We start from the raw sequence: 144,179 nt of genomic DNA on the forward strand, positions 1-144,179 counted from the left end.
TGGGAGTATATATGATGTGAAGATTTTCTTTTTCTTTTTTCTTATTTTTATTTTTAGTTTTCAACAATCATTTTCATAAGCTTTTGAGTTTTAAATTTTCTCCCCCTCCCTTTGCACATCCCTCCCCAAGATGACGTGCAGTCTGATATAGTCTCTACATACACATTCCTATTAAGCATATTTTCACATTAGTCATGTTGTGAGAAGAATTAGAACCAGTAGATGGAACCACAAGAATGAAGAAACAGAACAAAACAGAAGAAAAAAAACCAAATAGTATTCTTCGATCTGCATTCAAATTCCATAGTTCTTTCTCTGGATGTGGATAGCTGTCATGAGACTTTTGGAGATGTCATAGGTCCTTGCATTGCTAAGAAGAGCTAAGTCTATCAAAGTCAGTCATCACACAACATGGCCGTTATTGTGTAGAACATTTTCCTGGTTCTGCTCATTTCACTCAGCATCAGTCCATACAAGTTTTGTCCAGCAAGCAAGTCTGCTTGCCTATCATTTCTTATAGCACAATAGTATTCCATTACGTTCATATACCCCAACTTGTTCAGCCATTCCCCAATTGATGGGCATTCCCTCAATTTCCAATTCTTTACCACCACAGAAAGAGCTGCTATAAACATTTTTGTACATGTGGGTCCTTTTCCCTTTTTTTATGATCTCTTTGGGATACAGCCCTAGAAGTGCTATTGCTGGGTCAATGGGAATGCACATTTTTATAGCCCTTTGGGCATAGTTCCAAATTGCTCTCCAAAATGGTTGGATCAGTTCACAACTCTGAAGGTTTTATCATTGACAGAGAAGGAAAAATGATTGCTAAAATAAGTGACCATTGTACCAAACAGGCCTCTAACCTGTGGGTGGCTGAATGCAGAACAGAACAGGCTACATTCAAGAGAGTCGGGCATCACACAAAAGTTCAATTTCAAAGTGAGTTAAATGGCTTGCAAGCAAGGAGGCAATGGGAGACATATATCCACCTCTAGTGGAGGGACCCAAGGTAGCGGGAGAAGTTCTCAGTACTTACGCCAGTAGCTGGGCAGTGAGCTGTAGCCCTGATGATGAGGGGTAACAGCAACAGTGATACACATTTGATTCATACCAAGTCTTTATGTTTGGAGCTGCGTACCTTTCCGAGTTTGTCCTGTGCTTTTCTGAACTCAGAGAACACCTGGTCCTGGTCAAAGCAATTCAGTAATTATGGGATTTTGCCAGAGGGCAAGCACAAAGGATTCTTGTTTTGCCAAGCTTGGGGCACAACTTGCTTGCTGTGCCTTAGCTCTGGAAAACAGGATGTCTGCTAATATTTTGCCAAAGTAAAATTTTAAATTAAAAAAAATTATAATTAGGGTTTAGAGTATGTCCCATCCTCCTGAGGTGGAATGTGTTGACCACCATTACATACAGAAGAAACTTATTTAAAAAATTATAAATATTAAGAATAAACAAAACAAAGGCAGTGGTGAACCAGATGATGAAGCTTTGGACCTTTGCACTTCCTTTCCATCCTCTGCTACCACAGACTAAGCTCTCTCACACAAGAAGGAGATGTGAAGGGAGACTAAAATTGGTGGGAAGACAGAATGGACTTGAGCATCAGCAGTAAGCATCCCTGGAGTGATCAGGGGTAGAAAAGCAAGAGATTGAGTTGGCCCTCCCAAGTAGCCATCATGAAAAATGCCATCTATGCAGAATCTTACTGCCGAATATAAGCAGACATCAATTTATGAATTTGTTTAAAATTATTATTTGCCACCCAATGGTGGTTGGGAGGGAATGGAGAATGTGTAGTCCCTTATTAGTAAGAAGACTATTAGCAAGTATGGTTTTCCCAGATAGAAGGAGGGGCCAAAGGATGGTGGGAGCTGGAAGCTGCAGTGGGTAAAGGGAGTAGGAACTTGGGAGCTGTCTGGAGAACTGATAGCAAATGAAGGGCTGCTATCCAAAACTGAACGTGATCCAGAGTAGTTAGAGCCGTGCAAGTTATCACCCATTTAGCAGTGACTGGATGTTGATGTTCTGCTGCTTTTGGGAGCTGAGTGAATTCATTCCCACTTCACTTTCATCTCCCCTCCTTCATCCTGCTTGGTGAAGTGACATTACTTTTACATTATATTTACTTCCTGTTTTCACTTTTATAGTGGGTTTCGACTGAAGAAAAAAATTAGCTGATTTTATGAAATTCTAAGCAAATGTTTGATGTGAATGATTGAACCTCTCTGGGGGAGGAGAAAGGGGAAAGTTTGGACACCTAATCCTGAACTTGGCCAGGGGCCTCATATTGAAGGGTTCTCTCTCCCTCTTCCCGAGAAACAGAGAGGATACATGTGTTTTATTATGTTAGAGATGTGAAGGGGTTTTTTTCCCTTTGTTTTTTTTTTCCTTTTAGGTGTTTTGTTTCCTTTTCAAGACTCAAATGCCATATGTGCAAAGTGGTTTCTGGAAATTGTCATATACTCAAAACAATAACTGTAAATGTTCTTTCTTTCTGGTTCAAATGTAGTTCTAATCAGGAGCAGCTTTTTTATTTTTTAGATTCATTAATTTATTTATTTTTAGTTTTCAACATTCACTTCCACAAGATTTTGAGTTCCAATTTTTCTCACCATCTTGTCCCTCCCTCAACCCCCAAGACAGTGTGCATTCTGAATACCCTTTCCTCTATCTGCCCTCCCTTCTATCTCCCCCACCATCCCCTTCCTCTATTTTCCTGTAAGGCAGGATAGATTTCTATGCCCCATTGCCTGTATGTCTTATTTCCCAGTTGCATGTGAAAACAATTTTTTAACGTTTGTTTTTAAAACTTTGGGTTCCAAATTTTCTCCCTTCCTCCCTCTCCACCCACCGTCATTGAGAAGGCAAGCAACTCGATATAGGTTATACCTGTGTAGTCATGCAAGACACTTCCATAGTAGTAATGCTGTGGACAACTAACTATATTTCCCTTCATCCTATCCCACCTCAGTCTATTCTATTCTCTCTTTTGACCCTGTCCCTCCTCAGAAATGTTTGCTTCTGATTGCACTCTCCTCCAATCTGCCCTCCCCTCTATCATCTCCCTGCTTTCATATCCCCTTCCCCCCTATTTTCCTGTAGGGTAAGATAGCTTTCCATACCCAATTGAGTGTGTATGTTATTCCCTCCTTAAGCCAAATTCAGTGAGAGTAAGATTCACTCATTCCCTCTTATCTTCTCCCACTTCTCCTCCACTGTAAAAGCCTTTTCTTGTCTTTTTTATGTGAGATAATTTACCCCATTCTACCTCTCCCTTTCTCCTTCTCCCAGGATAATCCTCTCTCACCCCTTAATTTTATTTTCCAGATATCACCCATTCATCTTCAACTCACCCTGTGCCCTCTGTCTATCAATCTATCTATACATATATTTTTTCCCCCCCCCATTACCCTAATACTGACAAAGGTCTCATGAGTTACAAATATCATCTTTCCATGTAGGAATGTAAACAGTTCAACCTTAATAAGTCCCTTATGATTTCTCTTTCCTGTTTTACCTCTTCATGCTTCTCTTGAGTCTTGTATTTGAAAGTCAAATTTTCTATTCAGCTCTGGTCTTTTCAACAAGAATTGCTTGAAATCTCTATTTCACTGAATGTCTATTTTTTCCCCTGAAGGATTATACTCAGATTTGCTGAGTAGGTGATTCTTGGCTATAATCCTATCTCCTTTCCCCTGCCGAATATCACATTCCAAGCACTCTGGTCCCTTAATGTAGAAGCTGCTAAATCCTGTGTTATTCTGATCGTGTTTTCACAATACTTGAATTGTTTCTTTCTGGCTGCTTGCAATATTTTCTCCTTGACCTAGGACCTCTAGAATTTTGCTACAATATTCCTGGCAGTTTTCCTTTGGGGAATCTCTTTCAGGAGGAGATCCGTGGATTCTTTCCATTTCTATTTTACTCTCTGGTTCTAGTATATCAGGGCAGTTTTCCTTGATAATTTTTTGAATGATGATGTCTAGGCTTTTTTTTTTTGATCATGGCTTTCAGATAGTCCAATAATTTTTAAATAATCTCTCCTGGATCTGTTTTCCAGGTCAGTTGTTTTTCCAATGAGATATTTCACATTGTCTATTTTTTCATTCTTTTGGTTTTGTTTTATAATGTCTTGATTTCTCATAAAGTTACCAGTTTCCAATTCCATTCTAATTTTTAAGGAAGTATTTTCTTCAGTAAGCTTTTGGACTTCCTTTTCCATTTGGCCAATTCTACTTTTGAAGGCATCTTCTCCTCATTGGATTTTTGGGCCTCTTTTGCCATTTGGATTAGGTTATTTTTTAAGGTGGTATTTTCATCAGTATTTTTTGGGGGGTCTCCTTTAGCAATTTCCAGAAACCACTTTGGACATATGAAGTTTCAGTCTTGAAAAAGAAACAAAACAAAACAAAAACCCTCCCATCTCAAAACTGACTTGTTTTTCATAATTTTCTTGCATCACTCTCATTTCTCTTCCTAGTTTTTCTTCTCTTTCTCTTACTTGCTTCTAAAAATCCTTTTTGAGCTCTTCCATGGCCTGGGACTGATTCATATTTTTCTTGGATGCTTTGGATGTAGGAGCTTTGACTTTGTTGTCTTCTTCTGGTTGTATATTTTGATCTTCTTTATCAACAAAGAAAGATTCTATGGTCTGACTTTTTTTTTGGAGCAGTTTGCTCATGATCCCAGCCAATTACTTGAGTTATAAACTCTTTGTTAAGGTAGGGGTCTGCTTCCAGTGTGGAGAATGTACTGCCCCAAGGGTTTTGTGCAGCTGTTTTCAGAGATACTTCTAGGAACCTGTAAGTTTTCAGTTCTTCCAAGGTGCTGTGATCAAGGGTGAGGTGTTTACTCCTTTCCTGGCCTGTACTCTGGTCTGTGAGTGACCACAAGTACTCATTTCTGGCTTGGAACTATGAGGAGGATTTTCTCTGTACCACCACTACAAGCTCCACCATGCCAGCACTCCTCCTTGCGCCAGGATCACCACCCAGAACTGTGACCCAGATCCAAGCACAGGAAAAGCGAAAGAATCATGTCTTAGCACCAGCAAAGAGATCCCTGCAATCCCCCTCTGATCAGCCACTTGATTCCCCCTCAGTCTGTGGCCAGAGCTCTGGAAGCAGCTTCTGCCGCTGGGCTGTACCAGGACTGTGCTGGGACCAAACTTCTCTCTCACCATGGTCACAGACTTTTCCTACTGACCTTCTAAATTGTCTTTGGCATTTGTGGGTTGAGAAGTCAGAAAATCTCCACAGCTGCCCATGATTCAGTCCCCTGATGCCTGCTCCAGGTTCACTGAGGCTACCCAAAACTGAATATAATACAGAGTTGGAAGCTTGTGCAAGCTATGGACCCATTTAGGAAATAGTGTGTCAAGACTGGATGTTAATGTTCTTCTACTCTTGGGAGCTTAGTGAATTCATTCCTACTTCACTACTTCCTTCTCCCCTCCTTTATCCTGCTTGGTAAAGTGATATTACTTTTACATTATGTTTATTTGCTGTCTGCGCTTTTATACTGCATTTTGGCTGGAGAAAAAAAAATCAGCTAATTCTGTCATTCTAAGCAAGTGTTTGCTGGCAATGATTGGACTTCTCTGGAGAAGGAGAAAGGGGAAAATTTGGACATCTAACCCTGGACTTGGCCATGAGTTTCATATTTAAGGGTTCTGCTCCCCCACCCAAAGAAACATAAAGGGAGGACATACATGTTTCATTAGTTTTGAGATGGGAGGGTTTTCATTTTGTTTTGTTTTCTTTTTCAAGACTGAAACTTCTTATGTTCAAAGTGGTTTCTGGATATTGCTGTACCCTCCAAACAACAGCTATAAATGGTCTTTGCTTTACAGTTCAAATGTAGTTCCAGTTAGGAGCAGATTTTGCTGGAAGCTGAGGTATTTCCCTCCTGCATTTCTGTACCTTTAGGTACCAGAGAAGGACTTGGAGTAGTCATGTCAGAGACTTGTGAGGTCTGGTGCTCCATTGGGTCCTAAGAAAGGGATAATGTTTTGTGTGTGTCCCCAGGGAGTGCCTCTGTTTCCTATTCAAGCTTGTAAAAGATGTCCTTGAGCATTTACTCTTCCTCCCTGAGCTATGTCTGCAACTCCAGGAGAAATCAAGAGGTGGAACCTGGGCAGTCTTGCCCATGAAGACACGCCTGGGTTGGTGAACAAGCTGTCTGTGCGTCCATCAGACAACTGTTTTTCTTCCTCAAAGAAACTGTTGTCCTTGGTGTCCTTATGATTTCATTTTGGGACCCTCCTGTCTCCCGTGGGCTGAGTTCCTGTGAAGGATCTCATTCCAGAGAATCAGCTGGCCTCCTAACCTGCGCAGGGCACGTGCAGAACCAGGGCTGGTCCTCAGTGCTCTTCCATTGCCCTCTTTTGTAGCCCATTTTCACTGTCCACCTTCCCCCCAGCTGGCCAGTCTGGTGGCTCCTCCCGGGGCAAAGCCGTCCCCTCCCTGCCGCCCTCTCCAAGGCCGCCAGCTCCGTTGGGCGGCTCAGATCTCCCGGGACAGGCGGTGCTGCCGCAATCTGCTCCCGCGCCACCCCGCAGTCCGTCCTCCCCGGGCTGCCACGGTGGCTCTCGCGCGGCTCTGACTCCTGATGAGGATGCCGGGGCCCCCGCTGCCTCTGCACAAAAGCCTCCACATGGGCCTCTCCCTCCTTCTGCTTTTTGGCACTCCGCCTCTGCAGACACTCGCGTGGGGTCTGGCCGGTCTGGGCAGCCTTCAGCAAACGCAGCACCCCCCACCACTGTGTGTGACACACTGCCCAGGTCAGGGGGACGCCACGAGGGGGCGCGATGGCGCGGTGCATTGGCGGCCAGGGAGGAGCCGAGCCCCAGGCATGCGCAGAAAGCGCGGCAGCCTCGAGACTACGATTCCCAGAAGGGCTTGCTCACCCGCGTGCATCTTGCAAGTTCAGAGGAGGGAGGTTGGTCGGTTCCTTTGACGTCATTTCCGCTGCGCCCCCTCGCCCCACTTTCACGCTTTGGGGTGTCTGTTTTTCTTCTCTGCCCCGAGTTGACCGGAAACGGGGTGAGCGGCCACGGAAAGCGGGGCCTGGCCCAGGCGGAGGCGGGCTGCGGGGCCGGAGCCCCAGGATATGGGGGGGATGCCCACCAGAGGGCGAAGCCTCCGGGGGGGGCAAGGGCATGGGGGGCGTCCCATGGCTGCCCACTCTCCGTGACCCCGGTTGGGGTTTCCTTGGCAACGATGCTAGAGTGGTGGTTTGCCCTTTCCTTCAGCCCATTTGGCAGATGAGGAGACCGAGGCCCACAGGGTTCAGTGACTTGGCCAGGGTCACCCGGCTAGCGGGCGCTGAGACTGTGTCTGCAGCCTTTGGCCCCGCACTCTATCCCCAGGGCCGGCTGGGGGCTGGAGCCAGAGCCGCCTCGACAGGCCTTGTCCCTCCAGGCCTCGGCCCTTCCCTGTGCAGAGCCCTGGGGCATGAAGTCCTGGTGCTTCTGTGTCCCTGGAGGGAGGCTGCGATGCCCCTGGTGACCGTGCCCTGCCCTGCTGAAAGGGTCAGGAGGTGCTGGCCCCAAGACAGCCCCCCCCAGAAGAGTAATGACCGATTCCTTCTGGCTCCCTCCCACCCCCGCCCCCCAGGAGAGAAATGACCTATTCCTTCTGGCCACCTCCGACCCCCGCTTTCACCCTCCCCCCCAATCTCCCCGCAGTGGAGAAGTGGGAATGAATGGTCTGAGCAGGGCAGACCCCCGGCTTGACCCTTTTACGCTCCTGCTTCTCCTTTCCTCCCCAGCTCTCCCTTCTGTGGCCTCTGCTCTGCCCCAGGAGGACAGCCTGGAGGAAGAGGGAATGGCTCCTGCCCTGACAGCCAGGCCCGGGAAGGTGAGTGCCACTTGCTGCTTTCCTGAAATAGCATCTCAGGCCAGAGACAATGGGATAGGTTTGTTTGTCCTGTCCACTAGAGATTGTGGGCATCAGGGAATCATATACTTAGAGCTAAAAGATACCATAGATTATAATCTATTTATCCAACACCACTTATCCTAAAATTTACATTCATATTTAAATTTTGGAATACCGATTCTTTCCTCCAACCCCTTCCCCACCCATTGACAAGGTGAGCAAGATACCCATTATGTATGTGAAGACAGACAAAACATTTCTATATTAGCCACATTGCAAAAAAAAATTAAAAATGCATTAGAATTTTAACAAGTGAAAAAGATATTCTTTTTATGCCTTTAGAGTTCATCAGTTCTCTCTTCAGTTTTCATCTTGAATCCTTTGGAATTTTCATGTGTCTTGTATTGAACAAAGTAGCCAAGTCTGTCACAGTTGATCATTGTTACAATATTGGCATTACTGGCCAGAGTGTTCTGATTCTGCTCATTTCACTTTGTCTTAATTTATCAAAGTATTTTCAAGTGTTTCTGAACTTATACCACTTACCATTTCTTAATGATGACATTAGGTTGTGTTGAGGTAGTTCCGTCGTAAAGAATTCAAAGACTCAGATAGTCTTCAACCAAGCAAAGAGATTTATTGTGGTTTTGAGGTTAAGTTCTTTGGAGGAGTTAGCAATTTCAGTAAAGCAAGACAGTCAGTTTATAGAGTTTATGATGCTGATCACACTATCAAAATCTATATAGAATATACAAATATAATTAATATTAAAAGGCAAGGGGGCTGCGAGGTAGCACAATGGATAAAGCACCGGCCCTACAGTCAGGAGGACCTGAGTTCAAATCCAGTCTCAGACCAGATGCTTGACACTAGCTGTGTGACCCTGGACAAGTTACTTAATCCCAGTTGCCCCACAAAAAAAATTAAAATAAAATAAAAGGCAAGAGGAGATTCTTAAGCAAGTAAATAACAGAAGAGGGGTCCCAGCCTTGGTGGAACTACATATGCAATTACCCACAATGCATATAGAAAAACACTTTTGGGGTGCATTATTGTATGATAATGATATTATAATAAGCCTCTCTACAGCATAAGTTTACTCCAGGTCAGTTCTTTACCATTACTATGCAGGCACCGTCTTGGTGGAAGCCCCATCTGTGGTTTGGTGGGCAAGCATCCTGGTCTACATCCTAGTGGTGCTACTCTCTGGTTGGCTGGCTATTGTGGTCCTGTCTTGGGCTAAGTGGATGTTGTGGTTGTGGTTGAGAGTGTGGACACACCTGCTGTTTCTGTGGGGAATATAAGAATTTGATCTGGGAGCAGGGACTGGCCAGAGACAGTGGCTCTATTGAGTCTGGGGGCAGTTGATAGGTAGCAGCAGTGGGCCTGCTGTTTAGTGAGGCCTGTGATTGAGTATGGGAGCCTGTGGTGTGGGTAAAGCCAGATTGTGTGGTCAAATTAGGGCATGCCTGCTGTTCAGTGAGGCCCATAAGGCAGTTAGGATATTGTGGCTGAGGGTTCCATCTTTAGTATACAGTAGTATTCCCTCATAGTCATGCCTCACTCCTTATTCAGCTGTTCTCTAGTTGATTGGCACCTGTGGTGAGTGAAAGATGATATGCCCAAGGAAACAAAGGTTCGATCTTCTGAACACAGCATTTAATAAGGTGATACATGTCAGTTTTTCAATACAACGGGACCAGGCCTCCTCACTTTAAGCCTGGACCCAAAATACAGGGAGAAACAGACTTTTAAAAACAATTCATCAAATAAGGTCAGCTAATAAAAAGGAAACATGCCATGAGGTAATCTGATTTCTGATTGGATGAAAGATTAGGAACTTTCCAAGTTGAGAAGGGAATGGTGAACAGGTACAGTGCCCTGAAATCAGAAAAAGAGTAGTAGTCCCACTCCCCCCAAGTGTTTGTAAACAAAGTAACATGGAGACAATAACTGATTGATCAGTTTTTAGACAAGAGATGTGAATTGCTTGCCATACACAGTTGTGAGAAACTCCTTACATCAGTCTTTGGATCTGACTGGGTTTCTGGTCAGCATAATGTGGGTCCTTTGTTAAGGGGCTCTGCACAGTAGGGAGAGGTTATCCAGTTTCCCAGCTACTAGGGGCTTGGGTCAAACAACGAGATAAGGTTTTCCAGTTGCCACAGTTGAATAAAGTTTTCTCTCAAGACAGCAATTGGACTAGAAACTAAGCTAGCTCCAGAATTGAGTCACAAGATGGTGTCAGTGTGGTTCACTCAATTCCTACAGTAAATCATGTGTCCTAATCCCCTGAATTCCCTCAAATTTCACTCTATTTCAGAAGGGCGTGGGTGGGTTCCTGAAGTTACCCAAAGTCCTAGGAGTTCTTCCCTGCAATCTTAAAATGATTCCCTCACATCTGCTCAATTTCTAATTCTTTGCCACCACAAATAAAGCTGCTCTAAATGTTTTTGTGCATTTAGGTCCTTTCCCTTTGTCTATGATCTCTTGAGATAAAGACCTAATTAGAGGGATTGCTAGGTCAAAGGATATGCACAATTGTATAGCCTTTCTGGTGTGGTTCCAAATTGTATTCCAAGAATGGTTGGAACAGTTCACAATGCCAGTAATAGTGCATTAGTGTCCCTATTTTTCCACACCTTCTAGCATTTATTATTTTCTTTTTCTGTCTTGTTAGACAATCTGATAAGTGTGAAGTGGTATCTCAGAATTGTTTTTATTTGCATTTCTCTAAGTATTGGTGATTTAGAGCATTTTTTCATATGACTATTGATGGCTTTAACTTTTGAAAACTGCCCCTTCATAACCTTTGCCTATTTTTCTGTTGGTAAATGGATCTTAAATTTATAAAGTTAGCTCAGTTTCCTATGTATTTGAGAAATGAGTCCTTTATCAGAGAAACTTTGCTATGGAAACTTTTTCCATTTTCCTGATTGCCTTCTTATTTTGGTTGCATTGGTTTTGTTTTTGCAAAAACGTTTAAATTTCATTTAATCAAGATTGTGCATGTTACCTCCTGTGATCCTTTCTATCTCTCATTTGATCATAAATTCTTCTCTTTTCCACAGACCTAGCAGGTACATTTTTCTATGCTTGCCTGCTTTGCTTATGATACCACCCTTTATATCGAAACTATGTACTCATTTTGACCTTAACCTTGGCACATGACTTGAGATGTTGGTCCGTCCCTGCTTTTTGCCAGACTGCTTTGCAGTTTTGCCAGTAATTTTTGTGAAATGGGGATTTCTTACCTGAAAACCATGGATGTTTGAGTTTATCCAACACTGGATTATCATGGTCATTACTTCTGTGTATTATATACCCAGTCTATTCCATTGATCAGTCATTGATTTTCATAGCTCTTCCCAGATGGTTTTGATGGTTACTCCTTTTAATATAGTTTGAAATCTGTTATGTTAGGTTCCCTTCCTTCACATGTCTTTTGTTTGATTCCCTTGATATTCTTGACCTTTTGTTTATCCTGATAATGTTTAATATTTTTCTATAAAAAAATTCTGTTAATTTGATTTGTATGGCACCAAATATGTATATTAATTTAGTTAGAATTGTCATTTTTCTTATGGCTCAGCTTACCCAGGAGCAATTAGTATTTCTCTAATTGTTCAGATATCTGTTTGTGTGAAAAGTATCTTGTAATTATATTCCTATAATTCCTGGGTGGGTCTGGGCAGGTAGGCTCTGCATGCCTGTGGTTATTTTAAATGGAATGTCTCTTTTTCTCCCTCCTGGGCTTTGTCGGTAATATATAGAAATGCTGATGGTTTATGTGGGTTTATTTTATATCATGCAACTTTGGTAAAGTTCTTGATTATTTTAACCATCGAAGCATCTGCAAAAGTATGATGGTTTTATATTGTTTTTTGTCTTATTCCTTGAGTTTCTTTTTTCTTGTGTTATTACTATTGTTAGCATTTCTTGTAAAATATTGAATAAAAGTGTTGACTTCTAATTCCAGAAAGAAATAAAAGACTAAGGGTATAGGAAGGGGGAAGAGTATTTCAGGCTTGGGGGAGAGGATAAATGGCATTCAGGTAGGTTTAGTAATAGGTGGGCATGGTACCAGGTAGAAGTAAAGTAGAAGAGTCAGGAGGGATAGGAAATAAGAGATACACACAAGCATAAAAGAATTTATTAGGAGAAAAAAGCAGTAGTAATCATGATCTCAGACAAACTAAAAGCTAAAATAGATTTAATCAGAAGAGAAAAATAGGGAAACTACACTGTCAGCCATATTAATCAATACTGTTTTAGACTATTTAAAATAACTAGACAGTGTAAGGTTAGAATATTGCTGTTATGTAGGAAATGATGAGTTGATGGACTTAGAAAAATATGGAAAGTCTACAACTTATCAAGGAAGATATTGTCTACCCTCAGAGAAACAGAGGACGTGAATGTATGTATCTATATATAAGTATGATTATAGGTATCTAAGTATATATATAATATCTGTATATGTGTGTATGTGTATAATATAGATGTGTACATAGGTATACGTATATGTGCATGGGTGTACATACATATATGTATACCCATACGCACAGGTATATGCATGCATGCATATACATACATGTATACACACATCTCTAAGCTAAATTGTAGCTTTATTGAGGAGGGCAGGAGGAAGCAGAGGAAAAAGAACAAAGTAAAAAGTGCACAGCAGAGAACAAAAGAAACTTAACAAGGAAGCAAAGAAAAGATGGACAGCTCTCAACACAATATGCAATGTTTATTATATAGGCTTTCTTGAAAAGGAGATTTATTGCTCTGTATTTTGAATGCTCTCTTACATTCTGCTGTGCACATGACAGTTTTTTTCTTTTTTTGTATTTAAGTTTATAACATGTTTCTTTTTTTTCCTTATTGTGTATTTAAGTTTAAACTAAATTAATTAAATAAAAGACTCCTTGATTTCAAATCTACATTTTGGGGAAGTGCTACATTAAAGTGAATTTAATTAAAGAGTAAGAGGTGGCAAAGTATAAAGAAAAGAACACCAGACTGTGTGTCAGAAGGCTTGTGAGACTCAGCAGTTGTTAATAGCTGATTGGAGCCTAACTAATCACGATAACAAAAATGGCTTTAAGTACCATTAACTGAAGAGGAATAAAAAGAAATAGCACAGGGTAAAAAATCAGTAAAAGACAACAAAGCCCCAAAGAACTGATTCTGATGATAAATGTTACCAAAAAAAAAAAGATTAAAAAAAAAAACCTAGTTTGGAGGCAAGCAAGAGACCAAAGAATAGTGAGGACCATGTTTAGTGGATGGGATGACCATAAGGAGGATGCCTGAGAGAAGGCTAAACTCTTGCTTGGATTTAGTTTTCTCTTTGGAAAATGAAGATCTTTGAAGTGGGATTTAGAGCCCCCAAATTGACAATAAGAAGTGGATACCCAGGGTAAAGGGAGCTAGACAGGATCCAGTTGTTCTGAAAGAAGTGTGCAATGTGTTTAATTGCTTAGCCGTTCTCAGGTATCCCTGCAGGACCTTGGAGAATAGGGTTGGTGCCGCAGAATCAGAGAGGGGACTTGTGGCAAGTTTAAAAAAAGAGGCTGTGGATTCTGCAAAGCCTAGGCCGGTGACTTCCAACTCTAGCACATGCCTAGCATACTTTTTTTTTAATGAGTTGGTTAGTGAGCTATTAGAAAAGGCTGCTTCATTTATTTATTTATTTTCAACAGTGCTTTTTGGTCAGTCATTTGTGGGAAATGTTTTCTTCCCTCACCTTCTTTTATAGCAAAGAAACACAGTTACATAAAAATACCAATCATAGTGACTCTTCCAGATAATTCAGAAAACATTCCCTTCTCTGGTGGTCTCCATCTCGTCTGCTGTTAGAAACAGTAACGTTTTTTTCAAATTACTCAGAGTTCAGCATCTTTTTCTTTTTAGAAGATATATTTTTTGTAGTCTTTGTATATAATGTTCTGTTGTCTCTGCTTATTTTACACTGCATCATTTAATTCACATTTCCATTGCTATTCAAAATTCTTCATATTTGTCATTTGAAACTGTATAATAAATCCATATGCCATTTTTTGGTAATCCTTCTTTGTTGGTGAGAATTCAGATTGTTTCCAGTTCTTTGCTGCCCCCAAAGGTGTGCTCTTATGAATGTTTTTGTGTATAAACTCACCTGTGGCCTTGTTCTGGTTATAGAAAAAGGGTATGGCAGCATGGTAATGAAAATATCTCTGGATTTGGAGTTCAAACCTGGGTTCAAAGTGCAGATCTGCAGTTTACTCCCTTTTGACCTTCAGCAGGTTACTTTCTCTCTTTGGGCCTCACTTCCCTAATTTGTAAAATGAGAAAGTTGGATTGTCAAGTCTCTTTCAGTTCTAAATATATGAATTGGAAAACAATGGGTCCTTTAATATCCTTTTCGGCTGTAAAACATTTCCCACAATGTTGCAGATAGGAGATGGTCGTCCCCCCATGCTCACCTTTGCTCTTATGGTTCCAGGAGCATTGAGCACAATCATGTTCACTAGGAAAAAAGTGGGGGGGAGGGGGGGAAGAAAAGCCCATACACATTTAAAATGGATGTTATTGGATACATTAACAACAATAAGTATCCACTGTACTAAGTTGTGAAGATACAAAGAAAGCAAACCTGGCCACTGCCCCCTAGGAGCTTACAGTCTAATGAGAGAGGAATTTTACTAAAGTGCCTGTTATGCATTGGTCACTGTGCTGGATTGTACATAAGCAGCTGAAACAATTCCTATTGCCAAGGAAGTTATATTGAAACTCCATAACAATTAGAGTTATATCTTGGTAAGCACAAATATTCTTGGTGTTTCAGGAATCAGTGACATTCCAGGATGTGGCTGTGGAATTCTCCTTGGAGGAGTGGATTCATTTGAACCTGTCTCAGAAAAACTTGTACAGGGATGTGATGCTGGAGAACTATAAGAACTTGGTGTTTTTGGGTAAGAACAGCTTCCCCTTTGCAGTCCTGGTCTATATGATGTTGGCTTTCAGGATTTTAAGTTATTCTTTGACATACAAAAGGAAGATATTCCCTAGTCCTTGTGTAGCTCAGAGACTCAGTATTTGTGCTACCTGTTTCCAGGAAAAAGGTTGCTTAGTATGCCTGAAAATTGATTTCTTGATTTGTTGTTATCCTTGAGACTCTGTCTTCCCCTCTCTTGCTTCAAATCCAAGATTTTGTGTTCAATCCCAGTGTAGGTTTCATCATATACGAAGTGTTCCCATTGTCTGAGCAGAGTCAGATGAACTACTTTTCCCAAGTCATACTCTATAATCCATTCCCACATAATATAATATCTTTCATTGTATTATCCTTGGGGTCTTCCTAGCATGCCTACTTTTTTCCCAAAGAGAGTTTAACTGGTTTTGAATTCTTTTACTAATTTTTGTGGCTGCCTTTTTTTTTTAAGCAAAACAAAACAAACTCTACTTCTCCTTCTGTCTAGGCCATTAACCCCCCCTTGGTTGAAAAAAATAATCACAGACAAAATTAGCTAACATAATGCTTGGGGTGGTATAAGATAAAATTTGTGCTCTTACTCCCCGACTTTTCTATCAAGAGTTGAGAGGAGTGTTTTGTGTCTGTTCTATGATTGAATTGTGAGATGAGTGTGCCTATCACTTTTTCATTTTCAACAAACAGGATTTGCAGTTTCCAAACCAGATGTGATCTACCAGTTGGAAAGAAAGGAAACATCTTGGATGCCAGAGGCAGATATTCCAAGAAGCAACTGTCCAGGTGACTACATAAAAAACAATGAAATGAGTCACTGGAAAATACTACTCTGTTGGTTATTGTAGGTCAGAACTCTTATAAAATGTTGAACAGAGTGAAAGCTTCTCAGGCCTGTTGAGAAGAGCTGAGACTTTAAAATGTCTTTTTCTAACTCAATAAGTTACTTTTTTGTGCATCTCTTTAGTCACATGTACCTCCACTTTCAAAGCAAGTGGTTGCCTCAGTGTGGGGTAGGTATTTGTGTCCTGTTCATTGAAGATCATCCTGTCTTACGCAGGCATTCTCTCGCCTCAGTTGCATGAATCCATTCTCCCTCTTAGAATAAGCATATCATTTGATCTGTTAATAGTATTCCCTTTTGGCATTTATGTTCTCTTCTGGTATTTCTTCTCTGTTGCTTGATGCTTATGTTTCTTTGCTGCTGTTACTTTATAAAATATTTAATCTTAACTTAATTCCCTTTGTGTCAGCCTGTCATGTTATATGTTATCCTGTTTTTCTTTATGCTTTGAAATTATGTTCATCAGGGCAGAATAATATATTCCTATGACATGATTTATTTAGCCGTAAGGCCATCATTGGACCTGTAGGTTTTGCATATTTTGCTATTTCATAAAAAGCTATGGTGAGTATTTTTGAGAAGTGTTTTTGCTTTCAGGATCATTTTGAGGATGTAGACCTACTAATGGGACCATTGGATCAAAAGTTATGAAGTTTTGTACCTAAAGCTTAAATTGCTTTGTAATTTTTTACACAAATGGCATCAACAACTTAATACATGTCTATTTCAGCATAACTTCCAAAATTTGTTATCATTTTAAAGTATCTTTTTTAGTCTGATGAGTGTTTGGGTGTTACCTCCAAATTGTTCTGTGTTTTATTTCTTTGATTACCGGAGTTGCAGTGTTGTTTCTGGTAGTTATTGGTATTTTGTCTTGTGAAAAATGTCTTGATCATTTACCTTTTTGGAGTTAGATCTTACTCTTACAGATTCCATCAGTTCCTTACAATAGAGATGTGTTGGATTTTTAGCGGACATTTATGGCAGCAATTGTCCAGTAAGACTCTTTGCCTCGTCTCTTTTCTTTCTGCCATGTCTCTTTTTATCTTTCCTCGTGCTGATCTCATTAATTCTCCTTTTCTTTCCATTCAGTGTCTTCCTTTTCTGCTTCCACTTTAAATTTAAGGATGCATTTTTTTGTTGTTGCTTAGTTATGTTTTGCTCATGTCCAACTGTTTATGACCTAAATTGGGTTTTTCTTGGCAAAGATGATGGAGTGGTTTGTGTTTTCCTTCTCTAAGTCACTTTACCGGTAAGGAAACTGAGGCAGACATGGTAAAATGGCCTGCCTAGAGTCACACAGCTAGTGTTTTGAGTCTTGATATGATCTCAGAAAGATTAATCTTTCTGACTCCACTCACAACAGTTGATTCACTGTGCCGCCTAGTTGCCCTAAGGCTACTTTCGCAACCTCTTAAAGTCATCTAGTTTTTAAGGATACTGTATTTCCCCGCATAATCGTTATACCCTGGGTTTTTTTTTCCAGTCCAAAGATTAGTTTATAACCTTTCATCATGTAATTATCACATGATATAATTCTCTTCATCTTGCTGCTTAAAAGGTAAACAGAGCAGGGATTTATTCATCAGTGGCCTGTGGATATCCATTTATCTCTTGAGCATTGGGAGCCAAGAGCCTAGGATTCTCAGGGCAATGCATTGTCAGTATATTTCCCAAAACCAACCTGTGTGGTGTATGTAGAGCACTGCAGTACTAATGGTATTGTCACTCAACCCAAGGAAGAGCCGTAGGTGCAAGGGGAGCAGGGGAGCAGGTGAAGCTGCCGTGCGTAAGTCACGTGATGTGGTAAGACTTACATCTTCCCTCATTATCTAAACTGTACGTTTGTCTGTCATTGATACCGGGTAATAATAAGTGATTTTTAAATAATATCGGCACAAATTTTTTTTTAAAAGCTTCACATAATGGTCACACCCCGCTTTTTTGCAAAAAAAATTTGGCATGAAATCTGCAGCGATTATGCAATGAAGTATGTAGTCTTTCATTTCCTTATGCAATTCAAATGTCAACCATTTACAATCGAATAAATTCATCTAATTCATCCTTTCCAGGTAGTTTCATCCCAAGTCAGTTCATTTATTTGTTAATTTTGGGTGACCTTATTTTCACATAAGATAAACTGTGATCCTTAAAGAGTAGTAAGACTAGTCTTTTCAAGTGGGAATGCAAGAGAATCTCTCTCAAAACTCTTGAGGAAGTAGGAGTCTTTGAAAATGGAAGAAAAGGAAGGGTTAATCAGGTCTTTATTCTTCCTTTCAGGGAGCAAAGGATTTACTGAAGAGAAATTTTATAAATGTGGTGAATGTGGGAAGACCTTCAGGAGTAAGACGCAACTTACTATGCATCAGAGTATTCATACTGGAAAGATTCTTCATGAATGTAAGGAGTGTGGGAAGGCTTTCATCTACAACTCAGAACTTCGTCTACATCAGAGAATTCATACTGGAGAGAAACCTTATGAATGTAATGTATGTGGGAAGGCCTTCAGGAGGAAGGCAAATCTTACTGTGCATCAGAGAATTCATACTGGAGAGAAACCTTATGAATGTAGTGAATGTAGGATGGCCTTCAGGCGTAAGACACAGCTTACTGTGCATCTGAAAGTTCATCCTGGAAAGATTCTTTATGTATGTAAAGAGTGTGGGAAGGCTTTCCAATATAATTCAGAACTTATGAAACATCAGAGAAATCATATGGGAGAGGAGCTATGTGAATGTAATGAATGTGGGAATGTTTTTAGGAGTAAAACACAACTTACCGTGCATCAGAGAATTCATACTGGAGAGAAACCTTATGAATGTAAGGAGTGTGGAAAAGCTTTCTTCTACAACTCACACCTTATTAAACATCAAAGAATTCATACTGGAGAGAAACCTTATGAATGTAGTAAATGTGGGAAGGCCTTTAGGAGGAAGGGAAATCTTAATATGCATCAGAGAATTCATACTGGAGAGAAACCGTATGATTGTAGTGCATGTGGAAAGGCCTTCAAGAGGAAGTCAACTCTTAATAAGCATCAGAGAATTCATACTGGAGAGAAACCTTATGAATGTAATGAATGTGGGATGGCCTTTAGGCTTAAGACACAGCTTGCTATACATCAGAGAATTCATACTGGAGAGATACCTTATGAATGTAGTGTATGTGGGAAGACCTACAATAGGAAGTCAAATCTTACTGTGCATCAGAGAATACATACTGGAGAGAGTGTTTATGAATGTAAGGAGTGTGGGAAGGCTTTCCATCACAAGGCAGTTCTTAGAAAACATCAAAGAAATCATCAGGGAGAGAAACCTTATGAGTGCAGTATATGTAGGAAGACCTTCAGGATGAAGTCATATTTGACTGCACATCAGAGAGTTCACACTGGAGAGAAACCTTTTGAATGTAGTGAATGTGGGATGGCCTTCAGGCGTAAGACAGAGCATACTGTGCATCAGAGAATTCATACTGGAGAGAGTCTTTATGAATGTAAGGAATGTGGGAAGGCTTTCTTCTACAACTCAGTATTTATTCTACATCAAAGAATTCATACTGGAGAGAAACCTTATGAATGTAGTGAATGTAAGAAGGTGTTCAGGAGTAAAACACAACTTAATGTACATCAGAGAGTTCATCCTGGAAAGATTCTATATGAGTGTAAAGAGTGTGGGAAGGCTTGCCAGTACAATTCAGAACTTATTCGGCATCAAAGGATTCATGCTGGAGCTAGACCTTACGAATGTAGTGAATGTGGGAAGGCCTTCATGAATAAGAGAACACTTACTGTGCATCAGAGCATTCATACTGGAGAGAAACCTTATGAATGTAGTGAATGTAGGAAGGCATTCAGGTGTAAGACACAACTTACTGTTCATCAGAGCATTCATACTGGAGAGAAACCTTATGAATGTAGTATATGTGGGAAGGCCTTCAGGAGGAAGCCACGTCTTACTATGCATCAGAGAATTCATACTGGAGAGAAACCTTATGAATGTAGTAAATGTGGAAAGGCCTTTAGGATTAAGGCACATATTACTATGCATCAGAGCATTCATACTGGAGAGAAACCTTATGAATGTAGTGTATGTGGGAAGATTTTCAATAGGAAGTCAAATCTTACTGTGCATCAGAGAATTCATACTGGAGAGACACCTTATGAATGTAGTGAATGCAGGATGGCCTTCAGGTTTAAGAGACAGCTTACTGTGCATCAGAGAATTCATACTTGAGAGAGACTTTATGAATGCAGTGAATGTTGGAAGGCTTTTATACAGAATATACAACTTTATGTCCATAAGGAAATTTCATACTTGAGATATTCCTCATGAATGTAAAGAGTGGGAAGAACATCACAGCTTAGATTTAATTGAACATCACAAAATTCATTCTGCTGAGGGTCTCCTTCAGAAGTAAGCTACAATTTATTGTACATCAGAGCATTTGTACTAGAAAAAACCTTATGAATGTAGTGAATATGGGAAGACCTTCAGGAGTAAGACACAATTTACTGTGCATTCAAAATTCATACTGGGAAGATTCTTTATGAATATAAGGAGTGTGGGAAGGCCTTCCATTACAACTCAGAGCTTATTGGACATCACGGTATTCATACTGAAGAGAAACTGTATGAATGTTGTTTATGTGGGCATGCCTTCTTCCTGACTTTAGAAATTACTCAACATTAGAGTATTGATATTGGATAGAGCTCTTATAAATGTGATGAATGTGAAAGATCTTCCGACTGAGGACGCAACTTATTCAATATCGAAGAATCTATTCTGGAGTGAAACCTTATGTATTAGGTAATGCATGTAGGAAGGCATTTAGACTGAGGACACTTCTCTGATGTCTATCAGAGAATTCATACTCTGTAGAACCTTTATGAATGTAAAGTGTGTGGGAAGATCCAGTAGGTATCTAGACTGAGTCTGAGTCCTTATGTGAAGTTCTAAGAGTCCTTATTTAGCCCTCATGAAAGGAGATACTCCTCTCCTCTGCAGAGCTTTCTAAAGGAAGAGAGATTAATGTTATTCTCTCACAGACCTTCTGATATGGAGAGGATTTGGTGGTTGAGCCAGAGGGTACTGAGTGGGTGGTGTTTGGGGGAGAGCCTTGATATTAACTTTGATCCCTGGACAGATGGCATGCAAGAGGCATATGGAGATGTTTTGGCCATCAGATGAGCCTGATGTATGATAAGTTGTTGACTGTGCTTGAGGAATATATCATAATCTGAGCTGTGTTCCTGATGTTGCTGGTGCTGCTTCTGCTCGTATTCATCAGAGTAGCCACTGAACTATACAGATTTGGAATCACATTAATTTTTAAAAAGCCAAGTAAGCGTCTCTGGCAGATATTGGTGCTACATGATTTCTGTCCGTTGTTCTGAATATGAAAGTGAAGGAATTCCATGAAGTGCCGATAAACACTTAGTAGCGTTTGCATAGTGGTGATGCACAGTAACACTACTGTGCATCAGAGAATTCATGCTGTAGAGAGTGTTAAGTCTCTGTTAGTAGTAACTGTTACTCTTTTAAGGTAGCCACAGGCCTTGTCATCTAATTAGTGACATATGAAAAGTAGAATGGGATTCTGATTGTGGTCGAAGGATATGAACAGGAAGTTTTCAGAAGAAATTAAAGCTAACAATTGTCATAGGAAAAAATACTCTAAATCACTATTGATTAGAGAAATGCAAATAAAACAATTCTAAGATACCACTTTGCACTTATTAGATCAGGGAATGTCATAGATAAGAAAAATGACCAATTCTGGAGGGTTATGGAAAAACAGGGACATTAATGCGTATTGCAGCTGTTCCAATTATTCTCATGAACAATTTGGAACTGTGCCTAAAGGGCTATAAAACTCTGCATTCCCTTTCAGGGAGCTATAGCACTACTTGTTCTGTATGCCAAAGAGATCAAAGAAAAAGGAAAAGTACCTATATGTACAAAAATATAGCAGCTCTTTTTGTGGCAGCAAAGTATTGAAATTGATGGGATCCTCATTATTTAGGGAATGGCAAGACAAATTGTGCTTTTTGGTTGTATTGGAATACTATTTTGCTGTGAGAAATGATAGATACTAGCTAGATGGCTTAGAGGATAGAGCATTGTGCTTGAAGTGAGTACAACCTGAATTCAAATCGGGCCAAAGACACTTATTAGCTCTGTGACTCTGGGCAAGTCACTTAAGCTCTTTTTGCTTTAAGCTACTGGAGAGGGAAATGGCAACATCACACCATTATCTTTGCCAAGAAAACCCCCATAATGAGCTCATGAAAAGTTCAGCAATCATAGAACTACCGAACAACAACAACATGAGTGTGATGGTTTCAGGAAAACCCGTGAAGACCTATATGGATTGATATAGAGTGAAATGCGCAGAACCAGGTGGTCGTCGTACACAGGAACAGCAACATTGCAATGATGATCAACCGTCAAAGACTTAGCTACTTTAATGAAGATAATTCCAAAGGGCTCATGATGAAACACGCTCTCCACCTCCAGAAAGCAAACTGATGAACTCAATGTAAATTGAAGTATGTAGTTTTTTTCATTTTCTGTATTTTTCTTTATTTGCTACATGGTTAGTTTTTTTTTTTTTGGTAAGGTTTCACATGTATAGTTGTTATGTTTCTTACCTTATCAATGGGTGGGAAGGGCCTGGAAAGAAAATTTTCTAATTCAAAATGTTAAAAAGAATGTTCAACATAATTTATTTAAATAATAAAAATAAAAAGATTTGGAATCACCTATAAAAGTCTAGATTATTGAACTCCTAGATTTGGGTCTTTCTGCAACAGAAAGGAAAAGCCTAAGATTTCTGCCTTCCTGCCTGATCTCCAGTAATCTCTTTGCCAGTTCTAGCCAGATGTATGCAAAGTCAAATGGTGGTCAGTTTGTGGAGGTCCAAGCTTGCGCTCTAGGGCCCAAGAAGGTTTGGTGATTGACTAATGCACACAGCCAGAAGTTGGCTCTGCAACTACTTGACCAATCCTGGAAGAGAGTTACCTGGTCTTTTCTCTCTGAGAGTTGACAGTGATCTACAAATCACTACTTAGGATCCCATTGTCCCAGCACTCCCATCCTCTCAGCTACAAGTGTCCCAACAGTATCAGTTTCTGGAGCTGCTGTTCTCTTCCAGCCCCTCTTCATTGGTTTTGAGACATCTTCCCATGTTTCAGCAGAGCAAGCAGTGTGTAATCAGCTTGTAAAGATAGGCTCGAGTCACACCCTAAAGGGCTTTAACCAAGGAATTAGTATTTTATTCTAGAGTCAGGAAGAAAGCTACTGAATCCATGGAACAGAATGACATGGTCTGGTCTAGGCTTTAAGAATATGAATTTGTTAGGGGCAGCTAGGTGGCGCAGTGGATAGAGGACTGGCCCTGAAGTCAAGAGGACCTGAGTTCAAATCCCGCCTCAGACCCCACACTTGACACTTACTAGCTGTGTGACCTTGGGCAAGTCACTTAACCCCAATTGCCTAAAAGCCAAAAAAAAAAAAGAATATCAATTTGTTAATTGTAAAAAGAATATGTTGGAAAGGAGAAAGACTGCTTGTGTGTATGTTTTGGTCTGGACCTGTGTGGAGGCAAATTATGATTCAAGAGGACTGAAGATAGGTATGGCACTCATCTCTTTCTGCAGAGGCGATGGATTTAAAATAACAGAATGAGGTTTAGATTTTTGGGTGTGACCAATGTGGAAGTTTATTTTGTTGGACTACAGGTATATGATATGAAGGTTTTATTTTTCTCGTCTTTTTTGTTCAGTGAGGGAGAAGGAAAAATAATTGCTAAAATAAAAGTGTCAAGTAGATGGAACTGGCCTCTAACCTGTCAATGGCTGGAGCTGAACAGAGCAGGCTAGAGAATGGAATCAAGCAGGTGTTTAATTTCAAAGTGAGAGAAACAGCTTGCAAGCTTTGTTTCTTTGTTGCCTACTCAGATTCTTTCTTTTTCTTCTCTTATTGCTAAAGCTAACATTCCTAGTACAATATTTTTCTTAAATTATTCATTTTTAGTTTTCAACATTCACTTCCATAAGATTTTGAGTTTTAAGTTTTCTCCCCCTCCCTTGCCTCTCCTTCCCCAAGAAAGCATGTAATCTGATGTAGGCTCTACTTTTACATTCATATTAAGCATATTTTCACATTAGTCAAGGCCTGATCACACCCTCCTCCCAAAAACCAGCTTCTCTCAAAGCCCTCTTCAGCACAGGCTTCCCACAACTTGTGTGGCCCTCAATATATCCCTGTAAGCCTGGCTTGAGGGGTTGTTGCCAAAAGACCTTTATTCTATTGTCAATTCTTCTGCTGTCAGAGTGGAAATTCAGAGAGCTGCAGTGCAAAAACAAATAGAACATGTAAACTTACCTAGAGAAAATCTAATTACTGTAAAAAGGAGAGTCAGATCATAACCAGAGTCCCAAAAAAAATCTTCGCCTTGTGGAGAAATTCTCCACCTGGGTCCAAAAGATGTAGAGGAGTTTTATGTTAAGAATCTGGGGTGCAGAGCTCTGGTCCTTTCCGTGGATTGCCAAAATGTGACCTATGAAAAGTTTGAGAGACATAGTTTCTGGATAATTAATCATTTTATTAATTATGCTAGAGGGTAATTAATAAAAGAGGTGTCAGGATACTATTAGGAGACCCCCTGTTTTCCAGAGCTAAGGCCCAGCAAGGAAGCTATGCCCTGAGCTTGGCATAACAACAATCCCCTGCGCTTGTAACTGCCAAATGATCATCTCTGTCTCTTGTTTGGTTATAAATTCTTCCCATATCCATAACTATGACAAGTAAGTTCTTCTTGCTTTGCTAATGATATCATCCTTGTTTAAATCATGTGTGCATTTTGACTTACATTGGTATACCTTGTGAGATGTTGGCCTACTCCTAATTTTTGCCAGACTGCTTTGCAATTTCCCAGGAGTTTTTATCAAATAGTGAGTTCTTGCCCCCAAAGCTTGGATCTTTGGGGTTTTGAGGCACTAGATTATTATGGTCATTTACTTTTATATTTTGTATTCTCCTAAGTATGGGAGAGAGGTATTAGACTAACTACCAACCTGAAGGTCTATAGAGCCATTGTGCTGACCTCATTGTTGTATGCCTGTGAAACCTAGACAGTCTACCAGCACCATGCCAGGAAATTGAGTTGCTTCCATTTGAATTGTCTTAGGAAGATTTTGAAGATTACCTGACAGGTTAAGATACTAGACACTGAGGTCCTTTCTCAAGCTAAACTGCCAAGCATTGAAACTCTGCTTCAGAGAGCACAACTCTGATGGGCTGGCCACACTGTTCGAATGTAAAACATACACTTGCCAAAAATACTATTTTATGGAGAGCTTGCACAGGACAAGTGTTTACATGGTGGTCAGAAGAAGTGATACAAGGACACTCTCAAGGTCTCTTAAGAACTTTGGAATTGAGGGGCAGCTAGGTGGCACAGTGAATAGAGCACTAGCCCTGGAGTCAGGAGGACCTGAGTTCAAATCTGGCCTCAGATACATAACATTCACTTATAGCTGGGTGACTCTGGGCAATCACTTAACCCTAATTGCCTCACCAAAAAAAAAAAAAAAAAGCAACTTTGGAATTGATTGTGTGAAATGGGAGACACTGGCACAAGATTGCCCAGCATGGCATGCCCTTATCAGAGAAGGTGCTGTGGAGCTTGTGGTGGCAGTGGAGACAGAATCTTCCTCATAGTTCCAAGGCAGAAAAGAGTGCTTTTGGTCACTCATAGACCGGAGCATAGGCCAGGAAAGGAGTAAGCACCTCACCATTGATCATACCACCTTGGAATAACTGAAAACTTACAGGTCCCTAGAAGTATCTCTGAAAACAGCTGCACAAAACTCCCAAAGCTTAGGACAGTACATTCTCCACACTAGACGCAGACCCTTACCTTAACAAAGGGTTTATAACTCAAGTAATTGGCTGGGATCATGAGCAAACTGCACAAAAAAAGTCAGACCATAGAATCTTTCTTTGGTGACAAAGAAGATCAAAACATACAACCAGAAGAAGACAACAAAGTCAAAGCTCCTACATCCAAAGCCTCCAAGAAAAATATGAATCAGTCCCAGGCCATGGAAGAGCTCAAAAAGGATTTTGAGAAGCAAGTAAGAGAAGTAGAGGAAAACTGGGAAGAGAAATGAGAGTGATGCAAGAAAATCATGAAAAACAAGTCAACAGCTTGCTAAAGGAGACCCAAAAAATACTGAAGAAAATAACACCTTAAAAAATAGCCTAACCCAAATGGCAAAAGAGGTCCAAAAAGCCAATGAGGAGAAGAATGCCTTAAAAAGCAGAATTGGCCAAATGGAAAAGGAAGTCCAAAAGCTCACTGAAGAAAATACTTCCTTAAAAATTAGAATGGAGCAATTGGAAGCTAGTGACTTTATGAGAAATCAAGACATTGTAAAACAAAACCAAAAGAATGAAAAAATAGAAGACAATGTGAAATATCTCATTGGAAAAACAACTGACCTGGAAAATAGATCCAGGAAAGATCATTTAAAAATTACTGGACTATCTGAAAGCCATGATCAAAAAAAGTGCCTAGACATCATCTTTCAAGAAATTATCAAGGAAAACCGCCCTGATTTTCTAGAACCAGAGGGTAAAATAGAAAGGGAGAGAATTCACCACTGATCACTTCCTGAGATTCCCCAAAGGAAAACTGCCAGGAATATTGTAGTGAAATTCTAGAGGTCCTGGGTCAAGGAGAAATATTGCAAGCAGCCAGAAAGAAACAATTCAAGTATTGTGAAAACATGATCAGAATAACACAGGATTTAGCAGCTTCTACATTAAGGAACCACAGTGCTTGGAAAGTGATATTCCAGGGGCGGGGAGAAAGGAGATAGGATTATAGTCAAGAATCACCTGCCCAGCAAAACAGTATAATCCTTCAGAGGAAAAAATGGATATTCAATGTAATAGAGGACTTTGAAGCATTCTTGATGAAAAGACCAGAGCTGAATAGAAAATTTGACTTTCAAATACAAGACTCGAGACAAGCATGAACAGATAAATAGAAAAGAGAAATCATAAGGGACTTATTAAAATTGAACAGTTTACATTCGGAGCAAGTTGAATCTGAAGGGATGACATCTAAAAAGTAAAATTAAGGGATGAGAGAGGATTGTAGGAGAAGGAGAAAAGGAGAGGTAGAATGGGGGTAGATTATCTCACATAAAAGAGGCAAGAAAAAGCTTTTACAGTGGAGAGGAATGGGGGAAGTGAGAGGGAATGAGTGAATTTTACTCTCATTGGATTTGGCTTAAGGAGGGAATAACATACACACTCAATTGGGTATGGAAATCTGTCTTGCCCTACAGGAAAATGGGGGGAAGGAGATGAGAAAGGAGGATGATAGAAGGGAGGGCATATTAGGGGAGGGGGTAATCAGACACTAACACTTTTGAGGAGGGACAAGGTCAAAGGAGGGAATAGAATACACAGGGCAGGATAGGATGGAGGGGAAATATAGTTAAGACTTTCACAACATTATTATGGAATTGTTTTACATGACTACACATGTATAACCTATTAAATTGCTTGCCCTCTCAATGAGGTTGTGTGGGGAGGGAGGAAGGGAGAGAATTTAGAACTCAAAGTTTTAAAAACTAATGCTAAAAGTTGTTTTTACATGCAACTGGGAAATAAGATATACAGGCAATGGGGTATAGAAATCTATCCTGCTATACAGGAAAATAGAATGGGGTGTGTGTGATAAAAGGGAGGGCAGATTGGAGGAAGGGGTTTTCAGAATGTACATCATCTTGGGGTGAGGGGAGGGGAAAGATGAAGAAAAATTGGAACTCAAAATCTCGTGGAAGTGAATGTTGAAAACTAAAAATAAATAAATTACATCAGATTTGAACTCTGGTCTGCCTGACTCCAGGTCCTTCCTGCTCTGTCCACTGCACCACTAAGTTGCTATTGAATGGGATGTCCCAGTGAAGACTTCTCAGTGTAATTAAGGTAATGAGTTCAGAAGGTAGTGTGAAAAATGAATTCTCAGAAGTGAAGGCTCCTCAAAGGGTCAAATAATTCTTGATTATTACTTTCAAAATCCTCCCCCCACTCAGACCCTGTTTTTAAGCAGCTAACAGAAAGAATAAGCCCTGCCCCACTCCCAACCTGAGCTTCCGGCCTCTTTCCTTGTCTTTGAATTTCGGGCCGGAATGTAAGCCTCACCTCCCAGTTAAGAGGATAGGAAGAAACTTTGGAGTTTAGAATGTAAGCCCACCCCCAGTTTAAGGGGGTAAGGGATAGTGGTGGGTGGAAACTTGTTTGCATGGTGGGTGAAGGCTTGTCTGTGTGGTGGGCAGAGATTTGCTTTCATAAGGCGGCCCCTGTTACTCTGTCGCTCTCTCTCTCTCTCTCTCTCTCTCTCTCTCTCTCTCTCTCTCTCTCTCTCTCCATGTGTAACAGAGGAGCAGACAGCCATCTCGGGAGATTGTAATAAAGGTAACCTTTGCTTTCCACTTTGAGAAGTCTCTGAGTTTAATTTGGGTTGGGGTCGCTGTCCCACACACTATCATAAGGAAGGAGTGCTCATGGAGTTTAAGTACATTCACAAAGTCACACTGACAGGAGCCAAACTGAAGCTCACAAACTAGGTGTCACCCTCAACTCCTGACTCTTACCCTCTCCCCACCCCATGTTCATTCTGCAGCCAAGTCCTGCCATTTCTCTGTAACATCTTTCTTATACACCCCCCTTTCTCTTCTGCCAATGCTACCCTGCTGGTCCCTGCCCTCATCACCTCACGCCCAGGCTATTGCAAAAGCCTTCTGATCAGTCTCCCCGCCAGAAGTCTCTCCCCACAGCTGTTAAAGTCCTCCTCTCAGCTGTTAAATGGATCCTCCTCTATCTCTGGTCTGGTCATGTTAGCTCCCTAGTCATTAAACCCCATTGGTTCTGCATTCCAGAATCAAATATAAAATCCTACTAGGTTTTCTAAACCCTTCCTTAAGTCGCTCTCTCCTACCTGTCCAGTCTTTGTGGACTTTATGCACTACCCTAGCATTGCAACACTCCATCCCTGGACTCCAAGCATCTCCACTAGGTGTTCCGCATGCCTGGAACCCTCTCATTCCTCCTGCTCATCTCCTGGTTTCCCTGGCTTCCTTCAGGTCCCACCTAAAATCTCATCTCCCTTCAGCAAGTCTTTCCTCATCCACCTTAATCCTTGAACTGACCTTCTGCTGATTAACTCCAATTTATCCTGTCTGTATCTTATTTTTACATAATTGGTTCCCTGTTGTTGTCTCCCCCACTGACTGAGCTACTTGAGAGCAGAGAATGATTTTCCCTTTATATTGCCATCACTTAGCACAGTGCCTGGCATATAGAGGGTGTTTAATAAATGCTTGTTGACTTCCCTTGAATAACAGTGAATACATGAGCATATGGGTGGAAAGTTGCTAGGCTTGGATAAAAATAAATCAGCATTTGTCATTCTCAATTAAAAAATAAACCAGAGTTTTGTTTCTCCAATGTGAACTCGGGAGAGGGAGTGAAGAATTCTGGATAGATTTGGAATATCTATGAATCCCATTTGTTTATCTCTCTCACACCCAAATCCCCTATCAAGATTACTTTCTCAGCTCTCTGCCCAGCCTGGTTTGGAGGAATGAATGTATGAATTAGGTGGGGACCAGGATGGGTGTGGGGATTAGAGCCAGCTGAGCTCAGTCCTAACCAGACAGCAATCACTGCTCTGACCTAAGGTTAAGCAGCTGTGCCCTGAGCTAAGGCAGCCAAACTTTCCTTGGAGATTTTTGTTCAGAGCTGGAGCACTGTGAGAGGCCAGCTGTAATGGTGTTGATAGTAGTACAGTCCAGCTTCTTCAGCCTCCACACTGCTGATCATGAGAGTGGACTCTGTCCCAGACCCACTGCCACTGAACCACGCAGGGACCCCAGAATGCAGGACGGCAGCAGCACAGATCAGGAGCATGGGAGACTGTCCTGGTGTCTGTTGACACCAGGCTGAATTATTGCTAGCACCCTGACAGGCTCTGCAAGACGTAGTGACTTTCTCTCTTGGACAAGCAGACAGGGAAGCTGGAGTGTGAGTCATTGCAATCTGCCCTGTGGTATCTGTAAAGAAAAAGGAAAGCCAGGAGTTACCAAGAGTTAGCCGGCTTTCACTCTACTGAGCCGGATAAAACCAGCTAGATTGGCATTACTGGTACTGGACACTTTAATAAACAAGAATATTTTAAAATCTCATTGCATATATTCTGAATTATCTAAGATGAAAACACAAGCATATTAATGATCTCGTGGGCTCTCTGTGCGTTCTCTCTGTGCGTTCTCTCCTTCCTCACCTGGGAGCCAGAGCAGTAAGAGGAGGCAGAGGGGCTGATCCAGGGACACCATCTCTGTGCTGTGTTCTCTCTGGGCAGGGCAGTGACAGGCCCCACTGATAAGGGCTCTGAGCACAAGGAACAGGCTGTGGGTTGGGGAGAAGATGCAAAGTGGCTTGTACTCTGGGCTTACATCTCTGGGGGCTGGTTAGTTTCTGGGGCTAATGACATGGTCAGTTCCTCTTCAGTCTTCCAGTTAGAAGAGGCAGGCACATTCAGCCTCAAAGCTATTTGTCTCCCCTGATTATCAAGGGGCCAGAATTGCCTCATTGTCTGCTCAGACTCAGGAAATGATAGTTATATAAATGTTATAGAAGAGGGGAGAAAACATTCTATGGGTCTTTTCATCCATCCCTTTCCTGATCTGGCCTCTCCTCCAGCTAACCTCGCATATGCATTGTGTCTTAAATACACCTCAAGCATTCCTACTTCTCTTTTACTCACTTCCACAGATTAACCTTATGTTTTCATAGAAATACTTCTAAGGCATACAAAATTTAAACAACGTCCCTATAAAGTTGGCACTTTAGGAAAACACAACAAAGTAAACCAAATACCAAAGAAGTTCTTTCTATCTATAGACCCTGTGCTCAGCTATAAGAAGGATATTCGGTTTCTTCCAGGAACCTACTTTGATGCCTACCTCAACTATCCAACTGCCTCATCAGCTTCCATCCTAGATGCACTCAAGGGGTGCATATATTCCTCACTCTGGGCAAGACTGACATTGAAGGGCAAGTACTTTCAAGAAAAACTGCCCATGGGAATGACAAGAGCCTGTGTTTCCCTAGCATGGGCATCCCTGAGCTCCACTATGGATTATTATCTCTGTTAGATATTTGAACAGGGAATTCAGGAGAGTCGAGGCATCAGAACTCAGGTTTTGCTGTCCAAGTATCCCTCTCCTACTTCCTCAGATAGACTTGACTATGGCTAGTTATCAGCAGTCAGGCATCCCAATGAAAGAGGAGTGGCAAGCTGCTCTCTGAATTTCTGTTCTGAGACAAGGTGAAAAAAAGCAAAACCTGCCTTGTTAAGTAGCTTACACTATCCAGAAGAACAATTTCACAAAAGGAAGGATAGAGCTGGAAAAGGCTCTAGAGATCTTCTAGTGCTACATCTTTATTTTACTGAAAAGTAAACTGAGGCTCAGAGAGCTTAACTAGCTCCACTATGGCCACACCTGAGATGTAAATAACTGAGAGGAACTCAATTTTTAGCAGTCTTTTATTTTTTTAATTCTGAATTTAACACAGAATAATATTAATATGTTTCAACAGTAGAAAACCAAGAGGATTATACATGAGATTGTTAATCAGTTATTTTTTTAATTGTTAGGCAATTGGGGTTAAGTGGCTTGCCCAGGGTCACACAGCTAATAAGTGTCAAGTGTTTGGTCTGAGGCAGGATTTGAACTCAGGTCCTCCTGACTTTAGGGCCAGTGCTCTGTCCACTGTGCCACCTAGCTGCCCCTGATGTAGTCCTGCTGACACCATCATTCTCCACACTGTTAGTAGGGGAGTGAAATCTGTTGTGGAACCATAGCCACTGACTGAGGCAGGCAGGGACCTCAGATTCAGCAGCATTCACTAATGGCACAGGAAGTTCCTAAGACATTGGGAAGGCAGACAGTGGGGGTAACTGAGAACTAGGGTTTGATGAGGCATCACTTATAACAGGACAAGGGGGCAAGGGATTCCAGGTGATAAGACAATGTAGAGATGAAGTGATTACCTATGGGGTCAGACTATGAGGGGAGCAAAGTGAACCCAGAGTCAGGGTAATGAACTGGGCAAACAGAGAAGGATTGAAGAAGTTGAGTTCATGGTAAGAAAAAAGAATAAGTAGATATGGACCCGTGAGGCAGAAGGAGAGATAAGAATATTCTATTTCACTTTGTCTATCCTATTTCACTTGTCAGTCCCATTTTATCAAGTCTCAGTCATGCTTATAAGGTTGAAATTTGCCTGCTTGTCTTAACACCTCTTGTTTCCCTTGCTTGCCCAAAGTGTGCTTTGTATACTTATGTAGGCACAGTTCAGGCTGTGGGTTTCTTTGCTGGATCCCCCACTGCCATTCCTTTGAATTTATTTTTCCCACTTATTCTCTTTATGTTTATATTGTATGTAATGGTAGCATACACCTATTCCATTTTAGGAGGTCTGGACATGCTCTTGACCAGGGATGGGAAACCTGTGGCCTTCTAGGTCCTCAAGTGTGGTCCTTTGACTGAATCCACACTTCACAGAACAAATCTCATTAATAAAAGGATTTGTTCTGTAAAACTTGGACTCAGTCAAAAGGCTGTGCCCAAGGACCTGGAGGGTCACATGTAGCCTTGAGGCTGCAGGTTCCCTACCCCTGCTCTAGACCCTCAGTATAGAAGTTTTTAATGTAAAATTTCAGGGTTTTTTTTCAGTTTTACTTTTAGCAATCATTTTTTCTTCTCTGTCCTCCTCCTCTCTCCCACATTGAACAAAAGACAAGAAAAATAAAACCTTCATAACACATAGCTAAAGTTTAGCAAAATAAATTTTCACTCATTCTGCATTTTACATTCATCATCTCCCTGAAAGAAGATGGGTAGCATGCTTATCTTCAGTCCTCTTGAATCATGAGACAATAGGGAAATGGGTTTAGGGCAATAATTTACAAAAGAGTTGTCCATCTCTATGAGTGTAGGTAACCTCCAAATTGTGACTTCCTCATAAGGATGAAATCACAGGTCTAGATCAAGACAGATACACAGGCAATCTCTCTTCTTTCCAGTACATTCTCTATATAATTAGCAAATTGATATTCCTAAATCATAGTTCAGACTATGTCATTCTATTCTAGGGCTTCAGTAGCTTTCCAGCAGATTCTAGGATAAAACATTAACTCCTCTGTTAAAGCCCACCACGACGTGACTCCAGTCTGTCTTTAAAAGCTGATTATATATTGCCTGTCTGCCAAGAGGTTCGAAGATGCCTCAAAATCTTTGAAAAGGGGGTGGAGAGCAGCAGCTCCAGACACTGAGCCCAATAGGACACTTGTGGTTGAGCTGATGGGCATGCTAGAACAATGGGTTTTTAAGTGATAATTTGTAGACCATTTAAGGCAGAAAAGACCAGGTGACTTTCTTCTAGAATTGGTCAAGTGACTGCAAAGCCAGCTTCTTGCTAGTGTGTTCTTCTGTTACCGTGGAGCCCAAGCTTGGCCCTCCACAAACTGGCCCTCATTGCACTTAGCACCCATCTGGCTACAACTGGCACACAGATTAGTGAGTTCATGGAGGGAGGCACTAATCTTAGGCTTTTCCTCTCTGCTACAGAAAGACCCAAGTCATAGAGTTCAATAATCTGTTCCATGTTGTGGGTGAATCACAATCTTTTTTTTTTAACCATTCTTAGTGAAAAATTATTTATTTTTAAGATTCTTTTTACAAATTTTAAGTTCCAAATTTTCTCCCTCCCTCCAGCTCATCCCCCATTGAAAGATAAGCAATATATCAATTACACATGTGAAATATTGCAAAAATATATCCATATTAGCCATGTCACAAAAAGCAAGAAAAATAAAGAAAATGAAAAAATTAATTTACACCAAGTTCACTAAAAAATCAATTTACACTGAGTTCACTATTTCTTTCTCTGAAGGTGAATAGCATTTTTTTTTATCATGAGTCCTTTGAAATTGTCTTAAATTACTGTTTTGACCAGAGTAGCTAAGTGTTTCATAATGAATCATCATTACAATATTGTTGTAACAGTACACAATGCTCTCCCAATTTTGCTCACTTCATTTTGCCTCAATTCATATAGGTGTCCCCAAGTTTTTCTGAAACCATCCTCATCATGTCTTATAGCATAAGAGTATTCTGTCACAATCATATACCACAACTTGTTCAGCCATTTGCCAATTGACGAGCATCCCCACAATTTCCAATTCTTTGCCCCTACAAAGAATTACTATAAATATTTTTGTACATATGGTTCATTTTCCTTTGATCTCTTTGTGATATAGAGCTAGTATTGGTATTACTAGGTCAAAGGATACATGGCAGTTTTATAGCCCTTTGGGCATAGTTCCAAATTGTTCTCCAAAATGGTCGGACCACGAAGAACTCCACCAAAATCGCATTAGTGTCCCTATTTTTCACATCTCCTCTAGAATTTATCCTTTTCTTTTTCCGTTATGTGAGGCAATCCAATAGGTGTGAGGGGGTACCTCAGAGTTGTTTTCATTTGCCTTCTCTAATCAATAGTGACTCAGCATTTTTTTTTTCATATGACAATTGATAGCCTTGGTTTTTTCTTCTGAAAACTCCTTCTTCATATCCCTTGACCACAATGGGATTTCCATTGTGGTCAAGTGAATCTTGTTCACCCTTTTATGTCATTAATTAGATGATGAGACATTTGGCTACCTTAAGAGTTATAATTACTCCTACCATTTACCTGCCTAAAATGTTCACTTTTGATTACTGCACATTAGAGAAAGAATGGTCATTGAACAATCTCACCCAAAACAAATGAACTATGTGATGCTGGGCAGTTCTGACTGGACATGCTCACCACTCCTTAAAGGACCCACCTCTGACTTCTGTTCTAACTATATCCTCCTCTTCTGCTCCTCCACCATATTCTTCTTCAACTATAGTAAGAGATCTAACCACTTTCAAACAAGGACTAGCTGCAGCTAGTTTTTCTCTAACCTAGTCTAAAAGTATGATACCCTTAAGATGCTATCTTTTTACACTAGCAATTGCCCAATATGAAGGAAGAGATAAAGAAAAGAGGAAACCTAGGTAGAAAACTCAGGAAATCTTGGTCACTGTTCAAATACCTCCAGCTCCTTTTTGAGCCTTACCACAAGACCTCAGGGAATGGGCACCCTTTTATTGCCTCAAAAAGGGGAGAGGCATTTTAGTAGAGATGGCACAAAGGAAAAAGGGGACTTACAGAATAAGGATAAAAATGGGATGCTGGGAGGATCTAAACAGAAATTTACAGCATGAGATCATAGGGGTGTCTGTCACATCTGTACTTGGGGCTAATCTATGCTGGCAGGTGTTTCCTGATTCAGTTTTCTCTCCAAGTTATCAACAAACTGTTCCACTCAGAGAAGCACTCTAATGTATTAACATTAAGTCTTCTAGTAGTCATCTTGCCTTGGGACTGCCGCTTTTGTTGAATGTGAACATTAAGCTTGGAGAAGCTTGGAGAGGGTAAGTCTATGATCAGTCCAGCACTCTGCACAACACATCACCTTTGTCACTGTCACATCCTGTCTATTCTCCTTACAATGACATAATCTATTAAATGCCAATGTTTGCTGTGAGGGTGCATCCACACAGTTTTAGTGCATTTAGTAAGTTGGTGATGAGAAGGTGAGATGCATGCCTTCAGTAGTAGGTGACTGTTGCTGCTGCTGTTTCTGACTCCATTCCTCCCAAGGACTCACTGCCATGTCTGGTAGTCTGTGCCTACTCTTGCATTAAAGTCACCCAGAATTATAAGCTTGTCCTCTTTTGGCACATGGATGATGAGGGTCTCCAGGTCTTCGTAAAAACTTTCTTTAACCTTATCAGGGTGTGTCATGGTGGGAGCATTGGCACTGATGATGGTGGCATGATGCTTTCCTGCGAGTGACAATCACATCATCATGAGTCTGTCATTTACTTCTTTGGGTAGACATACAATCTTCTTGACTAGATTAGTTTTGATTGCAAAATCTACACCAGCTTCACGGCACTCCCCTTCATGTGGCCATTCCAGAAAAATGTATATCTAGTTCTGATTTTAATAAGCTGGCCTTCATTTGCTAGCCTTGTTTCACTCAGGGCTGCTATTTGGATGTGATACCTGCTGAGTTCTCTCACAATAAGAGCTGTTCTTTCAGGTATACTGGATTTTGTGTTGTCCATAAGAGGGCAAATATTCCATGTGCCAATGGTGAACAGAATCATCTTTGCAAAATTTCTTGTACTTTTTGGGGTGTGTTTTGACCACAGAGTGGTCCTCACACCAGGAGGTGAGGAGTGCAGTCCTTAAAAAAGGATGCTCAGACACCCAAAGGCCTGTCATATCCCACTACTACTTCAGGCCAGTGAGAATGACCCTATAGCCTTGGACACTTGTGTGCAGGGTTGTGACTACAGCTCCCTGTACAGCATCTGTACCTCCTGCTTTGTTACTTGCCTGTCACCACAGGACTTTCAAGTAGGAAAAAGGTATGAGTGTTGTCTTTTAATTTGTGCATAAATTGGATCTAAATGAGGCAGAGTTGCTCCTAGTGGTCAGCCCCACTCTCTCTTCCCGATTCATCAGAGTCCAGTAGCAAGACAAAAGTGAAGACAACTAGAAATGGCTTGGAATGCAGTAGATGACCTTAATGTCTAACCAAACTCTAAGCTTTCCACAGCACCTGCTTTAGCCACCTTTGTGGCTGTTGGAACAAATCGTTCTCATCCACCCATTCCTCTGGGGGAAGTCTTCATATGCTTGGGGTAAACACCTCCCTAACTCACTTAAGGGTTTGAAACCGCTTGGTTGCCCTCAATCTGGTTTAACCCATCTGCCAAAATGGTTTACTGGAGTGTGGCCACTGTTCATGCTACGGCTTCTTGGAGCCACAGGTGGAGTTGGGTGAATCAGGTGGATGCCAAAGGTAGAAAGCGGCCCTGAAAAGAGCTTGGCAGCCCTCACACCGGAGGTATTAGTTTTCCCTGAACACGCCCTATACTCTAGGTTACTAGGGTATACAGGCACTTGAATATTGTATCTCCTCGAATACAAGTAATTTCTTCCTTTTGCATGTGCCATTGTCTCTGTAAGTCTAGCTTAAGGAAGGGAACTGCTCCAGACAGATTCTGTCAACATGCCAGCCATAGATAGTGAGACTTTAGTCACCAAAGCACTCCCAAGTCATGGGAACTTACTTCTGTTTGGCTATCACAAAATGAAGACGGAGAAAGCAGGGCAGACTTATTGCCTTTTGCTGGATCATTTGTAAGTCAACCAGAACCAGTAATAGTCAAACATCTCGTGGCTGGCCTTGTATAAATTGTCAAACTCTGTGATTATTGCTATCGTCCCACTGCTGATTTAATCCCAATGGATGATGAGCAATCCTAATTACATCAATTTGGCTTATACACAGTGATTCATTGGAGACACGTCTCCAAAGGATCAAAGGAAAGAATGAGAAATTGAAAACTGACACCCCACTTTATTTTGTATTATTTTAATAAGCCTTAGTCGATTTGTTGTGTTCATGATGAACCCACTATATATTGGTTAGCCCCCTCATTGTGCGAGTTTGAGCTCCCTTAAGCCTGTAACTTCAGTTGCCTATTATAAAATTTGAAAACTGATATTCCATGATTGATTGAGAATTGTATGTAATCAGTGTGTCTAATCAATATTTGCAAATCAAATTCAGACTTGATTGTGCAGATCCTATCAGGAAAATTGGTGAGACTGTTACTTCCCTATACCTATGAGCTATAATCCAACCACAAAATCCCAGTCAGTTACTTTGCCTAACTGTGAGGAGAGATAAATTAATCTGATCACAGGATGTTTGCCCACTAGGGGCTTTTCTAGGGGATGTGAGTCAATCTGGTGATAAGCTATACCTATCACAGGATTCTCAAGAGAGTGTTAGTCAATTCTGTTTGGGTTTTTTCCCCTGTTGCCCTGGGTTATGGAAGGGTTATGTAAACCCTCCCTGCGTCTCTGGGTTAAGCCAATCACAGTCTCAGATGTCATTTGTATCACTGGACAATTTTTGTAACCTAGATAACCTGTACCTTTTCAACTGTACAAGAACTGCTCTGTCAGATGGATCCTTGACTACTGAGGGGTCTTGGATCCAATTTATTGGTATTTATTAGCCCAGAACTTTGTGCCCCAATTTCTCTTTATCAAAGATTTTTATCTCAACAATGGAAGGCCTACCCACACTATTCTTTCATGAGGAATCCTTCCAGTATGAATTCTCTCATGGTAAATTGTATCATCAGCTTGAAGGTCTTCCCACATTCATGAATGTTTCGATGTTGAATAAGATCTCAACTATAGTGAAAAGTCTTCCTATACTCCTTAGACTCTATTTGAGCAATGCATCAGGTGGAGTAGGATCCAGTCAGAAAATGTGGATAGTGATACACAGCTCCAGGCAGCCCTATGTCTCAGAGCATTGCCCTGAAATTACAGTTGGCCTTCATGGACATCACGCCTAAAGTCCAAGGTCTCCCAAGTGTCATACAAGACAAGCTCCAACAGGCCCGTTATGACATACAAGAGCTTCATACAACCTTTTTCCTAACTAATGGGTTTGAAGAGCTAGACAAGCATCATCTGACCCAGAGCCAATTTAGGCTGACCCAAGCCCAGGGAAGTACAGAAAAATTGTTTTGTTTCTTAGAAGGTAGTATTCTTTCTAGTTGGATTGTAGGACCACTTTTCCCCTCTCAATATCCCTTCCAGAGGTAATAGAACTCCCTAAAGAAAAAAAAATCTTGCATTGTGATATGGAATGATACTTCTAAATTCCGGGCAGTCTGGTGCTAGTTTATAGTTACTTTTTGGATTATGAAAATAAAATTGCATTGAAAAATTTAAAAAAAAATCCCTATCACTGCCTTGTTGTGGAGGAGGGTTTTGCATAGCTTGATGAAACTGTAAGGTATGTAATGCAGAGTTATCCAAGATGGGCAGGTTGCAGTGGAGAATTCTGACAAAAGATGATCCGTTGGAGAACGAAATGTCAGACTACTCCAGGATTTTCGCCAAGAAAACCTCGTGGACAGTACTAAAATGATAAAAATGAGGAAATCGTAAGAGATGAACCCTCACGTCAGAAGGTATCCCAAATTCTACTGGGGAAAAGTGGAGGACAACTAAAAGTAGCTCCAGTACTACATGAAGCAGCCGGCCAAAGCTGAAAGAAAACTCAGCTGTGGATATGTCTGGTGATGAAAAGAAAGTCCGATGTTGTAAAGATCAACATTGTATAGGACCCTGGAATGCAAGACCTATGTACCAAGGTAAGTTGGATGTGGTCAAACAGGAAATGGAAAGATTAAACATCCACCACCCTGAGTGTTGGTGAAGTTAAATGGGAAGGAATTGAGTGAATTTAATTCAGGTGACTGTGGGTAGTAATATGGATTAGTTCTATGTTCTATATGCATCAATTCTACATTGATCAGTTCTATGAAGACCCACATATCACTTAGAAATAACACTAATAAAACACATCACATTTCTCAAAGGAAATTGGAATGCTAAAGTAGGAAATCAAAAGATAATTGGAGTAACATGCAAGTTTGGCCTTGGGGTACAATATGAAGCAGGGCAGAGACTAATAGATTTTTGGTAAGATAACTTACTGGTCATAGCAAATGCTTTTATTTTTCAACAACCCAAAAGATGACATCACTAGATGGTCAATACGGAAATCAAACTGATTATATGCTTTGCAGTCAAAGGTGGAGAAGCTCTATACAGTCAGTTAAAACAAGACCTAGAGTTGACTGTGGCTCAGATCATGAATTTTTTTTTTTTTGGCTTTTTGGTGAGGCAATCAGGGTCAAGTGATTTACCCAGCATCACACAGCTAGTAAGTGTCGTGTCTGAGGCCAGATTTGAACTCAGGAACTCCTGACTCCAAGGCTGGAGCTCTATCCACTGTGCCACTTAGTTGCCCCAGATCATGAACTTCTTATTGCAAAATTCAGACTTAAATTGAAGAAAGTAGGAAAAACCATCAGTCCATAAAAGTATGACCCAAATAACATCCCTTATGAAGTAGAAAAGATGAACAGATTCAACACATTAAATCTTGTAGGGTGCCTGAAGAATTATGGTTTGCAATATCATATAGGAGGAAGCAACAAAAAACATTTCATAAAAAAAAAAAAGCAAGAAAGCCAAATGGCTGTCTGATGAGGCTGCACAAATAGCTGAGGAAAGAAAGTGAAAGTAAAGGAGAAAGAGACAAATATACCCAATTGAATGCAGAATTCCAGAGAATAACAAGGAGAGCTAAGATTTTTCTTTAATTAGTGGTGCAAAGAAATAGAAGAAAACAACAAAATGGGAAAGACAAGAGATCTCTTCATTAAAACTAGATATCAAGGGAAAGTTTTATGCAAAAATGGGCATGATAAAAGACCAAAAGAGTAGGGATTTGGGGTAGCTAGGTACAGACACATAACACTTATTAGTTGTGTGACTCTGGGCAAGTCCCTTAACCCCAACTGCCTTGCTCCACCCCGCCTTCCCCAAAAAGAGTAAAGATTTAACAGAAGTAGAAGAGATTAAGAAGTGACAAGAATACACAAAAAAAACTACACATGAAACTTCTTAACATCACCAATAACCATGATGGTACAGCTCCTAATCTAGAGGAAGACGTCCTGGAGAATGAAGGCAAGTGGGTCTTAAGCACTGCTCCCTTTGACCCAGCACTAGCACTTCTAGGTCTGCATCCCAAAGAGATCATAAAAACAGGAAAAGGACCCACATGTACAAAAATATTTATAGCAGCTCTTTCTGTGGTGGCAAGGAATTGGAAATTGAGGGGATGCCCATGAAGTTGGGAATGGCTGAACAAGTTGTGGTATATGAATGTAATGAAATACTATTGTACTTTAGGAAATGATGAGCAGGCAGACTTCAGGAAAATCTGAAAAGACTTGTATGGACTGATGCTGAGTGAAATGAGCAGAACCAGGAGAACATTGTACACAGTAACAGCCACATTATGTGATGACTGACTTTGATAGACTTAGCTCTTCTCACCAATGCAAGGATCTAAGACAACCCCAAAAGACTCATGATGGAAAATGCCATCCACATACAGAGACAAAACTATGGAGTCTGAATGCAGATAAAAGCATACTATTTGCTCTTTTTTTTGTTGTTTTGTTTCTTCTTTCTCATTGTTCCTCCATTAGTTCTAATTCTTCTTTTTGCATCAAGACTAATGTGAAAATATATTTAATATGAATGTATAAGCAGAGCCTATATCAGATTGCATGCCATCTTGGGGAAGGGGAGAAAATTTAAAACTCAAAGTCTTATGGAAGTGAATGTTAAAAACAAAAAATAAATAATCATATTAAGAATAATAAAATAATTTTATACTAAAAAAGCATTGTTAAAAATAAGGCTAGTGGAGATGATGGAATTCTGAGTTATTTAAAATCCTAAAGATGATGCTGTTAAAATGCTGCACTCAGTATACCAACAAAATTGGAAAACTCAACAGTGGCCACTGGATTCGTAAAGATCAGTTTATTTACCAATCCTAAAGAAAGGTGGTGCCAAGGAATTGTGTTCATTTCATATGCCTGTAAAGTTATGCTTAAGATTCTGCAAGCTAGGCTTCAGCAACATATGAACTAAGAATTACCAGAGAGCAGGCTGGTTTTCCAAAAGGCAGAGGAACTAAAGACCAAATTGCTAACATGTATTGGATTATGGAGAAAGAGTTCCAGAAGACCTCACTTCTGTTTCACTGACTGCACTAAAGCCGTTGACTGTGTGGATCACAACAAAATGTGGTGAGTCTTCCAAATGATGGGAGCATCAAGTCATCTTATTTGTCTCCTGAAGAACTTGTATGTGGGCCAGGAAGAGACAGGTAAAACCTAATAGGCAACAACTGATTGGTTTAAGATTAGAAAAGGAATATATCATTGGAGATTTTAGTTCCTTTTGAATACTGTCAAATTATTAACTAAATTACTGGAAGGTTTTTGTCATAATGTTAAAAACCAATAAAGCATTTAACTGGATATATTTTAAAAGGGTAGAATAATAATTGCTTACTTTTTAGAAAAGGAGAATTGGGATAAAGACTTTGTAAAAATCTCTGTATGTGTAAGCCTGCTAAGTTTCTTCATCAAGGTCAGAAAAACCTTATTAGCCCTCTGAAAGAATTTGTGTATTAGTTTATTTAGACTTATTTGACCTACCACCCTCCTTTAAAAAAAATTATTTATCACTCCCCTGGAAATCTACTTTTTTTAATCCTTTGATAGTTTTGTTTTTTGAAATCTGTCATTTCAAATACATACATATATATATATATATATATATATGTATATATGTATATATACACACACACACATATATATTAGAAAAATGATGCCTCTTAAATTTAATAATTATAAATTTGTGGTTTTTTTCCTGCTTTGACATTTTGATGATGTATTATTACATCATATAATCACATAGTATCATAAATAAGTCATTCCACGTGCATATTTCTGCTGATGCAGGGACTTCCCAATAATGCATGACGTACTTACCTGCCAACACTTGCTTGTTAAGACCTGTCAGTGGACTTGACCACTGATTGGTTATAACTTGCATTTTGTGTATTTATTTGGAAAATAATGTAGTTAATATCACTGTAACTCTGATATACAACAGATGAAACACGTATAAATGATTTTTCAAACCTCTTCTTTCCTCATGCTTCCACTGCCCCCTTATTTTTATTCAACACCCCCCACTTGCACTAGAAGCTACTACTGCCTCCCTGGATAGTTTCAGCACCCCCCTCAGGGGGTGGTATTGCCCACTTTGTGAACTATGGAGACAGCAGGCCTGCCCTCTCCCATTACAAACACAAATATGTGGGGAAAATTTTTTGAAAGTGCATTTATAGTATAGGCATATTTTATGTGATGACTTCTGGTTGTAATCATGCAGTTATACTTGGAATAGTCTGTACTGAAGCCGCATCTTGTACCACCTTAGTCTTGACAGACTCTAGTCTTGACTTATTTTTGCTTTAAAAGGGTTAATATACAATATGTTAAAAAGTTTTGCGTCAAGATGAATTTTAAGTTGTACCTGAGAAAGGGAAATAGGATAATGTTGACTAAAATCTTTTGTGTAACTTTTTTTTAGCCCTGATAAATTCTTATTTGCTAATTTATTGCAACTATGTGAGAATGTTGATAACTATATCTATTCCTAAGCATGATTTATGAGACTTTTTATGTGAGGTAAAATCCCATGGGACTACAATCTGATATTATTCCGAGTTTTGATTTTAGGTATGCCTGTCTGAAGTCACTAGTCAAATGCTAGCAGCTCAATGAGAATGAGGTCTGTGATCTACGGCCAATGGATCTGTCTCTGAGACAACGGCTGGGGGGAAGAAAGGGACACTGACCTTGGGAAGGCTAAGATAAAACATTCTTGACTGTTTCCTACAGAAGAACTCTTCCCATTTGTTAATTCAGAGCCTGCCTGTAGTATTGTGTTACACACTTTGCTGCTCATACAATTCTTACCTGAAATCAAATGGAACTGGCATACATGTGCTAGTCATTCTGCAACCTTCAGCTTTAGCTTGGAGTACCAGTATTGATACTGTTACCCTTTTTCCTTTCCTACCAAATCTCTTTAACCAAGAGCAAGTTAAGTTGTAATTTTTATGATCCTGTTGTAATACTATATCCTGAACAACTAAGTAGATATGTATTTGGGCTTGTCATCTGTTTGTTACATTTACACATTTATGTATAAGACAAGGTCCTTAAATTTTTCAAAATATTATGACAGTTAAACAATAGTGCAACAGTTTGGTGGGTCAAAATATTAATCTACTAATTAGTAAGATTAAGTCAGAAGCATTTTTTGTTTTTAAAGAAAAGAATTTCAGGGCAATCAGTTATCTTTGTGGCCAGTAACATGTGCTATCTTGTGTCAAAGGGAAAGTTAACTTTACTTAGGTTTATTATTTAATTTGGGATTGACAGCTGTGTGTGGATGTGGAGCACATCCTCAAGTGTGAATTTGCATTACTATGGACAATTCATTTGATGAGCAGTTTGCTGTACACAATTTGGAATTAGTTAGTATATTTACACATCTATCCCAGGACTTTTTGCTATAATTAGAGTACAACTTGCAACTTTTAGTTGCAAAATTCATCTGTGTACTGGAGGTCATCTATTGATGTAAGGTTTAGATTTTTATCAGTCTATTCCTCCTAAGGGGGGAACTGAATTGGAACTAACTGGAATTCTAGGAGGAAAAAAAAATCTGAATTGAAAGAGTTGGAGTTTTAAATGCAGTAAAAAAATTGAGCAAAAAATTTTGAGAAAGCAACAAGCATACATACACACACACACACACATATACATATATAATGTAAGAGGTTTTAAGACTTCGGCCTTCTTATAGTATTTTGTGTATTTAGCTTTTGATTTTTTAGTTTGTCTTTGAATTTCTTAAGTATATAAATGTAACAATTTGGTAACTTACCCTGTAGGAAGGTAAATGATAGTGGAGTCAAGTGCTAACTTAGACAAGCACTCTTAGCTCTAGCTTATATGTCTACTTTGGCAAATATTAAATCTTTAACCAGAAGGACTTATTTTCAAGTCAGATTTTCAAATTTTTAAAAAAGATTCTTCAGCCTCTTGATGGCAATGTTTATAGCAATTAAAAAATTTAGAAAAAGAGAAACAGCAAGGGGTAATTAAGAATTGGAATTCTCTGAAACCTCAAGTGAACTATGGGTTCTTAATTTAATATTACCACAACCACGAGGTTTGAAAAGTGGTTTTTGGAGAAGTAATAACAAAGAGGGCTTAGTAAAGTATATTGAGATTTGTTTTGTAAAAGATTTTAGCAGGAATACCAAAGAATCTACAAGTGATAGTGAACCAGAGAAGCAAGTATGTTGAAGAGAAGCCCTCTTCAGAGTTGCCCTGAGAAACGAGACCCAGTATGTCCAAGATAAGATGTTTCCACAGAACTAGACAGGTACGTGGGACATCTGAGATCCAAGATGAAATATGCTGATAAAACAGACACTGAGAGTGAGTTGTTATGATAGTATGCTACAGTGCTGTAAGACACGATGAGCAGGTTGGTCTCAGAAAAACATGGAAAGGTTTAATACAGTGACATGAGAAGAGCTAAGAGAACAATGGACATAGTAACAGCAATATTGTTTGAGGAATAACGGTGAACAACAAAGCTATTGTGAGTATTACAAATATTCAAATCAATTACCAAGGACCTATGAAGGAAGATGCCATCCACCTCCAAAGAAAGAAATGATAAACAGAAGTATGTATGGTATGGTTTTAACATATACATACACATATATGTGCATGTGCGTGTATGTGTGTGTGTGTGTGTGTGTGTGTGTGTGTGTGTAATGTTGTCCTCTACTGCAAGGTGGAGAGGAGGAAAGGAGATAGTTTGAAATTTAAAAAAAATAAACTTAATTTAAAAAAAGAGAGCAGATTACTGGCATACAAGAAGACTTGATATTAATTAATGTTGTTGATCACTACTGTATTGCTTTGGCTTTACTTATAATTTATGTTTGTTGAGTTTTCTTAGTTGCCTTGAGATACATAAATCTCCCTTCTAAATCCAGTCCATGGTTTTAGAAATTCCTATTATGGCTTGTGTTAAGATTAATCCATCTTGTTGCTCTTTTTCTTTTCTTTTCTTTTCTTTTTGGTGAGGCAATTGGGGTTAAGTGACTTGCCCAGGGTCACACAGCTAGTAAATGTCATGTGTCTGAGGCCACATTTGAACTCGGGTCCTCCTGACTCCAAGGCCGGAGCTTTATCCACTGTGCCACCTAGCTGCCCCCCTTGCTCTTTTTCAACTTTGATTAGTTCCTGTGTTAAAGCCTGTTCTGAGCTTCCATTGGAAAGGTTTGTGTTGGTACACCTACTGTTGATAATGATCGTTAAAGATCTCATAGGATTAGCTTATAGATAAGGGAACTATGAGAGATATTTATTTCTCATTGATCAAAGGGGAAGCAGAAGATTGAATTGATCCTGTATCATTTTCCTATTCATTTTATTCGCAATTTATTGCATTTGCCCTGTAAGTGCTTAAGTCATGGTTCTCTATCTCCAAACTTGGTTCAGAATCCAGTGGGATTGTAATGGGCCAAGTTTAGAAATCCAGCTCTCTTGCTTATCTATTCTTGCCTCAAGGAATTAGCTGACCTTCCAGAAGCATATGAACACAGAAGAATTGGGTATGGTATCTTTAAACCATCAATCTATCCTTCAAGGATGTTTGGTTTGCTGTCCTATATCTGAGCCATTATATTGTACCTGGACTCAAATAACATGCACTCCTGAGACTTGGGGGAGGGGGAGCATCATTGCTAGCCCCCATGACTACACTTCCAATCAATCACGTTGTTCCCCACACCTCAGCTCTGCTACTCTTAAGCCCATGTTGTCACCTACCCTGTTCTGTACTCCTCAAAACCTATAAAAGGGGAATTATCCCTTTGCTTCTGGTCTTTGGCATAAATGGAGGCAAGCCATTGACCCACTTATTGACAAGAAGCATGCCCCAGACAATAAATGTTATCTAGCTTGGGGAAATGCCTGTTTACCTTCTTGTTAAATTTCTTCTCTCGACAGATGTAAGGCCTTCCCACACTCTTTACATTCATGAGGAATCTCTCCAGTATGAATTCTGTGATGGACATAAGGTAGTGTCCTCAGTCTAAAGGCTTTCCCACATGCATTACACTCTTAAGGGTACTCTCCAGCATGAATTCTTTGATGTTGAGCAAGATGGGTCCTCAGTTTGAAGGTCTTCCCACATTTATTGCACTCATAAGGTCTCTCTCTAGTATGAATGCTCTGATGTTGAGTAAGTTGTGTCCTCTGTTTGAAGGTCTTCCCACATTCATTACATTCATAAGGTCTCTCTCCAGTATGAACTCTTTGATGTACAATAAGATCTGAATTGTAGTGGCAAGCCTTCCCACACTCCTTACATTCATAAAGAATCTCTCCAGTATGAATCCTCTGATGTACAGTAAGATGTGACTTCTTCCTGAAGGCCTTCCCACATTCACAACATTTATAAGGTTTCTCTCCAGTATGAATTCTTTGATGTTTAATAAGTTCTGAGTTGTAGAGGAAAGCCTTCCCACACTCCTTACATTCATGAGGAATCTCTCCAGTATGAATTCTCTGATGGACATAAAGTTGTGTCCTCTGTCTAAAGGACTTTCCACATGCATTACACTCATAAGGTTTCTCTCCAGTATGAATTCTTTGATGCTCAGTAAGTTTTGCCTTCCTCCTGAAGGCCTTTGCACATTCACTACATTCATAAGGTTTCTCTCCAGTATGGATTCTTTGATGTTTAATAAGATCTGAGTTGCGATGGAAGGCCTTCCCACAATCCTTACATTCATAAGGTTTCTCTCCTGTGTGAATCCTCTGATGCACAGTAAGTTGTGTCTTACTCCTGAAGGTCTTCCTACATTCATTACATTCATAAGGTTTCTCTCCAGTGTGAATTCTCTGATGCTCAGTAAAATATGCCTTCCTCCTGAAGGCCTTCCCACATTCATTACATTCATAAGGTCTCACTCCAGTATGAATGCTCTGATGTACAATAAGCTGGGGCTTCCTCCTGAAGGCCTTCCCACATTCACTGCATTCATAAGGCTTCTCTTCAGTGTGAATTCTTTGATGTCGAATAAGTCCTGAGTTGTAGTGGAAAGCCTTCCCACACTCCTTACATTTATAAAGAATTTCTCCGGTATGAATTCTCTGATGCACAGTAAGATATTCCTTCATCCTAAATGCCTTCCCACATTCACTACATTCATAAGGTTTTTCTCCAGTATGAATTCTCTGATGTACAGTAAGTTGTGGCTTCCTCCTGAAGGCCTTTCCACATTCACTACATTCATAAGGTTTCTCTCCATTATGAATTCTTTGGTGTTTAATACAATCTGAGTTCCAATGGAAGGCCTTCCCACACTCTTTACATTCATAAAGAATCTTTCCAGTATGAATTCTCTGATGTACAGTATGTTGCGTCTTATTCCTGAAGGCCTTCCCACACACACTACATTTATAAGGTTTCTCTCCAGGAAATTCTTCCCTCCCTGAAAAGAAGAATAAAGAGTTGATTAACCTTGCCTTTTCTTCCCTTTCCTAAGATTCCTACTTGCTCAAAGCTTTTAGAGCTATTCTCTTGTCTTCCCATTTCAGATGGATAGTCTCCCTGGTCTTTCAGTTTATCTTATGTGAAAGTGTGATGGGGGCAGCTAGGTGATGCAGTGGATAGAGCTCCTGCCTTGGAGTCAGGAGGACCTGAGTTCAAATCCAGCCTCAGACACATGATACTTACTAGCTGTGTGATCCTAGGCAAGTCACTTAACCCCAACTGCCTCACCAAAACAAACAACAAACAACAAAAAAAAGTGTGATGACTCAAAGTTAACATATGTAAATGAATTTGCTTGGGATGAAATTACCTGGAAGGATGAATAAGCCCTTACACAACTGTAAACGGCTGATATTCGAATGGAATAAGGAACTGAAAGACTATTCATAAAAAGAAAATGAACTTGAGAGTTTGCCAATATGTCCTTGTCATCTGAGGTTAAAGATAGGAAGGGAAAAACTGACCATAAAGAAAATGGAGAATCAATGAGTTTAGAGTAAGAAGAGATAGAAACATAAAGTAAACAGAATAATGAAGAAATATGAGAAAAGGGCATTATATCAGACAATCACTGCCAGAAACTTCTGCTAAAAATCCAACAATATCTATAATGTAAAGAATTGGTTCAAAATTCTAAGAGTAAGATCCCGTTCCAAAAAGGTAAATGATCAAGCCATACAGGTCTTTTTCACAAGAGCAATTATTGATAGTTACCTGAAACATTACTCAAACTCTGATAATCAAAGAACTAAAACTGAAAACAATTTAGAGTTATCACCAGATAGCAATCAGATCAACAAAGATACTTTAACAAATTTGTTATATTGAAAGGTAATTATGACATAAAATGAAAGGAAAATTAGGTTATGATTAAATATTTTAAAAAGAAAGAGCAGCAAAGCAACATCATAAAAACAATATAGAAGAAAATATTAGAAGGTGACACAGAAGCAAAATGCGCATATTGTTGATATTTAAGTAATGTGCTTATTTTAAGAGGGAAGACTAGTTGATGAAAGTGAGGCAGGAGAATGCCTGCTTATGATAATTTTCAATGAACAGAAGAGAAATTTAACTCCTATAACTGAGGCAACAACATTCTTTGAGAGTGGAGGTACATGTGAGTAAAGACATGCATAAAAAGGTAACTTTTTATCCACATCCAAAGAAATAACTTTGCAGATCAAAGCATACAATTTGCTATTTTTTTCTTCTGTTTTGTTTGGTTCCTCTTTATGGTGGTTCCTCCTATTGGTTCTAATTCATCCTTACAATGTGACTAATGTGAAAATATGTTTAATGGGAATGTATATGTATAGCCTATATCAGATTGCATGCCATCTTAGGGAGGGAGGGGGTGAGGGAGAGGGAGAAAAATTTAAAACTCAAAAGTTTATGGAAGTGATTATTGGTAAATCAAAATAAATTAAGAAAAAAATGAAATTTTTGAGTTAAAATATTAAGTTTTAAAGTCATAGCTCTTTTTGACAGCCCTGAGAAGCTTTAATACAACCACCTTGTTCAATATTTTTACAAGAGCTTTGATCTAAAATGGCCAACAGAGCTGTATCTGCAATGATCCATATCCTTCGTTTTTATGTAGTCACCTGGCCAGCTGCTTCTTAGAATATCTGGCTCTTGCATCCAAGTTGCTTCCTTTCTTTCCAACTGGTAGATTACATCTGGTTTGGAAATGCCAAATCCTGTTCGTTGTAAATGAAAAAAGTGATAGGGACAGTCATCTCAAAATTCCATCATAGAACAGACAGATGAAATGCTCCTTGCAACTCTTAGTAGAAAGGTGAGGGAACAAGGGTGCAGAATATATCTGATACCATGAAAGGCACTGTCTCTGTTAGCTAATTTTGTCTGAGATTTTTTTTTTTGTACCAGGAAGGGCTCAATGGGCTAATTGGAGGGAGAGTTAGGGTTGTTTTTCTTTATTTCGGTGAGAGGGAAAGAGGAAAAGTGACATTTTTAAAAAAGCATCCTCACATTATAATTTAAAAAAAGAATTTAAAACTAATTCAGGTTCTCTTTAGGGAAAAAAGTAGACATGCTAGTACTACTCCAATATAGGACAAAAGATCACCGAAGGATATTATGGGGATGGGGCAGCTAGGTGGCGCAGTGGGTTGAACACTGGCCCTGAAGTCAGGAGGACCTGAGTTCAAATCCAGCCTCAGACCAAACACTTGACACTTACTAGCTGTGTGACCCTGGGCAAGTCACTTAACCCCCATTGCCTAAAAAATTAAAATAATAAAAAAAATTTTAAAATTTTAAAAAGTATATTATGGGGAAATTGGTTACAGAATAGGACTTCATCTTCAATTTAAAGCAACAGAGAGGGGAAGACACATTCTCAAGGATAATAAAAAAAATCAAGAAGTCAGGTGGCAGGAATACTAAGCAAAGACCCTTTTCTTGAGAAACAGCACAAGTACCTTCTCTTGTTTACTAAAGGATTAGGAATACCTGCCTTTTGCACATCAAAGAATAACTGTTAAAATCTTGAAAGTCTCCATAGTACATATCAACACTCCAAAGGGGAAGCTGTTCTTACCCAAGGAGACCAAGTTCCTATAGTTCTCCAGCATCACATCCTTGTACAGTGTTTTCTGAGATGGGTTCAAATGTACCCACTCCTCCCAGGTGAATTCCACAGCCACATCCTTGAATGTTACTGTTTCCTGAAACACCAAAAATATGTGCTTACCAAAGTATAGCTTTAACTGTTATGAAGTCTGAAGTTATGAAGTAAACTCCTTGCCTATAGGGGTTGTTTCATTTATTTATTTGTAAACCAGTAAGAATTCCTCTCATTAGACTGCAAGTTCCTTGAGGGCAGGAGCTATTTTTTGCCTTCCTTTGTATCCTCAGCACTTAGCATAGTGCCTGGCAAACAGGCACTTAATTAGTGTTTTGGATTGTTAATGGATCCAAAGACAATCAATTTGAAATGTGTGTTTGTTTTTTACAAGGTTCACCTAGGGCTTCCATTGCTACCTTCAGAGCCTAAGTTGTAGAATGCCAAATTCCTTTTCTACTTGCTGAAATAAAACAATAACAATGAAATAACTGATGATCACTATCATGTAGCCCTAAATCTTCGCTTCCAGGACAAACACCCACAGTCCCTTCAACCAATCAGCCTGATCTCCTCAGCACTAGGACAGCAGTCTTCCCCTCCTCATCCAACGGCTGTGCTTCTTAAAATGCGGCGCTCTGAAATGAAAGCAATTGTGTTTGATGCTTTTGGAACCGAAACAGCAAAGGTGAGTGGAAGCAACTGCCAGCTCCTATCTGCAACACTATGTAAACATTTACAGTTGAAAAGGGAGTTAGAGGACCCTGACTTTCCAGTTCATATATTTAGAGTTAGAAGACACTTTAAAATCCAACTTTCTCATTTTACAAATTAGGGAAGTGAGGTACAGAGAGGAAAAGTAACTTGCATAAAGCTATAGGGGAGTAAACTGCAGATCTGCATTTTGAACTGAGAGAAATTAATATTATAACATTATATTAATAATTAATTATTAATAACGAACCACCCTTTTCCCTTAATTTTCTGTAAAGGCCCAACTCCTGTTAAGGTTTGTCAGTCTCTAAAGGACATGGCTTGTGTGGGATGCCACTCAAATTAAAAAAAAAACAAAACACAGAGGTGTCCAAGGAGAAACAGAAAGTTAATTTACTATTATTATTTCAAATCTCGAGATTTGGGTGTCCCTCCACCAGTATGTTCTGATGAGGGGAGACAAAGACACAGAAACAGAAAGCCAGGTTAAACAGCCCTAACGAATAAATTCCCCCTCTCGCTAGCTGTCCTTTAGCCAGGCCACCATGGCAGAAAGATGGTTTAAAACTGTTTTGGAAGGTCTGAGAGACTGGATAAGACAATGGGGATAGATAATGGAGGGAACTGGAAGGCATCTGAGTAAGGTCCTTTCAAAGGGAGATAAGGGGAGTAGATAAGGAACCTTTTAAGGGTTTTCTGGAGTCAGATTCTTTTTAGGGGCAAAGGTGCATCTGAATAAGATTAAAAAGTAGGCTAAGGCTTAACAACTAGAGAAATTTTAACTACTGATATATGGCACTAAAAAAAAAACCTTACAGAAATCTATACTTAACCCTATCCTACCTTCTGAACTCATTACCAGATTTAGGATAGTCTTACCCCAAAACCTTAATTACACTGAGAAGTCTTCACCAGGGACATCCCATACAGGCTGATTGATGAAATTGTTTCTAGCCTTCAATGAACATGATTTTCAGCAGGACATCACTCAACTAGGAGACCTAATTTCTGTTTACAGTATAAACAAAATCGAGTCTGGGCAAGTCCTTAACACCAGGGAAAGGAAGCCCTGTCCTTGATCTCCTCTATTAGAGTTTAGAGTGACCTAGCTTTTGAAGGAACAAACCAGTCAGACTTGGCTGGATGGAAACTGCTTCCCCAGCCCAGACTGCTGTAGGCTGCCGAGTATCATGATCAAGCTATGTTCTCAGCAGAAGGAGCTGAAGACCACCTCCTCATTAAATGTCTACCAATCAAGGCTGATTTCCACTTGTCAGGGGAATTCCCTTTCAGAAGGGATTTAAGGCATTGCAGGGTCTCCTTTAGGGTCTGTGATTATGAAGAGAAACCACTGACCATCAACTTCATTGATTGCTGGCTGGCCTAATTAATACATTGATTGTTAATTACCCAGAAACTCTTTCATTTGGAGTTTTCATTTGTCTCAGAGCCCAGGTCCTTCTGAATCCAAATCCAGAGCTATTTTCATTGTACCATGTTGCCATACTCTTTCTCTATAATTAGACCAAGGCCACAACTGAGTCTATACACACAAACATTCATAAGAGCACTCTTTGGGGGTAGCCAGGAACTGGAAACAAACTGAATTCTCACTGTCAGCCATTACTGAGGTTCATTCTAAGAAAAATAAACAAAATTAAGCTGCATGTGCATGTTTATTTCTCTCAAAGTTTGGGGGACATGCATATGGAGATATGCATCAGAGCTCACTGTGGAAAATGAGCCCAAGGAAGGACAGACAAAGGAGCTCTTAGATCTTCAGAGTAATTCCCTCTCACCCCTCCCTCCCTTCCTGGCTCAGGTTGCCTGTGTCAGCCAAAATTAGAGTCTCCATAGGTGTTAACCACAACATGAGGAAAGAATTTCTTAATTGGATAGATCGTAAATACAGTAAGATAAGAGAATGTCAAGGTATCAATTGAAATTACAGATCTAGGATGTCTGTGTTTCTTATATCATTAACATGACTATATATAGCGTAACATATGTCTATAAAATACCAAGATAAGAAAAAGTCCCATTATTCAAGATAGTGTCTGGTTCAAGGTGTCCTGCCCTGGACAGTCATAAACAGAAGAAGGCTTCTGATCAGCTTCATCCAGCCTTGTAGTTGCTGACACAGAAAGGAGCATTTTGGGTTCACTCTGAGAGCAAAGCAAAACATGTCTGTTATGCCAGAACATACAAGGCATTATGGTAGGTTAAACTCAGAGTGGTCCAAAATGTCTCTCCTGATTGGCCAATCCAGGTTGTAGGCCTTTCTGAGGTCTTAGGGGTTCAAAATGATTTGGGGAGGGGTTCACATCACCAATAAAGAATGACTACCAAAAAGTAGCATATGAATATAATAGACTTATTATACAGTAAGCAATGACAAATGTGAGTAATTCAAAAAAGCAATGAAAAATGTAGTGTGAAATAAGCAGAGCCAACAGAACCTTATACACAAAAAAAATCATTAGAAAAGATGCCAAACTCTGAGAAGCTGAATAAAATGTTAGCACTTCTCAGAAGATGGAGACCATAACAACAGGTATTTTTGTGTAACTGGGTTTCTTTGGTATAAAGGAGGATAAAATTTGGAGGATGAGGAAGATTTTTTCCAGAAATGACTGTGGTGAAATAGCAAAAAGCATTATAGAAAAAATAAAACAGCCTTTTTAATTGCTCCCTAACTACTCATTTACCAATGTATTCTAGGAATGTGTCAGAATTCAAAGTCACTGGCCTAGCTTTTGCAGAGTCTACTCTCCTTTTTGAAACTTGGCACATATCCCCTTTTCCAGTGCTGTGGCACCCCTCCCCATTTTCCAAGATTTTCCAGGGATACATGATAATGGCCAAGCAATTAAACACCTTATATAGCCCTATCAGAACAGCTAATTCCTGTTTGTCTCCTATTTTGGGTATCCACTTCTTATTGTCAACTTTTGGGCTCTCACTCCCACACCTAAACATGGCTCTCCCTATTCTCTGATCTCTTCCTTGCCTCCAAACTAGGTTTTGAAATCTTTATCACTAGAATCATTTCTTTCAGGGCTTTGTTGTCTCTCTACTATTTTTTTTACACTATTCTATTTCTTTTTTTTTTTTATTAATCCTCCACTAATGGTGCTTAAAAACATTTTTATTATCACGATTCATTATGCTTCAAGTCAATCAGCTATTAACAATTATAGTTGAGTCTCAAACACAAGCCTTCTGGTCTTCTTTTCATTATACTCTGCTGCTGTTTACTCTCTAATTCAATTTACTTTAACACAGCACTTCCCCAAAAAGCACTTAAGTCTTAAATCTCTCTTATACATTAGATAAAAAAGGTATGACACTAACAGGGTACCTGGAAAGAGGACCATCCACAACAAAAAAGATTCTTCTCATTCTTCCTCCTCCAGTCCCAGCAAGGAGGGCCACCCTTACAAAAAAAAATCTATTTTCTAACACCCCCCCCCAAAAAAAAACCCAAGGAAAATAAAGAAAAAACAATTAAAAGCATATAGTCTGTATTCAGAGTTCATCAGTTCTCTCTCTGGAGGATAGCATATTTTTTCACTGGTCCTTTGACACTGTCTTGGATCATTAATAGGAGTAGCTAAGTCTTTCACAATATTTTTACAATATCACTGTTACCGTGTACCATTCTCTTTTGGTTCTGTTCCCTCCATTTTGTGTAAGTTCATTTAAGTCCTCCCAGGTTTTACTGAATTCATCCCTTTGTAATTTCTTAATGCACCAATAGTATTCCATCACCATTATATATGCCACATCTTGTTCAGCCATTCCCCAATTGATGAGCATCCTTAAATTTCCAATTCTTTGCCACTACAAAAGAGCCAGGGCGAGTGGGAAGGGGTCAGGCAGAGTCAAGACAGCAGAGAAAAGGCAGGTACTTGGCTGAACTCTCCAAATTCCCTCCAAACAACTTTAAATCACACCTCAAAATGAATTCTGGAGTAGCAGACCCACAAAAGGACAGGATGAAACAATTTTCCAGCCGAAGTTAACTTAGGACTACAGGAAAGGTCTGTCTCACTCTGGTAAAAGGGAAGTGCAACCTAGCACAGGCAGTGTCTGGGCAAGCCAGTGGGAGGACACTAAGTCCCAGAACTGATCAGAAACTAAGGCTCATGGGCCTAGCATAGCAGGCCACCCCTGGTCCCAACACAAGTAGCCCAAGAGCACAGCTCAACTTTAAAAGTCAAGGCACAGGCTGGAAAATGAGTAAAAAACAAAACAAAACAAACAAACAAAAAATCCTTGACCACAGAAAGCTATTGTGGCAACAGGGCCGATTAAAACACCAACTCAGAAGAGGACAATAATATCAAAATCCCAACATGTGAAACCTCAGAAAAATACAGATTAGTCTCAAGTCCAAAAAGAACTCCTAGAAGAGCTCAAAATATGTTTTTAAAATCAAATAAGAGGGGGCCGCTAAGTGGTGCAGTGTATTATGCTGGTAGCATAGACTACCAGCCCTGGATTCAGGAGGACCTGAGTTCAAATTCGGCCTCAGACACATAGCACTTACTAGCTGTGTGACCCTGGGCAAGTCACTTAACCCCATTGCCTAACCCCTCCCCCCCAAAAAAAATCAAATAAGAGAAACAGAAGAAAAATTGGGAAAATAAACAAGAGTTATGCAAGAGAATCAAGAAAAGAGAGTTAATAGCTTGGAAAAGGAAGCACACAAAATGAAAAAAGATGTACAAAAATCCACTGAAGAAAACAACTGCTCAAAAAGTAGAATGGACTAAATGGAAAAGTACAAAAGCTCACTGAAGAAAATAATTCCTTAAAAATTAGAATTGGGTATGCTGAAGCTAATGACTTCATGAGACATCAAGAATCAATCAAATAAAATCAAAAGAAAAAATAGAAGAAAATGTGAAATATCTCACTGGAAAAACAACTGACATGGAAAACAGATCCAAGAGAGATAATTTCAGAATTACTGGACTACTTGAAAACCATGATCAAAAAAGGAACCAGGACAGCATCTTTTAAGAAATTATCAGGGAAAACTGCCCTGACATCCTAGAACCTAGGGCAAAATAGAAATTGAAATAATCTACTGATTATCTCCTGAAAGAGATACCAAAATGAAAACTCCTATGAATATTTTACAAATTCTAGAACTCTCAGGTCAAGGACAAAATATTGCAAGTGGCCAAAAAGAAACAAGTTAAATATCACAGAGCCATGGTCAGGATTACACAGGACCTAGTAGCTGCTACATTAAAAGATCAGAAGGCTTAGAATATGCCATTACAGAAAGCAAAGGGGCTTGGATTACCACCAAGAATCAACAAACTGGCAAAACTGAGAACAAACCTTCAGGGGAAAAAAATGGACATTCAATGAAATAGAGGATTTTCAAACAATCCTGAAGAAAAGACCAGAGCTAAACAGAAAATCTGATTTTCAAATACAAGACTCAAGAGAAACATAAAAAGGTGAAAAGGAAAGAGAAAATATAAGGGATTCAACTATTTATATCCCTACAGGGGAAGATGACACTTGTAACTCTTAATAAGTATATCACTAGTGGGCAGTTAGAAGGAGTATATACATTGAGGGTGTGGGTATAAGTTTACCTTTGATGGGACAATATTTAAAAAAAGAGTAAGAAAGTGGATTTCACTGGGAGAAGAGAGAAGGGAGAGGCAGAATGAAGTAAATAATCTCACATGAAGAGGTACAAAAAACCTATTATAGTGGAGAGAAAGAAGGGAGGAGGTGAGCATCCCTTGAACTTTATTCCCATTGGATTTGGCTCACAGAGGGAATACTATATACAAAAAGAACTGCTATATAAATAAATCCTTTTCCCATTTCTTGCATCTCTTGGACACAGTGGTACTGTTAGGCCAAAGGGTATGCACAGTTGTATAACCTTTTGGGCATAGATCCAAATTGTTCTCCAGAATGGCTGAACTAGTTCACAACTCTACCAACAGTACATTAGAGCCTCAATTTTTCCACATCCCTTCCAGTATTCATCATTTTCCTTTTCTGTCATGTTAACCAAGGTGACAGATGTGACTTGGTACCTCAGAGTTTTTTAAATTTGCATTTCTCTAATCAGTAGTCATTTAGAACACTTTGTCACATGATCTTCGATAGCTTTGATTTTGTCTGAAATCTTCCTGTTCCTATCCCTTGACTGTTTATCAACTGGGAATGGCTCTTACTTTTATAAATTTGACTCAGTTCCCTGTATATTTGAGGACTGAGGCCTTTATCAGAGAAACTTGATGTTGACAGTTTCAGCCAGTTTCCTTTTTTCTTTCTAATTTTGGCTGCATTAGTTTTGCTTATGCAAAATCCTTTTAACTTAATGTAATCAAAATTATTCATGTTACTTCCCATGATTCTCTCTCTTATTTGGTCATAAATGCTTTCCTTATCTGCAGATCTGACAGGTACATTTTTCCATTCTCTAATTTGCTTATGATATTACCCTTTTATGTCTAAATCATTTATCCATTTTTAATCTTATCTTGGAATATGCTTGTCTATGCCCCATTTCTGCCAATTGTTTTCCAGTTTTCTCAGTAATTGTCAAATGGGGAATTATTAAACCAACAGCTTAAATCCTTGGGTGTATCAAACACTTGATTACTACGGTCATTTATTATTGTGTATCTAATCTATTCTATTGATCCACCAGTCTATTTCTTAGCCAGTGCCAGATAGTTTTGAATATCATTGCTTTGTGATATAGTTTGAAATCTGGCATTGCTAGGCCACCTTTTTTTATTTTTTTTTTGGTCAATTTTCTTGATATTTTTGATCTTTTGTTCTTTCAGATGGGTTTTATTATTTTTATAGCTCTATAAAATAAGTATTTGGTAATTTGATTGGTATGGCACTGAATAAATAAACTCAGGTAGAATCATCATTTTTATTACACTGGCTGGGCTGTTCGACCCATGAGCAATTGATATTTCTCCAGTTTTTTAGATCTGTCTTTGTTTGGAAAGTGTTTTGTAACTGTGTTCATATAATCCTTGATTTTATATAGGATTTGATCCCTTAGGAAACAGATTCATAAGTATTTTATATTATCTGCAGTCATTTTAAATAGAATTTCCTTCTGTCTTTCTATACTGTTTCGTTGGTAGTATATTGAAGTACTGATGATTTATGTGGATTTACTTTAAAACTGCAACTCTGCTAAAGTTCATCATTGTTTCAACTCATTTTTTAGTTGATTCTTGAGGGTTTTCTAAGGCTACTATCAAATCATCTGAAAAGAACGATAGTATTGTTTCCTCATTGTTTATTTTCATTCCTTCCATTTCTATGTCTTGTCTTACTGCGATAATTAGCATTTCTAGAGTACTATTAATAACAGTGGTAACAATGGGCATTCTTGCTTCACCTCTGATCTGACTGGGAAAGTTCAAGCTTATCATAGATGATACTTGCTCTTGGCTTTAGAAAATTACTACTTATCATATGAAGAAAGACTCCATTCATTCTTACGCTTTCCAGTGTTTTAATAGGAAAGGTGCTGTATTTTGTCCAAAGCCTTTTCTGCATCTATTGAGAAAATCACATGATTTTTGTTGTTTTTGTTATTGATATAGTCACAGACTACTTTCTTAATCATTATTATCTCCTTTAATGATTGGAAACTCAGGTCCAGGTTCCAGAATAGTTATGGCCTAAAGCAATGGGTGCCAGTGTTTCCCAAATAACTCTTTACTTCAAGTAACTACAGATGGAATCTGCTTTGTTCTTATGTCAATCCTTACAATGCCTCAGGTTACTCACACCACAGTGGCAGAGGGCTATCACTCCAAGAGGAGCTTTTCTCTTATTCTTTTCTTTTGTTTCATCCATTATAGAACTTAAAGACAAAGAATTCCACATTTATGCAAAGCCTGATAAAATAATTCTCAATAATGATTCTATTGATTACAAAATGCAGGCTGAAATCCTCAAACTAATGAAAATAAATATCTTAAAAGAATACAAGGGTAAAAGGTCCAAGTCTAAAGACCCAGGGGATCCAAAACTGTATAAAGGAGGGTAAAGAATACCATCATATTAATATAATTCGAAGAAGTATATACTAGGCCCCAATGATTCCAAACTGTTCATCAAGCTTTTCATAATTGTTGTGAGTTTGTACAATATCATAGCTAAGAAGTATCCTCTGTCCATCTTTCTCCTTGTGGGCAATTTTTTTTTTAATTAAAAAAATTTTTTTTTGCTTTTTGGTGAGGCAATCAGGGTTAAGTATCACACAGCTAGTGTCAAGTGTCAGAGGCCAGATTTGAACTCAGGTCCTCCTGACTCCAAGGCCTGAGCTCTACCCACTACTTCACCTAGCCACCCTTTGTAGGCAATTTTTTAATGTTACTAGTCATCACTTACAAAAGTGCTTAACTGTGCTTGGTTTTCCTCTTCATTTTATGTTATAAATACCAGAAGCAATTTTTTGTTATCTGATCCCCAAGAAATGACAGAGGGATCTGTGTGAGTCTGAGTAAAGCCTGAAAGACTTTAAACATGAAATCAAGAGCGAAGGAGGTAGGAAGGGAAGCAAACAAGCATTTATTAAGCATCCATTTATCAAAAAATTTATATCTCTAAACATTTACATCAATAAAAGACAGAAAGAGCAGCTCAATAAATTTGGCATGTAACTAATAAAAACTAGGGAAAAAATGAATTAAATATCCTAAAATTAAAAATCAAAACAGAAATCCTGAAGATCAATGGACAGATTTAAAGTAAAATTTAAAGCAAAAAAGCCAATGAATGTGGGCAGCTAGGTGGTGCAGTGTACAGAGCACCCACCCTGAAGTCAGGAGGACCTGAGTTCAAATCCAGCCTCAGACCAAACACTTGACACTTACTAGCTGTGTGACCCTGGGCAAGTCACTTAACCCCAATTGCCTAAAAAAAAAAAAGCCAATGAACTAATAAATAAAATCAAGAGCTGGTTTAATGAAAAACCAATAAAATAAATAAGTGGGTTAGTTTGATTTAAAAAAGGATAGAAAACACAATTAGCAGTATCAAAAATGAAAAGGGTGAATGCATTGCCAATGAAGATGACATTAAAGCCATTATTAGAAGCCATTTTGCCTTATAATATGCCAATAAAACTGACAATCTAAGTGAAATTGAATTTTTACAAAAATGTAAATTGCCCAGATTAACAATAGAGGAAATAAAAAACTTAAATAACTGTATCTTAGAAAAGTAAATTGAACAAGCCATAAATGAACTAGCTAAGAAAAAATCCCCAGGACCAGATGGATTTTCAAGTGAATTCTACCAAACTTTTAAAGAACAATTAATTCCAATACTATATGGAAAAAAAATTGGTAAAGGAATCCAGCCAAATTCCTTCTATCATATAAATATGGTTTTGATAACAAAACTGGAGAGAGCAGAAACAGAGAAAGAAAGCAATAAAACTAATTTCCTTAATGAATACTGAGACAAAAATTTTTAAAGAAAATGTTAACAGATTACAGCTATATATCTATATCTATATCTATATTTATATATGTATATGTATATAACAGAGATCATATATTATGACCAATGGTCATAATTGACCATGTCAGTAACAAAAAACAACAAAAATCATATGTTCATATCAATAGATGCAGAAAAGGCTTTTGAAAAAATGTTAACAAAAAACCACACGTCTATGAGACATGTGTTACAACTGAATTTATTACAAGAGAAATGAACATGCATGAGGAGCTCCTATGCCAAGCACAAAGAAGTTCACAATCTAGACAGAAGCTTGAGTTACAGAAGGAGAGGGAGGTCCCACAGGAGGAATAGAGGGCAATCCCCTCCCAAATGGGAGTGGTATGAGAGGAGAAAGGGAGCAAAAAGGGAGAGGATAAGTAAGTAGGATGGCAAAAGCAGCATTCTTTTCCCTTCGGAACTTCTAGACTATGAAGACATGAGGGTCTGCTCATCTACACGGGTCCCAGCTGTACAAACAGTTTGTCAGCCTGATGCATACTCACTGGTGGCTGTCTTGTAGCTGGTTTGACCCTCAAGGATACACTGAGAATCCAGCGAAAGGTGCAAGAAACAAATAATGTCAGCTGGGTGGTAGGGGTGTGTGTTCATCCTGGACTCATTCAGGGCCTCCTGCATACCCTAAGTCCAATGTTTATGAAAATATAGGAACTCAAGAAGACAAGTTGGCTTCAAGGCAACAAATATAACACCCAGTCCTACTAAAAACACTAGAGAGCATAGGAATAAATGGAGCTTCTCCTAAGATGGTAAGTAGTATCTATCAAAAACCAAGGGCAGGCATTATCTGTAATGGGGATAAACAAGAAACCTTCCCAATAAGATCGGGGTGAAGCAGGGCTCGCCATTACCAAGACTTTTATTCAATATTGTACTAGAAATCCTGGCTACAGTAATAAGACAAGAAGAATAAGGCAACAAGGAAACAAAACTATCACATTTGTGGATGATATGAAGGTATACTTAAAAGAACCCTAAAAATAATGAAAAAATTAGTTGAAACAATGAAGAACTTTAGCAAAGTTGCAGGATATAAAATAAATCCCCATAATCATCAGCATTTCTATATAGTACCAACAAAGTCCAGCAGTAAGAAAGAAAAAGAAATTCCATTTGAAATAACTGCAGAGAGTTATAAAATACTTGGGAGTCTATCTGCCCAGACACATTTAGAACTATATGAACATAATTATGTAACACTTTAAACTCAAATAAAGACAGATATAAACAACTGGAGAAATATTAATTGCTCATGGGTAAGTTAAGCCAATATAACAAAAATGACGATTCTACCTAAATTTACTTATTCAGTACCACGCCAATCAAACTATCAAAGAATTTCTTTAGACAAAGAAAAAAATTTATCAGGAAGAACAAAAGATCAATAATATCAAGGGAATCAATCAAAAAAAATGTGAAGGAATGCAGCCTAAGAGAAAGAGATTTCAAAATCTATTTATTCACTCTATTATATTAATCATCAAAACAATCTGTTAAGGGCAAAGAAATACAGTGGTTGATCAATGGAATAGAATAGGTACAAAATATACAGTAAATGACCATAGTAATCTAATGTTGGAAAAAAATCCAAACTTTGGGGGAAAGAACTCACTATTTGACAAAAACTTCTGGGAAAATTGCTGGGGGGAGGGGAAGAATTTGGAACTCAAATCAAAAAATAAGTGTTAAAAAAAACCCAAAGTAAATGTAAGATAATTTTTTTTTTGTGTGGGAAGAAGAAAGATGCTCTCTATGGCATTTTTAAAACTAATTATATGACTCTCTGATACCCACAATCCCTAGTGTTACAGCACAGGACAAAGACACCTATCCCAAGGTCTCTGGCCTGAGATGCTATTTGAGGAAAGCAGCAAGTGGCACTCACCTTCCCGGGCCTGGCTGTCAGGGCAGAAGCCATTCCCTCTTCCTCCAGGCTGTCCTCCTGGGGCAGAGCAGAGGCCACAGAAGGGAGAGCTGGGGAGGACAGAAGAAGCAGGAGAAGGAGGGGTCACTCTGGGGGTCTGCCCTGCTCAGACCGGACATACGAGAGTTCATCCTCTGAGAGGCTCTTGGCACAAGAGGAAGGAGGGCACCCTTGGAAGGGGAAGGTTAGGCTTAGGCTTAGGAAAGGCTTCCCGGAGGAGGGGGTACCCAGGATGCGGGAGGAGGAGATGAGGCCACAGGGAAGTCGGCACCAAGGACCAGACAGACACCAGGAGTTCCTCCCCAAAGAGTGCACAGGAGGAATGACAGAGGCCTGGGAGCTCACGAGCAGCCCCGGTGACATCAGAGCGGGCTCCGCCTCTGCCCATGCACCGCCCATAGACCCCCCCCAATCACAATCCCTGTGGCAGACGCTCCTCCCATGCTCCCTGCGCTCCCCAACCAGCCCCCGGCGCTCCGACCCCGCCGCGCCCCCGCAGCCGACCGCTTTCAGCTCCCGCTCACCCGGCCGCAGGTCGGCTCAGGACAGAATGGAAGAAAATTACCACCACAAAGTAAGGAAAAGGCGAAGACAGGGCGGGGTGAAAATGACATCCGAGGGGAGTTTCGTCCTCGCTTTGGAAAATGCTTCCGGGGGGGAAGAGCAAGGCCTTCTGGGAATCGTAGTCTGGAGGCTTCGGTGTCTTCCGTGTCTTCTGGGCCTGGAATGCGGTCCGGCCTCCCTGCCTGCCCCGCCCTCCCTGCCCTTCCTGACTTGGAGCCCCGCCCCCTCCGCTCTTCCCTTACCTCACGTGGTCTTCTCAGCCCCTGATCATGGGAACGGGAAGAAAGTGTAAATGCCCAAAGTTTTTCCTCCATTTGTCTCCCCACTGCCATTCCTTTGAATTTATTTCCCCATTTATTTGTACTTATTCTATTTATGTATATTCTATATATAATAGTGGTCTACATACACAGATTTAACTTTACTAAGTGGACCATTCTGCAGAGTCTAGATAAAGCAATTTTTATGTAATGTGAATTTGGTGTTTGGATTGGAGTTGGGGGTATGAAATTAGGGTTAAGAGTCTGAGTCACAAAATTAGGGTGACAGTTCAAGGGTTAGGGTTAGGGTCAGAGTTAAAGGCAGAGTTAGGGGTACGGTCAGGGATAGATTGGGAGTTGAAGAGAGTCAGAGTTGCACATTTAGGGTTTTAGAGCCAGAAGCACTCAAGGTTAGGCTTAGAGTCAGGCATTTAGGGTTAGAGTCAGAGTTGGAGACATGAATTTAGGGTTATAGATTTTTTTTTTTTGGTTAGGCAATGGGTGACTTGCCCAGGGTCACACAGTTAGTGAGTGTTATGTGTCTGAGGCTGGATTTGAGCTCAGGTCCTTCAGAATCCAGGGCCGGTGCTCTATCCCCTACACCACCTACCTGCCCCATTATAGTTAGATTTGAAGCAGAGTTGGCTATGTTAGAGGGTTAGAGTCGGGTGCAGTAGTTAAGGTTAGGGTTGGAGGATTAGGGACAGGGTTAGAAACCCCAAATTCCTTTATTTCTCCTTCCCCATCACTATTCTTTTCTTCCAGAATTCTTTAGTAAAGAGAGACTTTCACAATGTAAATTTACATTAATCATGAATTGTTTTGCATTTCTTCCCAGAAGGTCTGGACATGCTGTAGACACTCATTAAAGAAGGTTTTTTAATTGAAATTTTTACTTTTATTTTTAGTAATTTTTTTCTCCCTCCTCTTCTTTCCCCTATTGAACAATAGACAGGAAAAGTATAACCCTTATAACATACACATGGTATCCAACAAGATAAAATTCCACATTGGCCACATCTGAAAATGTAAATCTCATTCTGTATTATAAATCTGTTACCTGTCCAGAAAAAAGATGGGTAGCCTGCTTTTCTTCAATCCTCTGGAATCATGGTAAGCCCAAAACAGTAATTTTCAAAGGAGTTGTCCATCTCTTTGAGTGTGCCTATCCTCCAAACTGTAACTTTCCCATAAGGATGAAATAACAGTCCCAGACCAAAACAGACACAGAAGCACCTTCTCTATACAATTAACAAGTTGACATTCTCGTGACATAGTCTGACCTATGATTTAGGAATGTCGAGTCCTAGAGTTAGGATAAAACACTATATTCTCTGTTAAAGTACATGTGACTCTAGTCTGTGTTTACAAGCTGATTGCATATTGCCTGCTCACCAGGAGAGGAAAGATGCCATGAAATCGTTGAAGAGGGACTAGAAGAGATCAGCAGCTCCACACAGAGCTTCATGGGATACTTGTGGTTGAGGGGATAGGTACACTGGAACAATGGATTTGTAAGTGGTGATTTGTAGAGCATTCCCAACCCTCAGAGGCAGAAAAGACCGGGTGACTTACTTCTAGGATAGGTCAAGTGACTACAGAGCCAACTTCTGGCTGGTGTATGCATAAGTCGTTTACCAAATCTTCCATTACACAGGCTTGGACCTCCACAAATTGAAGTCCACTGGACCTGTCACTCATCTGGCTAGAACTGGCAGGCAGATTTGTGCAGTTAAGTGAGGCAGGCAGAAATCTTAAGGTTTTCCTCTCCATTGCAGAAAGAGTCGGGTTAGGTTTCAATAATCCAGTCTATGTCGTGAGTGATTCCAAATCTTTTTAAAAAATTATTATTCATGTATATATATATACATTCTCTTTAAAATGTTGAGTTCCAAATTCTCTTTCTAGCCCTTCCCCCTACCCACTGAGAAGGCAAGAAATTTATCAATTATACATATGAAATCATGCAAAACATCTACATTACTCAAGCTGCAAAAACGCAAGAAAAAATAAAGAAAATGAAAATTAAACTTCAACATACACTGAGTTCATCAGTTCGCTCTGGAGGTGGATAGCATATTTCATTAAGAGTCCTTTGGAACTGTCTTAGATCATTGTCTTGATCAGAGTACCTAAGTCTTTCACAATTGAGAATCATTACAATATTTCCATTACAGTGTACAATAGCATCCAGGTTCTGCTCACTTCACTTTGCATCAATTCATACAGGTCTTCACAGGTTTTTCTGACCCCCTCCATCATTTCTTTGTATACACTAGCATTCCATTATGATCATATACCACAACTTGTTCAGCCATTCACCAAATGATGGGCACCCCTTCAATTTCCAAATCTTTGCCACTACAAAAAGAGCTGCTAAAAATATTTTTGTACATGTAGTCCTTTTCCTTTTCCTTCGGTATCTTTGGGATACAGACCTAGTAGTGATATTGCTAAGTCCAGTTTTATACTCCTTTGGGCATGATTCCAACCAAGTTGTGATCTAGAATGACTGGACCACTTCATAACTCCACCAACATTGCATTAGTGTCCCTATTTTTCCACATTCCCTCCAATATTTGTCATTTTCTTTTTTGTGTGTATGTTAGCCATGTTAGCATGAGGTGGTATCTCAGCATTGTTTTATTTTGCATTACTCTAATCGATGGTGACTTTGAGCATTTTTTTTTCATATGTTTGTTGGTGGCTTTGATTTTTTCTTCTGAAAACCACCTGTTCACATCCCTTGACCACAGTGGGAATCTTGTTCACCCTTTTATGTGTGTAATTAATTAGATGATGAGACATTTGGCTATATTAAGGAAGTCATAGTTACTCCTGCAGTTTACCAGCACTTCACTTAATTTCTTCACTTTGACATTCAGAGAACTGTGGTAGAAATCACATCACATCAACAATTGCTACAAGCCATGTGATGCTTTGTTTTAATTAATATGATCCAGATCTTTATAGTTTACAGTAATAACCCTGATGAATATGAGAAGTAGCACTAGTAACATCTTGTGTTATCCTGATTGTGTTTTCACAATACTAGAATTGTTTCTTTCTGGCTGCTTGCAATATTTTCTCCTTGACCTGGGAACTCTGGAATTTGGCTACAATATTCCTAGGAGTTTTTCTTTCCATCTCTTTCAGGAGATGATCCGTGCATTCTTTCCATTTCTATTTTGCCCTCTGGTTCTAAAATATCAGGGCAGTTTTCCTTGATAATTTCTTGAAAGATGATGTCTAGGCTCTTTTTTTGATCATGGCTTTCAGATACGCCAATAATTTTTAAATTCTCTCTCCTGGATCTAATTTCCAGGTCAGTTGTTTTTCCAATGAGATATTTCACATTGTTTTCTGTTTTTTCATTCTTTTGAATTTGTTTTACAATGTCTTGATTTCTCATAAAGTCACTAGCTTCCAATTGCTCCATTCTAATTTTTAAGGAAGTATTTTCTGCATTAAGCTTTTGGACTTCCTTTTTCATTTGACCAGTTTTGCTTTGTAGGGCATTCTTCTCCTCATTGGCTTTTTGGACCTCTTTTGCCATTTGGGTTAGGCTATTTTTTAAGGTGTTATTTTCTTCAGTATTTTTTGGGTCTCCTTTAGCAAGCTGTTGACTTGTTTTTCATGATTTTCTTGCATCACTCTCAGTTTTTCCTTTACTTCTCTTACTTGCTTCTCAAAATCCTTTTGAGCTCTTCCATGGCCTGGGACCAATTCATATTTTTCTTGGAGGCTTTGGATATAGGAGCTTTGACTTTGTTGTCTTCTTCTGGTTGTATGTTTTGATCTTCTTTGTAACTAAAGTAAGATTCTATGGTCTGACTTTTTTTGTGTAGTTGCTCATGTTCCCAGCCAATTACTCAAGTTATAAACTCTTTGTTAAGGTAGGGGTCTGCTTCCAGTGTAGAGAATGTACTGTCCCAAGCTTCAGGGGTTTTGTGCAGCTGTTTTCAGAGATACTTCTAGGGACCTGTAAATTTTCAGTTCTTCCAAGGTGCTATGATCAAGGGCGAGGTGTTTACTCCTTTCCTGGCTAGTACTGTGGTGTATGAGTGACCACAAGCACTCTTTTCTGTCTTGGAACTGTGAGGAGGATTTTTTCTCCATCGCCACTACAAGCTCCACTACTCCAGCACTCCTCCTTGCCACGGGACTGCCACCCAGAACTGTGACCCAGATCCAAGCATGGGCAAAGTAAGAGAATCCTGCACCAGCAAAGAGATCCCTGCAATCCCCCTTTGATCAGCCACTTGATTCCCTCTCAGTCTGTGGGCCAGAAGCTCTGGAGGCAGCTGCCACCCCATGGCCACACTCGGGGACTGGGGCTGAGACGGCACTTCTTTCTCACTGCAGACACAGAATTTTCCTACTGACCTAAGTTGTCTTTGGCATTCATGAGTTGAGAAGTCTGGAAACCACCACTGCTGCCCATGATTCAGTCCTCTGAAGCTTCTTCCACGTTCACTGAGGCCTGCCTGCCCACACCAAACTGTGTTCCTCTCCCAGCCCGGCATGATATACCTTTCCAATCAACCATCCAGGTTGTCTTGGGCTGGAAATTTGTTTCACTCTGTCTTTTTGTGGATTCTGCTGCTTTAGAATTTGTTTAGAGCCATTTTTTACAGGTATTTGGAGGGGTTTGGGGGAGAGGTCAAGCAAGTCATTGCTTTTACTCTCCCATCTTGGCTCTGCGCCCCATTTCCTGTTTTTTTTTTTTGTTCAGTCTTTTCCCTTCGTATTTTCACCTCAGATGGCATGGGTATATTTGCAAGCTCTCAAAGTCATCTACTTTATTCCTTTCTTTTCCCTATTCCATTCAAATGTCAGCCATTTAGAGTAGGGTAAGGACTTATTCATCTTCCAGATAATTTCATCCTGTCAATTCATTTACATATGTTAACTTTGAGTCATCATACTCTTACATAAGATAAGCTGTGATCCTTAGTGAAAGACCAGTGAGACTAGCTTTCTCAAGTGGGATAGGAAGAGAATAGCTCTAAAACCTTTGAGCAACTAGGAACCTTGGGAAAGGGAAGAAAAGGCATGGTTAATAAGCTCTTTATTCTTTCTTTCAGAGAGCAAAGAATTTACTGGAGAGAAACTTTATGAATGTAGTGATTGTGGGAACATCTTCAGGACTAAGACACAACTTACTGTACATCAGAGAATTCATAATGGAAAGGTTTTTTATGAATGTAAGGAGTATGCAAAGGCCTACCATCACATCACATTAAACATCAAAGAATTCATACAGGAGAGAAACCTTATGAATGTAGTGAATGTGGTAAGGCCTTCAGGAGGAATCCACATCTTACTGAACATCAGAGAATTCATATTGGAGAGAAATGTTTTGAATGCACTGAATGTGGGAAGGCCTTCAGGATGAAGGCATATCTCGTCCTACATCAACGAGTTCATACTGGAGAGATTCTTTACAAATGTAAGGAGTGTGGGAAGGTTTTCCACTACAACTCAGCACTTAATAGACATCAAAGAATTCATTTTGAAGAGAAATATTTTGAATGGAATGAATGTGGGAAGGCTTTCGGAAGCCACAATTTACTGTGCATCACACCATTCGTAGTGGAGAAAGACATTATAAATGTAATGAATGTGGGAAGTCCTTCAGGAGGAATCCACATCTTACTGATCATCAGAGAATTCATACTGGAGTGAAACCTTATAAATGTAGTGAATGTGGTAAACCCTTAAAGACATATCTTACTATACATCAGAGAATTCATACTGGAGAGATTCTTTATGAATGTGAGGAGTGTGGGAAGGCTTTTGATCACAACTCAGATCTTATTTAGCATCAAAGAATTCATACTGGAGAGAAACCTTATGAATGTAGGGAGTGTACAAAGGCCTTTAGGAGGAAGTCAAAGCTTACTGAGCATCAGAGATTTCATACTGGAGAGCAACCTTATGAGTGTAATGCATGTGGGCGAGCCTTTAGACCGAAGACACAACTTTATGTCCATCTGAGAATTCATAGTGGAGAGATTCCTCATGAATGTAAGGAGTGCGGGAAGGCTTTCCTCAACAACACAGAACTCATTAAACATCAAAGAATTCATAGGGGAGAAAAGCCTTATAATGTAGCGGATGTGGGAAGGCTTTCACATCTTACTCTGCATCAGAGATTTCATACTGGAGAGATTTTTCATGAATATAAGGAGTGTGGGAAGTCTTGCCTCTACAACTCAGATCTTCGTGTACATCAAAGAATTCACACTGGAGAGAGACCTTATCAATGTAATGAATTTGTGAAGTCCTTCAAACAGAGGACACAACTTACTCAACACCAGAGCATTCATACTAGAGAGAGACCTTATGAATGTAAAGAATGTGGGAAAACCTTCAAACTGAAGACATATCTTGCTCATCATCTAAGAATTCATTCTCAAAGGAAGTCTGAAGAATGCAATCTATTGGGGCAGCTAGGTGGTGCAGTGGATAGAACTCTAGCTTTGGAGTCAGGAGGACTTGAGTTCAAATCCTCACACACATTACACTCACTAGCTGTGTGATTGGGCAAGTCACTGAACCCCAATTGCCTCACCAAAAAATAGTAATAATAATAATGTAATGAATATGGGAAGACCTTCAAACTGAGGGGGCACATTTTACTATGCAGCAGAGAATTGATATTAGAGAAAAAACCTTATGCATCTAGTGAAGGAAGAAAATCATTCAACCTAAGGATATAAGGCAGAACCAAGATGGTAGAGTAAAGCCAGCATTTTTGCCTTACTCTCCTAACACACCCTCTCTACAATTTAAAAAGCACACCAAACCAGATTTTGAGTGAGAAAGTCAAGAATCAGTTGTAAGGAGTCATTTTTCCAGCCCAGGGCAACTTAAAAAGACAGAAAAAGAGTTATCTAGACACTGGAGTGGGAGCTAGCCAGGAGTGCAGCACATATTATGTAATATCAGCAACAGGGACTGGCCCAGAACCCTGGGAAGTTAAGAGAAGGGAAGACCTGGTCAGAAAGAAATTCCAGGGATGCAAGATTGGTGACATTTGGTAGCTCCATTGCTCATTACCCAGTTCTGATTTGCAGTTCAAAGGTAGAGAAGAGCGTTTGTGGTGGCAAGGGAACAGTGCACTTTCTTGCGTAAGGGCCAAATGAAATGAAGGCCAGAGTGAAGACCAAAAGGGCAATTACTCAACCTCTCAGCAGATCATACCATCTTGGAAGCACAGAAAACCTACATGCACCCAAACCTAGCTCAGAAAGTTGCAGGACATAAAAATCAGAAGACTAGGTCAGTTGCCCACTCCCCCACTTTCCCAGAGATGACCAGTTTTTACATAAAGTCCAAACTGAGAAAGGGCTGAAAAAATAGGCAAACAAAAAAAGAACCTGACCATAAAAATCTACTGTGGTGACTCTCAGAGCTCAAGAAATAGGCTCAGAAGACAATGAATTGAAAATATAAGCAAACTCTCCAAGAAAAATGCAAATTGGACACAAGCCCAACAAACTTTCCTAGAAGAGCTTAATAAAAAAAAATTTTTGGGGGTAATTTTTAAGATCAGAGTGGTAAAGGAAAAATTGGGAAAAGAAATTAGAGTAATGCAAGAAAATTTTAAAATGAGAACTAACCACTTTGTAAAAGAGGAAAAAAAATACTGAAAAAGAAAATAACTCCTTAAAAAATCAGAATTGGCCAAATAGCAGAATAGGTAAAAAATCTCAGAGAAGAAAATAACTCCTTTAAAATTTAAAATTTTTTAATTGGAAACTAAGGACTCCATGAGACATCAAAAAACCAACAAAATAATGTCAGGAGATTGAAATATTAGAAGAAAATGTGAAATGTTTCATAGGGAAAAAAAAACTGACTTAGAAAATAGATCAAGGAGAGATATTTTAAGAATTATTGAACTACCTGAAAGCCATGATCAAGAAAAGATCCTAGACATAATCAAGAAATTATAAAGCAAAATTTCCCAGATATATTAGAACCAGAGGGCAAAGTTAAAATGGAAAGAATCCACCAATCACCTTTTTTAAAAGACCCCAAAATGAGAACTTTCAGGAATATTATAGCCAAATCCCAAGGCTCCCAGATCAGGATCACACAGTAAAGGGGTGGAAGGCTTGGAATATGAGATTCTGGAAAGCAAAGGAAGTAGGATTCCAACCTAGATTAACCTACCCAGCAAAACTAAGTATAATCCTACAAGGTTGGGGATAAGTGTGGGGGAGAAGACAGATATATAATGAAATAGAAGACTTTCAAGAATTCCTGGTGAAAAGACCAGAACTTAATAGAAAATCTGACATTCAAACAGAAGGATCAGAAACATAAAAAGGTAAACATAGAAATCACAAGGGACTTAATAAGGTTGAATTGTTAATGGTCTTTATAGTCTAAATATTATTTACAAGATTTAAATTTTTATATAGGGTTAGAATGATACAAGTAACCCCTCAAAACTTCATCATTATTAAGACAGAAGGAGGCCACTTAGAGAATGTGGTATGAGGCTAATATGTTGGAATGTTGGAAATTTATCTTACAAAAGAGGTGTGTGAGAAAGTTTTTTAAATGTAGAGGGAAAAGGGAAGGGAGTGACCAGGCAACACTTGAATCTCTCATCTTAACGGGTCAGAGAAGGAGGAATATATATACATACTCAAATGGAAATAGAAATCTAACTTACCTAACAGACAGAGAAGGGGCAAGAAAAAGGAAAGGGTAAGAAGAGGGAGGGAAGATTAAGAGATGCAGTGGTCAGAAGCAAAACTGACTTGAGGGGACAGGGACACAGCAGTTGTAACTGTGAATCATGTGTGTGATTTGTCCTTCATTCTCAGAGAGGACCATGACATTAGGAAGATGATGCCATGACTTGCAGGTGAACTGGATTTAAGTGAGAAAGGGCTGTGCAAAGTCACCAGCCTCACTTTCTCCTCCAGAGCCAACTGGGACCAGTGGCTAGATATCAATCAGGACGACTGAAGAGAACAGGATGCAGTGGGAGACCTTGACCATATTAAGCTAAGGTCTTTCCAGGTTCTCATTTTGAGTGAGGCAACACCCATTCAGTGAATAGGCCTCTTTAAGAAGAATGAAGGACAAACCACAATCTGTGAGTAGTCTGATCTGCCTGAATGGTGACCCAGCTGGCCAGTTCCAGTTGGGCAACTCAGCTCGTCCTCTCCTCTGCTCTCCTGTGAATATGAATTGGATGAACCCACTCTTTAAACCAGAAGCTATAGCAGAAATATGTTAGAAATCAAAATCCATTTGATCCTCATAAAAGCCCTGCAAGTACTGTAAGTGGAGCAGAAGCTTCCATTGTTCTGCCTAGAGAGAGCATTCTTCCCCATGGCAATGCCATTTATCCATTGTTTCTACAGGATAGCATACATAGTCAACAACCTACAGGATTTTTTTTTCAACCTGAATTTTGTACACATGTTGTTAGTTTGCTCTAGAGGAAGCACAACATATTATAATCTCCACAGGTCATTGGAAAATTCCCATCACCTAGATACTTTCTGAAACTTGCTGAGCACAATCTCAGTTCTCTGACCTTCTTGATCTTAACTCTAGATGTCAACTTCTGTCACATTGCCTGTTTACCGCCCCTGGGATTTGGAGGTTCCTAAATCCCATACACATTTACACACACACACACACCCCCCATACATGCACACACTAAAATGAAAGCTCATGGAAATTTAGAGACACACAGATGCATAGAGATTGAATTTCTTCCAGTTTTCACTTGCTTGACTTTTTTTTTTAAACCCACAGGCTTTTGCAGTAATGTTAAACTCTCTTGAAACCCAATGACTTACCTCAAGCCTAGGCTTTTCATTCTTCAGGTAAAAGGAAGAAGAGACAAAGAGTGAAAAGCAGAAACAGAAACAAACTACTAGAAATATGAGAAAAAGCAGGGGAATACAAATATAAGAGAGAAAATCTGGCTACAAAAGGAAACATTTATTAAGTCCTAACTATATGCCAGGTCCTGTACTATGTGGAGGTTAGTTTCTGAAAATCAAAATGTCTAAAATCAAAGGTGAAAATTTGCCTTGCTACACCTTTAAATTGCCGTAGATGTATGGGACAGTAGCTTTAAACAGATGACTGGAAAGGGACTAGAAAAATCATAACTTCAGAAGCTTGATAAGGAAGCCTTCCTCCCACCTCTTGGTAGAGAGCTGATAGAACAGAGATTTAGAATGAGATATGCATTTTCAGACATAATATCTTGATTTATTTTACGTACCTTTGGAAGTGGGGCTTCAACTTTGGAGGTGGAGTGAGTTAGTGGAAAGTGATAGGGGGATAGAGACTGGATCTGTGGCTTCAATGGTATAAGGAATTCTCAGATGAGTAAACTCTTCCTACCAGTGCAGGTCAGCACTTTCTCTGTAACTTGGAAAGTCCTTTGGGGCTAGTAAAATACCACATCAAGCATACTCCACAATTAATATATATATTATTATTATATTCTTTTTTTTTTTATTCTTGAAGAGGTAAGAAGCCACATGACTTTGTGCTATGCAACTTCTAGTCTTAGAGAGTTAGCTATTGTACTCAGCAGTTAAGTACTGGGGTCAGACAGCAGGTATGAATTGGAGGTTGAACTGGAACACAGTCCTTCCTATCTCTATGACCAGCTCTCTAGCCACTATGTGAGGCTGCCTTTGGGGAAAGTGACAGCAATTTCAAAAAAAGAAAGAAACAGTATCAGTAACACGTTTAAAAATAAAATACAGAGAAGAAAACAAAAAGAACTCCAGAAGATGACACTGAATAAACTTGATTACTATCTTGTTAAGTGTACAGAATAAGAGTTTATGGCTTTGTCCAATACCTTCTTTTTTTGGTATTCCTTATGAATCAGATTGTGCTTATGAATGCTGAATTCATAACTTTTAAAATGAAAGAGGAAGACAGAGAAGAGCAGCTCTTATCTGTAAAGGAAAACTGCATTAGAGAAGAGATGGAGCAGAGAGAGTTGCTCTGGAGACTGATTTATGTACATTTTATTTTTTACAATCCTGAAGACAAGCGATAGATAAAGAGTGGGGGAAGTGTATTTGTATGCATCTCTGTGTGTGTGAGTGTGTGTGTGTCTGTTGGAGGTGTGGCTAAGACGTGCAAATATAACCAAAAAATAAAGGAAAGACTTAGCTGGCAGGGAATTGATTATTCCAGAACTTTTAGAAGGACTTCACATATGTTACTATAGAAGTTGTTCATACCATTTTATTTTTTTCTTTTTGCAAGAAGAGTACAAAGGAAAATCAATGGAAGTAATAATCACTAGCATTTACCTGACTTTGAATCCCAAATTTTCTCTGTCCCTGCCTCACTTCCCTTTTCCCTAAGACAGCAAGCAATTTGACATAAATTATGTATGTACAATCATGCAAAACATTTCCATATTAGTCACATGAAAGAAGAACTAGAACAAAAATTAAAAAAGACACATATAAAAATGAAGAACATGAAAATAGTATGCTTTCATCTACATCCAGACACCATCAGTTCTTTCTCTGGATGTGGATAGCAATTTTTCATCATGAGTATTTTGGAAATGTCTTGGATAACTGTATTACTGAGAATAGCTAAGTCATTCATAGTTGATCATTGTACAATGTTGCTGTTACTGTGTACAGTGTTCTGGTTCTGCTCACTTTGTATTAGTTCATGTCTTTCCAGGTTTTTCTGAAATCTGCCTGCTTGTCATTTCTTATACCACAGTAGTTTTCCATTATATTCATATACTAAAACTTGTTCAGACATTCCCCATTGATGGGTATCCTCTCATTTTCCAATTCTTGCCACCACAAAAAGAGCTGTTACAAATATTTTCATACATGTATGAAATACCTTTTCCCATTTTTATGATCTTTTTGGGATACAGACCTAGTAGTGTTATTGATGGATCAAAAGGTAAGCAGTTTGTTTGCCCTTTGGGCATAGTTTCTAATTGCTCTCCAGAATGGTTGGATCAGTTCACAACTCTACCAACAGCATCTCAATTTTCCGACATCCCTTCCAACATTTATTATTTTCCTTTTCTGTTATATTAGCCAATCTGATAGATGTGAGGTAGTACCTCAGGATTTTAATTTGCATTTCTCTAATAGTGGTTTACAGCAATTTTTCATGACTAGATAGCTTTGATTTCTTTATTTGAAAACTGACTGTTCATATTCTTTGACCATTTATCAATTGTGGAATGACTTGTATTTTTATAAATTTGACTTAGTTCTGTATATATTTGAGGAATGAGACCTTTATCAGAGATACTTGCTATAAAAATCGTTTCTCAGCTTTCTGCTTTCCTTCTAATCTTGGTTGCATTTGTTTTGTTTTTGCAAAAAACTTTAATATAATAAAAATTACCTATTTTACATATTTTAATGCTCTGTTGTTTGGTTTTAAATTCTTCCCGTCTTCATAGATCTGATAAGTAAACTATTCCTTGCTCTCTTAATTTGCTTATGATATCACCATTTATATCTAAATCATGTATCCATTTTGACCTTATCTTAGCATGCGGTGTAAGATGTTCTACACCTAGTTTCTGCCATACTATTTTCCAGTTTTCCCAGCAGTTTTTGTCAGATAGTGAGTTCTTGTCCCAAAAGCTGGAGCCTGTGGGTTTATCAAACACTAGATTACTATGGTCATTTACTACTATGTGTTGTGTACCTAATCTATTTAAGGTTTGGAATTTCTTACCAGATATAGCATAGCAGAGATAGTATGTTTATTGATTGACTGACTGACTTGGAGTTAGAAGGATTTGAAATTGTTTCTTGCCTTTAATAAATAGTAGCCATGTAATCATGACCTTAAGCTCTTTGTGTGTCAGTTTTCCCAGCTGTAAAATGGTAATCATAATACCAGCAGTATTTAGCTCAAAGGGTTATAGTAAGGCCTGTCTATGATACTGCCTTAGTCTCCTTGTATTGGGGGATATGGTAGTGACACACCCTTTTCCCTACCCTGAGTAACCTTTTCAGTGTCTGAGCTGGTTTCTCACTCCCCTGTCAAGCCCAATGAGTGACCTCCAGCATTTAGCACAGTGCCTGGCACATAGTATGTGCTTAATAAATGTCAGTTGACTGATTTACTCTGGTGTGGGCCTCTGAGTTGTTCTCAGGCACCAACCTAAGATTTTCCTATGGCTCCTGTGTGCAGTTGAGATGCATTTAATGACAGCTTTAAGCATTAAAGCTCTTCAGCATTTCTAGAATGTTTGCCTTCCTTAATACTTCTATCTACTTAGCTTTTGGAATCATCTGTAATTTCCCTGTCATTACATATAATTACTTCGTTTTGAGGCTTGAGATTGAGGACATTTGCCAAAAGTGACCAATTTACCATCTTTTGGATTATATAAAATTAGCCTATGAATGTTAACAACTTTGGTGCTATGTGGACTCTTGCTTGTAAGATAAACCATTCTGGGGCAAAAAGCTCAGCCTTTGTCATTCATAAGCAAAATCAACTAATGTACCACTTCCCCCAATGTAAATGTGGAGATGCAGACTGAACTATTTCAAGCAAATTCTCAATGTCAGCAAATCTTATATTACCTTGAATTTGCCACTTTGCAGTTTTAGCACTCAGCCCTACCTTAGTTGTAGAGTATGGAGTATGAATGCCAAGGTAGCATGGACTCTGGTAGGAAGGTAGAGACAGGAATCAATCAATCATTATCAATAAATATTTATTTAGCACTTAGTATTTCCTAGGTACTGAACTAATACTATAGGGATACAAATATGAAAAAGACAGTTCTTAACCTTACGGAGTTTGCAAACTAATAGAAGAAGACAAAACAGAAAAAGAAGCTGAAAAGCAGGAGTTTGTGGGGAAGGTACCCTATGCAGGGACATGATAGAGAACTCAGGGAATTCCCAAAGGAGTGTAACCAGGAGAGAAATGAAGCAATGTATTAGCCAGCCTCTCCCTTTAAATGGAGGATTGGAGTTCAGGGCCCTACCTTCCAATCAGAGAGGCCAGAGTTAGTTATGAGGTGGAATCCTAAAAGGGATGAGATCTTATGGGATGATGAGATTATTTCAATAATGAGCTTCCTGAGGCATGGTGGGATGAGGGGCTTTCAATTGACCTCAGTACAGAACTGAGATCAGTGGCTTCTCTTCCATGAGGGATCCCCTAGGAAGCAGCTGTTCCCTTGAGCAACTGAAAGTGCCCAGGGGGTCTGTGTACCATGATGGAGCACTACTGGAAGGGAGCGACCCCATGGCTGACAGTAGCAGACTGCAACATCTTCAACTTCCAAACTGCTGATTGTGGGGGTAAAAATCTGTCTCAGACCCGCTGCCACTGAACCCAGCAGGGACGCTGGAGACCAGGTTAGATGTATTATAGAAGAGAAGCCTGGAGGGGCCTTTCCTGGATTCTACTGGTATAAACATAAGTATCTACTGCCTTTGCCCCGACTAGCCCTTCATGATATGGTGATTCTCTCTCCCCTGGAGAAACAGACAGAAATGGAGATTGAGTAAGCACAGTCTCTCTGGCATTTAAATGAGAAAGAAAACACAAATGTTACCGAGTTAACCAATTTTACCTTGTTGTTCAGTCATGTCCAGTTCGTGTTGCCATGGACTTGTCCATAGGGTTTTTTGGCAAAGATACTGGAATGGTTTGCCATGTCCATCTCCAGTGTGCCCCCATTTTACAGTTGAAGAACTAAGGCAAATAGGGGTTAAGTGACTTGCCCAGGTTCACATAGCTAGTAAGTGTCTGAGGCAGGATTTTAAGTCAAATCTTCCTGAAACAACAAAATGAAACAAAATAAAACTTCCTGCTTCCAGCCTGCTTCCAGTGCTCTATTCACTGTGCCACCTAGCTACCCCTTTACCTCATTCATTTGCTTTCAAGAAAAACTGGAATTGATATTACTTGACTGTAAGTACTGTGCACTCAAATAAATAAGAACATTTAATAAACCACTGTAACAAATAAAGGAGAACAAAGCTCACAAATGAGCTTTGAATGATATAAAAATGAGAATAAAATAATGACTGTCATCCCATGACCACTTTATGTTCTCCTTCGTTGCCTGGAAGTCAGAGCAGTAGGAAGCAGAGGATCTGAGCTGGTGACCCCATCTTGATGCCATCTATGCCCTGCCCAATGCTGATTCCTAGAGTGGAGACAGTGAGAAGCTCATTTATAAAGGCTCCAAGCACCAGAAACAGAATGGAGGTGGGGGATGAGAGCCCGCAAAACAGGGACGGTCTGTGAGTGAAAACCTGAACTTCCAGCCACAGAGTTTGCTCACCTCCTTTGCTCACTCCTACCAACTGAACTCTCTTTCCATATAAAATATATCTTAAATACAAAAGGCATGTTCGTGCAACTTTAAATAATCTCTAATGCTGTAATTTGGGTAATTTGGGGTGGGTGAAGCATTTTAAAGTAAATCAACACCCTAAGGGATCTTTTCCCTCTATTAACTCTGCTCAGCTACAGTAGGGATCCTTCCCTCTTTTCACAACTCTATTTGATTTTCTTGTTCACATCAACTATTAACTTCAATGCCGGAGTCCATGGTCTCAAAGGATACCTATAGTCTACTCTATATCAGCACTAGAATCTGGGGGTTATTTTAAAGAAAACCTGCACACAGAGATAACAAAGTTATCCTCTTCCCCAGTATGAGCACCCCTGTGTTCTGTGATGTATTATCAACGTTATATATTAGAAAAGAGATTCTCAGAGAGTTAGGATATCAGAAGGAGGCAGTTCCACCTTCCCTCTCCTGACAAGCCAGACGTATTATCTCTGTGGGGAGTTGCTCTGCTCTTGGTCACGGTTTCTGGTGCCAGTTGTGTGGCTTTGTCTCTTCAGGACTACCATCTGGTCATCTTAGTTCTCATGATAAGATGCAGGGACTAGAATGCCTCACTGTGCTAAAAGCAGGCTGAAAGCTCTCTAAACTGGTCAAAAGTCATGAGGCACCATACCCAGATAAAGAAATTGCCTAACAAATTTCTGGCAGTACCCCAGGCTACGAGTCTTCCTTTTGATTTCAGTTTCTGGAGTTGATCCTTCCCCTAGAATCTATAGGGGAAACCATGTTAGAATTCAAGAAAAGAGATGAAGAATCCATGACCTATTGGTATTCACTAATGGCTGGGGAGTGGGGAACTGTACAAGTGGAAAAATGGTGTATCCATAAGGAGTGAGCCTTACTCATACAGATGACAGAGACATTTTGAATGCTGTGGATTACTTTTCCTACCTTGGCAGTATATTTTCCATTGATGGAAACAGATAATGAGATTGATGCACACATTGCCAGAACTAGCTCAGTGTTTGGGAGGCTCCAAAGGAAAGAGCAGGAGAAGATGTATTAGACTGTCTACCAAACTGAAGTTCTGCAGAGCAATTGTGCCTACCTCATTATATGCATATGAAACCTGGACAGTAGTACTAGTTTCATGCTAGGAAACTGAATTGCTTCTATTTGAACTGTCTCAGAAAGATTCTGAAGATCACCCAGCAAAATAAGGTACTGGGCACTGAGGTCATTTCTTGAACTAAACTGTCAAGCATTCAAACCCTACTTCATAGAGATTAACTCCGATGAGCTAGCTATGTTGTTTGAATGCCCAACTTAGGTTTGCCTAAAAGACTATTTTACAGAGAACCTACAAGGCAAGTGTTCACATGGAGGTCAGAAGAACTGATACAAGGATACTCTCAAGGTCTCTCTGGAGAACTTTGGAATCAACTGTGAGACATGGGACACACTGGCATGGGACTACCCAGCGTGGCATGGCCACATCAAAGAAGGTACTGTGCTCTATAAGCAAAGCAGAACTGCAGTCAGCACAAAATACATGAGATGCCTAAATTCAGACACCTCCATTCTAAATGTTCATGTGGACTATTTGTGCCCAAAATGTGGGCGTTCCAAGCTCCTACTGGTCTGATCAGCCATAGTTGGAAACACCGCACACTGATCCTGACACAGTAATGTTATTTTGGTCTTCTTTGTGTATGAAGGACAACAATCAATCAACCAGCTTTTTCCCAATACAGCTTTCAAATTAAAAAAAAATCCAAACCAAAGCAATCTCTTAGGTTTTTCCAGCTGTTGGCTTGCGTCCTCCTGACCTCTTCTGTCTGCCCTCACCTCCAGCTCCTTTCCAAGCCCCAAGGTGAGCAAGCGCCCTGGGCATCCACCAGACAACTCCTGGTCCTCTTCCACAGAGAGACTGCTTCCCTTCCTGTCCTCTTCATCGCCTCTGGGGAGATCCCAGCACACAGGAAGCATTTAATTAGAGCTGGTTGACTGTTGCTGGCAGGCTGCTGGAGTAAACAGGCAGCTGCTGGGAGAGACAGGATTTTGAGGAGCCCAATGGCCCCTCCAGTTACGAGACCCCACGATTCGTGATTCCCCGTGGGCATTTGGGCTGTGACTACCAAGCGCGAGATAACGTGGGGAGCGGAGGGGGCGGGGCTGCAAGCCGGGAAAAGCTGGGAAGGGAGGGGCAAGGCAGCAAGGCAGGACCACCTTCCAGACGAAGAGGTGCTGGAGCCCTAGGCATGCGCAGAGGATACAAAAGCATTCAGACTACGTTTCCCAGAAGGCCATGCTCGCCCTGGGAGTGTTTCCTACGCTTCAGGGAGAAGGGGGGGGCCTTCTCTTGTGCGTCACTTCCGCCTCGCCGTCTTCCAGGCTTTCTTGTAGCCGCTTCCCCTTCTCAGTTCTTAACCGACGTGTGACGGGATGAGCAGGAGCTGAAAGCGGGGCCAAAGCTATCTGAAGGCCGGTTTTTCGGGTGCGGCGGGGCTGGAGCACCGGGGGGTGTCTACTTGAGGAGCGTCCACCAGAGGGCGGCGGAAGCCTTTCAGGCGCTTACCGTGGCCTGCGAGAGGCGCATGCGCAGAGGTGGCTACGGGGTTGGGGGCGGGGGAGGGTAGGTGGACTCTGGAGGCGGAGCCAGATTCAAATCCAGCCTCAGACACACTCTTGCCATATGACCCCTGCGCAAGTCTCCAACTGCAGGCCTCAATCCTTTCTCCATTGCAAAGAATCTTAGGGATTGAACTCCGGGTGTATGTCCAGTCTTTTGTCGGGACTGCACTGAGGCCTCATCTCCTCCTCCCAGCATCTTCCTCTTCCTCCAGAACACTTCCTGGGTACCACCCCTCCAGGAAGCCTTCCCTGATGCTGGGGATGATCCGTGCCCTCCTCCCAAAAGTGCCACGTGTGTCTGCTCTCCAGTTTTGTCTCTTAAGAGGCATTGGCCCAAAGACAGCGTGTCTCCCCACCACCTCACCCCGGGAGAGGAATTACCGCTTCCTTCTGGCTCCCTCCCATCTCCGCCCCCAGCCCCTGCCCCCTCCCCGATCTCCCCGGGTGGAGAAGTGGGAATGTCTGGTCTGAGCAGGGCAGACCTCCAGCGTGACCCCTCACTCTCCTGCTTCTCCTTTCCTCCCCAGCTCTGCCTTGTGTGGCCTCTGCTCTGCCCCAGTAAGTGGGATTGCTGAGGGAGGCAAATGGCTCCTGTACTCCTGACAGCCAGGCCCTGCAAGGTGAGTGCCATTTTCTTGTTTCCAGAAATACCATCTCAGTCTAAAGACCATGGAATGCATTTTTTTTCCATATGCTACAACCCTAGAAATTGTGGACATCAGAGAATCCTATGTTTTGACCTAAAAGAGACCATAGAGATCATCTATTTATCCTCCCCCCCAAAAAAAATTACCCTGCATTTAAACATTCCAAAATCTTTCTCTTCCTCCAGCCTCTCCCCCACCCATTGAGGTGATGAGCAATAGGCTACCCATTATGCATGAAAAGAAAGTGAAAAAAATATGCTTTCACCTTCCCTGAGTTCATCAGTTCTCTTTTTATTTTTCTTCATGAGTTCTTTGGAATTTTCATGGATCATTATATTGGGTTTTTTTTTGATACTTCAGTATTTTTTCTTTAATATTTTATCTTTTTCCATTTACATGTAAAAATACATATTTGTAAAATTTTGAGTCCTAAAGTCTCTCCCTCTCTCCTTCGTTGAAAAGGCAAGCAATTTGATATGTTTATAGATGTTCAGTCATGCAAAACATATTTTCATCTTAGTCATGTTGTGAAAGGAAACACATATAAAAAAACCAAGAAAAATAAAGTAAAAAAACAAACCAACTATGCTTCAATTTGCATTCAGACTTCATCGGTTTTTCCTTTGGAGTTGGATAGCATTTTTCATCATCAGCCTTGCATCGTTGTATTGCTGAGCATGGCTGAGTCTCTCACAGCTGATCATTGTTACAGTATTGCTGTTACCGTGTACAATGTTCTGATTCTGCTCACTTTACTTTGCCTCAGTTCATACAAGTTTTCCCAGGTCTTCCTGAGCCCACTGCCCTCATCATTTCTTCGTATGCAATAGTATTCCATCGTAATCATACACCAAATCCTATTCAGCCATTCCCTAGCTGATGGGTATCCACTCAATTTCTAATTATTTGCCACTGAAAAAAAAAAGCTACCACAATTTTTTTTTGTACATTTAGGTCCTTTCCCTTTTTCTTTCATTTCTTTGGGATACAGGCCTAATAAAGGGATTACTAAATCAAAGGGTATGGACAATTTGGGCATAGTTCCAAATTATTCTCCAAGAATGGTTGAAGTAGTTCACAACTCCACCCATACTGCTTACATGGTTTATCATGTTCCTTTTCTGTCATGTTAGCCAATCTAATAGGTGTGAAGTGGTATCTCTGAATTGTTTTGATTTGCATTTCTCTAATTATTAGTGCTTTAGAGCATTTTTTCATGTGACTAATGATAGCTTTGATTTCTTCTGAAAAGGGCCTGTTCGTATGCTTTGATCATTTTCCAATTGGGGAATGGCTCTTATTTTTATAAATTTGGCTCAGTTCCCAGTATATTTTAGAAATTAGGCTTGTATCAGAAAAGCTTTCTGCTGCTGCTGCTGCAGTCATAACTTCCACCATCTCCAAGGCCCACAGCTAGTGTTACCACTCTCTGTACTTGAGGCCCATCTCCATCCCAGTGTCACAGGCCACTCTTGACCTGACCCCCTGCGTAGTCTTGGGCTGAAAAAAAGTCTTATAGTGATCTCTGGTTGTCTGTGCTACTCCAGAATTTGATTTGATGCATTATTTTAAAGTTTTTAGAAGAGGAATTTTGGAAAAATTTGAAAAAGTTCCCTCTCTTCTGCATCTTTGCTCCGCTTCACACTTTGTGTATGTTTTGTATTTATAATACTATATGTGTGCATTTTATTTACACATAAAGAGTATAGACTCCTGGAGGTTAGAAAATATTTTATTTTCCTTTATGACCCTTATGCCTAGCATGGTACCCTTCACATGGTGGGCACTTAATAAATACTTGGAGATTCCTAAAAAGCAAGCGGAGGCTCTGACAGTGGAAGTGACAGAGCCAAGATCCACACAGAGGAAGAGCACCAAGATTTCCACACAGGCATAAGAGCTTCAAGTCATCTAAACTTCTCAGTGACTCTGACCCTGCCGTCAAGCTCTCTGTTACCTGACACAGCCCCCCTACGTGGCATTCTTTGCTTCCTGAGTCCCTTGTGTCTTCTTCACCTGACTTCTACATATTCATTTGTTCATCCATTCAAGGCTACTGTACCAGTCAGTACTAATCTTGCTGTTTCAAAGGAAGTAGAGTAATGGCATCAAATATATCCCGATTTAAGATTTAAAAACAGTTTCCTTGAAAAAACTGATAACGGGGCAGCAAGGTGGTACAGTGGATAGAGCACCGGCCCTGAAGTCAGGAGGACCTGAATTCAAATCCTACCTCAGACCAACATTTGACACTTAACTAGCTCTGTGACCCTGGGCAAATCACTCAACCCCAATTGCCTTTAAAAAAAAAAAAGAAAAGAAAAAGAGAAAAAACTGATAGGTGTTAATAATACCATTTAACAAATAAGAAAACTGAGGTTTAGGGAGAGGAAGCAACTTAGCAACAATCATATAGTGAGTGTATTAGAGCCAGGAATCCAAAACTTAGACAGATAACATGAGCCTGCCTGCCCACCTGTTTCTCACCTGATAATCCAAGACCAGCAAGGACTAAGATTGCTGGTTGGGTTGGTGTGTCAGTACCATAGGGAAGTCAAGATTAAACTTCCAGGAGAATCCTTAGAGGCCTTAAGCATTCAGTGGTCTCTGATATTTTCCTTTGTGTTACTTGGTTCCCCGTGGGCTGGTTTCAGTGTTAATTTGTGGGAAGAATCAACCTTTGGTCTAGGTTTTGTGTTTAAAGTATTTCAGTCTTTACTCAGAATACAAGTAATTTCAGGGAGAGGCACCAGTTGACTCACAGAAATTGTTCTGTCATTTCATGGGATCTGATTACAAAAAAATTATGTTTGATATTTAAAGCATAAGATGAAGAGGAAAACCCAGCTCAGTTGGGCAGTTTTAGAAGCTATTACTAATACCATAAAAAAAAATTGCCTACAAGGGGAGAGATGGACAGAGGGCACTTCTTAGCTGTGGTATTGTACCATCTTACAACACTGTGAAAAGCTTGATTAACAGTTTGGAATAATCAGTTTGCAATAATCGCTTAATACAGACTTCTTAATTCTATCATTATGATGGTAACCTTTATCCTCGTTTATTTAGTTTGGGGTCCCCTGGGAGATTTGCAAAGATTGTCATAAGAACAAAGCCCATTATGTCTATAGTGTTTCAGAAGGAGGTTATTTAGGAAACATTGGTGCACACTGCTCTGGGCCATAGCTATTTTGGAACCTGGGTCTGAGTTTCTAATCATTAATTAAATAGTGTGTAGGAGAATGATTAAGAGCATAGTCTGTGAGCATATCAATAACAAAAACAGCAAAAGTCATATGATTATGTCAAGAGATGTACAAAAAGCTTTTGACAATAACAACTGCCATTCCTATTGAAAACACTAGAAAGCATAGGAATAAATGGAGCTTTTTTGAAAAGAATAAGTAGTATAGGGGCAGCTAGATGGTGCAGTGGGTTGAGCCCTGGCCCTGAAGTCAGGAGGACCAGACTTCAAATCCGGCCTCAGACCAGATGCTTGACAACTTACTAGCTGTGTGACCCTGGGCAAGTCACTTAACCCCAGTTGCCTAAAAAATAAAAAAATTTAAAAAAAGAAAAAAAGAAAAGAAAAGAATAAGTAGTATCTATCTAAAACAAAGAGCATGGGGATAAACTTGAAACCTCCCCATTAAGATCAGGTTGGCCATTAAGCCAAGATGGCCATTATCATCATCATTATTTAATATTATACTAGAAATACTAGCTATGATAATAAGACTAGAAAAAGAAATTCAAGGAATAAAAATAAGCAGGGAGGAAACAAAACTATCTTTGCCAATGATATGATGGTATACTTCAATTACTCTAAAGAATCAACTAAAAAAAATTAGTTGAAACAATGAAGAACTTCAGCAAAGTTGCAGGATATAAAATAAACCCACATAAATCATCAACATTTCCATACACTACCAGCAAAACTCATCAGGAAGAGATAGAAAGAAAAAATTCCATTTAAAATAACTGTAGACAATATAAAATACTGGGAAGTCTACCTGTCAAGACACATTCAAGGACTATAAGAATACAGTTACAAAAAACTTTTCCCAAAACTAAAGACAGATCTAAAAATCGGACAAATATTAATTCTTCATGCGTAGGCTAAGCCAATACAATGAAAATGATAGTTCTATCTAAGTTAATTTATTTATTCAGTGTCATACCAATTAAGCCAAGAAAAAATTATTTTATAGAGCTAGAAAAAATAATGACATTTCACCTGGAAGAACAAAGGTTAGGAATAGCAAGGGAATCAATGAATAGAAATGTAAAGGAAGGCAGCCTAGCAGTTCTAGATTTCAAACTACATTACAAAGCACTAATCATTAAAACAATTCAGTAAGGACCAAGAAATAGAGCGGTGGAACAGTGAAATTGATTAGGTACATAATACACAGTAGTAAATGACCATAGTTATATAATGTTTGATAAATCCAGAGACCCAAGCTTTTGGAGTAAGAAGTCCCCATTTCTCAAAAATTGCCGGGAAAACTCACATGAGTTGGATAGAAAATGGGCATAAACCAACATTTCATCCTATATACACCAAGCTAAAATGAAAATGGATAAATGATTTAGACATTAAGGTTGATATCAGTAAGTTAGAGGAGCATGGAAAACTGTACCTGTCAGCTCTGTGGATACGGGAAAAGTTTATGACCAAAGAAGAGGATCATAAGAAGTAAAATTAATAATTTTTATTACATGAAATTAAAAAGCTTTTGTACAAACAAAACTAATGCAGCCAACATTAGAAAGGAAACTGGGGAAATTTTTTTTTATAGCAAGTTTCTCTAATAAAGATTTCATTTATCAAATTTATAGGGAACTAAGCCAAATTTATAAAAATAAAAGTCATTTTCCAGTTGATAAATGGTAAAAATATAGGAACAGGCAATTTTCAGAACAAAAAACCAAAGCTATCAATAGGCGTGTGAAAAAATGCTCTAAATCACTAATGAGCAGAAAAATGTAAATTAAAATACCTCTGAGGTATCACTTGACAGTTATCAGGTTTGCTAATATGACAAATACTGGAGAGGATTTGGAAAAATTGGGACACTAATGTTCTGTTGATAGAGTTATGAATGGGTCCGTCCATTCTGGAGAACAATTTGGATCTATGCCCCCCAAAATATAAAATTGTACATACCCTTTGACCTAGCAATAGCACTACTAGATCTGTATCCCAAAGATATCAAGTATAAGGGGAAAGGACCTCTTTCTGTAAAAGTATTTATAGCAGCTCTTTTTGAAATCCTAAATAATGAGTAGGTTTAAGAATAAATCAAAGAAACAATAATTGTGTGAAAGCCAATGATAATGACAAAAATACATGCCACCTTTACTAGGTTACAGCCAAAGGAATCCTCAGAGGAAAAATTATATCCCTGAAAGCATAACGACAAAGAAAGGATTAATAAATTGAATGTGCATTTTTAAGTTAAGCCATTGAGGGATTTTGGGGACTTGGACCTTGGGTTGGATTGCATATGTAACTGGGTAGTATACTGTGAAATATGGGAGATCAGTACAACACCCCTCCCTCCCAATCTAATCAATACATAAGTACTCCTAGTTATTTGGTATGACCTTGGGATTAAGGAAACTTTCTGTCCTTTAAGAATGGAAGGAAGGAAGGAGAGAAGGAAGTTAACAAACACTTATTAGGTGCCTACTGTGTGCCAGTTACTGTGCTAAGCACTTTACAAATATTTCATTTGATCCTCACAACACCCCTGGAAGGTATGTTCTTGTATTTGAGCCTTGGGTGTAATTCTTAATAGCTGACTGACTTGAAGCATAACTAATCATATTAAAAATATTTTTAAGTATCATTAACTGAGTATAAATAAAAAATGAAATAAAGCATTGTAAAAAAAATTGTGGCAAGATGACAAAGCCCCAAAAGTACTGATTGTGGTAATAAATGTTACAAAAAGATTTTTAAAAACTGGTTTGGAGGCAAGCAAAAGATTAGAGAGTAGCGAGGACGATGTTTAGGCATGGATGAAATGATGGTGATAAGGAGAGGTCCTGCAAAAAGGCTAAACAAATAAAATCTTCCTTGGCTTTAGTTTTCTCTTTGAAGAATCTTTGAACTGGGAATGACTGCCCCAAAATTTTCAATAGGAAGTGGATACCAAAAGTAAAAGGAGGGGCAGCTAGGTGGCGCAGTGCATAGAGCACCGGCCCTGAAGTCAGGAGGACCTGAGTTCAAATCCAGCCTCAGACCAAGCACTTGACATGTACTAGCTGTGTGACCCTGGGGAAGTCACTTAACCCCAATTGCCTAAAAGCAAAAAAAAAAAAAAGTAAAAGGAGATAGACAGGCTCCAACTGTTTTGATAGGCATATATGATATGTTGTGTAGGAAATTTATATATCCCTGAAAGATCTTGGAGAATGGAGGAGGTGCCACAAGTCTAGAAAAGGGGACATATGCCAGTTTTCAAAAAACAGGGTGGATTTTGGAAAGTCTAGACCAGTGACTTCTAATTCTGGCAAATTCCTAGACTACATTACCGAATGAGTGGTTAGGGAGCAATTAGAAAAGATTGTATTTTTTTTCTGTAGTATTTTTTGCTCTTTCACTAGTCATTTATGGAAAAATTCTCACCTTTGCAGGCCAGATTTTATCCTGCTTTATACCAGAGAAAAATTTATACAAAAATGACCATTATGGTAACTCACCTGATAATTCATACAATATTCTCCTTTGGTGGTCTCTCTCTTCTCTGCTATGAGAAGTTGTAACATCTTTTCATTTACTTAAAGTTCACCATCTTTTCTATTTTTTAAAAAAAGTATATTTTTATATATTTTATAGTTCCATTGACTCTGCTTATTTCACACTGCATCAGTTAATGTGTGTCTTCTACTGCTCAGAATTTCTCATATTTGTCATTTCTTACTGAATAATATTAGTCCATTGTGTTCATATGCCCTTTTTTCCTACCATTCTTTATTAATGAGAATTCAATTTGTTTCTATTTCATTGCTGCCTCAAAGAGTGCTCTTATAAATGTTTTTGTGTATAAATTTAGTTGTGCCCTTGTTCTAGTTATAGAGAAAAGGTATGGCAACATGATACAGTGAAATAGCTCTGGATTTGAAGTCAGGAAGACCTGGGCTCAAATGCAGATTTGCTATTTATTCCCCTTTTGGCCTTAAGCAAATTACTTTCCCTCTCTGGGCCTTACTTCCCTAATTTGTAAAATGAGAGAGTTGGACTCTAAAGTCTCTTGCAACTCTCAATATGAGTTGGAAAATAATGATCCTTTAACACCCTTTCCAGCTATAAAAAAATTTTTTATGTGTTGTTGGAGACAGGAGATAGTAGTCCCTTATGCTCACCTTTGCTCTCATGTCTCCAAGAGCATTGAACACAATTATGTTCATTTCAGAGCACCACATTTTAAGAAGCACTGTGATTGAATGAAGAGAGGGGAGGCAGCTACTTTAGTGGTGAAGAGACCAGTCTGGTTGGTGGAAGGAACTGGGGATGTTTGGCCTGCAAGAGAAGACTTAGGGCCGCATGATAGCTGTCTCCAACTATCTCATTTTCCAGGAAGTAGTTATATTACTGCTTCAGCTCAGAAGGCAGAACTAGCAGCTGTGGTACACATTGTAAAAGACCATAGTTTAAATCAATGTCATTGGATCCGTTAACAGCAATAAGCATTTATTAAGCTCCTACTGTTTGCCAGGCATTGTGCTGAGTGCTGAGGAAACAAAGAAGGGAAAAGTAGCTCCTGTGCTCAAAAAGCTTGCAATCTAATGGGAGAGGGATTCTTAAGTGCCTTCTATGTACTAGGCACTGTACTGGGTTGCAGATATTCAAGTGAAGCTTTCCCTACTGTCGGTGAGCTTACATTAGAACTTCAAAATAGACCTGAAGAAGATTCTGGGAAGATGGCAGAGTAGGTCAGAAAATTCTAAGCGCTCAAGATTTTCCCACACAGAAGTGATAAAATTGTACCTCAGGAGAACATAGAGCAGTAAAACTAAATAAGAGTTAGGGCAGAACAGGGGTCCTCCTGGGACATTTGGAGAAGATCTGAAGAAAAATCCTGGGATGAGGTTTGTGAAGAGTAAACACTTCCAGGCCAGGGTCCACTTAAATAACAAGCAGCAAGCCCTGGGTTAGCTGTGTTGGGAGGCTGTCTCAGCCTCAGCTACAGGAACTTTTACCCCTGGGACAGTGAGGGGAGGTAGGGGTCTGAGCTGGAGAAGATTGAGGGAACCTCTGCTGATAAGGAACGCCAGATCCAGCCATGCTGTGGAGATGCAGCTGGGTGCAAGAAGGAACCAGCAAGGGCCAGATGAATGTAGAAGCAGTGGGGTGGGGATGCCACTGGCTGTGGTCACTTACTAGACGGCTGGAGGTCAGGCCAGAGGAGAGAACCGAATGGAGCATCTGAGGCCAGAGACACCATCCCCCATACCCCAGGACTAGAGGTGATTACAAAAACTAGGCTACTGCAAATTTTAAAAATGCACAGACAAAGGAGAAAGAATCCAACCATAGAGAGTTACTGTGGGAATAGAGAAAATTGAGCTTTGTTTTCAGAGGAGGATAGTGAAGCAAAGAAACCCTCTTCTACCCCAAAGAGGAATGTCAAATGGTCACCTGCCCCAAAAGAATTCATAGAATAACTTTAAAAAGACTTTAAAAATAAAATAAGAGAGATTGAGGAAAAACTAAAAAAAATTGTTTTAAATCCAGGAAAAACAAGAAGATTATGGAAAGAAAGTCAACCAATTAGAAAAAGAGATCCAGAATCTTAAGGAAGAAAATGATTTCTTGAAAATCAGAATCAGGCAAGGGGAAGCCAGCAAATTTATGAGAAATCAAGAAATAATAAAACAAAACGTAAAGTGAAAAAATAGAAGAGAATATGAAACATATCATAAGGAAAACAATTGATCTAGAGAATAGATCAAGAAGAGAAAACTTATGAATAATCAGACTACTTGAAAGCTATGTTCAAAAAAAGAATCTTGATATAATAATACAAGAAATAATTAAAGAAAATTGTCCTGAAGCATTAGAAAAGAGGGGAAAGTAGAAATAGAAAAAAATCCACAGATCAGCACCTGAAAGATCCTATGAGGAAAACCCATAGGAATATTATAGTCAAATTTGAAACCCCCAGCTGAAGGTTAAAATAGGAGCAACAAGAAAGAAAAGCAGTTTAAATATGGCAGTGCTACAATTAGAAACGCACAAGACCTAGCAGTGGTGACACTAAAAGACTACAGGTCTTGGAACATTATATAATGAAGAGCAAAAGACCTGGGATTCTGTCCAAAAATATACCCAGCAAAAGTAAGCATAATCCTGAATGGAAAAAAAATGGCTATTTAATGAATTGTCAAACTGTCAGGACTTTGTTTAAAAAAAATCTCTGAACTTAATAGAAGATTTGACATACAGGAGCCAAGAAGAGTATAAGGCACATACCAAAGACTAATTACAAAGGCAGACTGTTACTTGTTATGTATGTAAAATGTAAAACATATGTCTAAGATTGTCATTTGTGATTGGGTGGTTGGTAAGAAAGAGTGAGGTAGGTCTGAGTGTGATAAAAAATAAAACCACTTAGGAAAAGCTAAAAAGAGTAATTATCTTATATGAATGAGGTGCAGGGGAGGAGGGAAAGAACAGATACAGAGGATTAACTGGGGGAGGAGCGGTTAGTTCTGGAAACCTACTTTCATCGGGAATATATCTTGAAGAGTATGAAAGTCTTCTAAATTCAGAAAGAAAATGCTAAGGGGATGGAGGTGGGAATAAGGGAGGGATCTCTAGAGGGGAAGGTAAGGGAATATGTTAAAGGGAGATATAGAAGGGTGTTTAGATTAATGGAAATGGGAGGATAAGGGAACGATTCCTGGAGGGGGGAAGGTTAAGTAATAGGAGGGCAAGATAACAGGTACAAGTAGAGGAGTCAGGAGGGATAGGAAATAAGAGATGCACAAATGTGAAAACAAAGATCAGGAGTAGAATTTCTCAGGGAAAGTATATGTATGTATGTATATATGTATGTGTGTAAGTTTTAGTATTTAAGCCTAAAATAAAAAAAAATTAAAGAGTTATACCTGGATAAGCACGAATATTTTTGGTGTTTCAGGAATCAGTGACATTCAAGGATGTGGCTGTAGAATTCACCTGGGAGGAGTGGGTACATTTGAACTCATCTCAGAAAACACTGTACAGGGATGTGATGCTGGAGAACTATAGGAACTTGGTCTCTTTGGGTAAGAGCAGCTTCCCCTTTGGAGTCTTGATATGTACTATAGAGACTTTCAGGATTTTAAGTTTACTCTTAGGCATATAAAAAGAAGATATTCCCAATCCTTTTGTTGCCAAGACACAGAGTATTTGTGCTTCCTGTTTCCAGGAAAGAAGGTTGTTACTTGTTATCCTTGAGAATGTATCATCCTCTCTCTGTGGCTTCAAATCCACAATTTTCTGTTTAACCTCAGTGTATCATCTAAGCAGGGAGTGAGTCAAATGAACTATTTTTCCTAAGTCCCATTCTGTAACCCATTCCCACATAATATAGAATATCTTTTAGTGATCCTTTGTAACTATCTTTGGGGTCTTCCTAGCATGTCTATTTTTTTTCCCAAAGAGAAGCTTGAACCAGTTTTTAATTCTTTTATTGTTTTGTGAATGCTTTAAAAAAATGTCATTTTTTTTCCCCTTCCCTGTCCCCTATCCCGTCTAAAAAAATCAAAACCCTACCTTTCCCTCCAAACAGCCCACTGAGCCCTGCCTGGTTGAAAAAATAAAATGAGACAAAATTGACTAACATAGCCAATGCCTGTGATACACTCCCTTTACTCCCCTACCTTTCTACTAAGAGTTTGAAGGAGTATTACATCTGTCTGTTCTATGATGGAATTCTGAGATAACTGTTTCTAGCACTTTTTCATTTTCAACTAACAGGATTTGCAGTTTCTAAACCAGATGTGATCTACCAATTGGAAAGAAAGGAAGCATCTTGGATACCAGGGGCAGATATTCCAAGAAGCAGCTGTCCAGGTGACTACATAAAAACCAAGCAGATGGGTCACTGCAAAATACAGCTCTGTTGGTCATTGTAGGTCAAAGCTTTTATAAAATGTTGAACAAGGTGGTCTTATTAAAGCTTCTCTGGCCTGGTGAGAGAAGCTGAGACTTTAAAACTTCATTTTTTAACTCAAGAAGTTAATTTTTTATACATCTCTTTGCTCACATGTACCTCCACTCTCAGAGAAAGTTTTCTGAGGAATGGGGTAGGTATTTCTCTTATGTTCATTGAAAATTGTCTTATCTTAAGCAGGCATTCTTCTACCTCATTTCCATCAATTTATTCTCCCTTTTAAAATAAACATATTACTTAAGATATTAACAATACGCCCTTTTCACTTCTAAGTCTCCTTCTGATATTTTCTTCTTATTTTTATGATTATGTTGTTTTTCTCCTGTTCCTTTTTAAAATAGCTAATCATAACCTAATTCCCCTTTCTTTAGTCTACCATTTTATGTCATTCTGTTTTTCTTTATGCTTTGAAGTTATGTTCATAAAAGTACAGTAATATGTTCATATGTTTAACCGTAACCCCATTGTTGAACCTGTAGGTTTTCAGTATTTTGCTATTTTACAAAAAGCTGCATTGTTTATTTTTGAGATAGATCTTTGTTTTCTTTCAATAACATTTTGAGGGTGTAGACCTAGTAGTGGGATCATTGTATCAAAGGATATGAACAGTTTTGGAGATGTAGCTTAAATTACTATGTTGCTTTTCAGAAAAAAATGACAGTAGCAGCTTAATAAGTACCTATTTCTACCATAACTTCCAAAATTTCTTATTATTTTAAAGTATCTTTGCTAATCTGATAACTATTTGGTGATACCTCCAAATTGTTTTCATTTTTACTTCTTTGATTAGCAGAGTTTGAGTAATGTTTCTAGTAATTATTAATTATTTGTTTTGTTAAAAAAAAAATACCTGTATATCCTGATCATTTACCTTTTTGGAATTGAATCTTCACTCTTACAAATTTGAATCAATCCCTTACAAAGTAGATATGTTGGATTTTTAGAGAAAATTTATGGCAACAATTCCTGATATTACCTCCTTTCCTTATATTTCTTTATTCTGTTAACCTCTTCTCTCTTTCTATCTCTCATCCTCACTCCTAGCTTATCAGTTCTCCTTTTTTTTTTGTTAAGTGTTTTCCCTTTCTATTTTCACCTGATATTGTAAGGATATATTTGCAAGCTCTCAAATCATCTACTTTTTATGGATAGTCTTTCATTTCCTTATTCCATTCATATGTCAGCCATTTAGAGTAGAGTAAGGACTTATTCATCTTCCAGGTAATTTCATCCCATCAACTCATTTACATATCTTAACTTTGAGTCTTCATACTTTCACATAAGATAAACTGATCCTTAGTGAAAGATCAGTGAGAGTAGCTTTCTCAAGTGGGAAGGCAAGAGAATAGCTCTAAAACCTTTGAGCCATCAAGAACCTTGGGAAAAGGGGGTGGGGGGAAGGCAGTTAATCATCTCTTTATTCTTCTTTTCAGAGAGCAAAGAATTTAATGGCAAGAAACCTTATGTATGTAGTGAATGTGGAAAAGCCTTTAGAAGGAGGGCGCATCTTACCGTGCATGAGAGAATTCATACTGGAGACATTCTTTATGAATGTAAGGAGTGTGGTAAGGCTTTTCACTACAATTCAGCACTTATTCTACATCAAAGAATTCATACTGGAGAGAAACCTTATGAATGTACTGAATGTGAGAAGGCTTTCAGGAGTAAGACACAACTTACTGTGCATCAGAGAATTCATACTGGAGAGATTCTTTATGAATGTAAGGAATGTGGGAGAGCTTTTCATTACAACTCAGAACTTATTCGACATCAAAGAATTCATACTGGAGAGAAACCTTATGAATGTACTGTATGTGGGAAGGCCTTTAGGAGGAAGCCACATCTTACTGTGCATCAGAGAATTCATACTGGGGAGAAACCTTATGCATGTAGTGAATGTGGCAAGGCCTTCAAAAGGAAGGCACAACTTACTGTGCATCAGAAGATTCATACTGGAGAGATGCTTTATGAATGTAAGGAATGTGGGAAGGCTTTCCACTACAACTCAGCACTTATTCTACATCAGAGAATTCATACTGGAGAGAAACCTTATGAATGTAGTGAATGTGGGAAGGCATTTAGGATGAAGGCACGTCTTACTGTGCATCAGAGAATTCATACTGGAGAGATTCTTTATGAATGTAAGGAGTGTGGAAAGGCTTTCCACTACAACTCAGAACTTATTCCCCATCAAAGAATTCATACAGGAGAGAAACCTTATGAATGTATTGTGTGTGGGAAGGCCTTCCGCCGGACTGTAGATCTTACTCAACATCAGAGCATTCATACTGGAGAGAGACCTTATGTATGCAATCAGTGTGGGAAAACTTTTACTCTGAAGAAATATCTTGTTCAGCATCAACGAATTCATTCTGGATAGCAACCCTCTGAAGGTAATATATGTGGGAAGGCCTTTAGACTGAGAACACTGCTTTATGTCCATCAGAATTCTTCCTGGAGAGATTCTTCATGAAAGTGAGGAGTGTGGGAAGGCCTTCCATCACAACTCAGATCTTATTAGATATCAAAGAATTCATACTGGAGAGAAACCTTATGAATTTAGTGAATGTGAGAAGGCCTTCAGGAGAAAGGCACATCTTACCTGCATTAGAGGATTCATACAGGAGAGAAATGTTATAATGTAATGAATGTGGGAAGACCTTCAAACTGAGGACAAAATGTCCTCAGCCTGAGAGCATTCATTCTGGAGAGAAATCTTGTAAATGTAAGATCTTCAGATTGAGGACTCAGCTTACTCAACATCAAGGAATTCAGATGGTTTCTTCTGTTCACACTGCACCTATGGCTGGGCTCCCAGGCTAGCATCCTTTAGAGGTTACTGGCAAGATAGAACTTTGGTATAGTGGGGCCTGGTGGTGGGCCTGGTGGCAGGCCTGGAAACAAAAGCATCCACCATGGCAGCAGCCTTGCTCGAGTTCTGACTTCTCCCCAGGAAGAAAGCAGGAAATGTCAGATGAGGAGCTCTTCTTGCTTCTCCACAATGAGATGGTGACTAGCATCTACAAATTTGCAGTGCCAGGGGAGGTGGAAAATGGAAGATACATTACTAATCTGGAGAACGTGGGTTTTAGCGTGGGAAAAGTCTTGATAGAAAGGTTTACAAAGAACACTCCAAGGTTCAAGGATGAATTAGATATAATGAAGTGCATTTGCACAGTTTTTGGGACCAATGTTTTCAAGAAACAAATTAATAAATCCAAGGACAAATCGTCAGGGTATTTATGTGTTTCAGGACAACAAATTTTGACTCCTGACTTAGATGTCTTTAGGAAAACAGTATTTAGATCCTGCATCTAAGTATTTACATTTACCTGTGGGTTAATGAAAGATGGTTTATCAGATTTGGGGATAAAAAGTGTTGTGACAGCTGAAGTGTCACCAGTTCTAGCATGTAAATTCCAAGTGATAATACAGAAGATATAGCATGCACTCAAATGCTTCTACAATGTAGAGAGATTAAATCATTGATGTATAAAGGTTTTTGAGTAGTAACTTTTGACTTACTGGTATTGTCAATAAGTTTCTACAATACATTGATTCATGTAAACTAAATGTTAATTTATTTTATGATGTAATGTGCACTTTCAAATGAGATTGCCATATTATGGTATGTGTATCATCTGATGGAATGGGAGAGTATCAAAAAAAATTTTTTACTGAGACCCTATACTGCAGTTCTATTACAGTATACCAACTACAACCTTATTTCATTAAAAAATATTATTAAATAAGCACTGCAACCAAATAACAGTTCTTTGTGCTGCTTCACTGGTTCATGATGATATTTATTTGGCATTAAAAAGGAGGGCAAAACCAAAATCTTACTGAATTAGCAGGGAGGAAAAAGGCAAATCATTTGTACCCAGTTTTTTCAGGTTCAGAAAGAAAAAAAGAATAAATTGATTTTTTTTAAAGTTAGAGGTATATGTTAACATGATCTTAATTAAATGATACTATAAGTGACACTGGAATAAAGTTTGTTTCCAGTAAAAGCAATTTCCATATTTTTATGAAGAGGCTCTGTATATAAGTCTGATCATGGGACTGCAAAAACTAGGAGTGGGAGAGGATTTCTGAATTCAGCAGTGGTGGAAAGGAGGTAACTGAAAGAAATTAAGTTGATAGGCTGGGTACTAGATTAGATAAGTGGTGAGGCCAATCAAGATGACTCTTCACATAGAAAAGGTTACTTTTCAAAGTCAATTTTACTACATTCAGCTGTTGAACAATTGAGAATGTCCATTTTTCAACCATGCTAGTTAACAGGAACATTCAGTTCCAGCATTTTAAAATGTGTTGCATATATTAAAATGCCTTTTCTGTATTAACTATCCCCCATGGTTTACCAGTAGTATGCAGTAAACATTGTTTGATTTCTTTTTTAAAAAGTTTTAAAAATCAAAGAATTCTCTGTGTATTGTGCCGGGAAGGCCTTCCTGTGGACTGTAACTCTTATTTAATATCAAAGTATTCATACTGGAGAGAGACCTTATGAATGTAGTGAATATGGGAAGACCTTCAGACCGAGGACACAGTTTCCTAAGCATTCATTCTGTAGAGAAAACTGATGAATATAATCACAAACATGTACTCCAGCTTGTTCAGCCATGCCCCAATTGATGGGCATCCCCTCAATTTCTAATCACAAAATCCAAACCACAAAAAGAGCTGCTATAAATAGTTTTATGCAGTTCAGTTGTTTTCCTTTTTTTTTTTTTTTCCTTAGGATACAGACCTGGTAGTGGTCTTGCTAAGTTAAAGTATATAAAGGGTTTTATAGCCCTTTGGGTATAGGTACAAACTGCTCTCCAGATTGGTTGGATCATTTCATGACCTTACCAACAGTGCATTAGTACATCCCAGTTTTCCTATATCCCCTCCAACATTTTATCATTTTCCTTTTTTGTGGTATTAGCCAATCTAATAGGTGTGAGGTAGTACCTCAGAATTGTTTTAATTTGCATTTCCCTAATTAGTAGGGATTTAGAGCATTTTTTTATATGACTATAGATAGCCTTGATTTCTTCTAAAAACTGCCTGTTCATATTCTTTGACCACAACTGGAGAATGACTTGTATTCTTAGAAATTTGAGTCATTTCTCTATATTTTTAAGAAATTGGGCCTTTATCAGAAAAACTTGCTATAAAATTCCCTGACCCCCCTTTCCTTTCCCCACCCGTTTTCTGCTTCTTTTTTAATCTTGGCTGCAATTGGTTTTGTTTGGCTAAAATTTTTTTTATTTAATATAATCCAAATTATGCATGTTATCTCCTGTGATCCTCTGTCTGTTTTGTCATAAATTCTTCCATTACCCATATAGTACAGAGCAGATGGTCCTTTCTTGTTCTAAGTAAAGTTTATTTCTTTATGCCACAAACTGGATATTGGCCACCTCTAGAATTCACAAGAGGTCAAAATTGTGAAGCAGCATTATCGCCTGCCCTTCTTGCTACTGTTACTCCCAATCAACCTCAAAATTTTCGCATTGATATTGGCTCTGGGACCTGGGGGTGGAGGGAGAGAGGTAAATGTTAGTAAAGGGAAGGGGGAAACAAATAATTACTGCTTTTGTATGAAGGCATTGTTGGTGTCTAAATTGGGTACCCATTTTGACTTCATTTTAGTATCCACTATGAGATGTTGGCCTATACTTAGTTTCTGTTAAACTGCTTTCTAGTTTTCCTGGAAGTTTTTGTTAGATAGTTCTTATCCCAAAAGTTTAGATCTTTGCATTAATAAAACACTAGATTACTAAGATCATTTAGTACAGTGTATTATGTACATGATCTATTCCACTGATGTACTACCCTGTTTCTTAGCCAGTACCAGATTTTTTTTTATGATAACTGCTTTCACATGCTGTCGGACTAACTTCTTTCACATTCCTATTCATTGATGCCCTTGATATTGACCTTTTGTTCTTCCAGATGAATTTTTTTATTTTTTCTAGCTCTATAAAATAAGTTTTTGGTTTTCGTGTAGCACTGAATAAGTAGATTAATTTAGGTAGAATTGTTATTTTTATTATGTTGGCTTGTCCTACACGTGTGCAATTAATATTTTTCCATTTGTTTAGCTCCAGCTTTGTGTGGAAAATGTTTTATAATTGTGTTCATACACTTCCTGGATTTATCTTGCCAGGTAGCCTCTCAAGTGTTTTATATTGTCTGCACTTATTTTAAATGGAATTTCTGTCTCTTGCTACTGGACTTTGTTGACAATATATAGAAATGCTGATGATTTATATGGATTTATTTTATACCTCACAACTTTGCTAAAGTTGTTGTTTCACCAAGTTTCTTAGTTGACTCTCTAGGATTCTTTAAGTATACAATCATATCATCTGTAAAAAGTGATAGTTTTGTTTCTTCATTGTATATCCTAATTCCTTCAATTTCTTTTTCTTATTACTATAGTTAACATTTCTAGTACAATACTGAATAATAGTTGTGATAATGGGCACACCTGATCTTATTGGGAAGGATTCTAGCTTATCCTAATTACAGATAATGCTTGCTGATGGTTTTAGATAGATATCCTTTGTCAGTATCCTGATAATTGCTTTAATTTCCTCTTTGCTGGTGGTATACTCACTCTTTTCAGTTTTGATAGTGGTAATTTGGTTTTCTTCTTTCTTTTTTGTAAACAAATTAACCAGTGGTTTCTGTTTTATTGGTTTTTCATAAAGCTAGCTCCTATTTATATATTAGATAAATAGTTTTCTTACTTTCATTTTTATAAATCTCTCCTGTCACTTTCAAGATTTCCAATTTGGTGTTTAAATGGGGATTTTAAATTTGTTCTTTTTCTAGTTATTTTTTTAGTTGCATGCCCAATTCCTTGATCTACTCTTTCTCTATTTTATTGATATAAGTGTTTAGAGTATACATTTTCCCCTAAGTACTGTTTTGGCTGCATCCCATAAATGTTGGTGTATTGTTTTCATTCCCTTTAATGAAGTTACTGATTGTTTATATGATTTGTTCTTTGCACTGATTTTTTTAGGATTAGATTATTTAGTTTCCAATTAATTTTTAATGTATCTTTCCACATCTTTTTATTTAATGTAAATTTATTTGTGCTTTTTAAATATATTCATGGGCCGGGGTGGAGCCAAGATGGCAGAGTGAAAGCAGTGACTTGCTTGAGCTCTCCCCGAACCCCTCCAAATACCTATTAAAAATGGCTGTAAATAAATTCTAAAGCAGCAGAACCCACAAAAAAACAGAGTGAAACAAATTTCCAGCCCAAGATAACCTGGATGGTTGATTGGAAAGGTGTATAGCACCAGGCTGGAAGAGGAGTGCAGTTTGGCATGGGCGCACAGGCCGCAGCGAACCTGGAGCAGGCCTCAGAGGACTGAATCACAGGCAGCTGTGGCAGTTTCCAGACTTCTCGACCCACAAATGCCAAAGACAACTTAGAAGGTCAGTGGGAAAACTCTGCGGTGAGAGAGAAGCTAGGTTTCAGCCCCCCAGATCCCTAGCGCGGCCTGGGGTGGTGGCTGCTTCCTGAGCTTCTGGCCCACAGACTGAGGGGGAATTGAGTGCCTGATAAGAGGGGGATTGCAGGGATCTCTTTGCTAGTGCTGAGGCAGGAATCTCTTGCTTTGCCTATGCTTGGATCTGGGTCACAGTTCTGAGGGGTGGTTCTGGGGCAAGGAGGAGCACTGGCGTGGTGGAGCTTGTAGTGGCGGTAGAGAGGAAATTCTCCTCACAGTTCCAAGACAGAAAAGGGGACTTGTGGTCACTCACAGACCAGAGCACAGGCCAGGAAAGGAGTAAACTCCTTGCACCTTATCATGCCACCTTGGAAGAACTGAAAACTTACAGGTCCCTAGAAGGATCTCTGAAAACAGCTGTACAAACCCCGAAGCTTGGGACAGTACACTCTCCACACTGGAAGCAGACCTCTATACCTTAATAAAGAGTTTGTAACTCAAGTAATTGGCTGGGATCATGACCAAACCTTGCAACAAGTGTCAGACCATAGAATCTTTTTTTGGTAACAAAGAAGATCAAAACATACAACCAGGAGAAGACAACAAAGGCAAAGCTCCTACATCCAAAGCCTCCAAGAAAAATATGAATCAGTCCCAGGCCTTGGAAGAGCTCAAGGAGGATTTTGAGAAGCAAGTAAGAGAAGTAGAGAAAAACTGGGAAGAGAAATGAGAGTGATGCAAGAAAATCATGCAACAAAAACAAGTCAACAGCTTGCTAAAGGAGACCCAAAAAAATACTGAAGAAAATAATACCTTAAAAAATGGCCTAATGCAAATGGCAAAAGAGGTCCAAAAAGCCAATGAGGAGAAGAATGCCCTAAAAAGCAAAATTGGCCAAATGGAAAAGGAAGTCCAAAAGCTTACTGAAGAAAATACTTCCTTAAAAATTAGAATAGAGCAATTGGAAGCTAGTGACTTTATGAGAAATCAAGACACTGTAAAACAAATCCAAAAGAATGAAAAATTAGAAAACAATGTGAAATATCTCATTGGAAAAACAACTGACCTGGAAAATAGATCCAGGAGAGAGAATTTAAAAATTATTGGACTATCTGAAAGCCATGATCAAAAAAAGAGCCTAGACATCATCTTTCAAGAAATTATCAAGGAAAACTGCCCTGATATTTTAGAACCAGAGGGCAAAAAGAAATTGAAAGAATCCACAATCTCCTCCTGAAAGAGATCCCCAAAGGAAAACTCCTAGGAATATTGTAGCCAAATTCCAGAGTTCCCAGGTCAAGGAGAAAATATTACAGGCTGCCAGAAAGAAACAATTCAAGTATTGTGGAAACACAGGATAACACAAGATTTAGCACCTTCTACATTAAAGGACCGCAGGGCATGGAATATAATATTCTGGAGGGCAAAGGAGATAGGATTACAACCAAGAATCACCTACCCAGCAAAACTGAGTATAATCCTTCAGGGGAAAAAATGGTCATTCAGTGAAATAGAGGACTTTCAAGCATTCTTGATGAAAAGACCAGAGCTGAAAGAAAATTTGACTTTCAAATACAAGACTCAAGTGGAACATGAAGAGGTAAACAGGAAAGAGAAATCATAAGAGACTTATTAAGGTTGAACTGTTTACATTCCTGCATGGAAAGATGATATTTATAACTCATGAGACCTTTGTCAGTATTAGGGTAGTTGGAGAGAAAAATATATATGTATAGATGTATAGATAGATAGATAGATAATAGAGAGGCACAGGTGAGTTGAAGATGAAGGGGTCATATCTGGAGAATAAAATTAAGGATGAGAGAGGATTATACTAGGAGAAGAGAAAGGGAGAGGTAGAATGGGGTAAATTATCTCACAAAAAAAAGAAAAGAAAGCTCTTACAGTGGAGGGGAAATGGGAACGCGAGAGGGAATGAATGAATCTTATTCTCATAGGATTTGGCTTAAGGAGGGAATAACATACACACTCAATTGGGTATGGAAATCTGTCTTACCTACAGGAAAATAGGGGAGAAGGGGACAAGAGCAGGGGATGATGAGAGGAGGGCAGATTGGGAAAGGGGGTAATCAGAAGCAAACAATTCTGAAAAGGGACAGGGTCAAATGAAAGAATAGAATAAATGGGGGGGTGGGATAGGATTAAGGGAAATAAGAGTTAGTTTTTCACAACATGGCTACTATGGAAGTGTTTTGCATAACTGTACATGTATAACCTATGTTGAGTTGCTTGCCTTTTCAGTGGGGGTGGGTGGGGAGGGAGGGAGGGAGAAAATTTGGAGCCCAAAGTTTTAAAAACACATGTTTTAAAAGAAAATGTTTTCACATGCAACTGGGAAATAAGAAATACAAGAAATGCGGTTCAGAAATCTATCCTGCCCTGAAGGAAAGTAGAAGGGGAAGGGGATAAGAGAAGGGGGGGAGAGATAGAAGGGAGGGCAGACTAGGGGAAGAGATATTCAGAATGCATGTCATCTTGGGGTGGGGGGAGGGGCAAGCTGGGATGAAAATTTGGAACTCAAAATCTTGTGGAAGTAAATGTTGAAAACTAAAAATAAATTTAAAATTAAAATATATATATATATATATATATATATTTGTGCTTTTCTGCATTTGGTTGTAAGATTTTTGTGCCCTAATGCATGGTCAGTTTTTGTGTAGGTGCCATGAGACACTGAAAAAAAGGAGGTTTTTTTCTATTCTCATTCATTTTTCTCCAGAGTTCTATCATATCTAGCTTTTCTAAAATTCTATACATCTTTTTAACTTGTGCTCTATTTAAAATTATTTCTTTAGCTCTTCTAGGAATTCTTGTTGGCCTTGTGTCCAATCTCATTTTTCCCTTACTGAGGTTTTGCTTGTAGATGTTTTCACATTGTTTTTTTATGAGTTTGTGTCTTTTTAACTTCTCTCTCTATGTAGAAGCTTTTTATGGTCACATTCTTGTTGTTCGCTACTTTTCCCAGCCTGTTTCTTGACTTTGGGCTTTATATTAGAGTTGGGCTCTGCTCACTTCTGGGGGGAATGATTGACCTGAGCTTTCATCTTTTGTGTCCTGTTGCTATCATAGCTAGGTCTGGGAGCTTGTAGGTTTTCATTGCTTCCAAGGTGCTGTGATACAGGGAGAGGTCTGGTCACTTCCCTTGTGTTCTGTGCTTTGGTTCTTACCCAGCTAGGGTCCCTTTTCCCTCATGACTGACACTGCACCTCTCTGCCCTGGAATTGCCACTTGGACTGGGTAACAGACAATGGATTTTCCAAATGGCATGTGATCCTGTGCCCAATGCTAGCACAGAGGTCCCCCGTAATCTCTTTCTGCCAAGTGTTCAGTCACCTTACCATCCTTGTGCACGGGGTGTTCCTGATTACACCCCACTGCTGATACCACACCGATGCCACTACCAACTCCAAGGCCCGCAGCCTGTGCTGCTCACACCTAGCAGTGTGAAAGCATGCCTAACCCTAGTCTGCAGAGCTATCTTCCAGTATTCCTAAGCTGCCCTGGTTTAGAAAAATGACTCATTTTGTCTTTTTGTTTGCTTTTCCACTCAGAATTTGACTTGGCATTTTCTGGGATCGTTTTGTAGGAGAGATTTTGGGGTAAATTTGGTAATTGTGACTCCTGGCTCTGCCATCTTAGAACAGTGCCTTCAGTTTATATTTAACATCCCTAATAACCAGGACAGGTGCCCAAACTGTCCAGAGAAGAGTTTCATGAGAAGATTGCTAAGGCCAAAACCCACTTACAGTGACCTCGTTTCTGAAAGAGATGAAATAGGCCAAGCATGTAGTGTTGTCTGACATTCAGTAAACCCTTTATTTGAACATGACCAGAAACCCTGCTCTTGGTCACAATTGCTGGGGAAATAGTACCAGCTGGGATATCTAACTAACAGAGATCAGCTCCATACAGGGATTTTAGTTCTAATCTATTGGGAAGCCTACTATAGTCTTGCTAACAGCAATAGACTACAGCATCTTCAGTCTCCACACTGCTGATGGTGAGTGTGACATCTCTCACATACTACCATTGAACAAGGAAAGGATCCCATCATGCAGATTAACTTATTAGTAGGTCAGGAGTTTGAGGATTTGTCTTGGTTTTGTTGGTGGCGGTCAAATTCATAATTAACATCTGAACTGGTCTTATACTTGATGGTAATTCTCTCCTGGAGACAATGAGGAGGCTGGAGACTGAGCCACAACACCCTGCTGGCATCTACATTTTGAAGAAAATGGTCAGTCAGTTACTTCTTAAATGCTCTCCATATGCCAGCCTTTGTGCTAATCACATAGGATAAAAAGAAAAGGGAGAAGGAGTCCATGGCCTTAAAGAGTTCTTTTTCTATTAGGAGATAACATGGAAAAAAAAAGAGACGATGTACAAGATATATGCAGTATGAGGGCATTGTCTCAGAGGAAAGGCACTAGCAGTAGGGTGGGGAACTGGGGGAGAAGGGACAGGAAATGTCTCCTGCATTAAGTGGTGGCTGAACTGAACCTTGAAGAAAGCCAGTGACCCTAAGAAGCAGAGAGTAAGAACCAAGTGACCATGAAGTATGGTCACTACAATGGCAAGGAGATGGAGTGTCCTATATAAGGAACAGCAAACAGGTCTGTTTTGAAGAGAGCTGAATGCCAAAGAAGTTCATTTTTGATCCCAGAAGTAATAATGATCCCCTGTAAGATTTCTTTAAAAATATGAACTTTTAATAACTGCTTTTATCAGCCTGTTAAATCATAACAGTTACAAAGTAGTTAGAAAAAAAAACCATGAAATTTCTGGTATTTTTTTCTGTTAAAAAAGGAGGGGGGGAGACAGAATTCTTTCACTATGTAAATAATATCTGGCACTTCACTGGGACTCTAGACAAAAGGCCTTCCCCAAATAACTCCAAAGAAGTGAACTTGTCCAAAACAAAACGAAACCACCAGATCTGATCCAATTTTGTGTCAAGGGCCACTTTGTTAGCTTGATTATATTCAGAATTTGAGGTCTCTAAATAAAGAGAAAATACAAAGACTTCCAGAGACTAAGTCATTGGCCAGTATAGCTGCCAGCGAGGGTCCAAATGACAAGGACAAAATTGTTGCTGGCTAGACTTCATAGTTGAATTCATTTTTTTCTAATTTTTGTTAATTATTTTAATTATTTGTTGAAAAACAATCACTTCCATAAGCTTTTGAATTTTAAATTTTCCCCCTTCCTCCCTAAGACTGCATGCAATCTGATATAGACTGTATATATACATTCCTATTAAACATTTTCACATTAGTCATATTGTAAGGAAGAATTAGAACCAATAGGAAGAATCACGAGAAAGAGGAGACAAAACGGGAGGAACCCCCCCCCCCAGCAAATAGTATGCTTCAATCTGCATTCAGACTCCATAGTTCTTTCTCTGGATGTGGATAGCAGTTTCCATCATGAGACTTTTAGAGATGTCTTAGATCCTTGCATTGCTGGGAAGAGCTAAGTCTATCAAAAATCAGTCATCACACAATGTGGCTGTGACTGTGTACAATGTTCTCCTGGTTCTGCCCATTTCACTCAGCATCAGTCCATACAAGTCTTTCCAGGTTTTTCTGAAGTCTTCCTGCTCATCATTTCTTATAGCACGATAGTATTCCATTACATTCATACACCACAACTTGTTCAGCCATTCCCCAATTGAGGGGCATCCCTGCAATTTCCAATTCTTGGCCACCACAAAAAGAGCTGCTATGAATATTTTTGTACATGTGGGTCCTTTTCCCATTTTTATGATCTCTCTGGGATACAGACCTAGAAGTGGTATTGCTGGGTCAAAGGGTATGCACAATTTTATAGCCCTTTGGACATAGTTCCAAATTGCTGTCCAGAATGGTTGGATCAGCTCACAACTCCACCAACAATGCATTAGTGTTCCAATTTTCCCACATCTCCAACATTTATCGTTTTCCTGTTTTATCATGTTAGCCAATCTGATAGGTGTGATGTGGTACCTCAGAGTCATTTTGATTTGCATTTCTCTAAGACTTAGCTTCCAAGGAATTGACTATTTCAGAAAAAAAAAACTCTTGGAAGGGCTTCACATGTGTTGTTAGTATATTAAAAATTGCTCATAAAGCACTTTATTTTTTCTTGCAAGAAGATTACACAGGAAAATCAATGGGGGTAATAATCATAACAACTAATATTTATGTAGCACTTTAAGGTTTGCCAAGCACTTTACAAATATTATTTAATTTGATTCTCATAAGAACCATGTGAGGTAAGTAGTATTAGTATCCCCATTTTACGGAAGAGAAAACTGAGGCAGACAGCTATCTAGTGATTTGCTTAGGGTCACAGTTAGTGACCTAGACTAGACACAGTTAGTGTCTCAGGTCACATTTGAACTGAGGTCTTCCTGACTCAACAAGAATTAGCACTCGATGCAGTATGGACATGGGAGTTGTTTGAGAGTGAAGGGTTAAGTAACTTCTGAAGAGGAGAAAAGGAAAAGGAGGAGGAGGAAGAAGAAAAGGATGAGGAGAAAGAGAAAAAAAGGAGGAGGAAGAAAAAAGTAGTAGTAGAAGAAAGAAGAGTGGAAAAAAGGATGAAGAAGGGAAGAAGAAAAGAGAGAAGGAGAAAGAGGCAGAAGAGGAGGGAGAAGATATTGTAATAGAAAAGGAAAAAGAAGATCAGGGCCTGGACTAGGGTGGCTGTGGTGTCTATTCAGAAAGAAGAATATTGCTGTGGATGAAGTTGAGAAGATGGTAACTGGCTGATTGTGGCAAGTGACAGGGAAGAATCCAAGATGAGTCCCAGATTTTAGACCTGAGTGACTGAAAGAACAGTGGTGCCCTTGATAGAAACTGAAGCTCGAAAAGGTTAAATGATTTACCAAAGCTTCCATGGCTGCTAGGATCACAGTAGGCTGGGGAATTGAAGACATGACTTAGGATTCCAAGTTCAGTCTTCTTGTAGTATTAGACCATGCTGCCTCATGGTGAGAAAACTGGGTGGAATTTGGCAGAACTCTAATAGACCTAGTATAACTCTTCCCTCACATGTGCCTCTCCAACTCCTTCCAGATTCTGCCAAAAACCCACTAGACACAAACAGCCATCTGAATAAAGGCTTATTTATGGCCTTTGCCTCTCATAGTCTCTTTCCTGAGACTAAGAGCAATAAATGGGAATATGTACAATGGTAGCTGTATATTCATATGTACAGATGTAGTTTTTACAGATCATGTTGATCTGTAACCATACTCGGGGAAATTGCAATTTTTTTCTTTTTTCTTTTTCTTTTTTTTTACATTCTTTTTAAAAACTTTATTTAGTATTTTACTTTTCTGCAGTTACATGTAAAAACAATTTTAACATTCATTTTTAAAACTTTGACTTCCAAATTCTTTCCCTTCCTTCCACTCCACCCCCCCATTGAGAAGGCAAGCAATTCAACATAGTTTATACATGTGTAGTCATGCAAAACATATCCATAATAGTCATGTTGTGAAAGAAAACATATACTGAAAAAAAACTCAAGAAAAATAAAGTAAAAAAAGTATGCTTCAATGTGTATTCAGACACCATGTTGTCTTAGGTCATTGTATTGCCAAGAACTGCTAAGTCATTCACAGCCAATCATCTTACAATATTGCTGTTACTTTGTACACAGTACATTTAACTTTGCATCTGCTCATATGTCTTTCCAGATTTTTCTGAGAGCATCCTGCTCATCATTTCTTATAGCATAATAGTAATTACATATTGCAATTTGTTCAGCCATTCCCCAATTGATAGGCATCCCCTCAATTTCTATAAATAGTTTTGTCCATATAGGTCTTTTTCCTTTTTTTTTTTTTAATCTCTTTTTGGGATACAGACCTAGTAGTGGTATTGCTAGGTCAAAGGGTATGCATGGTTGTACAGTCCTTTGGGCATAGTTTCCAAATTGCTCTACAGAGTGGTTGAATCAGTTCACAACTCCTGCAATAGTGCATTAATATCTCATTTTCCCCACATCCCCTCCAACATTTGTCATTTACCTCTTCTGTCATATTAACCAGTCAACTTGGTTGTTTCTCAGAATTGTTTTAATTTGCAAGAAATTCCCATTTTTAAGGGTTCTTCACAGCCACAGCTGCGTATGGGGAAATTATGCAAAGACCTAGACTTAGATTAAGCATAGCCTAAATTGAATATTGTTTATATTGTCTCCCAGAGAGAGACATAAAAAGGGAATTCATGTATTTTATTATCTTAGAGATAGAAACTTTTTTGTTTTGTCTTTTAAATCAGTTTCAAAGAAATTTGCAGTTTAATTTACTGAAAAGTACAAGTTACTTCATGCAACAAATAACTAATTTTTTTTTATTTAGGTGTTGTCCACATCAAAAGTGGTTTCTGCTCCAGGTCACAATGTTTCCCTCTACCACTTTATATCTCTTTATCTTTAGGCATGAAAAAGAACAGAGAGGTGGTTCAATATCATAGAGGACAGCTGGTAGATTTGTGGGTCTTGATAAAAGGGCAGCATTTAGTGTGTCGCTGGAGAGCTCTTTGTTGCCAGTTCCAGATGACAGAGGATGTCCATGGGACATTTGCTCTTCCTGACTTGGATAAGTCTACAACTTCAGGAGAAGACAAGCAAAAAGTAACTGACCAGCTCATAAAATTACTGAAAGATGGCTTCCTTATTGGGCAGCTGGAGTTCTGCTAGGCAATTGAATGGGTGGGATACAGAGTGAAATATTCCAAACATATTTGGGTAGGTTGAGGATGAAATTCAGCAAGGGGCAATCTTGATACATGAGAGAGATATAGGATTGTTATTCATTCTTTGTTTTTGAAGGGGGCTAATAACATCATGGGTGATGTCCTGACTTGCCCATGAATTAGATTTAAGTGAGGAAGAATTGTGCAAAGTTGACAGCCTCACTCTCTCTTCCACAATCATCAAAGTTCAGTGGCAGGACAAAAGTCAAGACAACTGGCAATGGCCTGGGATGCAGTGGATGACCTTGGTGTCTTCCATCTCTGATCAAACTCTACATGCTCTACAGAGTCGTCTGGAATGTATTCACAAACAAGCAATCTAAAGCCAAGTTGCAAAAAGTTTATTTTTAAGCTTTTCAGCAGGCAAGGATTCTTAAGGAACCTGCACTTTTAAAACAGTATAGTTAAAGTTTAAATATGATAAGACATGTGTCAAATATGCTAATTATGTGATTCAGGGCGGGATTAGGGAGTGGTTAAGGAGTGGTCAGTTCTTAAAGAAACATGCACTTGTATCTACTGCACAGGCGTTTTACCCAGAGTTCACTGGGAAAAGTCCACAAGGGAGGGCCACATGGAGGTGTGGTTTGGAGGTGTGGTTTTAGGCCTGCTATGTCACTGAGTCAACCAGAGTTCAAGGGTAACTGAGAGTTGTCCAGTCTGTCACCAATTAATGTCTTGTTTGACAAGATAGATGTAGGGAGTATGCATATGTCTTAAGTCTAGAAAACAGTTAATGAGGAACCCAGGCTGTAGATAATGAAGTAGGGTGGTAGGAGATAGTCCAGTGGGTAAAAATGTCTTTATGACCCAGTGCAAAGCCAGTTCAAACTAATAAATCTTTCAGGTGCTGTTTGGAACTGCACCAGGGAGAGAGATAAGGGGCTTGCTGGGGCCCACTCACGAGTAATTGCTAGGCACAGGGTCCTTGGGCTGGGGAGAAACTGTCAGGGATAGTGCTTCTGAGGCTAGAGAGAAATTGGGGTCTGAGTACAAGCACCCTCATTATCTACATCCCTGGGCCACCTACAATAAGTGCCTCAACTTTCTCTCATTCTTTTCTTAACCCATATAATCCACTTTCCAACCTTATTCTACCAAAATGGCTCTGTCCAGAAATACTAATGATCCCTTAGTTGCCATATCCAATGGCTTCTTCTTCTTCTTCTTCTTCATTCTCCTTGATGTTTCTGCAGCCTTTGACACTGTTGATCACTTTCTCCACTTGATACTCACTCCACTCCAGGTTTTCGAGACACTACTCTCTATTGGTTCTCACCCTACCTATTTGACTGTTCCTTCTCTTTCTCCTCTATTAGGTCCTCTTCTAGATCATGCCTTCTGACCTTAGATATCCTTCAGGGTTCTGTCTTGGGCACTCTCCTCTTTTCCCTCTATACTAATTCACTTGGTAATCTCATCAGCCCCTGTAGATCAAATTTTCATCTCTATGCTGATGATCCTCAAATATGCCTATCCTTCCTCAAACACTCTGCTGACCTCCAATCTTGTATCACCTACTGCCATTCAGACATCTCAAACTGGATGTCCAGTAGACATCTTAAAGTCAATATGTCCAAAATGGAACTCATTATCTTTTCCCCTAAACTCTTCCCCCTCCTACCTTCCCTATTACTGTAGAGGACACCACCATTCTCCATTCTCCAACAACACCAACCTCCCAGTCCCCTACGCTCACAATCTAAGACTCATTCTGAATTCCTCACTTTCTCTCACCCCCAATATCCAATCTGTTGCAAAGGTCTGTTGATTTCATCTTTGCAACATGACCCTTTGTCTTCTCTAACACTGCCACCCCTCTGATGCCCTCATCACCTCATGTCTAGACTATTGCAATAGTTGTTGGTGGGTCTCCTTGCCTTAGCTCTCTCCCCACTCCAGTCTGTCTTTTTGTTTCAAGATTTAAACTTTAAATCCAAGTTTTATTTCCCTAGCATGCGAGACAGCATCTGGCACAGAGTAGGTGCTTAGTAAATTTTATTGATTGATGTATTGATTGACTGATACAAGTCTTTTTATATTTTTCTAAAACAATCCCCTTTGTTATTTATTATAGCACAATAGGATTCTATCATATTTGTTGTTTTTCAGTCATTTCAGTCATTTTCAGTCATGTATCTGACTCTTTGTGACTGCATTTGGGGTTTTCATGGCAAAGACGCTGGAGTGGTTTGCTATTTCCTCCTCCACCTTATTTTACAGCTGAGAAAACTGAGTTAAACAGGATGAAGTGACTTGCCCAGGATCACAGAGCTACTAAATGTCTGAAGCCAGATTTGAACTCAGGAAAATGAGTCTTCCTGACTTCAGGTCTGGTGCTCTATTCACTGCACCAAACTAGCTGCCCATTGCATCATGTATATGTACCGTATTTTTTTCAGCTATTCCCCTATTGATGGATACCTCCTCAGTTTCTCATTCATTTTCACCTCAATTTTTTTTTTGCCATAATTGTTTCTATACATATGAGTCTTTTTCTTTCTTCTTTGATTGGGCATATAGGCCTGCTAGTGGTATCACTGGGTCAAAGTGTATGCACACAAATGAATGGGGACTATCAGCAAGCATGATTTATAATGGGGTTAAGCTGGAAACCTTCTCAATAAGGTTAGGAGTGAAATATAGGTGCCCATTATCACCACCATTATCCAATATTGTATTAGAAGTACTAGCGATAGCAATGAGAAGAAAAAGAAATTGAACAAATCAGAATGGGCAGTGAAGTAATAAAATGATCTCTTTTTGCAGATGATATGATGACATACTTGGAACATCCTAGAGATTCAACTAAAAAGCTAGCTGAAACAATAATTTTAGCAAAGTAGCAGGATATAAAATAAACCCACATAAATCATCAGCATTTCTATATATTACCAACAAAGCCCTACACGAAAAGATAGTAAAGAGATATCCCATTTAAAATAATCATAGACAGCATAAAATACCTGGGAGCATACCTTCTAACACAAACCTAGGAACTACATGAATGTAATTTATAAAACTTATTTAATAATCTGACAAATGAAGTTAGATTTAAAGAAACATTAATTGTTTATAAGGGGGGCAGAGCCAACATAATAAAAATTATAATTCTACCTAAACTAATTTACTTATTTAATGCCATCCCAAAAAATTTCCAAAAAAATTATATTGAGCTAGAAAAATAATAACAAATTCATTTGGATTAAGAAAAAGTCAAGAATATCAAAAGAATTAATGAAAAAAGTATAAAGTAAGGAGATTTAGCATTATGAGATCTTAATTTGTATTATAAGATAGTAATTATCAAAACTGTCTGATACTGGCTAAGAAATAAAAAGGTGGATCAGTGCAACAGAGTACACATACAATACACAGTGGTAAATTATTATAGTAACCTTATATTTGACAAATGTAAAAAATTAAGCTTGTGGAATAAGAATTCAATATTTGGTTTAAAAAAATTATTGGAAATACTGGAAAGCAGTCTGGCAGAAATTGGATATAGATCAATATTTTATACCATTTATGAAGATAAGGTCAAAATGGTTACATGAACTAGATATAAAAGAAGGTATCGTAAGTAAATTAGAACATGGGACATATTACCTATCAGACTTATTAGAAAGAAAAAAGAAAATTAGGGGAAAATTTTTATAGCTGTTTCTTGGATAAAGGTCTCATATCTCAAATGTATTGAGAATTTTGTTAAATTTATAAGAATGTGCATCATTCCCCGAATGACAAAAGATTAAAGGATATAGGCAGTTTTTTAAATTAAGAAATCAAAGCTATGTATAGTTATACAGAAAAATACTCTGAATCATTATTGACTAGAGAAATGCAAATTAAAACAACTGAAATATAATCTTACACCTATAAGATTGGTTAAAGTGATAGAAGGGGAAAGACAAATGTTGGAGGGGATATAGAAAAACTGGGACACTAATACACTATTGATAGAACTGTGAACTGATAAGTAGAAGTACATATAGTATGGGTTTTGTGTGTGTGTGTGTGTGTGTGTGTGTGTGTAAGAGAGAGAGACAGAGAGAGATGATGGCCTTTTCTAGTGCAGGGTGGGGAGGGAGGGAAGGAGACAGTTCAGAACTTAAAAAGAACACAAAAAAGAAAATTAAATTAAAAATAAAATTCCTCTTTTGATGTGGATGATGTGAAATTATTAATCATTGAAGACTATTGTTATAATGGTAAAACCTATCAAGTATTTTATTGGGTATATTTTGCTTTAAAGTGCAGCTAGGTGACACAGTGCATAGAATGCCAGGTCTGAAGTCAGGAAGACTCATATTCATGAGTTCAAATCTGGCTTCAGTCACTTATTAGCTGTGTGACTCTGGGGCAAGTCACTTCACTCTGTTTGCCTCAGTTACTTATCTGAAAAATGAGCTGGAGAAAAAAAATGGCAAACCATTCCAGTACCTTTGCCAAGAAAATCCCAAATGAGGTTGTGAAGAGTTGGACTTGATAGAAACAATGGAACAATAATATTTTGTTTCAAAAGGAAGAATAAAAATTACTTTCTGTGTGGGAAAAGTGTTTTTAAAAAAGGACCTTGTAAGATCTCCTGATCTATAAACTTGCCAAGTTCCTTGGGACCTTCTGTTTGGGCGAGGTCATAAAATATTATCAGTCCTGTGAAAAAGTTGTTAAATATTATGAAATTCTAAAATAATGAATTGGTTTGCTGAAAAACTGGGATCCCCTTTTCCATCACAAACACTGACCACCAAAGTGTGGTGGGAACTTACAACTTTGCTTATAGTATAGAAGTGATTTATAGGATGATTTGTGATTATGGATATTATGAAATTATATCCAGAATAGTATATATTGGGTTACATATTGAGCCACATTAGTCTCAGCAGAGGCTTAAAGATTTATTTTTGCCTTTTGCTTAAAAAGATGGATATCTATTAGTCTAGAAACTTATAGTAAATAGGCAGTGGTTTTCTGGTTACACACACACACACACACAACACACACACACATTCATATCCATATTCATATATCTACATAGAATACCAGAATGTGAATATTTTCTTGAATTCTAATTATTGATTTTTTATACCAGGATGAGTTTGAACTAGAGAAAACTCAAGTGGTCTTTACAAAAGGGCAATGTTTTTGTGACTGTTCTTTGGGAGCATCTATGTTTCTTATTCAGGCTTGCACTTTTGGTCATTTGCTCTTCCTGACTGGGACAAGTCTGCAGAAGAAAACAAGAGATGGAAATTGGTTAGTCCTGCCCATGAAGATACTAAGAGGTGACTTCCTTAGTGAGCAGCTAGGAGTTCCAATGGGCACTTGCTACAGGAGCCCTTATAAGGACTAGAAAAATAAAAAATAAAATGATGAAATCATTTCTTTTCCCCCCACCTCTTGATCTGGACATTAAAAGTTTGAGAGTGATTCTCTACTAAGGGTTGACAACCTTCTCTCCCCTTGGAGAGCAAGGAGGCATGTCCTAGGCAGAATAGGGGAAGGGAAATTCCCATAGCTTCTACTTCTAAAGTAATGCTTTTCACTTTTAATATTGTTTCAGTCACTGCAATTTCATTTAAATGCTACTTCAGTGAATCCTTTGAGACTTCAAAAGGAGAGAAAAGACTTTAGGAGAAATAAGTAGGAGGATGAGGATAATGATGCAAATGAATGATCAATTATTATTAAATTCAGAGCTCTTCACCTACTTTGAGTATTCTCAGTCTGCGTTTTTTTTTTTTAAAGAGCTTCATAAATGTCATTTAGTATTATACTATGAAATTGTTGGGATCCCATAAGATATTAAACAGGACCTACAAGGGGACAAAAAGGGGCAAGGCCAAATCTTCTTTTTGGCCTCTGCTTTCTGTTACCTAGTTGCTCATGAGCACCATTAATGGTTTATTCATGCCACATGTGAAGTGTGGCATTCCCATCCTGAGGAATGCACATAAGAATAGTGGGTTTTTGAAGGCTTCATTGGAACAGAGAGGCATGCAATATCACACCAGACATAAACATGAGGATCTGTCATCACCTTCTGGTGAAGTTGATTTTGAACTTGTTTTTGGCAAACGCGGCAGACTGACTGAAGCTATGCCAGGATGCTTCATGAAGAGCGCTATTCCCATCCTTGTCTTGTCTGTCCAAAATACACCCTTCTTGAACGAGAGTGCCCATGACCTCAGTGTTCCCTACAATAGTAGCTCAGTGCAGTGCAGTTTGACTCCCATCATCCTGAACATCCAGTGCAGCCCTTTGAACCCAAGCTTCACAGAACAAATCCCCTAAAGGATTTGGATTCAGTCAAAGGGCTGCACTTGAGGACCTAGAGGGCCACATGTGGCCATGAGGCTGTAGGTTCTTCTACCCTGTTCTAATCTTTTTATAAAGAGCAACTGGGGAAATCCAGATGACCAGAAATACCTCTATAGAGATGTCACTGGCCACACCAACCAGTTAATCCTTTCTTTTCCACTGTCATGCAGGCATCCTGCTCTGCCAGGGTGATGCAGGAGAATGCAGGAAGTAGTAAAGGAAAGTGAGTTGGCTGCCCACTCATTCCAGTGGCCCCGCAGGACCTGGGCTCACCCCCATGTTTAGAGTAGGCCATCTTCTAGGCATTCTATTTCATCTTTGTTGTACTGGAAGAGCTGTGAAGACAGGAGACCTTTGAAAGAGCACAGTCCAGGGCATAATAGTGGTCATCAACCCCTGAGTCTTAGGCCAACCAGTGTCTCTATTCTCTCTGCAAAAATCAGAATATCTATACCCTTGAGTTTGAGACAGAAACAAGGAAAGCACTTGGAACAAGGCTTAGAAATAACCAGGATAACATTACATGTGAAGCTGGTCAGGCTGGTGACTGGCCCACTCAAGTAGCTATTTCAGCCACTTTCTCCTGGTGTCTGGTGAAACATAACTCCTTCCTTTGAAGGTATGGGAAACATCTACTGAAGTAGCCATTTCTGGAGGTTCCTTTTGGGAGGTGTTCCCCACCCCCCTTTTTTTTCCATTTAAAAGAATGAAAATTTCTTTCTCTCTTTTTTTTTTTTTGAAAATTTCTCTCTTCAGGGCAATTCTAATTAATTCTGATAACTCTAACTCTGTACCGAGAGATAATTCTCAAATCTCTGTCTCCAGCCCTTCTCTTTCCTGAATACTATAACTACATTTCCAGCCAATTCCTGGGTGCTTCCATTTGTCTGTTGCAAGGGCATCTCAAATTCAGCATGTCTTAAATTTAACTCATTGGCTTTTCCCCAAAATCTATTCTCTTGCCACTTTTCACCAATGGCATTTTCACCAGGCTCAAAAGGTCTATCCTGCTTAGACTTACTCTTTGAACCAACTCCTTTGATTCCAATGAATGGCCACTTTCTGTCATTCCTACCCCTGAAATATCTCTTGAATTCAAATTTCTTTTTCTACTCTTTCTACTCTGGGTCAGGACTGTATTAGTTATTGCATCTTCATTGTGGTTTTAGAAAATGTACTTTCTCTTTTAATTGGGTCTATTTTTGCTTTTCCTTTGTCTGAGACCATGATTGCTACTGCTGCCTTTTTTACTTCAGCTGAAGCAAAATAGACTTTGCTCCAGCCTCTTATTTTTATCTCTGTGTGTATCTTTCAATTTCAAGTGTTTTTCTTGTAAATGACATATTGTTGGATTCTAGTTTCTAATCCATTTTATTATTCTCTTCCATTTTATTGGTGAGTTTATCCTTTTTACATTCATAATTATGACTGCTAATTGCGTATTTCCTTCAATACTTCCCTTTCTCCCAGTGCATCCTTCTCTCATCCTTCCATTTTTCTTTTAAAATAATTCCCAACATGATAGACTCATATTCATGTGTTCTAAGTAGTATCTTTCTAGCTGCCTTAATGATGATAATGTTCTTAGAGCTTATATATGTCATCTTCCCATATAAAAATGTAAACAGTTTAATTCATGTTAAATCCCTTATGATTTCTCACTCACATTGACTTTTTTTGCTCCTATTAATTAACAATGCTTTAAAGTCCACTGTTTTTTGCTCCTATTAATTAACAATGCTTTAAAGTCCTCTCATTCACTAAATGTCTATTTTACTCCCTGAAGGATTATACTCAGTTTTTCAGGGAGAGTTATTCTTGATTGTAATCCTAGGTCCTTTGCCTTCTGGAAAATAATATTCTAAGCCTTATTCTCCTTTAAGGTGGTAGCTGCTAAATCTTTTATGCCTCCATGTTGTTTGAATTCTCTCTCTTTGTCTAATTGCAGTATTTTCTCCTTAACCTGGGAGTTCTAGATTTTGGCTATTATATTTCGTGGAGTTTTCATGTTGGCATCTTTTTCAGGAGGTGAAGAGTGGGTTCTTCCAATTTCTACTCTGCCCTATGGTACTAAGATAGCTTCTTTCTTAACTTCTTCCTTATTTATTTTGTATTTAGATTTATCTACCTCTGAGAGGGGAAGGTTGAAATTCCCCACTATTATAGTTTTACTATCCATTTCCTCTTGTAATTAATTTTCCTTTAAGAATTTGGATGTTATACTTTTTGGTGTATATGTTTACTATTAATATTATCTCTTTTAATTAGGTATATTTTTCCTTTTCCTTTGTCTGAGATCATGATTGCCACCCTCCTTCATTTTTTTTTAATTTCAGCTGAAGCATCAAGAGAAAAAATTTTTTAAAAAGGTAAATAAACAAGTTACCAATCAGAAGGGACTTTATGTCAATGAAATATTTATATTCTAAAGGTGGTTTCAGAATTCCAAAATCATAAAGGGTCATTGAGGTCTCATACAATGAGACAGAAGACTTATAAATAGTTTATATTCTGATAGTGTTGAAAGAAGATTGAAAATGGAAGGATAATGGATACATTAGAGATAAATGAGGGGACAGATACTCAGGATCTCTCATTGTTGGGGTGCACACATAGAAGTATAAACAAAGCTGAAAGGAGTAGGATAAGGTATCACTTGAATTTCACTTTTATCTCAACTGAAAATAGGGTAGAACACATAATCACACAATTTGGTGTAGGAATATATTCAATTCAGATAGGAACAGGAAGAGGATAAAGGAGAGGATGAGGCAAATAGGTTCAGGGAGGGATTGCCATAAGCAAACCAAACTCTAAGTTTGTTGTCTCAGAGGATAGAGAAGAGGAAATTAAAATGAAAGAAAGAACATTTAATAAAGAGGGATCAAGGAGTAAAGAGAAGAAAATGCTTAAGAAAATAGGATGGAGATACACAATACACAATTAACAATAATATTTAATTTACTATCATTCAAGTTTAAAATAAATAAAAAGCTTTTTAAAAAAATAACCATTACCATCAAGGACATTACATCACACTGGGTGAAACAGTACTTACACATTTAACTCAATACAATAAAATTTCCTGAGATTACCAGTGTACTTTAGATAACAGAGAGCAATGGGTAAATTGATAAAAGAGGAAGGTTTCAACATCTGTAAAATGGGAGCAGAAATAACTATGCTACCTAGTTATTGTGAGAACCAAATGAAAAGTTGGATAGTAAGTAATTTGCAACCATAAAGCTCTCTAGGCATTTGAACTTATTTTCAAAGCATCTCCTAAGAAAACATGTTTAATAAGAGTAGTCTACCCACCGAGTGCCTCCTGTTTCTTTTTTAAAAATTAATTAATTTTTAGTTTTCAACAGTCACTTGTGCCTCTTGTTTTTGACCTTCATTTAACATACAAAAAATGTCCCAACATCTGAGCTTGACACTAGACTTGTGGGATAAGAGAATGGATCAGAGCATTTCATTGTACATTTTCTTTTTTTAAAAAATTTTTTCACTCTTTTTTATTACATTAATATATATTTATGGAATAAAACAAGAATTTCCATAACATAATACAATAAAAAATATGATTGTACATTTTAAATGCAAATCTACTATACACAACTTGCTATTCATTTCAAATATACAACAATATTTTCATGTAAATTTTTTGGGTTTTTTTCTAACCTTTTCCTACCTTACAGGCTCTCACTTTCTTTATCTCTCTCTTAATATATATATATATATACATATATATATATATGTATATATACATGTATATGTATATATGGAAATTTATTCTATACATCTATTTATCAGCTCTTTCTCTAGATGCAGATAGTGTCTTTCTTCATATGTCATTTACAGTTAATGTGGGTATTTATAATGCTCAAAATAACTTATTCACTCAAAGTTGTCTTTAAACAATATTGCTGTTTCTGTATACAGTGTTCTCTTGGTTTTGCTCATTTTGCTCTTCATTACCTTATGCAAGTCTTTCCGTGTTTTTCTAAGATCATAGAGCTCATCATTTATTATAGCACAGTAGTATTCCATCACAATCATATACCGCAACTTGTTTGGCTGTTCCCCAAATGATGGGCATCCTTGCAATTTCTAATTCTTTGCCACCACAAAGAGAACTGCTATAAATATTTTAGAACATATAGGTTCTTTTCCTTTTTCCCTAATCATCTTTGGAAATAGGCCATGTAGTGGTATTGCTGGGTCAAAGGGTATAGGTCATTTAATAACTCTGGGTATAATTCCAGGTTAATCTGTAAAACAGTTGGATCAGTTCACAGTTGAACTGGTTGAATTCTTTTGAGGGAGACCAACATGTACCCTTGTGTTTTGGGGTTCCCAGCACCCTAAACTGCAACTACAACACATTGAGCTGATTCCCTCTGTGTGGCTATGAGCAAAGGAGTCCACCATGGTATATTTTAACTGATTCCTCCATCTATTTTCTGCTGATCTTTGATATGGCCGAACAGAATCTAAATTTCATGCTATTTTTGGAGGTTAGGGGGCCTGTGTTCAGGCAAAAGGACTGAAGCCATGGGAGGATCTCTATAGTAATACCCCCAGGAGTAAATGTGAGATTTTGCTTGTGCTCCCCATGGCTGGAGAGTATAGTTGGCTGAGAGGAATGTCTTTAATGATAACTCTAAATATTAAAATTTTTTATTATGAACTCATAATCTTGTTTAGTATTTGCCAAATCAACTATAATTATACTATCTCTATTGTATTCTCATTTTCTCTTGAGGGTGAGATTGTAGAGGTTTTTGGAAAGTGTCTATTCCACCATCTTTCATATCTTTGTAGCATCAGATCTCTACAAGTAGCAATTACCTTTAGACCACATGGATTCTAGTATGTAAGATGTGCTAGGAAGGAGGAAAAATAGGCCTAGCCTTGTCATTCTTACAGAAAACCAACAGGGCTTGCCCAATGTGAATGTGAGATATACAGAATGAAAGAATTTAGGAAGATGTGTAAAGGCAGCAAATCTGTTTTTTTCCTAAATTTCCCAGATTAATATTGAAGTCCTCTCCCTTGTCTTGGTTGCATATCTGAGAGAAATGATTGTTATATTAATAACCAATTAAAATCTGGAATCCAGGGTTTTTTCCCTTTCTATTTCCTCATTCTCTACTAAGTCAAAGCAGCCTCTGAAGGGCTCAGCTGATGATGAGATTGGGTTAACATTCTCCTCAATCTTAGGTGGGATCACAACCAACTGGGACAGAAGTGGCTTGGGTGGAAGTAAATCCTTTTTTCTTTTCAAAGGCGCCTTCCCTTGACTCACTTCTTAGAGAGGCAGGACTATTCACTGAATGGGCATTGCCTCACTCAAAGTGAGAACCTGAAAAGACCTTAGCTTAAAAGGGCCAGGGTTGCCCACTGCATCCTGGGCCATCTCCAGTCATCTTGAGTGATATCTGGCCACTGGACCCAGATGGCTCTGGAGGAAAAAGTGAGGCTGGTGATTCTGCACAGCCTTCCCTCACTCAAATCAAAGTCAATTGCAAGTCATGTCATCATCTCCCTAATGTCAGGGTCCTCTTTGAGTATAAAGGATAAACTACTACCACAACCAGAGATCCCTTTGTCTAGATTGCCTAAGGCAGGGGTGGTCTGAGTAGAGATGAGTAGAGTTTATAATCAAAGTAAAATCCCCAGCCCCTCTTTAGAACAAGCCTATCTCTCATAATATTCATTCTCATTAGTTGCTAAACAATCAGAGGTAATTTCTGCCTGTTGTGAACAGCCACACTTCCAAGGTTATTTTACATTCTCAGTGGGCCTCAGAGTTAATCTTTGGCTTCTGAGAGTGCCACTGACATATTTTATTAATTATTTGCTAGCTACAATTAATAAATTGATATTAATTACCCTGAAATTATGTCTCTTGGACTTTTCATTCATCATATAATATTTGTGAATGTCCATGTAGGATGGGCTTCAATAGGCAGGTAGAAACCAGATTGAGGGGAAAACAACTGAATACAGTCCTGATCAGAAAGCAGTAGGACTTTAGAGGAAGCAGCTGCTCTTATGAAATCACACAGTTTAACAGCCTGGAGAGGTTTTTGCTCCAGGCTGCAGCTCTGTGTGTGGGGCCATTCTTTTTTAAAACATTAATTAATGAATTCATTTAAAATTTATTTATTTTTAGTTTTCAACATTCACTTTTATAAGATTTTGAGTTGTAAATTTTTCCCTGTTCCTCACCTTCCCCCCCCCCCAGACAGCATGCAATCTCATATAGGCTATACATGTACAGTAATATTAAACATATTTCCACGTTAGTCATGTTGTAAAGAAGAATCAGAACCAAAGAGAATAACCATGAGAAAGAAAAAACAACAACAAAAAAAGAGAAAATAGTATGCTTTGATCTGCATTAAGACTCCATAGTTCTTTCCCTGGATATAGATAGCCTTTTCCATCTTTAGTCTCTTGGAATCATCTTAGATCATTGCATTGCTGAAAGGAGCTAAGTCTGTCAAAGTTGGTCATTGCACAATGTTGCTGTTACTGCATACAGTGTTCTCCTGGTTCTTCTCACTTCGCTCAGCATAAGTTCATATAAGTCTTTCCAGGTTTTTCTGAAATCTGCCTGCTCAGTATTTCTTATGGAACATTAGTATTCCATTACACTCATGTACCACAACTTGTTCAGTTATTCTCCAATGGATGGGCATCCAATCAATTTCCAATTCTTGGCCACCACAAAAAGAGCTGCTATAAATGTTTATGTACATAGGGGTCCTTTTCTCATTTTTATGATCTCTTTGGGATACAGTCCTAGAAGTGGTATTGCTGGATTAAAGGGTATGCACATTTTTATGGCCCTTTGGGCATAATTCCACTTCACAACTTCACCAACAATGCATTAGTGTTCTAATTTTCCCACATCTTCTCCACCATTTATCATTTTCCTGTTTTGTCATGTTAGCCAATCTGATAGGTATGATGTGGTACCTCAGAGTTGTTTTGATTTGCATTTCTTTAATCAATAGTGATTTAGAGCGTTTTTTCATATGACTATGGATAGCTTTAATTTCTTCATCTGAAAACTGCCTGTTCATATCTTTTGACTATTTATCAACTGGGGAATGACTTGTATTCTTGTAAATTTGACTATATATTTCAGAAATGAGGCCCTTATCAGAGGCATGGGCTATAAAAATTGTTTCCCAGCTTTCTGCTTCCCTTCTAATCTTGGTTGCATTGGCTTTGTTTATGCAAAACCTTTTTAATTTAATGTAATGAAAATTATCCATTTTGCATTGCATAATATTCTCTTGTCTTTTGTTTGGTTATAAATTCTTCCTTCTCCATAGATGTAACAGATAAGCTATTCCTTGCTCTCCTAATTTGCTTATAGTATCACCCTTTATGTCTACATCATATACCCATTTTGACCTTATCTTGGTACATGGTGTGAGATGTTGGTCTATGCCTAGTTTCTGCCATACTACTTTCCAGTTTTTCCAGCAGTTTTTGTTAAATAGTGAGGTGGAGAAGCAATTGGGGTTAAGTGACTTGCCTGGGGTCACACAGCTCATAAATGTCAAGTGCCTGGTCTGAGACAAGATTTGAACTCAAGTCCTCCTGACTCCAGGGCTGGTGCTCTATCTACTGTGCCACCTAGCTGCCCCTAACTAGTGAGCTTCTATCCCAGAAGCTGGAGTCTTTGGGTATATCAAACAGTGGATTACTATAGTCATTGACTATTGTGTCTTATGTACCTTACCTATTCCACTGATCCACCACTCTATTTCTTAGCCAGTAACCAAGTAGTTTTGATGATTGCTGCTTTATAATATAATTTTAGATCTGGAACAACTAGGCCACCCTCCCTTGCATTTCTTTTCATTAATTCCCTTGATATTCTGAACTTTTTGTTCTTCCAGATGAATTTTGTTATTATTTTTTCTAGCTCTATAAAGTAATTTTTGGTAGTTTGATAGGTATGGCACTGAATAGGTAAATTAATTTAGGTAGAATTGTCATTTTTATTATATTAGCTCGGTCTGCACATGAGCAGCTGATGTTTTACCAGTTATTTAGATCTGACTTTATTTGTGTTAAAAGTATTTTGTAATTGTGTTCATATAGTTCCTGAGTTTGTCTTGGCCAGTAGACTCCCAAATATTTTATGTTGTCTACAGTTACTTTAAATGGAATTTCTCTTTCTATCTCTTGCTGTTGGCCTTTGTTAGTAATATATAGATATGCTGATAATTTATGTGGGTTTATTTTATGTCCTGAAAATTTGTTAAAGTTGTTAATTATTTCAAGTAGTTTTTAGTTGATTCTCTATGATTCTCTAAGTATACCATCATCATCTGCAAAAAGTGATAGCTTTGTTTCTTCATTGCCTATTCTAATTCCTTCAATTTCTATTTCTTCTCTTATTGCTAAAGCTAACAGTTCTAGTAAAATATTGAATAACAGTGCTGATAATGGACATCCTTGTTTCACCCCCGATATTACTCGAAATGCTTCTAGCTTATACCCATTACATATAATGCTTATTGATGGTTTTAGATAAATGCTACTTATCATTTTAAGGAAAATTCCATAGTGTTTTTAATAGGAATGGGTGTTGTATTTTGTCAAAAGCTTTTTATGCATCTATTAATTATATGATTTCTGTTAATTTTGTTATTTATATGGTCAATTATGCTGACAGTTTTCTTAATATTGAAACAGCCCCAAATTCCTGGCAGAAATCCTACCTGGTCATAGTGTATTATCCTTGTGATAAATTGCTATAATCTCTTTGCTAACATTTTATTTAAAGTTATTGCTTATATATTCATTAGGGAAATTGGTCTATAATTTTCTGTTTTGGCTCTTACTGGATTAGGTATTACTTCCATATTTGTATCATAAGAAAAATTTGGCAAGACTCCTTCTTTGCCTATTTTTCCAAATACTTTATATAGTATTGGGATTAATTATTCTTTAAATGTTTGGTAGATGGGGGCAGCTAGGTGGCACAGTGGATAGAGCACTGGTCCTGAAGTCAGGAGGACTTGAGTTCAAATCAGGCCTCAGACACATAGCACTCACTAGCTATGTTACTCTGGGCAAGCCACTTATCCCCAATTGCCTCACCAAAAAAAAAAAAAAAAGTTTGGTGGAATTCACTTGTAAATCTATCTGGCCCTGGAGATTTTTTCTTAGAGAATTCATTGATGACATGTTCAATTTCTTTTTCTGAAATGAGATTATTTAAGTATTTTATTTCTTCTTCTGTTAATTTAGGCAATTTAAAAAAACATATTCATCCATTTCACTTGGATAGTCAGATTTATTGGCGTATAGTTGGGCAAAATAGCTTCTAATTATTGTTTTGATTTCCTCTTCATTGGTGGTGAATTCACCCTTTTCATTTTTGATACTGGTAATGTGTTTTTCCTCTTTCTTTTTTATTAATCAAATTAACCAAAGGTTTATCTATTTTATTGTTTTTTTTCATAAAACCAGCTCATAGTTTTATTTGTTAGTTCAACAGTTTTCTTAATTTCAATTTTATTAATCTCTCCATTTATTTTCAGAATTTTTAATTTGGTATTTAATTAGGGATTTTTAATTTGCTCTTTTTCTAGCTTTTTTAGTTGGATGCCTAATTCATTGATCTTCTCTTTCTCTATTTTATTCACATAAGCATTTGGGGCCATTCCTTGTAATGATGACAGTAATATACTCCAGCATCTTCAGCGTTGACAGTGTTAATTGTGAGACTGAAACTTCTCTTATGACTAATTTCTCCGAACCTTGTGGGTATGCCTGGCTTCAAGTTGGAGCTTCATAGGTGAGAAGATTGGGAGATAGACCATGTATATTAGTTTTGGTTGGTTTTAGACCAATGAACTACAGTCTTTTCAGTAGTGCTCAACATTTTGTGACCCTATTTGGAATTTTCTTGGCAAAGATAATGGAGTGGTTTGTCATTTTCTTCTCCAGCTAATTTTACAGATGAAGAACTGAGGCAAACTAGATTAAGTGACTCAACCAGGGTCACACATTTAGTAAATTTCTGAGGCCATTTTGAACTCAGGATGATGAGTCTTCATGGCACTGTATCCACTCTGCCATCTAGCTGCTCTGTATCTGTTAAATATTTACTAATGTCCTGATCAGCCTTGCAGTAGATGGTGATTCTCTCTCCTGGAGATGCAGAAAGGGAGGCTAGAGACTGTGTCAGCATTGCCCAACAGCATGTATAAGGAGAAAGACAAGACAAAGGTTTCCAAGTGTTAACCAACTTCAATCTCACTATTATGTGGAACTAGCTAGACTCCTCTTACAGAGTTTTAAAATTTGAGGAATTTACTCCGAACAAAAATGACAACAAAAGAATGTTAATGATCACATTCCATGCTTTTGTGTTCTCTCCTTCCTCACCTAGGAGCCAGAGCAGCAAAAGAAAGATCAATAGAACTGTGGACTTCATCTTTATACTGTGTACTTCCCTGGACTGATGCCTGGGTTGGAGAATAATAGGCAACAATGATAAGGGCTCTAAGCAGCAGGAATAGGCTGTGATGGGAAGAAGTCAGGGTAAGTTTTGGGGAGGGAACCTGAAAAGCAGGCTAGCTCTGGAGAAAGGTCTGGAATTTTAGCTGCAAATATGTTTCTCCTCCAGGGCTCATGATATGGACAGTTCCTCCTTAAACATTTTGGTCATGACAGGGAGACAAATTCAAATTCAGGACTTTTTTTCACCCCTGATTGGTGAGTGGCAAATTATTATCCTGTTCTCCAACCCTGTTCCATCCTCAGCCTCCGAAGGTGTTATCTATAACAGGGGGAGGGCAGAGGATAGGAAATATGTCCTGCATCTTTTCGTCCATTCTCTTCTTGGCTTCCCTCTGTCTTCTTCTAATATGTTAACTGTAAACTAAATGTGCCATGAACATTCCTACCTTACCACTTTTGCTCATCCCCAAAGAATAAACCCCTTTTTTAATTTGTGTCCATTTGAAATTCTGGAAACTTCAAACAATCCCTCTATAGTAGCGTTGCTTTACAAAACCATTTAAAGTAAATTGAAAACTTAAAAATCCTTTCAGTCTATGAATCTTGTGTTCAGCAACGAGAGGGATTCGATCTTCCTTTCTGACCTTCTTAACTTTGGTGTCCATCTCAATAATCAGATGACTTCATTGACCTTGGTCCCAGATCAGAACCTACTCTAGTGGATATAATGAGTCTCTGCACTAGGTCAGAGCTAGAATATGGGAATGACTACTTTCAAGAAAACCTATCTGTAGGTGAAGCAAAGGCTTCCCTTTTCTTCAAAATGGGCAGTTCTGTACTATATGGATAATATGGATTATCTCTGTTAGACATTTATCATAGATTCCTGGAGAATCTGAAGATCAGAAAGGGGAAGGGATCAGGATTTGAGATATACTACCCAAGTAACTATCTTTCATCTCCCCAAAATTGACCCCGTCATCAACAGTTCCCAGCGTAATGCCTCTGTCAGAGGCCTTTCATCCAAATGGGTACTAGCACTCATGGACTGGGAATGCCAGAGGGAAGTCTATTGATACTAAGGAAAAGGAAATAGGGATAACTTTGAATGGCTGGCTTTTTAGTATTCTTTCATATAAACACCCACCATTGTAATTCATTTGACCAATTAACCAACAAAACTTAATCAGCTTTTAGAAAAGCTATTTACTAAGAAGGTATAATAAGAACAATTGATTCTACACATTTTTGAATGTTTAAATTGGATGACATGGGCACTGAAGCCATCTATCAGCTCCAAATTATGGAAGTCTGTGGTTCTGTTCATTCATTAAAGACTACCAAAAAGAAAGAAAACATAGATGAGGACATGACAAATGGTTAATAAACTTGTCATACAGTCATAACAGAGTAGTGATGAGGGACTTCAGTCATATGGATAGTTGATAAAGTCCCCTACCTCCCTCTGTCAAGAATAGCAGAGATAAAATGTCACTACAGGTCTAAATGATCATTTCATCCTTCAAGAAAAATAGGAGCCCAAAGATAAAAAATTCTATTCTGAACCGAATTTTCATCACTAGAACGTAACTAATAGGAAGTTGGGTAGGAAGTGGCCAATCCAACCCGGAGATTGTGTTAGCAAAGGTGTCAATTGAGAACAAACCCCCAAATCTAAAAAGGTTTTAAGAAATAATTTCATTCAATTAGTTCAGCAGAGGAGAGAGCTAGAAAAGGTTGACATTATATAGAATTCAGACAAGGCTCTAAGGACAAGCAGTTGGTTGCCCGAATGTAACACAGTAAGCTCCACGTAAATGTTAGCTCTTAGTTTTATTGAGCCCATCTACCAGACGACTGGCATTCCCCAGGCCCAGCCAAACGCTCTCAGCGTCTCCTGGTTTCCCTCGGGTCAGTCTCCTTGACAGAAGAAACAGACACAAAGCGAGCACGGCCTTGCCCTGGCCTGAGCCCCCTTGACCTCTCTTGCTGCCCTGGGGGACACTCGTGTCCTGCTCCTCCTGGATGCCCCAGGGGGCTGAGCGAGCACTCCCAGCATCCAGCCCCAGCCTGTGGTTTCCCTCCTCAGAGCCGTGGCTTCCTGCGTGTTTGCGTCACTTCCTTTGGCAAGATGCCGGCGCACAGGAAGCATTTCGTTCGAACCGCGGCCTGTTGTGACTGGCTGCTGGAGTAGGAGAGACTGTGGCCTTGACTACCCTCGGAGTTGCCCCAGTACGCCTCGAGGTCTGGGACCCCACGCCTGGTGACTCCCCGTGGGCTCTGGGGCTGTGAAGACCACGCACGAGGTTAGGGGAGGAGGGGGCGGGGCTCCTGGCAGGAAGGGCGGGGCAGGCAGGGAGGCAGGACCGCATTCCAGGACGGAGGCGGGGCTGAGCTACAGGCATGCGCAGAAGGCGCCTCAGCCTCCAGACTACGATTCCCAGAAGGCTGTGCTCGCCTCAGGGTCATTTTCCAAGCTCGGGGCGGGAGGATTAAACTTCTGTCTTCCACGCTTGCTGGTTCCCGCGTCCCCTTCTCTGTCCTGGGCTGAAGTGTGAGGGGGTGAGCGGGGCCAGGCCCAGGCAGAGCCGGCTGCGGGGGTGCGGCGGGGTCGGAGCACCGGGGGCTAGCTGGGGAGCACACGGAGAATGGGAGGAGCGTCCGGCAGAGGAGGAAGGAAGCCCCCGAGGGCCTCCTAGGAGTCTGGGGGTGGCCCGTGGTTGGAGGCCGAGCAGGCGGAGGCTGAGCCTGGGGGAGGGTTCTAATTCTCCTTCAGTCACGCCTGCATCTCATAACCCAGGTCAGGGCCTGCCCCTCCAGGCCTCAGGCCTTGCCCTGTGCCCAGAGTCCCAGGGAATGTGCTCCCGGTGAGTGTCTGCCTGATCCTTGGTGCGGACTTCCCGTGGCGTCATCTCCTCCTCCCAGCATCCTCCTGGGTAGCGCCTCCTCCGGGAAAACTTCCCTGATGCTGCCGGGGGCCCGTGCTCTCCCACTGCTGGAAGGGTCACCTGTCTGTCCTCCAGTTTGTCTCTAAAGAGATGCTGGCCCAAAGACAGCGCCCCCCCCGGAGAGAAACGACCGCTTCCTTCTGGCCCCCTCCCACCCCCGCCCCCAGCCCCTGTCCCCCTCTCTGATCTCCCCGCAGTGGAGAAGTGGGAATGTCTGGTCTGAACAGGGCAGACCCCCACGTGACCCCTCACTCTCCTGCTTCTCCTTTCCTCCCCAGATCTCCCTTCTGTGGCCTCAGCTCTGCCCCAGGACTACAGCCTGGAGGAAGAGGGAATGGCTCCTGCCCTGTCAGCCAGGCCCGGGAAGGTGAGTGTCATTTGCTGCTTTCCTCAAATAGCATCTCAGACCAGAGACTGTAGGATAGGTTTCTTTGTCCTGTGCTGTAACACTAGGAATTGTGGCCGTCAGAGAATCATATAACCACAGACAGCAGTTTATCCTCTTCATATGTCCTTTGTAGTTAATTTATAATGCTCAAAATAACTTATTCCTTCAAAATCATTTTAAAAACAATATTGCTGTTACAGTATACAGTGTTCTCTTGGTTCTTCTCATTTCACCCTTCATTATTTTGTGCAAGTCTTTCCATGTTTTTCCAAGATCATTGAGCTCATCATTTCTTATACTACAGTCGTATTCCATCACAATCATATACCACAATCATATTCACAATTGATGGAAATCCCTGCAGTTTCCAGTTCTTCTTTGCTGCCACAAATAGAGCTGCTACAAATATTTTAGAACATATAGGTTCTTTTTCTATTTCCTAATCATCTTTGAAAATAGACCTAGTAAGGGGCAGAGCCAAGATGGTGGAGTAAAAGCAGTGACTTACTTGAGCTGTCCCCCCAGACCCCTCCAAATACCTGTAAAAAATGGCTCTAAACAAATTCTAGAGCAGGAGAACCACAAAAAGACAGAGTGAAACAAATTTCCAGCCCAAGACAACCTGGATCAATTGATTGGACAGGTCTATTGTGCCTGGGTAGGGAGCATAGTTCAGCTGGGCCACACAGGCAAAGACTGGGCCTCAGCGAACCTGGAGCAGGCCTCAGGGGGCTAAATCACAGGTAGCTGTGGGAGTTTCCAGACTTCTCAACCTATAAACACCAAAGACAACTTAGAAGGTCAGTAGGAAAAGTCTGTGACTGTGGTGAGAGAGGAGCTCAGTCCCAGCACAGCCTTGTGGCAATGGCTGCTTCCAGAGCTCTTGGCCCACAGATGGAGGGGGAATTGAGTGGCTGATCAGAGGAGGATTGCAGTGATCTCTTTGCTGGTGCTGAGGCAAGATTTTCTTGCTTTGCCCATGCTTGGATCTGAGTTGCAGTTCTGGGTGGTGGTCCTAGGATGGGGAGGAATGCTGGTGTGGTGAACTTGTGATGGCAGTGCAGAGAGAATCCTCCTCACAGTTCCAAGGCAGAAAAGAGTGCTTGTGGTCACTCATAGACCAGATCCCAGGCCAGGAAAGGAGAAAACACCTCTCCTTTGATCATACCACCTCGGAAGAACTGAAAACTGAACAGGTCCCTGGAAGTATCTCTGAAAGCAGCTGCACAAAACCCCCCGAAGCATGGGGCAGTACATTCTCCACACTGGAAGCAGACCTCTGCCTTAACAAAGACTTTAAAAGTTAAGTAACTGCTAGGAACATGAGCAAACTGCGCAAAAAAAAAGTCAGACTGTAGAATTTTACTTTAGTGACAAGATGAAAACATACAACCACAAGAAGACAACAAAGTTAAAGCTCCTACATCCAAAGCTTCGAAGAAAAATATAAATCAGTCCCAGGCCATGGAAGAGCTCAAAGAGGATTTTGAGAAGCAAGTAAGAGAAGTAGAGGAAAAACTGGGAAGAGAAATGAGAATGATGCAAGAAAATCTTGAAAAACTGGTCAACAGTTTGCTAAAGGAGGCCCAAAAAAATACTAAAGAAAATAACACCTTAAAAAATAGACTAACCCAAATGGCAAAAGAGGTCCAAAAAGTCAATGAGGAGAAAAATGCCTTAAAAAGCAGAATTGGTCAAATGGAAAAGGAAGTCCAAAAGCTCACTGAAGGAAATACTTTCTTAAAAATTAGGATGGATGCTGAGTGAAGTAAGCAGAACCAAGAGGACTTTGTACACAATAACAGCCACGTTATGCAATGACTAATATTGTTAAACTGAACCCTTCTCAGCATTATGAGGATCTAAGACATCTCCAGAGGCCTTGGGATGGAAAATGCTGTCCACATCCAAAGAAAGAACTATGGAAGTCGAATCGCTATCACTTATTTTTACCTTCTGTTGAGTTTTGTTTCATCTTTCTGATGGTTCCTCATATTGGTTTTAATTTTTACTTACAACCTCACTAATGTGAAAATATGTTTAATGGGTATGTAAATGTAAAGCCTACAGATTGTGCGCTGTCTTGGGGAGGGTAGGGGGGAGGAAGGGTGAGAAAAATTTTCAACTCAAAAGCATATGGAAGTGATTGTTGATAAATCAAAATAAATTAATAAAATTAAAAAAATAAAATTAAATAAAAAATTAGAATGGAGCAAATGGAAGCTAATGACATTATGAGAAATCAGCAAATTGTAAAACAAAATCAAAAGAATAAAAAAATGGAAGACGATGTGAAATATCTCATTGGAAAAACAACTGACCTGAAAAATAGATCTAGGAGAGATAATCTAAAAATTGTTGGCCTACCTAAAAGCCATGATAAAAAAAGAGCCTAGATATCATCTTTCAAGAAATTATAAGGAAAACTGCCCTGATATTCTAGAACCAGAAGATAAAATAGAAATGGAAAGAATCCAACGATCACCTCCTGAAAGAGATCCCCAAAGGAAAACCCCTAGGAATATTGTTACAGCTAAATTTAAGAGTTCCCATGTCAAGGAGAAAATATTGCAAGCAAACAGAAAGAAACAATTCAAGTATTGTGGAAACACATTCAGGATAACACAAGATTTAGCATCTTCTACATTAAAGAACCAGAGACCTTGGAATATGATATTCCAGAGGTCAAAGGAGATAGGATTGCAACCAAGAATCACCTACCCAGCAAAACTGAGTATAATCCTTCAGGGGGGAAAATGGATGATATTTAGTGAAATAAAGGACTTTGAAGCATTTTTGATGAAAAGACCAGAGCTGAATAGAAAATTTGACTTTCAGATACAAGACTCCAGAGAAGCATGAAGAGGTAAACAGGAAAGAGAAATCTTAAGGGACTTATTAAAGTTGAACTGTTTACATTCCTGTATGGAAAGATATTTGTAACACACGAGACCTTTTTCAGTATTAGGGTAGTTGAAGGGGGGAAAAATGTGTCTGTGTACATATATATATATGTGTGTGTGTGTGTGTGTGTGTATATGTATACACACACACACACACACACACATATAGCTAGCTAGCTAGAGGGCACAGGGTGAGTTGAAGATGAAGGGGTAATATCTGGAAAATAAAATTAAAGGGTGAGAGGATTATACTGGGAGGAGAAAGGGAGAGGTAGAATGGGGTAAATTATCTCACAAAACAAACAAGAAAAAGGTTCTGCAGTGGAGAGGAAGTGGGGGAAGGTGTGAGGGAATGAGTGGATCTTATTCTCATCAAATTTGGCTTAAGGAGGGAATAACATAACACACTCAATTGGGTATGGAAATCTATCTTACCCTACAGGAAAATAGGGGAGCAGAGAATAAGAGGGGGGGGAATGATAGAAAAGAAGGCAGACTGATGGAGGGAGTAATCAGTAGTAAACACTTCTGAGGAGGGACAGGGTCAATAGAGAGAATAAAATAAACGGGGGGTGGGATAGAATGAAGGGAAATATAGTTAGTTTTTTACAACATGACTGCTATGGCAGTGTTTTGCATGACTACACATGTATAACGTGTATTGAGTTGCTTGTCATTTCAATGAAGGTGAATGGGGAGGGAAGAAGGAAGAGAATTTGGAATCCAAAGCTTTAAAAACAAATGTTAAAAATTGTTTTTTAAAAAATAGGTTTTTTTAAAAATTGTTTTTACATGCAACTGGGAAATAAGATATGCAGGCAACGGGGTGTAGAAATCTATTCTGCCCTACAGGAAAATAGAAGTGGGGGGGGCGGTGATTGAAGGGAGGGCAGATTAGGGGAAGGAGTATTCAGAATGCACGTTGTCTTAGGGTGGGGGTAGGGGTGAGATGGAGAGAAAATTTGGAACTCAAAATCTTGTGGAAATGAATGTTGAAAACTAAAAATAAATTAATTAACAACAACGACAAAAAATAGACCAAATATTGGTATTGCTGAATCAAAAGGTATAGGTCATTTGATAACTCTTTGGGCATGATTCTGTCTTTCTCTGCAAAATATTTGGATCAGGTCACAATTTTATCAACAATGAATTAGCTTCCCAATTTTTCCACATCCCCTTCAACATTTGTTGCTTTCCCCATCAGTCATTTTAGCCAAATTGATAGATGTAAAATGATATCTCAAGGTTTTTAAAATTTTCATTTCTCTAATCAGTAATGATTTAGAACATTTTTTCTCATGTCTTAATCATTTAGATTTGGTCATCGTTAAACTGCCTGTTCATATCGTTTGACCATTTATCAGTGGGGAATGATTCATATTGTTATAGATTTGATAAAATTCTTTGTATATTTTAGATATATGAGCTTTATCTGAGAAACTGTCTATAAAATTTACCCTTCAATTTTCTGCTTTTCTTCTTATATTGGCAACATTTGTTTTATTTGTACAAAACCTTTTTGATTTAATGTAATCAAAATGATCAGTTTTTTACCTCACTGCACTCCATCTCTCATTCATAAATTGTTCACTTTTCCATGAGTCTCATGAGTAATATGTTCCACATTCTTTTAAATTTCCTGTAATGTCTCTATATCTAGGTCATATATCCATTTTGATCTTGTCTTGGTAAATGGTGTAAGATACTGGTCTATGCCTAGTTTCTGCCATTCTGCTTTCCAGTTTTCCCAACAGTTTTTGCTAAATAATGAATTCTTATCCTAAAATCTTAAGTTTTTACCCTTGTCAAATACAAGGTTATTATATTTATTGCTGCCATAAATTGTATGTCTACTCTGTTCCATTGATCTACCTGTCTGTTTCTTAGCCAGTACCAGATAGTTTTGATAATTACTGCCTTATAATATAGTTGAAGTCTGGTACTTTGAAATCTCCTTTCTTGATATGTTTTTCATTAGTTCCTTTGTTATTCTTGTCTTTTTTTTTTTTTTTAGGCAATTGGGGTTAAGTGACTTGCCCAGGGTCACACAGCTGTTAAGTGTCAAGTGTTTGGTCTGAGGCTGGATTTGAACTCAGGTCCTCCTGACTTCAGGGCCAGTGCTCTGTTCACTGTGCTACCTAGCTGCCCCTTGACTTTTTGTTCTTCCAAATACATTTTGTTATTATTTTTTTCTAATTCAGTGAAATAATTTTTTTTTTTTTTACAATTTAATTGGAATGGCATTGAATGTACAAATTAGTTTAGGCAAAATTGTCATTTTTGTTATATTGGATCTGCCTACCTATGAACAATTAAAATTCCTCCAGTTATTTAGATCTGATTTTATTTGTATAAAAAGTGTTTACTAATTGTATTTATATAGTTCCTGGATTAGTTTTGGCAGGTATGCTCCCAGGTATTTTATAACATCTAAAGTTATTTATTTATGTATTTTTTTGGTGAGGCAGTTGGGGTTAAGTGACTTGCTCAGAGTCACAGTTTGTGAGTGTTATGCGTCTGAGGCTGGATTTGAACTCAGGTCCTCCTGCAGACAAGTGCTCTATCTGCTGTACCACCTAGCTGCCCCTAAAGTTATTTTAAATGGGATATCTTTTACTGTCTCTTCTTACAGGGTTTTGTTTATGAAATATAGGAATGCTGATGAATTATGTTGATTTACTTTATAACCTGCTACATTGTTAATTGTTTCAACTAAAGTAAGTTTTGAGGATTTTCCAAACGTCATCATATTGTCCGCAAAAAGAGATAGTTTTATTACCTCATTCCCTATTCTGATTCCTTCTATTTCTTTTCCTTCTCTTACTAGTATTGCTTAGATTTCTAAGACAATACTGAATAATACTGGTGACAGTGGGCGTCCTTGTTTCATACCTGATCTTACTGAGAAGGCTTATAGCTCATCTCTATTACAAATAATATTTGCTGATGGTTTTAGATAAATGCTTTTTATCAATTTAAGGAAACATCCACTTACACCAATGCTTTAAAGTATTTTTACTTGAAATGGGTTTTGTACTTTATCAAAAGATTTTTCTGCATCTATTGATAGTCATATGCTTTTAGAAAAACCCTTTATTATTGATATAATTAATTATTTTAATAGTTTTCCTTATGTTAAATCTTCCCTGCATTCCTGATATAAATCTCACTTGATCATAGTGTATAATGTTTGTAATGTATTATTGTGATCTTTTAGCTAGTCTTTTATTTAGGATTTTTGTATCCATATTCATTAATGAAATTAGTCTATAATTTTCTTTCTCTGTCTTTGTGCTTCCTGTTTTTGGTATCATTATAATGTTTGTTTCACAAGAGGATTTTGGTAGGATCCATTTTTTGCCTCTTATTCTGGATTATTTATTTAATACTGGAATTAGTTGATATTTAAATGTTGGATAGAATTCACTTGTAAATCCAAAAAAAATTAAAAAACCAATACAACAAGACCAATTAATTAAAAGCAAATAACACAATATTAGGTAATCTGATTTCTAATTGGAAGAAAGATTAGGGACTTTCCATGTTGGGAGAGGGGAATGCAACAGGTTCAGTTCCCTGAATTCAGAAAAAAAGGTGTCCTTCCCTCGAAGTGTCTGTATATAATCAAAGGAACATGGAAACAATAACTAATTGACCAGTATGGGTCCAGTTTTCAGGTAAGACATGTGGATTTCTTGAGATGTACAGTTGTAAGAAAACTCCTTACATCAGTCTTTTTGGATCTGACTGGGTTTTTGGTCAGAATAACCTCGGTCCTTAGCTAAGGATCTCTAAACAACAGGTAGAGGTGGTCTAGTTTCCCAGTCACTCAGGGCTTTGTTCAAACAATGCAGTAAGGTTTTCTCCCAATTCCCACGACTGAATAAATTTTTCTCACAAGACAGAAGTTGGACTAGACCTATAATTGAATAGAAAAAGAACTGAGCTACCTCCAGAATTGAGTGACAAAATGGAGTCAGTGTGGTTGACTCAATTGCCTCAATTCCCTGTACCATTTGCTGTCCTAAAGCCCTCAATTCCCTCACCCTGCTGGCAAGATTACACTTGAACTTTAAAGCAGTTAGAGTTATACCTGAGTAAGCATAAATGTTTCTGATGTTTCAGGAATCAGTGACATTCAAGGATGTGGCTGTGGAATTCACTCAGGAGTGGGTACAATTGAACCCATCTCAGAAAAAATTGTACAGGGATGTGATGCTGGAGAACTATAGGAACTTGGTCTGTTTGGGTAAGAACAGCTACCCCTTTGGAGTGTTGATATATACTGTGGCATTTTTCAAGATTTTAACAGTTATTCTTTGGCATACAAAAGGAAAACATTTCTAATGCTTTTGTAGCAAGAGACAGATTACTTGTGCTACCTGTTTCTAGGAAAAAGTTCTTTGCTTAGTATGTCTGGAAATTGATTTCTTGATTTGTTGTTAAACATGAGAATGAATTTTTCTGTCTCTTTTGCATCAAATGCAAGATGTTCTTTTTAATCCCAATGTAGGTTCATCATACGCAGTGTTCCCACTGTCTAAGCAGGGAGTGAGTCAAATGAATTATTTTTTCTTAAATCCTACTCAGTAATCCATTCTACCATAATATAGAATGTGCTTTGCTGGTGCTTTGTACTATCCTTGTGGTCTTCCTAGCATGCCTACTTTTTTCCCAAAGAGGACTTGAACTCGATTTGAATTCTTTTAAGTTTTGTAGATGCTTTTAAAAAAAGTAATTTCTCCTCCCCCTGGCACCTAAAAAAAAAAAAAGGAAAAAACCTTACTTTCTCCCTCTAACCAGCCCATCAAATGCCCCATGGTTGGGGAAAAAGAAAAAACAAACTTTGACAAAATGAGCTTGGTGTTATAAGATACATTCAGTACCCTTGTTACTCCACCTTTTCACAAAGAGTTAGGAATATTTCATCTATCTGTTTTGTGTTGAAACTGAGGTGACTATCTAGAAGAACTTTTTCATTTTCAACGAACAGGATTTGCAGTTTCCAAACCAGATGTGATCTACCAGTTAGAGAGAAAGGAAGCATCTTGGACGCCAGAGACACATATTCCAAGAAACAGCTGTTCAGGTGGACTTGACACATAGGAAGAGTCAAAACAAAAATAAAATCTTCAATTAATATCCCTAATGAACATTGATGCAAAAATGTTTAAATGAAATCTTAGGAAAAATGCTAGAATAGCAGTACAAGGATTATGTAGTATGAGCAGGGTAGATTCATTCCATAATGTCATATTAGTTTAATATTAGGGAAACTATAAACATAACTATATTAATAACAAAAAATGAAAATATGTTACCAATAGAGAAATTTTTTTGAATAAATATCAGCTATTTCTATTAAAAACTCTAGAAAATGAATAAATCTAACTTTCCTTAATATGGTTAACAGCATACATTTTGGATACATATATATCCAAAATGTATGCTATTAATCCTACATATATATGTGTGTGTGTGTGTGTGTGTGTGTGTGTGTGTGTGTATATATACATATATGTACGTGCACACATACATACATATACAAAGACAAAATTGAGCATTTTGTGTAATGGGTATAAATTAAATTCCTCTCCAACAAAATCATTGGTGAAAATTCATTATTCCCACATCTATTTGACGTATTGCTAGAAATAATGACTATAAAAATAAGGCAAGAATAAGAAATAGAATAAATAAAGATAAAGATGGTCACTTTTTGCAGATGATAGGATGGAATACTTAATTCAAATAATTATTAATTTTAACAATATTACACATATCCACACAAAGCATGAGCATTTCTGTATCACACCAATAAAACCCAGCAAGAAGAAATAGAAAGAGAAATTACTTTTGCAAAAACTACAGAACATATAAAATACTTGAGACATTACCTACCAAGGTACACATAAGAACTATGTGAATAAAAGTATAAACTATTGTTTAAAGAAATAAAGGCAAACCTAAAGAATTGGAAAAATATCATTTGGTCATGGATGGGATGAGCCTTTATTATCAAAATGATGACACTATTTAAGTAATTTTCTTTTTCAGTGCCACACCAAGCAAACTACCCAAGGGTTATTTTACAAAATGAGAGAAAATAATAATAAAAGTCTGAGGAAAGGAAAAAAAGTCAAGAATCTCAGGGGAAATGAAGGGGGAAAAGTGGGCACAAAGGAGGCTTAGCAGTACCGAATCTCAAACTATACTACAAAGCAGTACTTCTCGAAATAATTTGGTCCTGATTTAAAAATAGGTCATTCAAGAGAATATTAGGAATACCACCCGCAGAGACAAAACTAGTAGCCTCGTACTCAGTGAGCACAAAGACCCAAATTAATGGGATAAAGACTCAATATTTGATAAACGTTGCTAGCAAAATTGTATAGCAATTTGGAAGAAATGAGCTTTAGACCAAAACCTCCCACCTTGTACAAAGATAAACCCCAGATGTGGGTGTGATCTAGATATAAAAGATCATGTCATAAACACATGAGAGAAACATGGAAAAATTACCTATAAAATACACAGATAAGAGGAAAGACTCAACCAAACAAGGGATAGAAAGAATCACAGAAGACAAAATGGATAATGTTGATTAAAATTTAAAAGTTTCATATAAACAAATTTAATAAAGCTTAGATTAAAAGGGAAACAATGGGCAGGAGTGGGGGAGAGATATCTTTGCTGCAGTTTCTCTAGTAAAAGTTTAACTTCCAACATACACAAGGAACTGACTCAAATTTATAGGGATAACAGCCATTCCCCAATTTGTAAGTGGCCTAAGGATAGGACCATCAGTTTCACAAGGGAAAAACCCACAATATAGCCATGTAAAACAATGCTCCAAATCATTACTATTTGAAGGATGCAAATTCAAGCCATTTCAAGGCTCCATCTCACAACCATCAGATTAACAATGGTGACAAAAAACAAGGAACATGAAAAAAATTGGAAGAGTTAAAGGAAAAAGGCACATGCATGAACTATGGAGGAGCTATGAATGGGTCCCACCATTCTAAAAAGAAATTGTGAAAATATCTCCCCAGAGTTACTAAGCAGCACATGCCTTTTGGCTCAGATATCCCACTAGTAGGCCTATATCCTAAGGAAATCAGAAAAGGAGGAAAAAGTACTATATATACAAAAATGTTTATAGTGTTGCTTTTTGTGATGGCAAAACCAAACAAAAATCCAGAAACTCCAAGGTTATCCATTAATTAGGGAATAACTGAACAAATTGCAGGATGTCTATTTAATGGAATACTTTTGTGCCATAAGAAATGAGGAAATAGATGATTTAAGAGACATGCAAAGACTCGTATGAACTGATGCAGAGTTAAGTGAGCAGAGTGAGGGAACATTTAAAAATTAACAGTAATACTATAAAAAAATAAGCTTTTAAAGCTGTAAGAATTGTAATCAACTGAATGACCATCTGTAATTCCAGAGGAATTGGTGATGAGACACGCTATGGATTTGGGAGAAAAAAACAGATTTTGGTTAACTTAAAAAAAATCCCCTTGAGGGGCCATTGAGACCGAACCCCTCATTTTGTACATGAGGAAACTGAAGCATAGAGAGATGGAGTGAGGTGCCCAGAATCCCACGGCTACTAAGTATCTGAGGTGAGATTTGAAAATAAGCCTTCCTTATTCCAAGTCCAGTACTGTATGCATTACACTGTGCTGACTCTCAGATGCAGTAGGAAACATTCCCAGGCAATCTCAATCATCCACATATTGTCTAAGCCTGACCCTTATTAGCGTCTGAGATGATGTGAGGTCAAGACATTTTCAAGGGGTAGAGGCACATGGGTAGGACACATTCAGGATGATGGGAACATAGATGAAAGACATCCACAAGAAAGTGATTTGAACTCAAGAGCACAGAGCCCAGTGGATTAGCATCCAGCACCTTTACCTCTCTTCTATCTTGTCCCAGTCTTCCTTGTCATCTAGAACATGTAAGATGGCATAGTTCGTTTCTCGAAGTATTCGCTTCACTCAGGATCAGAGGATTTAGAATGGCCCACAATGATGATGCCCTCCAAGCACTCATTTTACAGATAAAGAAACTGAAGCCAGAGATATGTATTGACAGGGCCATGCTCACGTACTCAATCCCTCTTTCTCACGATTTGTAGGTTTCTGCTGACTTTCAAAGAAGGTCCTTTTTGCACGAATGCTCCCTGTGACCAGACAGGGAGAGGGCTGTAGGCTAGGATTTTATGACCCAGACCCAGGCCAGCTGGAGGTAATTCTACCACCATCCACCAAATTACCTGGAATTCAGAGAGGAGGGAAGGATGGGGTGAGGTGTGTGTGGTTCTTGGGGAAAAGTGGGCCATATCTGCTAGGCTTGTTGACACAGTAAATAGAGCACCACATCTGGAACTAGGAAGACCTGAGTTCAAATCCAGCCGTATACACTTGCACTAGCTGTGTGACCTTGGGAAAGTCACTTAATCTCTGCTCCAGTTTCCCCATCTATAAAATGGAAATGATAATAGCACATATTTCCCAGGGTTGGTATGAGGATAAAATGCGATATTCATTGTAGAGTGCTTAGGACAGTGCCTGGTACATACTAGGCACTATATCCATATTAGCTATTATTATTATTTTTAATTGTTTATTAGCTTCTGGTCTATTCAGACCAAACAGAATGTCCCTGTGCATTCTTCTTTTGCCCAGTGAGGTTTTAACTTTGTTATTTTTTATAACAGTCATTTAAAAATTTTAAGTTCCACCAAATGAGAAAAGAAGCAATAGGATACATGTGATGTCATGGAAAACATTTGCGTATTAGCCATGTTGCATTAAAAAAAAAGGGAATAAAAATGAAAGTGAAAAGTTGTGCTTTATTCTGAATTCAGAGCTCATCAGTTCTCTTCATTTTTCATCAAGAGTCTTTTTCGTGTATCATTGTATTAATCAGAGTAGTTAGGCCTTTTGCAGCTGATCATTGTTGCTGTAATGCTGTTTCTGTGTACATTGTTCTTCTGTCTACTCACTTTACTTTGTATTAGTTCATCCAAGTCTTCTTCCCAAGATTTTCTGAATCCACCCCCTTTGCCGTTTCTTTGGGCATGATAGTATTCTACTGTAATCATATAGGCATTCTCTAATTTATGGGCATCCACTCAATTTCTAATTCTTTTCCCTTTCCTTTAATCTCTTTGGGATACAGACCTAATAATGGAATTTAGGGTCAAAGGGTATATACAGTTTGGTGGGCCTTTGGGCTATAATTCCAACTTGTTCTCCATAATGTTTGGAGCACAGTACAAATTCACCAACAGTGCATCAGCATCCCTACTTTCTGCATCCATTCCAGCATTTATCATTTTCCTTTTCTGTCATGTTAGCCAGTCTGATAGGTGTGAAATGTTTTAATTTGCCTTTCTCTAATTATGAGTGATTTTGAGCATTTTTTCATATGACTGTTGATAGCTTTGATTTCTTCTTCTGAAAGGTGCTTCTTCATATCCTTTGACCATTTTTCAATTTGGGAAATGGCTCTTATTTTTATAAATATTGCTCAGTTCCCTATATTTTTGAGAAATAGGACCTTTATCAGAGAAACCTGATGTAAAAACATTTTCCATTTTTCTCATTACTTTATTTTCGCTGCACTGGTTTTGTTTTTATAAAATAAAACTTAAATTTCATGCTATTTCTCTGGCCCTGGAATTGTGACCAGGGCTCTAGGTTCCCTTGCCCCCAAAGTTTGTCTGTATTCTGTAACTGAGACCTGGGACTGACTAATATACACTGGAGTTGTCAAGTAGCCCCTAGCCTCACACCCAGAACCTTTATGGCAGTCTCATGTAATCTTTTTGTTTTTTTTCAGTCAGCCAACAAACATTTATTAAGTGCCTGTTATGTGCCGGGCAGTATGCTAAGTTTTGGAGCTACAAAAAAAAATGGCCAAAGACAATCCCTGCTCTCCAGGAGCTCACAGTGTACTGGGGGAGATGACATGCAAAGAACTATGTACAAACAAGATATGTACTGAACCAATTAGAGCCCATCCAGAGAAGCAAGGCACCAGCTTTAAGTGGGATCGGGAGGGGCTTCTTGCAGAAAGTGGGACTTTAGCTGACATTTGAAGGAAGTCAAAGGAAGTCCCATGTAATCTTTTTCTGACCATTTGTCCAGTCTCCTGACCGTCTCTGGACGATGAGATATCCTGAATTGTTGCTGCTGCCGCTGCTGCTGCTGCTGCTGCTATTGCTACCAGCACCTCGAAGGCCCAGATCTGGTGTTACTGTCATGTGTACTCCAGACCAGCCTCCAGGCCAGTGGCATAGGCTGCTCCTTCTGACCCTCGAGTTGTCTTGGCCTGAAAAAATACCTCATCCCAACCTTCATTTGGCTGTGCCACTCCAGAATGTGATTTGCTGCATTATTTTAAAGTTTTTTGGAGAGGAATGTTGAGTTTGGGAATGATCCCTGTATTCTGCTATCTTGGCTCACCTCATGCTTTGTATTTGTTTTCTGTTTATAATTCCCTGTGTGCATACTGTTTCTACCATAAGAATATAGATTCCTAGAGGGCAGGGACTATTTGATTTTCCTTTATGAACCCTGTGCCTAGAATAGTGCCCTGCACATGTGAGGTATTTAATAAATGCTTGTTGATTGCCAGAGAGGAAGCCAAGGCTCTGACAGGAAAGTGATTGAAGAGCCAGAAGGCATACAGAGTAAGAGGGCCATGATTTCATCACAGGTATATAAACCTCATCTCAAAAACCTGACCATAACTGTGACTCCAAAACCAAGCACTCTGTTACCCAATACTGCCCTCCTAAGTGACATCCTTCACATGAAATGCTTCCCATGTGCCTAATGTCCTCTTCATAAAAGTATCTAACTTTTATGTATTCATTTGGTCACCTTTCTAGGCTGTCGTATGGTCAATACTAATCTTGTTGTTTGAGGGATGCAAAGGAAAGAGAGTAATAGCATGAAATATTTATATCCTGATTTAAGATTTACAAAACATTTTCCGTGAAGAAACCGATAGGTCTTAATATTTCCATTTTATAGATAAGTGAGGCTTAGGGAGAAAGCAATTTTGCAAGACTCATACTGACCACGTTAAAGCCAGAAATCCAATCCTGGACAAATTCAGGTCCACAAATAACTTGAGCCTGTCCTAGTTTCTCACCTCTACTCCCAAGACCAGAGGAGACCAAGACTACTGGTTGAATTGGCAGGTCAGTACCACAGGGAAGTCAAGATTAAGTTTCCAGGTGAATCCTTAGAGGCCTCAAGCAGTTAGAGGAAGAAGGATATATAAAACTTTGTAGTGGTCGGTCTCTGATTTTTTCCTTTGTTATCACTCGATTCTCTTCGGACTAATTTCAGTGTTAATGTGTGGGAAGAATCAACCTTCACTCT

The 144,179-nt window shown here is 38.9% G+C and overlaps 4 protein-coding genes, 2 long non-coding RNA genes and 2 pseudogenes across 7 annotated transcripts; 5 read left to right on the plus strand and 3 right to left on the minus strand.

Moving 5' to 3' along the window:
* The first annotated feature begins 6,763 nt into the window (after nucleotides 1–6,763).
* On the plus strand, nucleotides 6,764–21,844 carry LOC110203472 (uncharacterized). Its single transcript, XM_020979977.2, has 5 exons — nucleotides 6,764–7,049; nucleotides 7,777–7,865; nucleotides 14,719–14,845; nucleotides 15,550–15,645; nucleotides 17,984–21,844. The coding sequence occupies exons 1-5, from the start codon at nucleotides 6,815–6,817 to the stop codon at nucleotides 19,933–19,935; spliced, it is 2,499 nt and encodes an 832-aa protein (XP_020835636.1). The 5' UTR covers nucleotides 6,764–6,814; the 3' UTR covers nucleotides 19,936–21,844.
* Nucleotides 21,845–29,517: 7,673 nt separating this feature from the next.
* LOC110203461 (immunoglobulin kappa variable 3-15 pseudogene) lies at nucleotides 29,518–30,116 on the minus strand (annotated as a pseudogene).
* A 1,196-nt stretch (nucleotides 30,117–31,312) lies between these two features.
* LOC110203475 (uncharacterized) lies at nucleotides 31,313–63,552 on the minus strand. The gene is made up of 5 exons (XM_020979981.2): nucleotides 63,380–63,552; nucleotides 62,817–62,905; nucleotides 50,648–50,774; nucleotides 49,689–49,784; nucleotides 31,313–48,019 (listed from the first exon to the last, which is right to left on the minus strand). Exons 2-5 carry the CDS (start codon nucleotides 62,847–62,849, stop codon nucleotides 46,644–46,646), a joined length of 1,632 nt encoding a protein of 543 aa, XP_020835640.1. The 5' UTR covers nucleotides 62,850–62,905; nucleotides 63,380–63,552; the 3' UTR covers nucleotides 31,313–46,643.
* On the plus strand, nucleotides 63,269–76,089 carry LOC110203481 (uncharacterized). The gene is given in 2 exon segments (XM_020979986.2): nucleotides 63,269–63,429; nucleotides 68,767–76,089. A coding segment is annotated over 1 exon segment (1,002 nt). The 5' UTR covers nucleotides 63,269–63,429; nucleotides 68,767–69,222; the 3' UTR covers nucleotides 70,225–76,089.
* Nucleotides 76,090–77,397: 1,308 nt separating this feature from the next.
* LOC144455744 (uncharacterized) lies at nucleotides 77,398–78,670 on the minus strand. Its single transcript, XR_013484463.1, has 2 exons — nucleotides 78,285–78,670; nucleotides 77,398–78,186 (listed from the first exon to the last, which is right to left on the minus strand). It is a non-coding gene; the product is annotated as an uncharacterized LOC144455744 (long non-coding RNA).
* Nucleotides 78,671–81,405: 2,735 nt separating this feature from the next.
* LOC110203477 (uncharacterized) lies at nucleotides 81,406–97,217 on the plus strand. 2 transcript variants are annotated; one of them, XM_020979985.2, is made up of 5 exons: nucleotides 81,406–81,620; nucleotides 82,175–82,267; nucleotides 92,449–92,575; nucleotides 93,270–93,365; nucleotides 94,899–97,217. In XM_020979985.2, exons 2-5 carry the CDS (start codon nucleotides 82,232–82,234, stop codon nucleotides 95,843–95,845), a joined length of 1,206 nt encoding a protein of 401 aa, XP_020835644.1. In that variant the 5' UTR covers nucleotides 81,406–81,620; nucleotides 82,175–82,231; the 3' UTR covers nucleotides 95,846–97,217. The 2 variants fall into 2 exon arrangements, with proteins under 2 accessions (XP_020835644.1, XP_078005435.1); XM_078149309.1 differs by lacking the exons at nucleotides 81,406–81,620; nucleotides 82,175–82,267; nucleotides 92,449–92,575; nucleotides 93,270–93,365 and adding an exon at nucleotides 93,432–93,598.
* Nucleotides 96,433–97,217, plus strand: LOC110203479 (trafficking protein particle complex subunit 6B pseudogene; annotated as a pseudogene).
* Nucleotides 97,218–128,370: 31,153 nt separating this feature from the next.
* LOC144455743 (uncharacterized) lies at nucleotides 128,371–138,030 on the plus strand. Its single transcript, XR_013484462.1, has 3 exons — nucleotides 128,371–128,829; nucleotides 129,750–129,838; nucleotides 136,891–138,030. It is a non-coding gene; the product is annotated as an uncharacterized LOC144455743 (long non-coding RNA).
* The last annotated feature ends 6,149 nt before the right edge of the window (nucleotides 138,031–144,179 follow it).

The sequence above is a fragment of the Phascolarctos cinereus genome, unplaced genomic scaffold (genome assembly GCF_003287225.1).
Source record: "Phascolarctos cinereus isolate Bilbo 61053 unplaced genomic scaffold, phaCin_HiC Scaffold_2;HRSCAF=192, whole genome shotgun sequence".
Lineage (NCBI taxonomy): Eukaryota > Metazoa > Chordata > Mammalia > Diprotodontia > Phascolarctidae > Phascolarctos > Phascolarctos cinereus.

Bases quoted from the DNA above. Each gene is read 5' to 3' on its own strand.
- LOC110203472 (XM_020979977.2), top strand. From the start codon at position 6,815: ATGGCGCGGTGCATTGGCGGCCAGGGAGGAGCCGAGCCCCAGGCATGC. The intron at 7,866-14,718 runs GTGAGTGCCACT...TTGGTGTTTCAG, and splicing joins TGACAGCCAGGCCCGGGAAG to GAATCAGTGACATTCCAGGA. The intron at 14,846-15,549 runs GTAAGAACAGCT...TTCAACAAACAG, and splicing joins TAAGAACTTGGTGTTTTTGG to GATTTGCAGTTTCCAAACCA.
- LOC110203475 (XM_020979981.2), bottom strand. From the start codon at position 62,849: ATGGCTTCTGCCCTGACAGCCAGGCCCGGGAAG. The intron at 50,775-62,816 runs GTGAGTGCCACT...TTGGTGTTTCAG, and splicing joins TGACAGCCAGGCCCGGGAAG to GAAACAGTAACATTCAAGGA. The intron at 49,785-50,647 runs GTAAGAACAGCT...TACAACGAACAG, and splicing joins TAGGAACTTGGTCTCCTTGG to GATTTGGCATTTCCAAACCA.
- LOC110203477 (XM_020979985.2), top strand. From the start codon at position 82,232: ATGGCTCCTGTACTCCTGACAGCCAGGCCCTGCAAG. The intron at 82,268-92,448 runs GTGAGTGCCATT...TTGGTGTTTCAG, and splicing joins TGACAGCCAGGCCCTGCAAG to GAATCAGTGACATTCAAGGA. The intron at 92,576-93,269 runs GTAAGAGCAGCT...TTCAACTAACAG, and splicing joins TAGGAACTTGGTCTCTTTGG to GATTTGCAGTTTCTAAACCA.